Source organism: Musca vetustissima, unplaced genomic scaffold (genome assembly GCF_032173495.1).
Source record: "Musca vetustissima isolate MV318-11 ecotype Yass unplaced genomic scaffold, APGP_CSIRO_Mvet_v1 utg22244, whole genome shotgun sequence".
NCBI classification, from domain to species: domain Eukaryota; kingdom Metazoa; phylum Arthropoda; class Insecta; order Diptera; family Muscidae; genus Musca; species Musca vetustissima.
In genome coordinates, this window is record NW_026872627.1 from 31,695 (window position 1) to 134,470 (window position 102,776).

General features: G+C 34.2%; 1 protein-coding gene and 8 non-coding genes across 9 annotated transcripts; 8 read left to right on the plus strand and 1 right to left on the minus strand.

The window, feature by feature from the left end:
• Positions 1–39,854: 39,854 nt before the first annotated feature.
• On the minus strand, positions 39,855–90,279 carry LOC133332870 (CUGBP Elav-like family member 2). The gene is made up of 6 exons (XM_061541271.1): positions 90,100–90,279; positions 83,239–83,770; positions 58,144–58,497; positions 57,895–57,963; positions 43,771–43,914; positions 39,855–40,126 (listed from the first exon to the last, which is right to left on the minus strand). Exons 1-6 carry the CDS (start codon positions 90,256–90,258, stop codon positions 39,855–39,857), a joined length of 1,530 nt encoding a protein of 509 aa, XP_061397255.1. The 5' UTR covers positions 90,259–90,279.
• Positions 73,179–73,252, plus strand: Trnan-guu (transfer RNA asparagine (anticodon GUU)). The gene has a single exon. It is a non-coding gene; the product is annotated as a tRNA-Asn (tRNA).
• On the plus strand, positions 75,333–75,406 carry Trnan-guu (transfer RNA asparagine (anticodon GUU)). Its single transcript has one exon. It is a non-coding gene; the product is annotated as a tRNA-Asn (tRNA).
• On the plus strand, positions 75,591–75,664 carry Trnan-guu (transfer RNA asparagine (anticodon GUU)). The gene has a single exon. It is a non-coding gene; the product is annotated as a tRNA-Asn (tRNA).
• Positions 77,125–77,198, plus strand: Trnan-guu (transfer RNA asparagine (anticodon GUU)). The gene has a single exon. It is a non-coding gene; the product is annotated as a tRNA-Asn (tRNA).
• Trnan-guu (transfer RNA asparagine (anticodon GUU)) lies at positions 77,362–77,435 on the plus strand. The gene has a single exon. It is a non-coding gene; the product is annotated as a tRNA-Asn (tRNA).
• Trnan-guu (transfer RNA asparagine (anticodon GUU)) lies at positions 78,593–78,666 on the plus strand. Its single transcript has one exon. It is a non-coding gene; the product is annotated as a tRNA-Asn (tRNA).
• Positions 79,115–79,188, plus strand: Trnan-guu (transfer RNA asparagine (anticodon GUU)). Its single transcript has one exon. It is a non-coding gene; the product is annotated as a tRNA-Asn (tRNA).
• Positions 80,705–80,778, plus strand: Trnan-guu (transfer RNA asparagine (anticodon GUU)). The gene has a single exon. It is a non-coding gene; the product is annotated as a tRNA-Asn (tRNA).
• Positions 90,280–102,776: the final 12,497 nt, after the last annotated feature.

The window sequence follows — 102,776 nt, forward strand, 5'->3', positions numbered from 1 at the left end:
AAAAATTTAATCTCAATCTGACACCCGTTCAAAATACATATGGAAGCTATGGCTGCATCTGCACCAATTTCAACAAAACCCAATAATGTCATTCAAGTCTCAATTTGATACGTTGTGTTAATCGGACAAACATAAGGGGTTTAGTGCACCATTTATGTAAAATCGGACGAAAATATATATTGTCTAAATCTGAACCGATTTTCACGAAATTTGACACACATCATTCTAGGCTCAATCCAGTGCACTGTGCCAAATTTCGGGCATATGGAAAGATATTTAGGGACTTTGGTGCACCATTGCCCTTAAATCTGACGAAAACATCATTCTACTATCAATTCTGTGCGCTGTGGAAAATTTCGTGCAAATGGAAAGATAATAGATAGATACACATAATTCAGTACGTTTTGCCAAATTGTGTGCAAATCAAAAGATATATAGGGACATTGATACACCATATACATTAAAACGGACGAAAATATATTTGGGAGCTATATCTAAATCTGAACAGATTTTCACGAAAGTTAACGAAAATATATATATATCTAAATCTGGACCGATTTTCACGAAACTTAACACATATCATTCTAGACTTAGTTCAGTACGGTATGCCAAATTTCATGCAAATCGGAAGATATATAGGGACATTGGTACAACATTTACCATAAATCGGACGAAAATATATATGGGAGCTATATCTAAATCAGAACCGATTTTTCCTAATTTCAATAAGGTTCGTCCTTGGGCCAGAAAAATGAGCTGTACCAAATTTCATCCAATTCGAATCATAAATGCGAACCATACTTTGTTTACAATTTATCATGAACAGGCAGACATACGGACGGACCGACATGAATAAATCGACTCAGAAAGTGATTTTATGCATATTCTCAAAAGGAACCATATGTCTATCTCGTTTCATTTTGCCTGTTACAAACATGTGTACAAAGACATAATACCATGTACCACAGTGTGGTGAAGAGTATAAAAATCCACGCCTATGGATAGTCCCTCGAAAAAATATTCTTTAAAAAATCCACGCCTATGGATAGTCCCTCGAAAAAATATTCTTTAAAAACTCCACGCCTATGGATAGTCCCTCGAAAAAATATTCTTTAAAAAATCCACGCCTATCGATAGTCCCACGAAAAAAAATATTTTAAAAAATCCAGGCCTATGGATAGTCCCTCGAAAAAATATTCTTTAAAAAATCCACGCCTATGGATAGTCCCTCAAAAAAATATTCTTTAAAAAATCCACGCCTATGGATAGTCCCTCGAAAAAATATTCTTTAAAAAATCCACGCCTATGGATAGTCCCTCGAAAAAATATTCTTTAAAAAATCCACGCCTATGGATAGTCCCTCGAAAAAAATAGTTTTAAAAAATCCACGCCTATGGATAGTCCCTCGAAAAAATATTCTTTAAAAACTCCACGCCTATGGATAGTCCCTCGAAAAAATATTCTTTAAAAAATCCACGCCTATCGATAGTCCCACGAAAAAAAATATTTTAAAAAATCCAGGCCTATGGATAGTCCCTCGAAAAAAATGTTTATAAAAAATCCACGCCTATGGATATTCCCTCGAAAAAAATGTTTTTAAAAAATCCACACCTAGGATAGTCCCTCGAAACAAATAGTTTTAAAAAATCCACGCCTATGGATGGTCCCTCGAAAAAAATAGTTTTAAAAAATCCACGCCTATGGATAGTTTTAAAAAATCCACGCCTATGGATAGTCCCTCGAAAAAAATAGTTTTAAAAAATCCACGCCTATGGATAGTCCCTCGAAAAAAATAGTTTTAAAAAATCCACGCCTATGGATAGTCCCTCGAAAAAAATAGTTTTAAAAAATCCACGCCTATGGATAGTCCCTCGAAAAAAATAGTTTTAAAAAATCCACGCCTATGGATAGTCCCTCGAAAAAAATAGTTTTAAAAAATCCACGCCTATGGATAGTCCCTCGAAAAAAATAGTTTTAAAAAATCCACGCCTATGGATAGTCCCTCGAAAAAAATAGTTTTAAAAAATCCACGCCTATGGATAGTCCCTCGAAAAAAATAGTTTTAAAAAATCCACGCCTATGGATAGTCCCTCGAAAAAAATAGTTTTAAAAAATCCACGCCTATGGATAGTCCCTCGAAAAAAATAGTTTTAAAAAATCCACGCCTATGGATAGTCCCTCGAAAAAAATAGTTTTAAAAAATCCACGCCTATGGATAGTCCCTCGAAAAAAATAGTTTTAAAAAATCCACGCCTATGAATAGTCGCTCGAAAAAACTAGTTTTAAACCAGTGAGCGGAGCAGTATAGTCGGACGGGGCCGACCATACGATACCCTACACAACATCCATTAAAATCTAACTTTATGTGGTTCTATATTCTGAGATTGGGCAATATTTCCCGATATTTGCACACTTTTGACTGGATAGTGGTCAGCAAATGTTACTAATAATCAGTACAACCCCTTTAATTACTTGTCCAGATTCCCTTCACAGTGGGTAAGTTTTCGGTCCACTTTATCCGAAAAATTATTATCTGATCATCACCTAACATTTTAGGCGTTGTCCTTGACCATAACTGGAACTTCATGGAACATTTCAAAGCGACCAGCGCTATATTTCCGCCCTCCAGTGTAGTAATAGGTTACTAAATAATATATAAATACGTAAGTACCTGTAAGTATTTAAGTGTAACTCCCGCATCCGAGTACCTACGGCAATATAATTGGTATCAATTTAAAGGTCAACCACTACCCGCTAAATATTTACCGATTTTTATCAAAACAGGTATGCTTATTCTTTGGCCCGATCCCCTTCTTTATGCAAAAATTCGCGGTGTTTGGCCCATAATTGCGGCCTCTGGAGCGACCAGAAAAACCGACAAAAATAAAGTTTTTGGTCCATTTCATCACCTAAATATTAACCGATCTTTTCCAAAAACAATAGGGGTCTTCATTGGCCAGAACCCATCCTAAATGCAAAATTTCGTGAAGATTGGTCCATAACTGTGGCCTTTATCGTGTTTACAAATTATAATGGACAGACGGACGGACACACATGTCTAGATCGACTCAGCTAGTCGAGATATGACGATCGGTATACATGACATTACCACTATAGCTGATTTTCTGCACATATTTGGTTTACCATTCTGTATTACTTTGACGCCTAAAGGTATGCTAATAATATGAGGAAAAGCCAACCAATATACATGTATATATTATAGCTTTTACCTATATGACGGTTCCATATGATATCTCTTGAATATGAATTAATATTTTGTTTTCAAATTGAATAGACATTTTTCCACATCACTTATGATGATTTTTCTTTGGCTTAAATTTTTTGATTTTACTAATTTTTGTCACATATTTTCATATTTGAACTTTTGAGTTTGCTGTCTGCGTGTTTGTTCGATTGACCACACCCACACACACCAATACAATGTTTTTATATTCCATACAATTATAATACCAAACATACGACGGCTATTCACATTTGAATTCGCTGCAATGACTTATGGATTTTGTCATTTGGTAGCACCACCCACCATCCTCGTCCTTTCCTCCCTCCAACGACACTGACGAGAAGTACGGCTTTTTAATAATCTGTTCATGTAATTTTTCAGGTCCACAGTATATTGTTTTAATATTAAAATTACGTATGCTCCGATTGCAGTTTCCGCTTCCGCCAATTTAATTTGTTTTTCTCGGTTGTTGTTGTTTTTTTTTCGGTTTTGCCACAACAACATAATTCTCGATTTTATTACATTGCCGTGTGGCCCGATTGGTCACTCTCCTCTGACTGACTCTTGATTATATTCATTTTATATTTATTTATTATAAAATATTTGCTAAATTTTTAATTAAGTTGGATTATGCAGAATGTGTGTGAGTGTGTACGTGATGATGATGATGTGTGCCTGTGTGAATGAGTTGGTGTAAAATATATTTTAACAAGGCCTTACAAAATGGGTTAAATAAATGAATGCAGTCGAGGTGTTAGTGGTTGTGATGACATTAATTATTCACTAAACAGTATTGGTTGGACGGTTGGTTGCTTGGTTGACTGGCTGCCTGGCTGGCTCGTCGTTTTGGCTGAAATGCTGGATATTCATAGACGCAATCACACACACACACAGTCACACATGGCATGCCATTTAATTCATATGTATAAAATGCTGTAATTAATTATGGTTAACTATCTGTCAAGTGGCCTATGATTTATTTATTGAATAATGAAGTCAAAACGGTAAAGAGGAAGGAATTATTTCGAAACAAAAATATTTAAAATAAAAATCTACTGTCATTTAAAATAAACAGGATATGGTAAATAAGGAAAGTATGAAAGGAAATTAAAACCAGTAAGGAAAGTTCAAAAGTCGGACGGGGCCGACTATATGATACCCTTCACCACTATGGGTACATGCAAGACATTTTAATATCTACAATATCCTGGGACGAAAATAGGCAAATGGGACGAAAAAATATATGGGAGCTATATCTAAATCTGAACCGATTTTCTCCAATGGGGTTCGTCCTTGGACCAATTAAGTGACCTGTGCCAAATTTCATCCAAATCGGATCATAAATGTGATCTGTACTTTGTTAACAAAAATACATGGACGGACGGATAGACGAACATGCATAAATCGACTCAGAAAGTGATTCTATGCATATTCACAAAAGGAACCATGGGTCTATCTCGATTATTTTTGCCTGTTACAAACATAAGCACAAAGACATAATACCCTGTACCACAGGGTGGTGAAGGGTATACAAATAATATGAGTAGTCTGAGGAAAAAATATTTTAAGGAATTCAAGCCTAGAGATAGTCCCATAAAAATATTTTTTTTAATACACACCTACGATTATTCATTGATCTTTTTCTTTCAAAAATCCACGCCTATTCCTAGTTTAAAAGTACAACGAACTCACATATTAATCCACAATACCCCTTACCCCTTAATGATTTAATATCATGACTTAATTTGAACATTGCAACTGGAACATAAATACAATTTGAATGTTGGGATCATAAACACAAATTTTAAAATGTTGTATTTTTATGGAAGTCCCACCCCGTTTCTAACAACACGACAGGGAATAGGAGTGACATCAATATTTGTTACAACTAATCCCAAAAAGAAAAGTTCTGAAAAACAAAATTTTCAACGTAAAAAATTATTATTCAACAAAAAAACAGTAAGGAAAGCAGTAAAATCGGACTGGGCCGACTATATGATACCCTTCACTACATTGGGTATATTTTACATAGTCTCCTAAGAGACGTCGCTTTTTCGAAAGAACATTGACATGAAATTGAACGAAAGATATATAAGAAGATACCGCAGAACCAATAAGAGATGATTGTATACCACCTAGCCAAGATGAGGTCATAAAAACAATTAATCGGCTCAAGAACAACGAAGCAGCAGTAGCCGATGGGTTACCAGCCGAACTATTCAAGACTGGTGGCCAGAAGCTGGTCAAAAGCATGCACCAGCTGATTAGTACAATTTGGCTAGGGGAATGCATGCCCAATGATTGGAACCTCAGCATCCTGTGTTCCGTGCACAAAAAAGGAGACAAGACGATATGACATCCTTCCCATCGCATATAAAGTGCTATCCAGTGTGCTGTGTGAACGATTGAAGGCAATGGTCAATGACATCATTGGACCATACCCATGCGGCTTCAGACCTGGCAAATCCACCATTGACCAGATTTTCACTCTGCGCCAAATCCTGGAAAAGACCCAAGAAAAACACATCGACACATACCACCTATTTGTCGACTATAAAGCCGCATTCGATAGCCCTATCCATTCAGAGGTGTTTAAAGCCATGTCTAGGTTCGGCATTCCTGCAAAATTAATACGGCTATGCAGGATAACTTTAAGTGGCACAAGATCAGCAGTTAAAGTAGGAAAGGACATCTCGGAGCCCTTCAATACCGAACGAAGATTCAGACAAGGTGACAGTTTGTCGTGTGATCTTTTTAACATTCTACTGCAAAAGGTCATACGAGACGCAAAGGTGAACAGAAATGGCACTCTGTACACCAAACAACACACGTTACTCGCCTACGCCGATGACATCGATATAATGGGTCCAACATAGCGAGCGGTAACAGCCACCTTTGAACAAATTGAAAAGGAGTCTGCCAAAGTGGGTCTGGCAGTAAACGACGAGAAGACCAAGCTGATGGTATCAACGCGCAAGACGTCCAGTAGACTCGGACCAAGTGTGGAACTTGAGAACTACAGCTTCGAGGTAGTTAAAGACTTCATATATACCTTGGCACCGCCATAAATAAAACGAATGACATCAGTTTTGAAATTCGGAGAAGGATTGTGATGGCCAGCAGATGCTACTATGGTCTGAGCACACAACTCAAAAGCAGGCCACCTCCCGCCAGACCAAACTCGCACTTTACAAGACCCTGATACTACCCGTGCTAGTATATGGATCAGAAGCATGGGTACTTGCGCAAGCAGATGTGGCAGCTCTGGGGGTATTTGAAAGAAAAATTCTCCGAAAGATCTACGGGCCGATCTGCGTCGACGGTGAATATCGGCGTCGAATGAACCACGACCTCTCCAATTTTTACGCTGACATCGACATAATCAGTCGTAGTGAGCTGCAGCAACTATGGCTAGGCCATGTTGTGCGGATGAATGAAAATGCCCCAGCTCAAAAGGCATATAAAAACGAGCCTCCTGATGGTTACCGTAGAAAGGGAACGCCACGAATTAGATGGAAAGACCAAGTAGAAAACAACATCTTGGAACGTGGAAGACCACGTTCTAATTGGTCGATTTGCGCACAAGACCGACGCGCTTGGAAATCTTTTTTAAGCTCGGCTTATGGAACAACCGTTCTGTAACAAGCCAGCTAAGTAAGTAAGATATATAAGAACTTTGGTCCACCATTCCTATTAAATCGGATGAAAATATATATGAGAGCTATATATAAATCTGAACCGATTTCCACGAAACTTAGCACACATCATTCTAGACTTAATTTAGTACGCTATGCCAAATGTCGTGCAAATTGTCCCAAATATATTTGGGAGCTATATCTAAATCTGAACTGATATTCACAAAACTTAACACACATCATTCTAGACTTAGTTCAGTGCGCTAAACCAAATTTCGGGCATATCGAAAGATATATAGGGACTTTGGTTCACCATATACATTAAGTCGGACGAAAATATATATGGGAGCTATAACTAAATCTGAACCGATTTTCACGAAACTTAACACACATCATTCCAGACTTAATGCAAAACCCTGTGTCAAATTTCGTGAATATCAATAAATATATAGGGACTTTGGTGCACCATTTACATAAAATCGGACAAAACTATATATGAGAGCTATATCTAAATCTGTACCGATATTCACGAAACTTAGCACACATCATTCTTGACTTAATTCAGTACTGTGTGCCACATTTTGTGCAAATCGAGAGATATATGAAGACTTTGGTGCACCATTTACATAAAATCGGACAAAACTATATATGGGAGTTTTATAAAAATCTGAACCGATTTTCACGAAACTTAACACACATCATTCTAGACTTAATTCAGTGCGCTATACCAAATTTCGGGCATATCGAATGATATATAGGGACTTTGGTCCACTATTTACATTAAATCGGACGAAAATATATATGGGAGCTATATCTAAATCTGAACCGATTTTTCAATAGGGTTCTTCCTTGGGCCAAATAATTGCGCTGTGCCGAATTCCATCCAAATCGGATGATAAATGCGATTTTACAATTTAACATCAACAGACGGACGGACATGCATAAATCGACTCAGAAAATGATTCTATGCTTAGTCTCAAAAGGAACCATGGGTCTATCTCGATTCCTTTTGCCTGTTACAAACATATGCACAAAGACATAATACCCTGTACCACAGTGTGATGAATGGTATAAAAATATTCACTAAAAACTCAGCAAAAAAAAATTTTATTTTCTCTCTGTTATTTTTTGTTATTCCAGCACACCTAGGTGAAATTGTATTTTTTGTGTTTTTTGCTTCGTTTTAAAAATAACTTTGCACTCGTCGCGATATATATGACAATAAACAAACAGACACACACAAATATACCACAGCGTTGATACGTTTTTGGCCAATATATTTCGATGTCATACATACATATTGCATTTGGCGTTCATAGTCCCTCCAGTATTTTTTATTTGGTTATAAACAATTTATGTTTTCAAAATCCAACAAAGCGGATATGTCAGTAGCCCTCAGTGGCCGTGGTTGAACATTTTACTCCACAACCACATATCCATCTAGGGACATGGAGAGAGGGTGAGAAAAGGATTCGCTGGTGTTGTATTGGTATTGTATTTTCTATCCATCCGACCAAAACGCCTTTCACATTTATGAGAAAATATGGATTTACAGGATTTGTCGCATATCGTGTTGCAGTCAGCACGAAATGAATATGAAATTTGGAATGTATTTGAAGCGACAATATGGGACAATGGAAGGGTACCCTATCCACAGACAGGAAGTCCATTAACTTTTTTTTTAAATCCACGCATTGGATAGTCTCTGCAAAAAAATATTTTGTAAAAATCCACGCCTCTGAAAAAAATATTTTTTAAAAACCACGGCTCTGAAAAAAATACATTTTTAAAAACAACGGCTCTGAAAAAAATACATTTTTAAAAAGCACGGCTCTGTAAAAAATATTTTTTTTTAAATCCACGCCTCTGGAAAAAATATTTTTTTTTTAAATCCACGCCTCTAATTTTTTTTTTTAAATCCACGCCTCTGAAAAAAATATTTTTTTTAAATCCACCCCTCTGATTTTTTTTTAAATCCACGCCTCTGAAAAAAATATTTTTTTTAAAATCCACGCCTCTGAAATTTTTTTTAAATTCAAGCCTCTGATTTTTTTTAAATCCACGCCTCTGAAAAAAATATTTTTAAAAAAAAACGGATAGTGCCCAAAATTATATTCTTAAAAAATCCGCCCATAACTTCTATGGTTAAATAAATAGTATAGGGTGTATAGATCACATTCCGACTCAATAATCTAATCGCCTATAGATTGTCAACTGTATATTCCAAACACATTGTAATGCAAGATATAGAAAACCCATATACCTCCCATGTAGGCGTTTTATGTTATTATTTAGTTTTTGTTCTTACTTTTACTATTTTAAGCCTCAATATTTTTATTAAAATCTAACATGAACTATAACTACTGCAAAAAAACACACACACACATACAACACAATATGCAATTTGTTGCAATAACTATCGGACATTGTTGCAACAATATGGTTTTTTTAACTAGAATTGTTATGAATTCAGCTGGATGACTGATTTTTACCTGCAACAATGCGGCACTGGACATCACCACACACACCCCCTCCCACTGTCATTTGTTGGGTTCATTCGCATGGCTGGATGCATAAAGCCATCCATCGATCCAACCATCCGTTCATTTCACCGGTATTTCAAAGTCATTTATTTGCAACAATGGCTCCAGCCGATATGCTCGGAATTTATGTCCATGTCCATGACGTTGGTATTTTCCGGTTCGAAAAAAGGCCATAAAAATAATTTATAAAAAATATGAATTTAATCTATGATGTTTTTTTCGCAATGTTCAATTTTGAAATAAAATCTGAGTTATAAGAATTGTTGGATATAAATGGATTATTTAAAAATATTTGTTCATAGACTATCCATAATCGTGTTCGTCTGTCTGCTGTAATCACTCGAGCGTCTAAACGAATTGAGATAGATCGCCAAAATGTTGCATAGAGTCGTCTTTTATCTTGTTTGTCAAGTTCGAAGATGGGCTTTATCGGTTCACGTTTAGGCATAGCTCCCATATAAGGGTACGGGTACAACCCAATATTCGGTATTGTGGGGTTCTTGAGCGCGTTTTTCAATCGAATTCGCTGAAATTTGGTACATTGGGTTCTTTTTGGGTTCCAAATGTCTCCACAAAACATTATAAATATAGGTCCATTTTTCTGGTAGACCCCATATAACGGTACCTCCTAATTTTCCGTACTTTGGGGATTTTGATCGTATTTTTCCGTCGAATTAGCTGTATTTTAGTATTTTGAGTTCTAAATAGATATCAAATCTCTCCACAAAAAATTATTAATATAGGTCCATTTTTTCGGATAGCCCCCATATAAGGGTTGCCCCAATTTTCGGTATTTTGGGGTTCTTGAGCGCGGTTTTCAACCGAATTTGCTGTCATTTGGTATTTTGTAGTTGTATATGGTAAAAAATTTCCCTACCAAAAATTATTAATATTCACCCTCTTTTTGGGGTATTCCCCATATAACCCCCATTTTTATATTAAAATAGTTATCTGATTTGTTCCGCGTTTTGAGTTTGGTTCTAAGACTCTGTTGTTTCTCTCACTCTCATCTCACCTGCGGAGGATAGCGAAATAAAAAATTAGATCGTAAGGTTCGATAATGAAGTATATCCGCATTTAGACCTAGCCCCTGTGTGGAGGTTCCACAGGGAGTGGACCGATATTAACCACCATCGAATTTGAACAAAGTTTGGAAGAAATAATAAGATGGGCAATGTTCGGATGACATCTAAATTTTTTGAAACGGATTTGGTCCAAAGAAACATGGGGTCTAGAAACAATATTTCGATGAGGCACCGTGTTAAAGTGTATACACCCTCATTAGCCATAAGGCTGAGAGCATCATCCATAAAACAATTCCGAAATTGGTATTATGGTTAACATTATGGTTTACATAATCCATTTTTAGAAATGTCGGTATAGGTCCACTTTTTGGTATGTTCCCTATATTTTAATTTCTAGTACCTATCAGTATATCATCCAAAGTTCTACCCGGCCGAACTTTTTTTCACTTGTTTAAAAATATTTTGAGGCCTGGAATTTGTAAAAACATATTTAAGGGATTTTTCATAGCCTGGGACTTCATCAATAGTCAGGATTTTTTTAAAAATATATTTTTGAGGGATTTTCCATTTATATACCCTTCACGACACTGTGCTGCAGGGCATTATGTCTTTATGCATATGTTTGTAACAGGTTCCTTTTGAGAATATGCATAGAATCACTTTCTTTCGATTAATGCACGTCCGTCTGTCCGTCCATGTATTTTTGTGAACAAAGTACAGGTCGCATTTATGATCCCATTTGGATGAAATTTGGCACAGCTCTCTTATTTGGCCCAAGGACAAACCGTATTGAAATTGGGAATCGGTTCAGATTTAGATATAGCTCCCGATTTTATGTAAATGATGCACCAAACTCCCAATATTGGCCCGATCTTGACTAAATTTTCCACAGAGTACTGAAATCGGTCCATATTTTTATATAGCTCCCATATATAGTTTAATCCGATTTTATGTAAATGGTGCACCATACTGCCAATATTGGCCCGATTGCGACATAATTTTGCACAGAGTACTGACTTAGGTCCAGATGGTGCACCATACTGCCAATATTGGCCCGATTGTGACCAAATTTTGCACAGAGTAATGAATTTGGTCTAGATTGCTGTATACCAAGTTATGTTGGAATCGGTCTAGATATAGATATAGCTCCCATATATAGTCTCATCCGATTTTATGTAAATGGTGCACTAAACTCCCAATATTGGTCCGATTGAGACATAATTTTGCACAGAGTACTGACTTAGGTCCAGATGGTGCATCATACTGCCAATATTGGCCCGATTGTGACCAAATTTTGCACAGAGTAATGAATTAGGTCTAGATTGATGTATGCCAAGTTTTGTTGGAATCGGTCCAGCTTTAGATATAGATCCCATATATAATCTCGTTCGATTTTATGTTAATGGTGCACCAAACTCTCAATATTCGTCCGATCTGGGCAAAATTTTGCACAGCGTACTGCTATGTCCGGATATTACAAATCGACCGGATATTACAAACATTATCATCTCTTGTATGTACCCAAAGTGGTGAAGGGTATCATATAGTCGGCCCCGTCCGACTTTTGAACTTTCATTACTGTTTTTTTTTTTTGGGAGACCTTCCATTTTGTTATCTTTTTGATGACCTGAATTTTTTAAAAATATTATTTCAAATAGTATATCTTGCAGTACATCCTTTTCTAATTTTCCACCATCGAACTTTAAACAAAAATATTATTTATAATATTGATGAGGTCAATTATCATATTTTTTTTTCAATTGTTGTTGTTTTTTTTCATTTCCATATTTTTGCAGACATGTAATCATAGTTAAATCAATAATTTTAAATTAATGACTATATAATTATACCTTGTTTTAGGTCTGTCAACTCATTTTTCATTTCAAATATTAAAAAACCATAACTCCCATTCATTCTACATAGCAGTTGGTATCTGAATACAAATATATCTGCAATATGCTTCGCGAAATACAAAAGTGTTTAAATATAATTATTCTACTAAATATCCCCTTAGTTGTTGTAATTGGTGCAAAGGTTTGAGTAATTTTTAAAGTTTCAATTTTTTTCTAATAAAATTAAAAATTTGAACATTTACAGCCCAATTCGCACATTCAATTCACCCAGTGTACCTGTCAATATAACACAACGCGCATCCGACACTTAGATTGTTCGGTAAAGAATGACAGCAATAACGTGGGTCTCATCTATGGTCGCTTAGAATTGGCATCTGTTATAGCCGATTTCAGTATTCGATCAACAATACATTCGTATCGTAAAAATTTGGCCCCAAGAAAACTACTGGAATTAACTGTAAATGCCTGTGATATCTTGGATGTGGCCCAGAAAACCAAACTGATCGTGACCTAAGTGAATAATTTTAAGAAATATTTGAATGTCGTACCCAAATGTCCATTTCGAAAGGTATGAATAGAAAATTATTAATTAAAAACATGTGTATTCCGATTTCGGTTTTCAGAATTTCAACTATACATTGACGGGATATCATGTCTACGATATGCATTTGCCAGCCTATATACCGCAAGGCGATTATAAAACCTCACATTATATAGAATATCAAAAGAGACATATTGGTCTGATAACCTGTTGGGCTCACATTGGGAAACCGGCTGAAGATAAACCAAAGAATTAGTCCCACTACAGGTGGCATATGTTAATACATATTTATATATGTGTGTTTTAGAATTATATAAATAAAAAAAAAAATATTTTGAATATTTTATATGTGGATTTTGTAAATAATATTTTTCGAGGGCCTTCCATAAAATATTTTAGAGGTCCCTCCATAAACGCGGACTTCTTAAAATATATATTTCGAGGACCTTCCATAAAAGTGGATTTTTATATTTTTTCCAAGGTTCACAACAAGGCGTGGATTTTTTAAAGAATATTTTTTCAAGGGTCTATAGAAGGCGTGGATTTTATAAAGAATATTTTTTCAAGGGTCGCAACAAGGCGTGGATTTTTTAAAGAATATTTTTTCAAGGGTATATAGAAGGCGTGGATTTTTTAAAGAATATTTTTTCAAGGGTATATAGAAGGCGTGGATTTTTTAAAGAATATTTTTTCAAGGGTATATAGAAGGCGTGGATTTTTTAAAAAATATTTTTTCAAGGGTCACAACAAGGCGTGGATTTTTTAAAGAATATTTTTTCAAGGGTCACAACAAGGCGTGGATTTTTTAAAGAATATTTTTTCAAGGGTCACAACAAGGCGTGGATTTTTTAAAGAATATTTTTTCAAGGGTATATAGAAGGCGTGGATTTTTTAAAGAATATTTTTTCAAGGGTCACAACAAGGCGTGGATTTTTTAAAGAATATTTTTTCAAGGGTCACAACAAGGCGTAGGATTTTTTAAAGAATATTTTTTCAAGGGTCACAACAAGGCGTGGATTTTTTAAAGAATATTTTTTTTATTTTTTCAAGGGTATATAAAGAATATTTTTTCAAGGGTATATAGAAGGCGTGGATTTTTTAAAGAATATTTTTTCAAGGGTCTATAGAAGGCGTGGATTTTTTAAAGAATATTTTTTCAAGGGTTTAAAGGCGTGGATTTTTTAAAGAATATTTTTTCAAGGGTCTATAGAAGGCGTGGATTTTTTCAAAGAATATTTTTTCAAGGGTCTATAGAAGGCGTGGATTTTTTCAAAGAATATTTTTTCAAGGGTCTATAGAAGGCGTGGATTTTATAAAGAATATTTTTTCAGGGTCTATACCAAGGCGTGGATTTTATAAAGAATATTTTTTCAAGGGTCTAAGAAGGCGTGGATTTTATAAAGAATATTTTTTCAAGGGTCGTGGATTTTATAAAGAATATTTTTTATAGAAGGCGTGGATTTTTTAAAGAATATTTTTTCAAGGGTCTATAGAAGGCGTGGATTTTTTAAAGAATATTTTTTCAAGGGTCTATAGAAGGCGTGGATTTTTTAAAGAATATTTTTTCAAGGGTCTATAGAAGGCGTGGATTTTTTAAAGAATATTTTTTCAAGGGTCTATAGAAGGCGTGGATTTTTTAAAGAATATTTTTTCAAGGGTCTATAGAAGGCGTGGATTTTTTAAAGAATATTTTTTCAAGGGTCTATAGAAGGCGTGGATTTTTTAAAGAATATTTTTTCAAGGGTCTATAGAAGGCGTGGATTTTTTAAAGAATATTTTTTCAAGGGTCTATAGAAGGCGTGGATTTTTTAAAGAATATTTTTTCAAGGGTCTATAGAAGGCGTGGATTTTTTAAAGAATATTTTTTCAAGGGTCTATAGAAGGCGTGGATTTTTTAAAGAATATTTTTTCAAGGGTCTATAGAAGGCGTGGATTTTTTAAAGAATATTTTTTCAAGGGTCTATAGAAGGCGTGGATTGGATTTTATAAAGAATATTTTTTCAAGGGTCTATAGAAGGCGTGGATTTTTTAAAGAATATTTTTTCAAGGGTCTATAGAAGGCGTGGATTTTTTAAAGAATATTTTTTCAAGGGTCTATAGAAGGCGTGGATTTTTTAAAGAATATTTTTTCAAGGGTCTATAGAAGGCGTGGATTTTATAAAGAATATTTTTTCAAGGGTCTATAGAAGGCGTGGATTTTATAAAGAATATTTTTTCAAGGGTCTATAGAAGGCGTGGATTTTATAAAGAATATTTTTTCAAGGGTCTATAGAAGGCGTGGATTTTATAAAGAATATTTTTTCAAGGGTCTATAGAAGGCGTGGATTTTTTAAAGAATATTTTTTCAAGGGTCTATAGAAGGCGTGGATTTTTTAAAGAATATTTTTTCAAGGGTCTATAGAAGGCGTGGATTTTTTAAAGAATATTTTTTCAAGGGTCTATAGAAGGCGTGGATTTTTAAAGAATATTTTTTCAAGGGTCTATAGAAGGCGTGGATTTTATAAAAAATATTTTTTCAAGGGTCTATAGAAGGCGTGGATTTTATAAAAAATATTTTTTCAAGGGTCTATAGAAGGCGTGGATTTTATAAAAAATAAAAAGATTTTTTATAAAAAATATTTTTTCAAGGGTCTATAGAAGGCGTGGATTTTATAAAAAATATTTTTTCAAGGGTCTATAGAAGGCGTGGATTTTATAAAAAATATTTTTTCAAGGGTCTATAGAAGGCGTGGATTTTATAAAAAATATTTTTTCAAGGGTCTATAGAAGGCGTGGATTTTATAAAAAAATATTTTTTCAAGGGTCTATAGAAGGCGTGGATTTTATAAAAAATATTTTTTCAAGGGTCTATAGAAGGCGTGGATTTTATAAAAAATATTTTTTCAAGGGTCTATAGAAGGCGTGGATTTTATAAAAAATATTTTTTCAAGGGTCTATAGAAGGCGTGGATTTTATAAAAAATATTTTTTTAAGGGTCTATAGAAGTCGTGAATTTTATAAATAATATTTTTTCAAGGGTCTATAGAAGGCGTGGATTTTTTAAAGAATATTTTCCTTAACAATTATAAAATTACTTGCGATACTTGTCAGAAAATTAAATCTAAAATTCCATATCATTTGTAATGAATAATTAATATTCATCTCATTATATATGTATATATTGCTGTCATTATCTACTTTTCTTTTAACAAATAGTCAGGAACTATGTATTCTGTCGTCCCCACTATGATGCTTAGTTGTAGATAGTCTCGAATAGTTTTTATTTACTTTGGTTTCTGTTTGCATTTCAAATATTTATTTAAGCACTCTTTTGTTTTTCTTTTGCCAGCAGCAGAAGCACCACCACTCATTCGAACAAAATCCCCAAAGTTCAAAAAGTCTCATTAATATCGGATTAAATCACCAAAAAACTAAAAACAAAAAAAAACTTGAAAAGAGAAAATAATGACATTGTCACCAAATATTTACAAAACCAAAAACCACAACATTTTCAAGCAAACTAAACCGAAGAAACTTCTTTCGCAGCTCCAGCAACTAACTGACAAATAGCAATAAGAACAAAAAAAACAAGAGCGATATGACGACCAGCTAAAACTGAAGGGATAAAACTACCACAGCAAAAGTCAACAACAACAACTACAGCAACACCATCACCAAACAGATGAGCAAAAAGTTGTTAAAAATTAGTTGCATTGCATTTGTTGACGACATCACAGTTGTTGTTGTTGCGTTTTTTGTTGCTGGAGTTATTCCAGTTGCAATCGCCGCCAGACAACAACTGCAGTGTCCTTTGAGAGGATAAAAACAAACCCTATAATGACAGTGAGGACAACTGCAGCATATCATTGAATCTAGAGGGGGACCGTTGCGTTGAACGTAACTCTGGACAAAAGTTGTCAGCGTGATGGTGTTGTTGATTTTCCCCGAAAGTGAAAAAATTAAAACAAATATAAACTTGAAACTTCGAAGAAAATAAGAAGAAGAAACAAATTTATGATATCTCAGATCATCACACCAAAAGGGGATATTAAATTATGACAATATTGTCAAATTTTTTTAAATAAAGTTGAGGTCTCCATACACTAGCTGAAGGCTAGGGAATCTTTATAAAGGGAATATTATTTTAAACAATTTTTTTCAAACACTATCATTAGTCGTGGATTAAAAAAAAAAAACATTTTTCCATAACTATCCTTAGACTCGGATTTTTTAAAACTAATGTTCCAAGATTATCCTTAGGCGTGGATTTTTTAAACATATTTTTTCGAGCGACTATCCATAGGCGTGGATTTTTTAAACATATTTTTTCGAGCGACTATCCATAGGCGTGGATTTTTTAAACATATTTTTTCGAGCGACTATCCATAGGCGTGGATTTTTTAAACATATTTTTTCGAGCGACTATCCATAGGCGTGGATTTTTTAAACATATTTTTTCGAGCGACTATCCATAGGCGTGGATTTTTTAAACATATTTTTTCGAGCGACTATCCATAGGCGTGGATTTTTAAACATATTTTTTCGAGCGACTATCCATAGACGTGGATTTTTTAAACATATTTTTTCGAGCGACTATCCATAGGCGTGGATTTTTTAAACATATTTTTTCGAGCGACTATCCATAGGCGTGGATTTTTTAAACATATTTTTTCGAGCGACTATCCATAGGCGTGGATTTTTTAAACATATTTTTTCGAGCGACTATCCATAGGCGTGGATTTTTTAAACATATTTTTTCGAGCGACTATCCATAGGCGTGGATTTTTTTTAAACATATTTTTTTGAGCGACTATCCATAGGCGTGGATTTTTTAAATATGGACTATTCATAGGCCATCACAAGGCCTGGATTTTTATACCCTACACAACTATGTTGTCAGGGTATTATAACTTTGTGCAGCCCCAAAAGTTTGTAACGCCGCGAAATATTGGTCATCGACTCACCTTTAAGTATACCGATCGTCATATCTCGACTAGCTGAGTCGATATAGATATGTGTGTCCGTCCGTCCAACCATTATAATTTTTTAACAGAATACAGACCACATTTATGGACCAATCTTTACGAAATTTTGCATGTAGTATGGGTTCTGGCCAATGAAGGTTTTGGAAAAGATCGGTTAATATTTAGGTGATGAAATGGACAAAAACCTTAATTTTTGTCGGTTTTTCTGGTCGCTCCAGAGGCCGCAACTATGGCCCAAAACACCGCGAATTTGTGGAAGGAAAAGGGGATCGGACCACAGAGTAAGCATGCATGTTTTGATAAAGATCGGTCAATATTTAGCGGGTCAAATGGATACTGACTTTTGTGTGAAAAATTAAAAAAAAAATATTCTATGGCGTATATACTTGCTCCTGAAGGACATATACTCGAGAAGTTTATAGTATATCCCAGAGGAGTTGTTGACCTTCAAATTGATACCAATTATATGGCTGTATGTACTCTGATGTAGGAGTATACGTAATTAAGTAAAGGTGACTATGTGCATAGTATTACTATTACTCCATTAAAGGACGGAAATATCGCTCTAATCGCTTTGAAATTGTACATGAAGTTCGGATTATGGTCAAGGACGACGCCTATAGTTTTCGGTGAAGTTGAGATTTCATTCCGCGGGTGAAGTGAACCGGAAACTTTACTTTTGTCAGATTTTCTAGTCGCTCTAGATGCAATTATTATAGCAGAACATCACATATATTACAAGGTGAAGGGGATCTGACCAAATACTAGATGATTATCGGTCAATATTCCGAGGGTGAAGTCAACCAAAACCTTAAGTGACAACTTTCTTATTTTATGGCGTAAAAATTCACTTCAAGACAAAAGTTTTGGAAAATATGCCAGGGTTAGGAAGTGATGTTGTTGATCTATAATTGGTATAAAGGGTGCAAGTATCACGAATTATTGCCCAAGCTCAGAATATAGAACCGCAGAAAGTTGATTTTCGTGGTAGTTGTGTAGGGTATCATATGTTCGGCCCCGTCTGACTATACTGCTCTTCTCACTGGCTTAAAACTATTTTTCATGGACTATTCATAGGACATCTATCTCAAGTCGTGGATTTTTTAAAAATATTTTTTGGAGATTTTTCATGATTAATTCTAATTAAATAAAATTAATTATGCTAATATTATATATTGCCCATTTCCCCTTTTTAATAATTCTTAACATTATTTATAATTTAGTTTTATCTCCATACTCCCCTTCTTGACCACTCCGCAAATAATTCAAAGCATTCATTATTCACTCGTTTGTTATCCTCCCTCATTGCGACAAATACGTGTATTATTATCCTGCTGCGGAGCATTCAATACACCCCCTAAGGACTATTATCGCACCCTACCACCTCCCAACACCATTGAACATTTCATCGAGTTGGGTTTTGGGAAGGAATGAAAGTAGAAACTAAGTAATAGGGATATCAAAAGGTTAAACTTTTGCATATTTCATATGTTAACGCTTAGTACACATTGCATTCAACGTCACGAGCAACGAGAACAGCAAAGCTGTCGACATTTTGATTTATAACTTTAAGGATAAAATGTTATAGCGTCAGCTAGCTGGATAGCACTATGCCAAGCAGTGGGTGCTGATACCTCGGCCTGGCTTGACTGCAACTAGGTTGGTGCTCTCAATGTTAGTGGCGGATTAAAGGATTGCTTTAGAATGCAGCTGTGATGATGACGACAACGATGATGATGGAGGAGGAGGATGACGACGACGAAAAAAAAAAACGCCAGCTTCTCCATGCTACATTTAAGTATATTCGTATGCAGAAGCAAATGTATTTTTATAGTCCAAGAAAATGGCAATAAAACACACATACATACATCTACATAAATAAGAGAAGAACGAGCTAAACAGATGTTGAGATTGGTCAAAACGAAATTTGTATACCCTCAAGCCACATTAAATGTTTTGGCCCTTGAACAAGAACTTTATTTAGAAAATCCACGCCTATTGTCCTTGAAACAAATATTTAGAAAATCAACGCCTTAATTTGGTTCTTTAAAAAAATATTTAGAAAAGCAACGCCTTGCTTTACATACTTTACTTACTTAGCTGGCTTTTTACAGAACTGTTGTTCCATAAGCCGAGCTTAACAAAGATTTCCAAGATGTTGTTTTCTACTTGGTCTTTCCATCTAATTTGTGGCCTTCCCCTTCTAAGGGAACCATCAGTAGGCTCGTTTTTATATGCTTCAGATCCATATAATAGCACGGGTAGTATCAGCGTCTTGTAAAGTGTGAGTTTGGTCTGGCAGGAGGTGGCCTTGTTTCTAAACTGCTTACTTAGACCATAGTAGCATCTGTTGGCTATCACAGTCCTTCTCCGAATTTCAAAACTGATGTCATTCGTTTTATTTATGGCGGTACCAAGGTATATAAAGTCTTTAACTACCTCGAAGCTTTAGTTATCAAGTTCCACAGTTGGTCCGAGTCCACTGGACGTCTTGCGCGTTGATACCATCAGCTTGGTCTTCTCGCCGTTTACTGCCAGACTCCTTTTTAATTTGTTCAAAGGTGGCTTTTACCGCTCGCAATGTTCGACCCATTATATCGATATCATCGGCGTAACGAGTAACATGTCTTGTTTGGTGTACAGAGTGCCATTTCTGTTTACCTTTGCGTCTCGTATGGATGTTAAAAAGATCACACGACAAACTGTCACCTTGTCTGAATCCTCGTTCGGTATTGAAAGGCTCCGATAGGTCCGTTCCTACTTTAACTGCTGACCTTGTGTCACTTAAAGCTATCCTGCATAGCAGGAATGCCGAACGCAGACATGGCTTTAAACGCCTCTGAATGGATAGGGCTATCGAATGCGGCTTTATAGTCGACAAATAGGTGGTATGTGTCGATGTGTTTTTCGTGGGTCTTTTCCAGGATTTGGCGCAGAGTGAAAATCTGCCAGGTCTGAAGCCGCATTGGTATGGTCCAATGATGTCATTGACCATTGCCTTCAATCGTTCACAGAGCACACTGGATAGCACTATATGTGATGGGAAGGAGACTTATTCCTCTATAGTTGGCACATATCGTCTTGTCTCCTTGATTGTGAACGGGACACAGGATGCTGAGGTTCCAATCATCGGGCATGCATTCATCTAGCCAAATTATGCTAATCAGCTGGTGCATGCTCCTGACCAGCATCTGGCCACCAGTCTTGAATAGTTCGGCTGGTAACCCATCGGCTCCTGCTGCTTTGTAGTTCTTGAGCCGATTAGTTTCTTTTATGACCTTCATCTTGGCTAGGTGGTATACACTCTATACCATCATATCTTATTGGTTCTGGGGTATCTTCTTCATCGCCACTATTTGATACTAGAAGCTTTTCGAAATGCTCCTTCCAGATCCTCAACACGCTGTCTGTATCTGTCACCAGGTTTCCTTCTTCATCTCTACAGGAGGATGTGCCTGCACCAAAGCCTTCGGTTTGGTGTTTTACTCGTTGGTAAATTTTCCGGACTTCATTCTGACTCCTGTACATCTCGATTTGCTCACGCTCACGTGTTTCTTGTTCTTTCTTCTTTTTTCTGAAAACACGTTTCTCCTTTTCTCCCAATAATTCTCCACCACATTACGTGTTGCTACTGTCTGCAGGGTTGCACTATACGCTGCGTTTTTCACATCAGTAGCACTACGACACTCCTGATCGTACCATGGGTTTCTTGGTGGTGGTTTTTGGTACCCAATGGTTCCTTTTGCTGCAGTTTGTAGGGAGAGGGCAATTCTTTGCCATTGTGCTTCTATACTATTATCGGGACAAGAAGAACTTTCTTCAAGCAGATGGGTAAGTTGACCGGAGTAGGCCTCGGCTACCTGTTGTGTTTGCAGCTTTTCGACGTCGAGTTTCCGTGTTTTATTAGATGGCACCTTTGCTGCAACATTAAGTCGCGTGCGTGCCTTGGCTGCCACAAGGTAATGGTCCGAAGAGAGAGATCCAGGTGGCTTTGTGTATATCAAGATGCTTGCGTATATCGAGGATGTTTCTTCATGAAGGCTGATTTTTTTCGGCGGGGTCAAAGATATTTTCCCTTCCGATTTTTGCATTAAAATCTCCTAGCAGAATTTTAATGTCATGACCAGGGCAGTGGTCATATGCTGTTTCTAGGCGCTCGTAAAATATGTCTTTGGTCTGTTTATCTTTGTCTTCGGTCGGAGCAAGGGCGCAAATGAGACTGATGTAAAAGAACTTCGTTTTTATACGGATTACAGCAATTCGCTCATCTACTGGAGTGAATCTGGAGACAAGGTCTTTTATTCTCCTGTTAACCATAAATCCGCAGCTAAATTGATGTCTCGTTTCATGGCAGCTATAATACAGGACATAGTCGATTGATTTACTTACGCGTGTCTCTTTCCATCGCATTTCCTGTAAGGCAATAATATCGGCTTTGTACTTCTTAAGTATATCCGCCAAAGCGAACACTGCGCCTGTTCTGTACAGTGTTCGTGGTCCTTTATACCTTTGAGGGGGTCGTCAACATTAGGGGGGTTTGGTTTTCTTTTTCTTAGCTTTTTCATAGTAGGTTGGGTTTTCCGAGAGTGGGCAACTAACCCGACGCCTCAACACATTTTTTTTAGTTCTTATGGGTGAACTCGTGGGTGATGAGAATAGCTAGGTGATGAGAATAGCCCTGTGGTGTCACCTAGGCACCGCGGGGAGGTCAGCGTCCACAATTGAAATGAAAGAGAGACCATGATAAGCCTGGACTTCACCCTGTTAAAGCCAATCAGAGCCGTTGCTTGGTATCTATCATCCCCTACGCCACCCAAAACGCCTTGTTTTGACCCTTGAAAAAAATTATTAGTCCTTAAAAAAATATTCTTTAAAAAATCGACGCCTTATTTTGGTCCTTGAAAAAATAATTTATTAGTCCTTAAAAAAATATTCTTTAAAAAATACACGCCTTATTTTGGTCCTTGAAAAAAAAAATTATTAGTCCTTAAAAAATTATTCTTTAAAAAATACACGCCTTATTTTGGTCCTTGAAAAAAACATGTATTAGTCCTTAAAAAATATTCTTTAAAAAATCCACGCTTTATTTTGGTCCTTAGAAAAATATTCTTTAAAAAATCCTTTAATAGAATTATTTACAGAATCGATGTCTTGAAGAATCCAGACTCATATTGAATCTCAAACCCAATATACCTTCAATTTTATAGGGGGTGAGCATAAAAGGACATCCCATTGAATTTGTTAGTTTGATTCATAGTCATCGGATTTATTGAAATCTCCTTTTGTGTTCACATTCAATGTGCCACATATCTGAGCCGTTGTGACATTGAGAATTTCTTTTCACAATCACATAGATTTGCAGTTTTCCAAGTGAAAATGAACAAGGATTAGAAAATGACTTATTACCCACAAAGGAGCCTGGAAACTACCTCCATGAATAAAAAAAAAATCATTTTATTAATTTAAATTGAAATCCCATATGGAATAGCAAAATTTTATTTTTTTTAATATTTTAAATTAAATCCTAAAAAATCCATTCGGCTCTCATCCCTTTTCAATTCAATACCGAATTGCCTCCTTTGCCAACAATAGGAAGTTTATCGGATGTTAAGTTATTTGTTTCCGTTTCAGATTTTTTTTCTTGCACTCATTCAGAAAATTGAGAACATATAAGCCATAAGATAGCTAGCTAGCTAGCTGGCGTATAAAATAAATACGCCTGAATCCACTAACACCCCACGATAACCATATTTGCATTCTGAGGCGTATGTAAACATCCATGTCTGACAGAACGCGGATGGATAAATGTTTATGTTTTCTTAAGTTGGCACGGATGTTTAGCAGCCAGACAGTTTATTTTATGGGCAAAATCAAATTTATTATAAGATGCAGAACTTCCCAAAGGGCAAGATGGAAAAAATGAACAAAATTTAAACACGTATATAATATGTAGAAATGCTGTAAGTAAAGTTATGGCAATGAAAACAAGCTGGGCTGAATTAGAGTGAGAGATATGTATGGGTTAGTTCTGTAACATACGTTGGATACATTGAAAATAAAACCAGTGAGCGGAGCAGTATAGTCGAACGGCGCGACCATACGATACCCTACAAAACTACTACGGAACACTAACATTCTGCGGACTCTTATTCCGAGCCTGGGCAATATTTCGTGGTAGTTGCACACTCTGGCCCGATTAAAGGTCAACAGCTTCTTCTCCTTACACTGACATATTTTCCGAATATTAGTAATATTCAATACAGTCCTTCTAATTACTTGTCCATATTAATGGTGGCATATAGATCGACTCGCAAAAAAAAAAACAAAAAAAAGTTTTCGGTCCACTTCATCCCAAATGTATTATCTGATCACCACCGAATATTATAGGCGTTGTCCTTGACCATAACTGGAACCTCATGGAACATTTCAAAGCGATCAATCCTATATTTCTGGTCTCTAGTGTGGTAATGGGTTACTAAATAATATCTGAATCCATAAGCACATGTAAATATTGAAGTGTACACACGACAATATAATTGATATCAATTTAAAGGTCAACCAGTCCTCTTGGATATATTATCAACTCCTCGTGTCTACGTCCGTCAGGAGTAAATATATACGCAATAGAATACAAATTTTGTAATTTTTCACACAAAAGTCAGAGCCTATTTGATCCGCTAAATATTGACCGATCTATATCAAAACAGGCATGCTTATTCTGTGGTCCGATCCCCTTCTCCATGTAAAAATTTTTCGGCCATAAATGTGGCCCAAACATTTTTTCGAACAGAGAAACCGACAAAAATAATTTTTTTGGACCATTTCAGTCCCTAAATATTAACCGATCTTTACCAAAAACAATAGGGGTCTCTATTGGCCAGAACCCATCCGACATGCAAAATTTCGTGAAGATTGGTTCATAAATGTGTGCCTGTATCGTGTTTACAAATTATAATGGACGGACAAACGGACACACATGTCTAGATATGACGAGATATGACGATCGGTATTCTTAAAGGTGGATCTAGGACCAAACACTTGGGGCTGCACAAATAATACCCTGACAGCATATTTGTGTAGGGAATAAATATTTATACACAATGGGTCCAAAATGTCAAACTACGTTAAATTCAGTATTAAACTGCTAACCGACTCCAAAATTGTCAAAAACGGATTGGACCCAAAGAAACATGGGGTCTGAAATCAATATATCGGTGAGGCACATATTTGTCGAAGCAAGGGGTATTTACCCTCATTAGACATATAACTTAGGGTATTAAAACAAGTTGGGTGAGCAGAAAAGTTGGATGAATCGACTAATTGATACCCTACACCATTTGTGGTTAAAAAAATGTATTATTAAAACCTTCGCCGCACTGTGGTACAGGGTATTATGTATTTGTGCATATGTGTGTATCAGGCAAAAGGATACGAGGTAGACACATGGTTTCTTTTGAGAATATGCATAGAATCACTTTCTGATTTGATTTCTGCATGTCCGTCCGTCTTTTTGGCCATGTTAAATTGTAAACAAAGTACAGGTCGCATTTATGATGCGAATTGAATGAAATGTGGTAAGGCTCATTTATATGGCCCAAGGACGAACCCTATTGACATTGGTACGCCCGATTTAATGAAAATGGTGCTTCACAGTCCCTATATATGTATCGATTTGCACGAAATTTTGCACAGCGTACTTAATTGAGTATAGAATTATGTGTGTTAAGTTTCGTGAAAATCGGTTCAGATTTAGATATAGCTCCCATATATATTTTCATCCGATTTAATGTAAATGGTGTACCAAAGTCCCTATATGGTCTAGTCTAGAACGATGTAAGTAAAGTTTCGCGAAAATCGGTTCAGATTTAAATGTCCTAACGAGATAAAATTATGTACAGCGCACTGTCCATCAATTAGGTCCAGATTTACATACAGCTCCCATACATAATTTTACTCGTTTTTATACAAATGGTACATCAAAAAATCCAAGTCTTCCCGATTGACATGCAAATTTTCGTAGATTTCAGAATAGTATGTGCATGGATTTTTTTTCATTGGTTCAAATATATATGTAGATCACACATTTAATTTCGCCCGATTCCATTTCAATGGTCCTCCAAAAATACTATATCTCTTCCATCTACAAGATATTGTATATAGTAGTATTTCTTGTTTGTACCCAAAGTGGTGATGGGTATCATATAGTCGGTCCTGTCCGACTTTGGAAATTTTCTTTACTGGTTATATATACAAAATATTATGTCAGAAAATTGATTTTGTGAAATTATCAACCTAAATACGTTTTCGAATCACAGTTAGCCTATTCTATATTAACGCAATTCTATATAAAGGCAACTAATGGACCTCCAATATGATACATTATTTGAGTCAATCGAGCAATTTGTTAAAAAGTTACATTCAGTAGAAGAAAGGTCTGAAGAAAATTCTGTACGGGGAAGGAGAAAAGTTGGGTAGGGTATATATAAGAGATGCTGTTTCGGTTCTTATAGAAACCTACTACACGTATTGTCAATATCTAACAAAACTTTAGGATTCTCATAAACCATATGTACAATATTTTTAAAAATCGATTAAGCAGCCGCTGAGTTATATGCATTTTAATTCAACGTTGTTCCGAAATACACCCTACTGTTCGATGCTGGGCACCTACAAAACTCGGTGTTATAAAATGGAACTGATTGTTTTTCTTCATAATATCTACTGCGTATGTATACAAAGTTATTTTACATTAAATATGGGCATAAAAACAATCAATCACCTATCAATTTACAAATCGAACTACGTACACTGTGTTTGGCCTAAAAGTATGCTATAATTTTCTTTACAAACCAGCCAGCAGTCATTATGAAAGAAAAAAATTGTCGTTTTAAAAAATCAATTTTTGTGTGGATTTTCATTTTCAGGTAATAGGCGCACAGCACCGAACAGTAAGGTGTATTTCGCAGTATCGTTGAATTCAAATGCAAATAACTCAGCGACTACTCAACCGATTTTCATAAATTTTGCACCATTAGTTAGAAGGAATTCTTATTCTTATATTATATACATTTATTGATCCCCCCTATTTGTTAAATATGAAATGTATAAAATTGGCTGCTATTACTTTTGTTTTAAAATTTATATTGTATTGTTGTATATCATATTGCCTGTATTGATTTCTTCATTGTTTCTCTCACAACAGCTTTTGTATTTTCTAAAATATCTAATATATTTTTTATTTATTTTCTGTTGTTTTTATAAGACAACATTTTCTAATTAGAAATATTGTAATTGAAACAAAAACTGCCCATTTGAATTTATTGATATGATGTCTTAATAAAATAAAATGAAATATTATATGGTAAATTGTTGTTATGGCTTACAGAAAAAAACTAGGCAATTTCAATGATAAAATAATTGAAATTGTGTTAACATTTTTTTTAAATCTATAACATTGTATTAAATTTAGTTTGTGTGTAAATTAAAGCAAAAACAAAAACATGTTGATTGATTACACTGTGCGACACGAAAATTTTTCAATGGTTCTAATGTACCAATTCTGTTTATTTGGAGTCTCTGGACCACGAAAATACCTTTGGTTTTTCTGGGTCACTTCGAAAATTTATTTTATAACGGTAAATATAGAGAAAAACGTGGTTTCATGGATTTTCGATTTAAAACTCGAATAACTTATTTACTTTTTAACAGATTTATATTATTCTTTTTTTCTTTCCTTTCAAACAAGATATATACTTGGTAAATCGGTTGAGGATTGGCTGAGTTACAGCGGTTGAAATGTGAAAAAATACGTATAAAATGACAAAATTTACCTTTCTTCGGGCTGTACGATGAAATTATGATATCAAGCCATATAAGTTTTATTCTATTACGGGGAAGAAAATTAAATTAGCTTTCGAAAATGATAAAAATCAAAAAAATCGGTTAAAAAATGTATGACTTATACACATTTTTGTATTGATTCTATGCATATTCTCTAAAGGAACTATGGGTCTATCTCGTTTCCTTTTGCCTGTTGCAAACATAACGGTTTATAACAGGAAAAGATACAGACCCATATTTCCTTTAGAGAATATGCATAGAATCAATACAAAAATGTGTATAAGTCATCCATTTTTTAACCGATTTTTCTGATTTTTATCATCTTCGAAAGCTAATTTAATTTTCTTCCCCGTATTACAATAAAACTTATATGGCTTGATGCCATAATTTCATCGTACAGCCCGAAGAAAAGTAAATTTTGTCATTTTTAAATATTTTTTCACATTTCAACCGCTGTAACTCAGCCAATCCTCAACCGATTTACCAAGTATATATCTTGTTTGAAAGGAAAAATTGTACTCTTCGAAAGAAAAAAAAGAATAATATAAATCTGTTAAAAAGTAAATAAGTTATTCGAGTTTTAAATTGAAAATCCATGAAACCACGTTTTTCTCTATATTTACCGTTATAAAATAAATTTTCGGAGTGACCCAGAAAAACCAAAGGTATTTTCGTGGTCCAGAGACTCCAAATAAACAGAATTGGTACATTAGAACCCCTGAAAAAAAAAATTTTGTTATTTTGTAGCACAGTGTTATGTTTTTATACCCTTCACCACACTGTGGTACAGGGTATTATGTCTTTGTGCATATGTTTGTAACAGGCAAAAATAATCGAGATAGACCCATGGTTGCTTTTGAGAATATGCATAGAATCACTTTCTGAGTCGATTTATGCATGTCCGTCTGTCCGTCCGTCTGTCCGTCCGTCCGTCCGTCCATGTATTTTTGTTAACAAAGTACAGGTCGCATTTATGATCCGATTTGGATGAAATTTGGCACAGGTCACTTAATTGGCCCAAGGACGAACCCTATTGAAATTGGAGAAAATCGGTCCACGTTTAGACATAGCTCCCATATAAGGGTACCCCCCAATTTTCAGTATTTTGAGGTTATTTAGCACGTTTTTTAACTGAATTCGCTGAAATTTGGTACTTTGAGTTCTTATTGGGTAGCAAATCTCCCTACTAAAAATCATAAATATAGGTCCATTTTTTCGGATAGTCCCCATATAAGGGTAGCCCCAATTTTCGCTATTTTCGGGTTCTTGAGCTCGTTTTATAACTGAATTCTCTGAAATTTTGTACAGTGGGTTCTTATTGGGTACCAAATTACTCCACTAAAAATTATAAATATAAGTCCAGTTTTTCTGGTAGTCCCCATATAACGGTACCCCCAAATTTTTGGTATTTAGGGGGTTCTGATCGTATTTTTCGACCGAATTGACTGTAATTCAGTACGTCGAGTTCTTATTAGGTAGCAAATCTCTCCACTATAAATTATAAATATAGGTCAATGTATTCGGGTAACCCCCATATAAGGGTACCCCCCAATTTTCGGTATTTTGGGGTTCTTGAGCGCGTTTTTCAACCAAATTCTTTGTAATTTGGTTTTTTATACCCTTCACCACACTGTGGTACAGGGTATTATGTCTTTGTCCATATGTTTGTAACAGGCAAAATGAATCAAGATAGACTCATGGTTCCTTTTGAGAATATGCATACAATCACTTTCTGACTCGATTTACGCATGTCCGTCTGTCCGTCCATGTATTTTTGTCAACAAAGTACAGGTCGCATTTATTATCCGCTTTGGATGAAATTTGGCACAGGTCACTTATTTGGCCCACGGACGAACCCTATTGAAATTTGGAGAAAATCGGTTCAGATTTAGATATAGCTCCCATATATAGTTTCGTCTGATTTTCGGTGAATAATACACCAAACTCCCAATATTTGTCCGATTGGGACACATTTTTGCACAGAGTACTGATTTAGGTCCAGATTGATGTCTGCGAAGTTTTGTTAAAATCGGTTCTGATTTAGATATAGCTCCCATATATATTTTCGTCCGATTTTAACGTATTGATACACCAAACTCCCAATAGTGGTCTGATGGAGACAAAATTTTGCATCATGTATTGCATTAGGTCCCGACTGATGTGTGCGAAATTTTGTTGGAATCGGTTTAGATTTAGATATAGCTCCGATATGTAGTTTCGAATGAATGAGAAGTTTTGTTGAAATCGGATCAGATTTAGACATAGTTCCCATATATAGTTTCGTCCGATTTAAAGAAAATAGTACACCAAACTCCCAATATTGATCCGATTGAAACAACATTTTGCGCAGAGTACTGAATTAGTTCCCGACTGATGTATGCGAAATTTTGTTGGAATCGGTTCAGATTTAGATATAGCTCCCATATATAGTTTCGTCCGATTTCATGTAAATGGTGCCCCAAAGTCCCTATATATCATTCGATTTGCACGAAATTTGGCATAACGTACTGAATTGATCCTAGAATGATGTCTGCCATGTTTCAAGAAAATCGGTCCAGATTTAGATATAGCTCCCATATATAGTTTCGTCCGATTTCATGTAAATGGTGCCCCAAAGTCCCTATATATCTTTCGATTTGCACAAAATTTGACATAACGTACTGAATTGAGCCTAGAATGATGTCTGCCAAGTTTCGAGAAAATCGGTCCAGATTTAGATATAGCTCCCATGTATAGTTTCGTCCGAGTTCATGTAAAGGGTGCACCAAAGTCCCCATATATCCTTCGATTTGCACGAAATTTGGCATAACGATAATGATTTAGATATAGCTCCCTTTTATTATAGATTGATTTTAAGTAATTGACGCGACAAGTAACCAATAGGGTGATAGGAACAAAACATTCTGAAATTAGTATAACCTAACCTGTGACAAATTTGTGTGAAATCGCTTAATATTTGGATAGAACTTCCATATATATTTTCGCCCGATTTCAAGTAAATTGGGCATCAAACTCCTCATGTTAGTCAGATTGACATCAAATTCTGCACAACGTACAAAATTGAGCCTAGAATTACGTAGTTGCGTTTTATAGAAATACAGACATTCCCCAACGGATGACCTATTTATATTTGTTTGAAGTCGATTTACATACTTTTGTCCCATTGTAACATACGAATGACATGTTAATGGATAGATCTAGGTAGATTCACATTTAGATAAATATCACATATTTTATTTCATCCAATTTCATATTAATAGTCCTGTTTAATATACCCATAGTGGTGAAGGGTATCATATAGTCGGCCCCGTCCGACTTTACTACTTTCCTTACTGGTTATATTAGCTTCAATTTTTTTGTTACTATTATCACTACAACAATAATGTTGTAGTTATTGTTTAACATAAGAAAAAAATAAAAATAAAGCATTTCGAAGAAATTTATTTGCTAAACCAAATTATTAAGGCAATTAAATAAAGGCGAACAAGTAAAGAAAAATTCTGTTATGAATATTTTTGAAGAGGTTTAAATTTTTTTAATGAATATTTTTTCAAGCATCCATACAAGAGGTGGATTTTTTGAAGAATATTTTTTCAAGCATCCATACAAGGGGTGGATTTTTTGAAGAATATTTTTTCAAGCATCCATATATGGCGTATATTTCTTAAGAATATTTTTTTATGAATATTTTTTCAAGGGACCCAAATAAGGCGTGGATTTTTTAAAGAATATTTTTTTTAAATTTTTTACAGAATATTTTCAAGGGACCCAAATAAGGCATGCATTTTTTAAAGAATATTTTTTCAATAGACCTAAATAAATATTTTAAAGAGGACACAACAAGGCGTAAATTTTTTAAAGGATATATTTTCAAGTAAAGAAATTTTTTTCAAGCATCCATACAAGGCTCGGATTTTTAAAGAATATTTTTGAAGAAGACTCAATTTAAAAAAAAAAAAACAAATACTTTTAAAAACTCATACAAGTCGTGAAATTTATGCTATGCCAAATTTCGTGCAAATCGAAGGATATGTAGAGACTTTGGTGCACCATTTACCTAAAATAGGACTACAATACATATGCGGGAGGTATATATAAATCTGAACCGATTTTCTGAGTAACTTAACACACATCATTCCAGACTCAATTCAGTACGTCATGCCAAATCGAAAGATATATAGGTGCTTTGCTACACAATTTACATTAAATAGCACGAAAATATATGTGGGAGCTATATCTAAATCGGTACCAATTTTCACGAAACTTAATACACATCATTCTAGACTCAATTAAGCACGCTGTGCTAAATTTTGTGTAAATTGAAACAAATATAGGGGATTTGGTACATCATTTACATAAATGAGAGCCATATCTAAATCTAAATTTAACATGGACAGACAGACAGATGGACGGACATACATATATCGGACATGATTTGTGCATATCGTCAGCTAAAATGCAAAAAGGCATAACTAACAACCAGTAAGGAAAGTTCAGAAGTCGGACGGTGCAAGACATGTTAGTATCTACAATATCCAGTAGATATAGAAATTTCGCATACATCAGTCGGGACCTAATTCAGTACTCTGTGCAAAATTTTGTCGCAATCGGATAAATATTGCCAGTATGGAGCTTCATTTACATAAAATGGGACGACACTATATGTGGCAGCTATATCTAAATCTGAACCGATTCCAACAAAGTTTCACATACATCAGTCGGGACCTAATTCAGTACTCTGTGCCAAATTTTGCATTAGTCGGACCACTATTGGGAGTTTGGTGCACTATTTACATTAAATCGAACGAAACTAAAATTCGGATCTATATCTAAAACTTGGCATATAACTATCTAGACCTAATTCAATACTCTGTGCAAAATTTTGTCTCAATCGGATCACTATTGGGAGTTTGGTGCATCAAAAGGTTAAAATCGGGCGAAAATATATGTGGGAGCTATATCTAAATCTGAACCGATTTTCTCCAATTTGCCAAATTTCATCCAAATCGGATCATAAATGGGACCTGTACTTTGTTATCAAAAATACATGGACGGACAGACGGACATGCATAAATCGTCTCAGAAAGTGATTTTATGCATATTCTCAAAAGGATCCATGGGTCTATTTCGATTTTTTTTCCTGTTACAAACATATGCACAAAGTCACAATACCCTGTACCATAGTTAGGTTAAGGGTATAAAAAGGAGGTTATATCTGGACTACCCCTAAAAGGGGGCGAATATTAATAATTTTTGGGAGGGAGGTTTGTTACCATATACGACTACAAACAACTAAGTTACAAAAAAATTGGTTGAAAAAAGCCCTCAAGAACCCCAAAATACCGAAAATTGGGGGGTACCCTTACATGGGGGCTACCCGAAAAAATGGACCTATATTTATAATTTATAGTGGAGAGATTTGCTACCTAATAAGAACTCGACGTACAAAAGTACAGTCAATTCGGTCGAAAAATACGATCAGAACCCGCAAAATAACAACAATTTGGGCGTACCGTTATATAGGGACTACCAGAAAAACTGGATTCGATTTAATGTAAATTGTGCACCAAAGTCCCTATATATCTTTCGATTTGCACGAAATTTGACGCTACGTAATGAATTAGGTCTAGCATGATGTTTGTTAAGTTTCATGAAAATCGGTTCAGATTTAGATATAGCTCCCATACATATTTTCGTCCGATCCCTATATATTTTTCGATTTGCACGAAATTCTTCATAGCGTAAAAATTATGTCCAGAATAATGTGTGTTAAGTTTCCTGGAAATCGGTCCAGATTTAGATATAGCTTCCATATATATTTTCACCTCAGTCCACCTATATCATTCTATTTGCACGGAATTTGGCATAACGTACTGAATTGAGCCTACAATGATGTCTGCCAAGTTTCGTGAAAATCGGTCCAGATTTATATATAGCTTCCATATATAGTTTCGTCCGATTTTATGTAAATGGTGCACCAAAGTCCTTGTATATCTTTCGATTTGCACGAAATTTGACATAGAGTACTGAATTTATTCCAGAATGATGTGTGCCAAGCTTCGTGAAAATCGGATGAGATTTAGATATAACTCCCTTATATTACATATTGATTTTAAGAAATTGACGCACCAAGGAACCAATATATGGCTGATAGGAACAAAACATACTGAAATTAGTATAACCTAACCTGTGACTAGTTTCGTTGAAATCGGTTAATATTTGGATATAGCGTCCATATATATTTTCGCCCGATTTTAAGTAAATTGGGTATCAAACTCCTCATGTTAGTCAGATTGGCATCAACTTTTGCACAACATACAAAATTGAGCATAGAATTACGTAGTTGCGTTTTCTAGAAATACAGATCTAGCCCAACGGATGACCTATTCATATTTGTTTGAAGTCGATTTACATACTTTTGTTCCATTGCCACTATAGGTAATTTGGACTGTTTTTAGGCAAAAAGTCATTTTTTTCAATTTTAGAAAATAATACATTTTTGGTGGCAATAAAAAGAAAACATCTCAACATTTATGATTCTGTAAGATTTTTGTGTAAAATTGTCTTTAAAGCTGTGGAAATCGTTGCCAAACTCTACACTTTGAAAATAAAATTAAAGAAATAAATTTTTTTTTAAAAATTAAGGCTTAGTTTAAAACTTTTGAAACCGCTTAATACAAATCATAAACTTAAAAATTAAACATGGAAAGTATTGGTGGTGGTGTGTGCTGTTTATTTAATATATAATATTTGTTAATACGTTTGTGTAGTGTAGTTTACATAGTTGACTATAATAAAATAAATGCGTTTATTTTTTACACATAAGTCATTTTAGATAGACTTTTACTAAAATGTTTAAATTTGTCTGATCTTTTGACAACTGTAATATATAAATGAAAGCCTCCTAAATCGATTCCAATACGTCTCAAATTGCGATTTTTTGCGTTTTTTCAAGATATATCCGTTTTTTGTAGAGAACTTCAGAATAAAAAACAATAAAAGTTTCGATATTTGGTTTGATGAAAGAAATAAAAGCAAAGAAACATATTGTTATTCACAACGTCCCCGCACGTAAAGTTGGCAATAACAGCAATATGGACGAAAAATACGTCAACTTAAAAAAGGATATTAGGTAATTTTGCATGCATTTGTCAAAATGGACCAAATGTCATTGGAAGATAGAACTTTTCCGCGAAAAAAACGAATACACTCGAATTTTGATTACAAAATAAATAGCAAGACTCGTAAACCGCAAAGAGGTTGTTGAAGTAAAGATTATGAGAAAAAATCTTAAAAGTGCAAAAGAGGAAATGGCGGGCTTGGTTTCCCTTAGAATATAAACCACCAAAAATTGATTTTTTCAGCATTGATTAAAAATAAAAAATTACATACGAAAAAATGTTGTTCAGTATAACCAGGGTTTACTATAATCGTGTTGGACTGTAGTACACATGGTTTTATCTCACTTTTACATATTAATAACATCAAAGAGTAAAAATGGGTACTGAATTAATTGTTACTAATCCATTCTGCAAAAACATACAACATTGTAATAATTATTCCTTTAAAAATCTGATCGCGGGGTCGAAATATTTTTAACACACTACCCTAATAGTTTTCAACCGTTTGTTGTGTTTAAGCAAACTAATGAAAATATCTGAAAAAGAATTAGCTTAGTTCGTTATATGTGTAGTTGCTTATAACCGTTGTTAGTTATATCCGGTTTCTACTGTGGAAATCTGCGTTTTCTCTTTCTTGTGCATATAAATCATTTAAAAAGTCAAAAAATCTTTTAAGGGAACCCCCACCCCCATTCTCGATTTTTTATTTTTAAGATTTTAAATGGGCTGGTAAATGAATACCAATGCTTGTTAAGGTTTGTAACTTGGCACATATATATTTGAAGATTTAAAAAGGAAGAAAAATAATTTACCCAAAATTTGTTGTTGTTGTTTTTTGGGTTCAAAGAGAAGACCATATTTTCGATGGCGGGCATGATAACTCCTCACTGGAACATCGGAATCCGAAAATTCCAACGGTGTTAGAAAGAGGACATGTCTGGCTCTCGTATGAAGTAGGATTATTGGCTTCGCACAACAATTAACAAAATGGCGGAACTTTGAAAATTTTTTTTTGAAAATCGCCTATTTTTTACCATAAACTAAGTTAAAAAATAAGGAAGATCTTCACCGATTGGCTTTAGCCTAGTTCATACGAGAGCTACACACTCCCAGAGAAACGTGTCAAAATTTGAAACCGATTGAATTATTAGTTTTTCAGTTATCGTGCCCGCCATTCGTTTTGAGAAAAATGCGTTTAAAGTTTGAGAATCACTATTGCCGTCACTAGATGCTGACACAATAAATCGGCTATATCTTCAAGAGTTCTTCAGATTTTCACTTGAAATTTTGTAGGAACATTCTAGAATTATAGTAGATTCGAATTAGATAAAAAAAAAATTGACACCGAGAATGGGGGGGGGGTCCCCTTAACACCGCTGTTATTAATTTTTTTCCTCAAAACAGGGCAAATTACCTATAGTGCATTGTATTAAACGAATGACATGTTTATGGATAGATCTATGTCGATTCCCAATTAGATAAATATCACATATTTTATTTCACCCAATTTCATGTTAATAGTTCTTTTTATACCCTTCAGCACACTGTGGTACAGGGTATTATGTCTTTGTGCATATGTTTGTAACAGGCAAAAGGAAACGAGATAGACCCATGATTCCTTTTGAGAATATGCATAGAATCACTTTCTGAGTCGATTTATGCATGTCCGTCCGTCTGTCCGTCTGTAGATGTAAAATTGTAAACAAAGTACAGGTCGCATTTATGATCCGAATTGGATGAAATTTGGCACAGCTCATTTGTTTGGCCCAAGGACGAACCCTATTGAAATTGGGAAAAATCGGTTCAGATTTAGATATAGCTCCCATATATATTTTCGTCCGATTTAATGTAAACGCTCCCTATATATCTTTCGATTTGCACGAAAATTGGCACAGCGTAATGAATTAGGTCTAGAATGATGTGTGTAAAATTTCATAAAAATCGGTTCAGATTTAGATATAGCTCCCATATATATCTTCGTCCGATTTAAGGTAAATTGTGTACCAAAGTCCCTATATATCTTTCGATTTGCACGAAATTTGGCACAGCGTAATGAATAAGGTCTAGACTGATGTATGCCAAGTTTCGTGAAAATCGGTTCAGATTTAGATATAGCTCCCATATATATCTTCGTCCGATTTAAGGTAAATGGTGTACCAAAGTCCCTATATACCTTTCGATTTGCATGAAAATTGGCACAGCGTAATGAATAAGGTCTAGACTGATGTATGCCAAGTTTCGTGAAAATCGGTTCAGATTTAGATATAGCTCCCATATATAGTTTCTTCCGATTTCATGTAAATGGTGCACCAAAATCCCTATATATCTTTCAATTTGCACGAAATTTGGCACAGCGTACTGAATTGAGCCTAGAATGATGTGTGCTAAGTTTCGAGAAAATCGGTCCAGATTTAGATATAGCTCCCATATATATTTTCGTCCGATTTAATGTAAATGGTGTACCAAAGTCCCTATATATCTTTCGATTTACACGAAATTTGGTATAACGTACTGAATTGGGCCTAGAGTGATGTCTGCCAAATTTCATGAAAATCGGTAAAGATTTAGATATAGCTCCCATATATAGTTTCTTCCGATTTCATGTAAATGGTGCACCAAAATCCCTATATATCTTTCGATTTGCACGAAATTTGGCACAGCGTACTGAATTGAGCCTAGAGTGATGTGTGCCAAGTTTCGAGAAAATCGGTCCAGATTAAGATATAGCTCCCATATATAGTTTCGTCCGATTTCATGTAAATGGTGCACCAAAGTCCCTATATATCTTTCGATTTGCACGAAATTTGGCATAACGTACTTAATTTAGTCTAGAATGATGTCTGGTATGTTTCGTGAAAATCGGCCCAAATTTAGATATAGCTCCAATATATATTTTCGTCCGATTTAATGTAAATGGTGCACCACATGTATCTTTCGATTTGCACAAAATTTGGCATAACGTACTGAATTGATGCTGGAATGATGTGTTCTGAGTTTCGTGAAAATGGATTCAGATCCAGATATATATATATATATATATATTCGTCCGATTTAATCTAAATAATGTACCAAGTTCTTATGTTGCATAGCGCTTTGAATTTAATCCAGAATGATGTGTGCCAAGTTTAGTGAAAATCGGTTGAGATTTAGATATAGCTCCCTTATATTTTAGATTGATTTTCAGTAATTGACGCACCAAGGAACCAATATATGGCTGATAGGAACAAAACGTACTGAAATTAGTATAACCTAACCTGTGACAAGTTTCGTTGAAATCGGTTCATATTTGGATATAGCATTCATATATAAGTAAATTGTGCATAAAACTCCTCATATTTGTTAGATTGACATCAAATTTTGCACAACGTACAAAATTGAGCATTGAATAACATAGCTGGGTTTTCTAGAAGTACAGACCTAGCCCAACGGATGACCTATTGATATTTGTTTGAAGTCGATTTACATACCTTTGTTCCATTGTAACAAACGAATGACATGGATAGATCTAGGTCGTTTCACATTTAGATAAATATCACATATTGTATTTCATACAATTTCATGATAATAGTCCTGTGTAATATACCCATAGTGGTGAAGGGTATCATATAGTCGGCCCCGTCCGACTTTACTACTTTCCTTACTGGTTAAAGAATATTTTGGTGATTTTTGGACCTCTATACATATATGCACATACATACAGTTTATATATTACCTTTTTTTCCAAATATTTTTCAACAAATAAAACTTCCATTTAGATCCTGTTTGCCATTTAACAATATATATTATATATTAGAATGTAAATATTTATTTAGTTTGTTTTCTTTCACTAACTTACATAACTAATTTCAAACAAAATTCTATAATAGTTTTTATTTTTTATTATATATTATTTTTTTATTCCTTCATTTCTATATATGTTTATAAATAATTGCACACAAATATATGTATATATAGATGACATAGGGGGTAGAGATAAATTTTTTCATGTTTGTTTGTTTATTTTTCAATTATAAATGATATTGATCATTTGATTTTTTTAGATTTCATTTTTTCCATATATATTTTTGTTTCATAACTTGCGTCTAACACATTTAAAAATTTATGACAAAATTTACTTAACTATTTGGCTTTGAAATACATTTAGATATATTTAGATGTAGATTTATATTTATGTTTATGTATACATAGTACATATGTATATAAATGTAAACTATAACATTAGGTGTATTATTGACTTAAAAAAGAGAAAAAGATAATAAAAATTAAAAAAAAAAACTAAAACAAACAACAAATATTTATAACTTTGTTTACTAGTGACCACAAAAAAAAATACTCCTTGAATTTTGAAGAAGGGGGAACAGATGCTGTGGGGAATTTTGTGTAAATATATTTAAAAATATATTTTTATACACCACTAAAAAGTGGGGTTTTAAAGTCGTTGGGGCCATGTGATAACCTACACCTTTGACATTTAAAAAAAATATTTTGTATTTTTTTCACTAGATTTTTTTCTCTTATATGTAGTGGTGTAGGGTATAATATAGAGGTATAATATATATTTTTATTTATTTTATTTTTAAGGAGATTATTTTTTTTTAATTACTTTCTCAATATTCTTTGGTTTTACTATATTTTTGTCTTTGCGGTTGTTGTTTAATTTTTCTTGTGGTTGTAAATATATTTTTTTTATAATTTAATTTTATTTATTTTTAACAATATTTTATTTATTTATAAATATTATTTTTTTAACATTTATTTAAAAATTAAACAAAAAACGAAAAAAGAATAAAAATTAAAATATTTAATTATTTGGTCCTTTGGTTATTTTTTTTTAATTTTAAATTATTTTTTTTATTTGTTAATATTAATTCTAAATTATTATAATATTTTTTTATTTTTTTCTTCTTCTAATATTTAAGACTAAAGGCACTCATTATTACATTTAGAATGAAATTTCTTTAAACAATGTTTTTTTTTGTTTATTTCTTTGTATATATGTTTGTTTGTCTTAAATCATATATATAAAAAATTAACTACATCGCACGCACACACACTCTCACGTAAACGGAAAGTTGTTGGTTAAGTCTACTAATAAGGCTTTGCCGCATCTTTGGAACGTTTTAATTGCACCTTGAGACGCTTGGTGCCAATTTGGAAACCATGCATCGCTTGTATGGCTGCACCAGCCGAATGGGGATTGTCATACGAAACGAAACCGAAACATTTGGATAGATTTGTTTGTTTGTCGATAAACACCTTGGCCGACAGGACATTGCCGAATGGTAGAAATGTTGAAGCGAGATCGGTATCGTTAAATTCCTGAGGTAGATGGTAAATAAAGAGATTACTGCCGTCGGGACCTGGAAGAAAAAATTACAAAAAATTAATATTATATGAAAGAGATAAGAATAAAAATATAAGCGCAGATATTTTAAAAATATTTTTTCACAGACTATCATAGGCGTGGATTTTTATACCCTACACAACTATGCTGTCAGGGTATTATAGCTTTGTATAGGCCCAAGAGTTTGTAACGCATCTGTTAAATTTAATCCATTTTTTATCATGGCATGGGCCATTTATTTTTGGTGTAGTTAGTAGCCAATCATATAACATCCTGCCATTTTAGTTTGCTTGATGCCAACTCGAATTTGCGTGTTTGGCATTGAGGTCAGCACCAATTATCACCTCATTTGGACCAAATATATCGACTAGTGTATCGAGGTCTGTCTTAGCTATTACTTCCTTAGGCCTATTGTATAATGACGCTAAAAATATATTTCATAAACGCCCAGACGAAACGGCTGAAGCTACAATCTTGAGATTTTAAGAGAGGGTCACTCTTGGTCCAAATGTGATAGATACGGATGGGTTTTTGGAAATTCGTACTAGAACGGTACGAAAAGTACTAGACCCAACTTTTAAGTATACCGATCGTCATATCTCTACTAACTGAGTCGATCTAGACATGTGTGTCCGTCCGTCCGTCTGTCCATTATAATTTGTAAATACGATACAGGCCACAGTTATGGACCAATCTTCACGAAATTTTGCATGTAGGCAGGGTTCTGGCCAATGAAGACCCCTATTATTTTTGGGAAAGATCGATTAATATTTAGGGGATGAAATGGACTCAATACTGAATTTTTGTCGGTTATTCTGGTCGCTCCAGAGGCCGCAATTATGGCCCAAACATCGTGAAATTTTTCATGGAGAAGGGGATAAGGTCAAAGAAAAAGCATGCCTGTTTTCATAAAGATCGGTCAATATTTAGTGGGTCAAATGGACCCTGACTTTTGTGTGAAAAATGACAAATGTATTCTATAGCGTATATATTTACCCCTGAAGGACATAGACCCGAAAACTTTACATTATTTCCAAGAGGAGTGGTTGACCTTTAAATTAATACCAATTATATTGTTGTATGTGCTCGGATGTGGGAGTTACACCTAAATATTTACAGGTATCTCCGTATTCGTATATTATTTAGTAACCCATTATAACTCTAGAGAGCGGAACTATAGCGCTGATCGCTTTGAAATGTTCTATGAGGTTCCAGTTATGGTCAAGGACAACGCCAATAATATAATTATTTTGTGATGAAGTGGGCCTAAAATATATTTGTTTGTGTTTTTTTTTAATTCGATCTATAGGCCACAATTATAAGCCGAACATCACAACACAACCCACGCTGAAGGGAATATGGCCAAGTAATTAAAAGGACTATACTGAATATTAGTAAAATTCGGAAAATATGTCAGTGTAAGAAAAGGTGATGTAGACCTCTAATCGGACAAGAGGGTGCAACTATCACAAAATATTGTCCAGGCTCGGAATAAGCATCCACAGAAAGTTAGAGTTCCGTGGTAGTTGTGTAGGGTATCGTATGGACGGCCCCGTCCGACTATACTGCTCCACTCACTGGCTTTAAAATATTTGTTCACATATTATTTTTTTTTAGCGACTATCATAGGCGTGGATTTTTTTTAAAAATATTTTTACAGGAACTATCCATTGTGGTGGATTTTTATACCCTTCACCACACTGTGGTACAGGGTATTATGTCCTTGTGCATATGCTTGTAACAGGCAAAAGGAAACGAGATAGACACATGGTTCCATTGGAGAATGTACATAGAATAACTTTCTAAGTCGATTTATGCATGTCCGTCTGTCTGTCAATGTTAAATTTTAAACAAAGTACAGGTCGCATCTACGATTTCAATTGGATGAAATTTGGCACATCGCATTTGTTTGGCCGAACCCTATTGAATTTGGGCAAAATCGGTTTAGATTTAGATATAGGTCACATATATATTTTCGTCCGATTTAAGGTAAATGGTATACCAACGCCCCTATATGTTCTTCGATTTGCACGAAATTTGGCATACCGTACTGGATTGAGTCTAGAATGATGTGTGTAAAATTTCTTGAAAATCGGTTCAGATTTAAATATGACTCCCATTTTTAAATATAACTCCCGATTTTAGGTAAATGGTGCACCAAAGTCCCTGAAAATCATTTGATTTTCTCGAATTTTTACATAGATTACTGAATTAAGACTAGAATGACATGTGCTAAAATTCGTGAAAATCGGTCCAGATTTAGATATAGCTCCCATATATAGTTTCGCCCGATTTTAGGGAAATCGTTCACCAAAGTCCCTATATATCCTTCGATTTGCACGAAATTTGGCATAGCGCACTGAAATAGATCTAGAACGATGTGTATTAAATTTCACGAAAATCGGTTCAGATTTCAATATAGCTCCCATATATAGTTTCGTCCGATTCGAGAAAAATAGTGCACCTAAGTCCCTATATATCCTTCGATTTGCACGAAATTTGGAACAGCGCACTGAATTAAGTCTAGAACGATGTGTATTAAATTTCACGAAAATCGGTTCATATTCAGTTATAGCTACCATATATATTTTCGTCCGATTTTATGTAAATAATGCACCAAAGTCCATATATATGTTTTTCGATTTTCACCAAATATGACATGGCGTACTAAATTAAGTCTAGAATGATGTGTGATAAGTTCCGAGAAAATCGGTTCAGATTTAAATATAGCTCCAACATATATATTTTCGTCCGATTTAATGTAAATGGTGCACCAAAGTCATTTAATATATTTTGGTTTGCACGAAATTTTGCACAGCGTAATGAATTAGGCCTAGAATGATGTGTGATAAGTTCCGAGAAAATCGGTTCAGATTTCGATATAGCTCCCATATATATTTTCGTCCGATTTAAGGTAAATGGTGCACCAAAGTCCCTAAAAATATTTCGATTTGCATGAAATTTGGCACAACGTACTTAATTAGGCCTGGAATGATGTGTGTTAAGTTTGGAGAAAATCGGCTCAGATTTAGATATAGCTCCAATATATATTTTCGTCCGATTTAATGTAAATGGTGCAAAAAAGTCCTTTAATATCTTTCGGTTTGCACGAAATTTGGCACAGCATAATGCATTAGGTCTAGAATGATTTGTGTTAAGTTTCCTGAAATCGGTTCAGATTTAGCTATAGCTTATATATCTGACCAAATGAAAAATTTAGTATCGGTTGCAGAATGAAATGATTCTGGATCCAATTTCATTTTACTGGTCCTTTAAAAATGCGACGTCTATTTATCTGTTGAATATACCCAAAGTGGTGGAGGGTATCATATAGTCGGTCTGACTTTACTACTTTCCTTACGGGTTTAAAAATATTTTTTAGAGGTCATCCAAGACGAGGATTTTTGGAAAATATTTTTTATTTTAAAAATAAAATTCAGGACGACTATCAATAGGGGTGGATTTTTTAAGAATATTTTTTAAGGATCCACATAAGGCGTGCATTTTTTAAAAATATTTTTTAAGGATCCATCATCTCTAGATATAAACATTTGTTTAAATTTTTTTCTTTACCCAAAAATCTTCTTCCCATTCCTTTAATCTGAAAATCCTTAAATAACAACATAACCACACTTTTTTCCTGTTTTTTGTTGTACTTACCTTCAATTTGTTTGCCAGCAACACCAGCGGCGGCCGCCTGCAGTGCTGTTGCCGCAAGAGGTGCGGTGGCGGCAGCATAGGCACCATTGGTCAGTGGATTAAGCGCTGGGGCATATTGTGATGTGAGAGCATCTGCACCAGTCCCTAAATGGAAGGAGATGTATAAAAAAAGAAAAAAAAACAAAACAAGAAATAAACACAATGAAATAAAAAATATAATTCTTGTTTTAAAAAATTTTCACATTTTAAATATTTAATTATTTCAAAAACATTTAATGTGTGGATGTGTGAATGTATTTGTAAAAAAGAAGGGGTAACTGAAGGACATGGAATACTTTTTGGTGGACATGGAGGAGAATACAACAGTTTTACTTGTAATAATAATTATTTTAAATATTCCATTGGGTCCAGAGGTGGAGAAGGGACGAGGTAGGGGACAACATTTATCCTCACAACAACAACATGGCGAATGAAAAGGACCTTATGTTATTAAGAAACATAAATATACATACATGAACACACACATACATACATTTAAATAACAACTCGTACAGATAAAAATAATATATTTTTCAATACTTAGAAAACAAAATAAACACACACATACATACATATACTCTCACACATTACTACACGTATAACAACGTTTAATATTATCCTCATAAAAAACGAATTGCAGGAGGGGTTGCGAGGAGAAGGGGAGTTAAAATCGAAATTTAAATACGTTTAACAAGGACCTTTACACAAAAGGATTCAATTGTTTATGACTGTGTCTCACTCTGTGTGTGAAAAACAACTTTGCTTGTATACAACAATAAATGTATGTTGTACGTTAGCTTTTTTGGTTTCGTTGTTGTTCTCGTTGTTGTTGCTTTGTTTTTGTAATTGTCTGGTTTTAATTGTTGCCTGGTGAAGTCCTTTCTAATTATACGAATACAAGTGTGTAATAATTTTATGCTCTTGCTGTTCGGGGTTCGGTTGTATTTTTTTGTTTGAATACAACTACCATACAAAGCTTTGTTAGGGTTTTTGTAAATTTCTGTTTGTATGAGTTTTTTTTTTTTTTTTTTTTTTTTGGAGGGAATCTTTATTAAAATACATAAATAACGTAAAAACACACATAAATGCATATTTTTGTAATGTTAACACATAACCCTTGGGGCAATTACTTCTTACTACTACCAGATGGTTCTCTATCTAGACTAAAGCATAATTTACCTACATAGGATTTTTGAAAGGTTTTATGTACCAATGGTACCTATAAGGTTTATATATATATATATATATATATAAATCGGTATATAAACAGATTCCGCTGAAAGTCCTTCTAGCTTTACAAAAACGCTAAAATAACAATAAGAGTTGAACGGGCCGATCGCGATATTTGCACCCTCTTGGCCGGTTACAATAAATGTAAAGGTCAACCACTAATCTTAGATAAACTATCAACTCTCGGGTTTATGCATTACTGAATTAAAAATTTTGTAATTTTTTCACATAAAAGTCAGTGTCCATTTGATCCGCTAAATATTGACCGATGTTTATCAAAATAGGCTCGCTTATTAATTGGCCTGATCTCCTTCTCCAAGCAAAATTTAATGATGTTCCGTTATAATTGAAGACTCTTGAGCGACCAAAAAACAGAAAAAAATAAAGTTGTTGGCCCTAAATATTGACGGATTATTACCAAAAACAATAGATGTCTTTTTTGGCCAGATGCCGTCCTACATGTACTTAAAGGGTGGTCTAAGACTAATATTTTGCTGCGTTACAACCTCCTGGAGCTGCACAAAGCTGTAATACCCTGACAACATAGTTCTGTAGGGTATAATTATATACAATAAGCGAAGCAGTACAGTTGGACCATATGATACCCTACACAACTATAGTCGAACTTTCATAAGTCGAATATTGTTCAACTCGAGGCACATGTAGCGACAATAGCACTGATGATACAAATCGTTGCTTCTAAAACAACTGGCAAAGCTGACACAAATACAATTTTTGGTACATTTGAACCATATCCGGCTCACTCGTGACGATTGGCCTGTACTTTGAATACAAGTTATAATGGACAGATGGTCGGAGGGAAGCATTGAGCAATATCGTTTCAACTAGTCGATATATGACGATCGGTGTACTAAAAAGTGGGTCTGGGACCAATAATTCCCGCTGTTAAAAATAATCGTGTAGGCTATAAATACCTCAGTCTAGCTTAGAAGTCATTTACCTCCCGAAAATCTGTAACACCTATACATCCCTCTATGAAGTTATGAATCTATGAGCTTATCTTCATAGAACCTATTTGAAATGACCTCTAGAAGTTACTTTGCCCCCAAAAGACAACCCATCAAAAAATACATCTTGTCCTTCAGAAAGTATGCAGGGGTCATACCTCTACAGGTTCTTCCAGTCCAAACCTTAAAAGGTATAGGGTCTTTCAGCTACATATAGACACCCTAGACCTTCAAGTCGTTTATCCGACAATCTTTAACACATATATGTAACACCTTTACGAAGTTACTGAGGTTTGTGTGTATATTCACAGAACATATTTGAAATGACCTCTAAAAGTTCTTTTGCATAAACAAATGCCTCCAATCTATATATAAAGACACCTTATCCTTCAGAAAGTATTCAGAGGTCATAGCCCATCTAAAATCCCTCGAACACAGATACTCAATTCTGGTCGTTTCTGGCCAATTGTAAATGATTTAAAACAGTTTTATGGTCGATTTTTAGCTCCTGGACGATGTTATGACTGCTTACATGCCGGTCAACTTCAATCATTTCTCGGATTTTACCGAATATGAAATTATTTGATCGATACTTTACGAAAAATCAGTACTTTCCCAACTTAATATATATAATATTTGGCCTTTCATCATGACTTTCTGACCATCAGATCCAGTCCATAAAGATTCTCGGACCCGTAGCTCGCACATAAAGACTGCTGCCAATGGGTCATCTATTCCTTGCAGTTTCCTCGTCTATAAAAATACCTTGACTAGTGGATCACGTAGACTCTCTGACTTTACTGCTCCTCTTTTAAAGACTAACTACCTTTAGCTCTTCTAAATACTTCCCGATCCACCCAATATATGTAAAGGTTCTCTGATCATCTCTACTTCCCTTCTGATCATCTCATAAAGACCCTCTCCAGAGGTTGTGTAATGAATATCCTCTATTAACAATTCCTGTCATCACTTATTCGTGTAGGCTTTTCAGCCAAAAAGCTTTACCCCTATATATGCTTCCATCGCTTCATTTCGGCTGATGAAATGCACAAATCATTTATGAAAAAGAATATATAATACCAAAAAGATTTTATATTTTTTCCATACAAGCTTTCTCACTACTTGTCATTCCATTGTTGATTTTAATTGAGGTCCTTGAATACAATAAAAGTACGAAAATAATATATCAAATAAAAATAGCAAGGTTGTAGCTCTCATTGCTTTAGCTCGCCTATAAAAACAAGTGCTCATATCGCATTAACTTCAGCTGGCCAACAGATATAATGCTCAGCTATAGAAATGTGTTCTCCTTCACATGGCTTGCTTAGAAATGTAGACTCTTATCGATTCAGCTTCACCTATAGACGTATAGACTAGGAGAAATTGAAGAATTCTTTCGAGCCATCGACAGCCCTCCATCAAAAGTTGTCTATATGGACTGCAGGTTCATCAGACCGTTCAAAACGACTTCTAACCTTTCAGCATCCTCCACCTTAGCTCGGCTATACATACTGCATCTGTTAAAACAAACTCAGATTGCCTATATGGCATCAAGCCTATAAAGAGTCTCTAATAACGGATTAGACTAGTCGGTAAACACTCTGAAGGTCTACGAAGACTGCCTGTAGACGACCTGAGGGGAGTCTCTTAATTAAGACTCACTCCAGCTCATGTATAAAGACTCCCTTCTGTTCATCTATAAAGACTCCCTTGAGCTCGTCAATGAAAGTCTATAAAGACAAGCTCCAGCTCGAAATTCAAAGTCTCCCTACTGAGCGTCTATAAAGTCTCCATTCAGTTCGTCTATAGAAACTCACTGGAGCTTCTCTATGAAAGTCACCCTTGAGCTCGTCAATGAAAGACTCCTTTCAACTTGCCTATGAAAGATTTCCTGCCTCAGTTCGTCCCTTCCACTCGCCTATGTAAGACTTCCTGCTTCATGTGTTCTGTGAAATATTCCCTATTTCAATGCATCTATGAAAGACCTTCTGATTCAGCTCGTCTGTGAAGGTTTATTTTTCATATACCTCCTCGATAAAAGACTACATGTCCTTTAGTTCGTCGATGTAGGACTTCCCGCACTTCGGAACCTGCATTAATATCCACAGTATGATACTTATATGTAAGCGTGTCTGTGTGCAAACCCATTGTTCAGTGTTAATGATTAAAATAACAATCAAAACTTGTAAATAAAACAAAACAAAAGAAATTCACACAATAGAAAGTGACGCCCAATTGCACAAATCATTTATGAAAAAGAATATATAATACCAAAAAGATTTTATATTTTTTCCATACAAGCTTTCTCACTACTTGTCATTCCATTGTTGATTTTAATTGAGGTCCTTGAATACAATAAAAGTACGAAAATAATATATCAAATAAAAATAGCAAGGTTGGAAGGGCACACAAAGTAAATGAAGTCTGGTGTTTTTATTACAAAAAAGAGTCAAGGGCTATTTTGTTTATTTTTTAAATATAAAAAATGATTGTAGTTTTTTTGAGTGTAATTTAACTTGGAGGATTCTCTAATAACTACAAGGACATCCTTTACTTTTGTAATATCATTAATTGAGAACAGTTATTTAGACCTTCTAGGACTATATTTATAGAATCCTTTTTATCAGTACTCGAACTGAACTAAATGGAGTTTGGAATAAATTTCAGATTTAAAAATCCTAAATTCAAAATTTGATTCTCCTCCGTTCAATTAACCACCAAAAGAAGTCAAAAAACAATATTGACTACAATTCATATTGCTGGAACTTTTATATATTTTTTTCTAACAACACCCATTCAGGTTTTTTTTCACGAGCATTATCACCGGATTCTGGTTACTGTCACTGGTCCTACTACGCCAGCCATTGTTGTTGTTTATAAATTAAACAAAAACATGTTACACACACCCACATAACTCTATTGTTTCGTTTGGCGATTTTATCATAGTGAATACATTTCGGGAGGATCTGAGAACATAAAGAACATCCTATGTGGGAGTAGATGGTACAAAATTGGAAATATATTTATTCAAGAGTCCAATTTTACACAAATATTAAATTATGGCTCATTATACCCTACACAACTATGTTGTCAGGGTATTATAGCTTTGTGCAGCCCCAAGAGTTTGTAACGGCGCGAAATATTGGTCCTAGACCCACCTTTAAGTATACCGATCGTCATATCTCGACTAGCTGAGTCGATCTAGACATGTGTGTCCGTCCGTCCGTCTGTCCATTATAATTTGTAAACACGATACAGGCCAATTTTGCATTTAGGATGGGTTCTGACCAATGAAGACCCATATTGTTTTTGATAATGATCGGTTAATATTTAGAGGATGAAATGGACCAAATACTTAATTTTTGTCCGTTTTTCCGGTCGCTCCTGAAGCCGCAATCATGGCCCGAACATCGCGAAATTTTACATGGAGAAGGGGATTGGTCCAAAGAATAAGCATGCCTATTTTAATAAGGATTGATCAATATTTGGCGGGTCAAATGGACCCTTACTTTTGTGTGAAAAATGACAAAATTTGTATGTATTGTATGGCGTATATATTTGCTCCTGAAGGACCTAGACCCGAGAAGTTGGCCATATGTTGAAGAGGAGTGGTTGACCTTTAAATTGATAACAATTATATGGTCGTATGTACTCAGATGTGGGAGTTACACGTAAATATTTACAGGTGCTTACGTATTTAGATATTATTTAGTAACCAATTACCACACTAAAAGGCGGAAATATAGCGCTGATCGCTTTGAAATTGTCCATTAGATTCCAGTTATGGTCCAGGACAACGCCTATAATTTTCGGTGATGATCAGATAATAATTTTGGGATGAAGTGGACCGAAAACTTATTTTTTTTGGGTGTTTCTTCGATTCGACCCATAGGCTACAATTGAAAGCCCAACATCGCAACATAACCCACGGTAAAGAGAATCTGGACAAGTACAGTCCCCGTCTACTGAATATTAGAATATTACAATTAGATCGCGAAATATTGGCAAAGCTCTGGATATAGAACCATAGAACCATTATTATCCCAACATTTTGAGTATTAATATTTGCAATCCTGACACCTAAACTTTTCTCCTATATTTTTTTATTTTTTATGATTTTTTAACACTACCACCCACTGTCGTTAGTTACACAAAACAATATTTGAATATCTGTTTAGTTTTTTTTCGAATATTGTCCACTTTTGTTGATTTTATTTGATTTCAATGTTTTATTTATTTTTTGTTATTCTTTGTCTTCTAACCCTTTGTTCGTTTACAGAATTTCCCATTTATTGCATTCCATTCAAGGCTATATTTTCTGTTTTTAGAATTTGTCATGGAAATTGTTTCACGGGTACAGGGAAAATAATTTTCACTTGAATACTTTATGGCGACAACTTTTTTCTTTGTATATAAAAAAATAAAAAAAATCCGGTTGGTCGAACAAAATCTGTGAATTTTTTTCGGAAGCACGCTGATGTCATGTGACAATCGATGTATGGCTAGTTGTTGTTTTTAATTTCTCAGTAATTTTTTTTTTTTTTTTTTTTTTTTGGTTAGTGACAAAAATATGAGATTTTTTGTAACCCTTTTTCAAGAAATTAATTAAAAATCGCGATGAAAATATTTTCATATGTTGATGGAAAGGCGATTTTTTCAGAATCTTTTGGGAACATTTGATTGGGAACGAAAGGTAGACTTTTATAGACTACTTAGAGGGAGTCATTAATAGACAAAATGAAGGGAGACCTCAGAGTCGAGCTAGGGGAGGTCTCTAATAGACCAGGTGAAAGTTTATTTATAGACGAGCTGAAGTGATTTTTTTACACAGGGTGAGGATAGAATTTAGATCAGCTGAGGGAAACCTTTACTATAAGCAGTCCTTTGCAATCGATAAACTGAAGAAAGTTTTTATGGATGAGCTGATGTCTTTATAAGCGAACTGTGTCGGGTCTTTCATTGACGAGCTAACGGGAGACTTTATAGACGGTTTGGAGGGTGTCATTTTAGACAAGCTCGTCGGATATGTTTAAAGAGATAATGGTATTTTGGACGAGCCGTAGGGAGTCTATATAGTCAAGCTGTTGGTAGTTTCTATAGATAACCTGGCTAGCTAAAGACAGTATTATAAGATGAAATGAAGTGAGTTCATATAGGGATTTCATTGAGCAGATTCAAGAACTCTTTATATAGTGGCACCACCTAAACCAGGAAATCTTTATATAGAAGAACTGATGCACATAAACCAGGAAGTCTTCATATAGACGAACTAATGCAAGAAGACCTTATCGACATGCTGAAAGAAGACTTTCAAGAAATGAGATGAATAACATAATCCTTATATAGACACGTTGAATAGGGTTTATCTAGGGGAATCGTATTGGACTTGCAGATGAGAGTTATTGTACTTCTAGACAATATAAATGAAGAGAGCTAAGGTGAGTTTTTTTTTAACGAACTGAATTAATGATATTTAATGTCTTTATATAAAGGTCTGTAGAGACGAGTTGAATAATCGAGTTTTCTGAAGAGAATGTTGACACGCTAAAGAAGAAAGTCTTTTGTAGTCGTGCTGAAACGCAGGCATTCATGAATTGAGAGGAATTTTTAAGGGTGAATCCTAAAAGACCACAGTATTTATTCGTAAAAAGAATCCTTATATAGGGATAGCGAAGGAAGTATTTTAAAATGAATTGAGGGACCAAAGAACGGGAGATAAAGAATAAGTTATGTTCAATTTATTACAGCTGACCAGCTAGATCTGAGAGATCTGAACGTAAATGTGTTTATTTATTTATTTTTATTTTTTGAAAATCATTTTATCATTGAATAGCTAAAAAGCAGACAATATTTGAAGTAGGTGGCTTAATAATGGCATGAAGTTTTAATGGGCTAGATAAGGGTGGACTAGATCCTGGAATTTAATCGTAAATTATGTAATGGCATTAGGTCCTTGATGGACGACCAAAAGGAAATATTTAGTCGTTGAGATCATCTGAAAGCCAAGGAGTTTTTATTGGATATAAGTCTCAGGTTGGTCTAGAGAAAACCAGAATCTCTATGTCAGATCACAAAAACATCATATTGAATGAAAAACAGTATTTCGAATTGTTAGTGGATCCAGGAACAAATAGGTCTCAGAATCTAAATTGAAATAAATCGTGAAAACTTTCAACGTTGAGTATTTCGACAAGAGTCCATCGATGAACTTAAATCTTTGTATGGCAATTAAGCTCTATCCTAGAAAACTGTGGAAAATGGTTTTAATGAATTCTATCATGAACAACGTCGCCGCAGAATATCGATGTACTGCGCTAACCGATACTCATTTATCCGACCTGACTATAGATGCATTTCTTCCACTAGCATAGATTCGATACTGTGATCAGGCCGTAAAAATGTTCTGTACGCTTAAAAAGTCGAACGGGGCCGACCATACTACTGTCTGCGGTTCTATATATTGCACACTCTTACCGATTACAGGTCTACTTTCTTACTCTTGGATAATTTCCAAGTCTTGTTTTCCCTAGTTGAATATTTACGCCATAAAATAAAATTTTTGACAATTTACGTTTTGTTTATTTGACCCTCAGAATATTGACCGATCATCATCAAAACAATCGTGCTGATTCTTTGGCCAGATTCCCTCCCTGGTATAAAATTTCCTGGTGTTCGGGTCATAATTGTGGTCTCTTGAGTGATCAGAGAAAAAAAATACAAAATCTAAGTAATAATACATACGTCAGAAACATCGGAAACCCACCCAAAACTATTAGTTTTTGACAAAATAGTTATTTCCATTAACCAATATGAAAATTAAATTTTTTTTTTTCAAAAAAATTTGAATTTTTTATCAGTTCTAATAGGGAATAGTCGGACATATGTAAAATAATTTACATTTTTGAAAATACCTGTATACGGTGATAATATGGAAATAAATGACGTTTACTACATTTATTAAATTTTATACAGTTATATGACGTTTTTGACGTTTACACCTTTTTGACAGTCCCTGGATTTCATCCCCTAAATATTGACGGATCATTTCCATAAACAATAGTTGTCTTCTTTGGTCAAAACACATCCTACATGTAAAATTTCGCGACGATTGGTCCATAACTTTGGCCTTTATCGTGTTTGCAAATTATAATGGACTCACGGACGGACACACATGTCTGGAACATGTCACCTTGTATAGATATGACGATCGGTATACTTAACTCAAACTCTTAAATTAATAATAAATTATACCAATTAAGAGCCAACCGAATGATGTCTGTGACCCGTGGACAGATCACAAACAAGCTTTCTCTCAAACCAGATCCCTTTCTCCGTGTAAAATGTCGGGTCATAATTTTGACCTGTAGAGAGACTAGAATACAAACCGTAATAAATTTTTGATTGATTTGATCCCCTAAAAATGAACTGATCTCTACCGAAGATAGGTGTCGTCTTTGATCACAACCGAAACTACATGTGGAATTCGTGGCTGTTGGTCCATAACTGGCCATTATGGCCAGTATACCTTGAAATAATGGTCCTAATAGTTCAGTGCGCTACAAACTCATGGAGCAACATAAATTTATAAATCTCCATCAGTCATGTTGAAGCCATTTACGAACCCTGCATAGATCATATCTTCTTAAAAACGTCTATACCTAGAAGACCTTCCACAAGTCCCAGTATCAGTCATTTATAGCAAAAAACTATTTTACAGATAGGTCCCCTTCCCCATACATTGCTACTGTTTAGATGTTTAGTTCCAATGTAATAATACCGGTTTTTCGAAATGAAGTGGCTGGAATTTCACATACCGGGTGCCTAAAGGGTAAAAAATGTATTTGCAGGAAAACTTTCAGTTTTATACCAAATTTTTCGCATAGAGGTCCCGCCAAATTTAAGTAATTCAGTCGTCCTTACTGCATTTTCAAACCGAACATTTTTTGTCTCTAATCTAATAATAACCAAAAGAAAAAGTAAGAAAAGTAGTAAAGTCGGACGGGGCCGACTATATGATACCCTTCACCACTATGGGCATATTAAACAAGACCATTAACATGAAATTGGATGAAATAAAATATGTGATATTTATCTAAATGTGAATCTACCTAGATCTATCCATAAAGTATGTAAATCGACTTCAAACAAATATAAATAGGTCATCCGTTGGGCTATGTCTGTACTTCTAGAAAACGCAACTACGTAATTCTATGCTCAATTTTGTAAGTTGTGCAAAATTTGATGTCAATCTGACTACATGAGGAGTTTGATGCCCAATTTGCTTGAAATCGGGCGAAAAAATATATGGAAGCTCTATCCAAATATTAGGTTAGGTTATAGTAATTTCAGAACGTTTTGTTCCTATCAGCCTATTGGTTCCTTGGTGCGTCAATTACTTAAAATCAATCTATAATAAAAGGGAGCTATTTCTAAATCTGGACCGATTTTCTCGAAACTTGGCAGACATCTCTCTAGGCTCGTTTCAGTACGTTATGTCAGATATCGTGCAAATCGCAAGATATATGTGGACTTTTGTGCACCATTTACATGAAATCGAACAAAACTATATATGGGAGCTATATCTAAATCTGGACCGATTTTCACGAAACAAGGCAGACATCACTCTACGCTCAATTCAGTACGTTATGCCAAATTTCGTGCAAATCGAAAGAGACATAGGGACTTTGGTGCACCATTTACATGAAATCGGACGAAACTATATATGGGAGCTATATCTAAATCTGGACCGATTTTCTCGAAACAAGGCAGACATCACTCTACGCTCAATTCAGTACGTTATGCCAAATTTCGTGCAAATCGAAAGATATATAGCGACATTGGTGCACAATTTACATGAAATCGGACGAAACTATATATGGGAGCTATATAGAAATCTGGACCGATTTTCTCGAAACATGGCAGACATCTCTCTAGGCTCATTTCAGTACGTTATGTCAGATATCGTGCAAATCGCAAGATATATGTGGACTTTTGTGCACCATTTACATGAAATCGAACGAAACTATATATGGGAGCTATATCTAAATCTGGACCGATTTTCACGAAACAAGGCAGACATCACTCTACGCTCAATTCAGTACGTTATGCCAAATTTCGTGCGAATCGAAAGAGACATAGGGACTTTGGTGCACCATTTACATGAAATCGGACGAAACTATATATGGGAGCTATATAGAAATCTGGACCGATTTTCTCGAAACTTGGCAGACATCTCTCTAGGCTCAATTCAGTACGTTATGCCAAATTTCGTGCAAATCGAAGGATATATAGGGACTTTGGCGATTTCATTTACATGAAATCGAACGAAACTATATATGGGAGCTATATCTAAATCTGGACCGATTTTCACGAAACTTGGCAGACATAATTCTAGACCTAAATGATTAGGCTGTACCAAATTTCGTGCAAATCGAAAGATATATAGGGACCGTTTACATTAAATCGGTTAAATATATGGGAGCTATATATAAATCTGAACCGATTTTCCCCAATTTCAATAGGGTTCGTCCTTGTGCCGAATAAGAGACCTATGCCAAATTTCATCCAATTCGGATCATAAATGCGACCTGTACTTTGTTTACAATTTAACATGCACAGACAGACAGACGGACGGACGGACATGCATAAATCGACTTAGAAAATGATTCTATGCATATTCTCAAAAGGTACCATGTGTCTATCTCGTTTCCTTTTGCCTGTTACAAACATATGCACAAAAACATAATACCCTGTACCACAGTGTGGTGAAGGGTATAATAATATAAATAGATAATTAAAAATATTGCTCCATGTTTTGTTATAGGATTATACCAGGGTCCCCAACGATGTTTATGTGTATTAAAGGCGCTCTCATAAGTTCGAACATATAAAGCGAGTTCGACTTATATAGCTAGAAAATCTTGTAAAGACAGATTACCCTATATAGCTTTTTTTATATGTCTCCTAATAAATATTTTAATATTTTTAACTATTATTTTTTATTATTTTTTAATTATTGCTAAAATTATTTATAATTTTTGTATTTATACCCTTCACCACACTGTGGTACAGGGTATTATGTCTTTGTGCATATGTTTGTAACAGGCAAAAATAATCGAGATAGACCCATGGTTCCTTTTGAGAATATGCATAGAATCACTTTCTAAGTCGATTTATGCATGTCCGTCCGCCCGTCCGTCCGTCCGTCTGTCTGTCGATGTTAAATTGTAAACAAAGTACAGGTCGCATTTATGATCCGAATTGGATGAAATTTGGCACAGGTCACTTATTCGGCCCAAGGACGAACCCTATTGAAATTGGGAAAAATCGGTTCAGATTTAGATATAGCTCCCATATATATATATTTAACCGATTTAATGTAAACGGTCCCTATATATCTTTGGATTTGCACGAAATTTGGTACAGGCTAATCATTTAGGTCTATAATGATGTCTGCCAAGTTTCGTGAAAATCGGTCCAGATTTAGATATAGCTCCCATATATAGTTTCGTCCGATTTCAGGTAAATGGTGCCCCAAAGTCCCTATATATCTTTTGATTTGCACGAAATTTGGCATAACGTGCTGAATTAAGCCTAGAGTGATGTCTGCCAAGTTTCGGGAAAATCGGTCCAGATTTCTATATAGCTCCCACTTATATATAGCTCCCACTTATAGTTTCGTCCGATTTCATGTAAATGGTGCCCCAAAGTCCCTATATATCTTTCGATTTGCACGAAATTTGGTACAGCCTAATCACTTAAGTCTAGAATGATGTATGTAAAGTTTTGTGAAAATCGGTCCAGATTTAGATATAGCTCCCATATATAGTTTCGTCCGATTTCATGTAAATGGTACCCCAAAGTCCCTATATTTCTTTCGATTTGCACGAAATTTGGCATAACGTACTGAATTGAGCCTAGATTGACGTCTGCGTTGTTTCGTGAAAATCGGTCCACATTTAGATATAGCTCCATTTTATTATAGTTTGATTTTAAGTACTTGACGCACCAAGGAACCAATAGGAACAAAACGTTCTGAAATTAGTATAACGTATCCTGTGACAAGTTTGTTTGAAATCGCTTAATATTTGGCCCGATTTCAAGTAAATTGCGCATCAAACTCCTCATGTTAGTCAGTTTGACATCAAATTTTGCACAACGTACAAAATTGAGCATAGAATTATGTAGTTTCGTTTTCTAGAAGTACAGACATAGCCCAACGGATGACCTATTTATATTTGTTTGAAGTCGATTTACATACTTTATGGATCACATATTTTATTTCATCCAATTTCATGTTAATAGTCCTGTTTAATATACCCATAGTGGTGAAGGGTATCATATAGTCGGCCCCGTCCGACTTTACTACTTTCCTTACTGGTTTTTGTATATCCTTCTGCTTAGCAAACTGTAAATTATTTTATTAATTTATTATTTTTTATTTTGATTTGATTAAAATAATGTTAACACCAGTAAGGACATTATGGACTGGTTACTTAGTTAAATGATTTTATTTTTTTTAAATTAATTAGATATTAAAATGCGAATACATGCAAGGAGGATGCAAAAGGATAAAAACTAATTACATTAGATCTAAAGCAATAACAACAACAGCAAAAAGGGTAATATTAACGATGGGAAAAAACACATACGCAGACACACATACACATAAAGAAAATAAAATAATTACATGTTTCAAACTTCAAGAAGTCATTTAGTAAATTGAAATCAATAAAGTGGGGAAGGGGGAAAGAGGTTGGGGCAAGGGAGAGCAAAAGGATTGGACATTCACAATAAATTAGAAAACACACAAGGATATCATACAAAATAGAAAAAAGAATGAAAATGGAGAAGAAAGAAGAAGAAGAAAAATCAATGCAATACTTACACAATGCCGTTCCTGCAGTATTACCAGCAGCAAAATGGGCAGCATATGGATTGGCCATTGCCATTGTTGCTTGCGGATGATGGGCGGCAGCATGCAATGAAGCAAAATGCGTTTGGTGTTGTTGTTGTTGCAATTGATGGTGATGATGCTGTTGTTGTTGCTGCTGTTGCGTTGTTGTTGCTGATGCGGTCGTTTGATGTGGCAAATGATGGGGTTGACCCGAGACTGAGTACGACATATGGAGACCACTTCCAAGACCACCACCCGTATGGGGATGTGTAACAGCCGCTGTAAGAGCCTTACTTGTCGGTACACTGCCATAACCCGATCCACCCTGTTGTTGTGAGGTATAGGCCGCCACCGCCGCTGCATTCTGCTGAGCCGCTGTACCATGATTCATAGAGGCTAAGGCAACCAAATTTTGCATGGATAGGGAAGGGGCCAATAGTCCATTGCTAGTAGCAGTGTTGGCGTTTGTGGCACCTGTGACACCTGTGACACCTGTTGCTGCTGCTGCAGCGGCGGCGGCTGCGGCGGCAGCATTATTGGCCGATATTGTGGCGGCAGCAGCTGTGGTACTATGATCCGGTGGGAAATTTAGTCCTGATTTGTTATCCAGTTTTTTTATAGATTTTTTTTTGGTTTTTTTATGGGTTTTTAAGGAGGTTTTTGTGTTTGATGGTAAGGTAAATTGTTTGTTTGTTTTTGTACACATGACCACACAATCAAGTCAATCATAGAGACATACCAAAAAATGTATTTGAACGAATATATAAAAAAACATAGAAGAAAACACACACCCAATTGGATTATTTACATTTACGAAAAAACAAATTAAATAAATTAATATTGGAAAAAAAATACAAAAATGAATACATAATTTAAACTAATTGAGATTTTTTCGAATAATGTTTGAGTTGTAAAGCTAAATGGTAAAATGGGCTTAGACGGGAATTAAAAAAAATTAAAGGGCCTTTAGAGGATCCTCAAACGACGGTCGAGCATGGTTTTTCAAAAGAATATTTTTTCAAGGACCTACACAAGGCGTGGATTTTTAAAAAAAGGGGTTTTCAAGGTGTCATACAAGGCGGGGATTTTTAAAAGAATATTTTTTCAAGGTGTCATACAAGGCGTGGATTTTTAAGAAAATATTTCTTTAGGGATCTACATAAGGCGTGGATTTTTTAAAGAATATTTTTTCAAGGACCTAAATAAGACGTGGATTTTTTAAGGAATATTTTTCTAAGGACCAAAAGAAGGTGTGGGTTTTTTAAAGAATATTTTTTCAAGAACCTAAATAAGGCATGGATTTTTTAAAGAATATTTTTTCAAGGCGTGGATGTTTTAAAGAACATTTTTTCAAGGCGTGGATTTTTTAAAGAATATTTTTTCAAGGCGTGGATTTTTTAAAGAATATTTTTTCAAGGCGTGGATTTTTTAAAGAATATTTTTTCAAGGCGTGGATTTTTTATAGAATATTTTTTCAAGGCGTGGATTTCTTAAAGAATATTTTTTCAAGGCGTGGATTTCTTAAAGAATATTTTTTCAAGGCGTGAATTGTTTAAAGAATATTTTTTCAAGGCGTGGATTGTTTAAAGAATATTTTTTCAAGGCGTGGATTTTTTAAAGAATATTTTTTCAAGGCTTGGATTTTTTAAAGAATATTTTTTCAAGGAGTGGATTTTTCAAAGAATATTTTTTCAAGGCGTGGATTTTTTTAAGAACATTTTTCAAGGCGTGGATTTTTTAAAGAACATTTTTTCAAGGCGTGGATTTCTTAAAGAATATTTTTTCAAGGCCTGGATTTTTTAAAGAATATTTTTTCAAGGCCTGGATTTTTTAAAGAATATTTTTAAGGCCTGGATTTTGTAAAGAATATTTTTTCAAGGCCTGAATTTTTTAAAGAATATTTTCTCATGGCGTGGATCTTTTAAAGAATATTTTTTCAAGACCTGAATTTTTTAAAGAATATTTTCTCATGGCGTGGATCTTTTAAAGAATATTTTTTCAAGGCGTGGATTTTTTTAAGAATATTTTTTCAAGGCGTGGATTTTTTTAAGAATATTTTTTCAAGGCGTGGATTTTTTTAAGAATATTTTTTCAAGGCGTGGATTTTTTTTAAGAATATTTTTTTCAAGGCGTGGATTTTTTAAAGAATATTTTTTCAAGGCCTGGATTTTTTAATGAATATTTTTTCAAGGCGTGGATTTTTTAAAGAATATTTTTTCAAGGCCTGGATTTTTTAATGAATATTTTTTCAAGGCCTGGATTTTTTAAAGGCCTTCCATACAAGGCGTGGATTTTTTAAAGGCCTTCCATAGAAGGCGTGGATTTTTTAAAGGCCTTCCATAGAAGGCGTGGTTTTTTTAAAGGCCTTCCATAGAAGGCGTGGATTTTTTAAAGGCCTTCCATAGAAGGCGTGGATTTTTTAAAGGCCTTCCATACAAGGCGTGGATTTTTTAATGAATATTTTTTCAAGGCCTGGATTTTTTAAAGGCCTTCCATACAAGGCGTGGATTTTTTAAAGGCCTTCCATAGAAGGCGTGGATTTTTTAAAGGCCTTCCATAGAAGGCGTGGATTTTTTAAAGGCCTTCCATACAAGGCGTGGATTTTTTAAAGGCCTTCCATACAAGGCGTGGATTTTTTAAAGGCCTTCCATACAAGGCGTGGATTTTTTAAAGGCCTTCCATACAAGGCGTGGATTTTTTAAAGGCCTTCCATACAAGGCGTGGATTTTTTAAAGGCCTTCCATACAAGGCGTGGATTTTTTAAAGGCCTTCCATACAAGGCGTGGATTTTTTAAAGGCCTTCCATACAAGGCGTGGATTTTTTAAAGGCCTTCCATACAAGGCGTGGATTTTTTAAAGGCCTTCCATACAAGGCGTGGATTTTTTAAAGGCCTTCCATACAAGGCGAGGATTTTTTAAAGGCCTTCCATACAAGGCGTGGATTTTTAAAGAATATTTTTTCAAGGTCAAAAATAAGGCATGGATTTTCGAAGAATATTTTTTGAAGGTCCAAAATAAGGCATGGATTTTCGAAGAATATTTTTTCAAGTTCAAAAATAAGGCATTGATTTTCGAAGAATAGTTTTTCAGGGTCCAAAATAAGGCATGGATTTTCGAAGAATATTTTTTCAAGGTCCAAAATAAGGCATGGATTTTCGAAGAATATTTTGCAATGTCCAAAATATTTTTTTTTTTTTGTATTAATTATTTTCAACCACTAAGCCCATTTACCATTTCAGCACAAACAAAATATATATACGATACGTGGCATTGCAATACTTTCTATACATACATACATAAATACAAATAAAGAGCAAAAAAAAAAAACAACAAATACATAAATAACAAAATATAAAATTAAAAAAATGTAAACTAAAAACAAAAACTTAAAAAGAAAGCATACTCTTTTTTATTTAATCAAAGAAAGAAAAAAAAACAATTCAACACAAAATTTAATTAACAAAATTAAAATTAAAAAAAATAGAAATTTTTCGATAAATGCAAAATGCTGTTAAGACAATTTTGAAAAAAAGTAGAGTAGAGGAAAGAGTTTATTTTTTGTATTACTGCAAATTAGATGAAAACATTTTAGATTTTTAGATTGATTAGTCCAAATTTTGTTAATTATTATTTTTTGGTTTGTTTTTAATTTTGGGTGATTTAAGCCGAGCATTAAAAGTAGAATAGAAGAAGAAGAAAACAATAGCGCTTCACAAAACAATTTTTATGCAAATACAAGAAATAACGCAGTAAGAGGTTAGAAAAAAAATATAGATATATGACTGGAATTTTTGGAATTTAATATTTTTTGTAATGAATTTTTAATTTTTTTTTCCAAAACATACACACAAAAATATAGAGTAGATGTACGTGTAAATATTTAAAAATACATATTTAGCTGTTCTTTTATTTCTGGATAACACTCAATCACACATTCACATTGACATTGCTATTTTACGGTTTGTGGTCGAATTTTTGTTTCGCTTAATTTAATTGGACACATGCTAACATAGAATATATTTGGAAATACACGATATCCACAACAAAACAAAAATCTAGGCAGCAGACGTTCAGTTTTATTTTCTCTGATTTTTTTCTATTGATTCCCAAATGATGACAATGACATTTACAAAATAGATATTGTTTTGTTGTTGTTGTTTTTCTGTGGAAAATAATGTAATTTATATATTTTTGTTGTTGTTTTTTTAGCAAAAAATAATATTGTATTTAAAGCAAATATTTTGGTGTAGAAACTATTTTTCAGGGCCATTTAAGGTGTAGATTTTTTAAAAGATTATTTTTTCAAGGCCTTCCAAAGCGTACATTTTTATACCCTACACAACTATGTTGTCCGATTATTATAGCTTTGTGCAGCGCCAAATGTTTGTTACGCCGCGAAATATTGCTCCTAGGCCCACCTTTAAGTCTACCGATCGTCATATCTCGACTAGGTGAGTCGATCTAGACATGTGTGTCCGTCCGTCCTTCCGTCTGTCCATTATAATTTGACCCCTATTGTTTTTGGGAAAGATCGGTTAATATTTAGGGGATGGAATGGACCTAATACTAAATTTTTGTCGTTTTTTCTGGTCGCTCCAGAGGCCGCAATAATGGCCCGAACATCGTGAAATGGCATGGAGAAGGGGATCGGGCCAAAGAATAAGCATGCCGGTTTTGATAAAGATCGGTCAATATTTAGCGGGTCAAATGGACCCAGACTTTTGTGTGAAAAATGACAACATTTTTATTATATGTCGTATATATTTACTCCTGAAGGGCATAGACCTGAGAAGTTGACATTATATGCAAGAGGAGTGGTTGACCTGTAAATTATATTGTTGTATGTGCTCGGATGTGGGAGTTAAACCTAAATATTCACTCTAGAGAGCGGAACTATAGCGCAGATCGCTTTGAAATGTTCCATGAGGTTCCAGTCATGGTCAAGGACAACGCCTATAATTTTCGGTGATGGTCAGATAATAATTTTGGAATGAAGTGGGCCGAAAACTTTATTTTTATTATTTTTTTTTTAGTTATTTTCGAGTCGAACTATAGACCACAAATGAAAGCCGAACATCACAACACAACACACGGTGAAGGGAATCTGGACAATAGATGTACTAATTACTCAGAATACTTGGAAAATATATCAGTGTGAGGAAGAGGGCAAGAGGGTGCAAATATCACGGAATAAACATCCGCAGGAATAAACATCCAGGCCCGGAATAAACATCCGCAGAAAATTTGAGTTCTGTGATAGTTGTGTAGGGTATCGTATGGTCGGCCCCGTCCGACTATACTGCTCCGCTCACTGGTTTATAAAGAATATTTTCCTACAAGGTGTGGATTCTTTTCTTGGGTAAATATAAGGCCTGGATTTTACATACGGCCAAAATAACACCTGGACATTTTATAGGGCCAAAATAAGACCTGGATATTTTATAGGGCTAAAAGAAGGCCTCGATTTTTTAATGATTTATTTCTCAAAATAAGGCCTGATTTTTTATGGGGCCAAATTAAGGCTTGGAGATTTTAAGGATTTTTTTCTGGCCAAAAAACGTTGATTATATTTTTTCTAGGGCCAAAATAAGGCCTGGATTTGTACGGATTTTTTTCTAGGGCCAAAAATTAGGCATGGATATTTAAACAAATTTTTTCAAGGAACACGCAAGGCGTGGATTTTTTAAAAAAATATCTTTTCATGGATCATACAAAAGTCTCTCACATCATGTTTGTCAAAAGATTGCTTCCTTAATATTCGTGAACTTTAAAATAATTTATATGGGTGCATATTTCTAAGAAAGTAAACAGAATTCCTTACCAGACAAAAGACATTTTGCACAGCATTTCACATAAGCAAAGCATACACAATTCCTTTGTGTTAAATAGTGGAACCATCAGAATGAATGTATGTAAATGCTCGCCATTATAGCCATCCCTGTAATCCTTTTCTTTTTCACAAAAAGGAGTACAAGTGCATTTGTTTTTTTTTTCTAGAACTTTTTATGAGCATCGAAAATCTCCTTAAACATTCTCGGTAATTTCTGTCTACATTCAGTCAGTCCTTCATAACAAAAGGTGGAAACAACCTTTTGACTACTACATACTTTATTTTGCCAGAAAGTGGACTTCTTAAGTTGTGATGTAGTTAAAACACTGAGAGAAACCCAAGGCTGAAAAAAGTTCGTAGGGAAAAACGTCGTCCTGCGTTTAAGATGCACTTATTATACTTCATATAGCAGATTTGTAATATGTACATGCAGAATATCGATTAGACTGTACCCTCAAAGAACCTGAAATATCAGATTACAGTGTCTAAGGTGAATCCGACTATTCAGTGCGTTATGCCAAATATAGCTCAAATCGAAAGATATATAGGGACTTTGGTGCACCATTTACTTAAAATCGGACGAAAATGTATGTGGGAGCTATATTTAGTTCGCTATGCCAAATTTCATGAAAATCGGAGGATGCATAGGGACTTTTTGGTTCCTGGCTCATAGTGCCCTCTAAGGAAATGTTAACCCTTCTTCTTATCCAGTGTAATGGCATAATTCTATTCTGAGTTTTGAGAATATGCCAATCTCTTGGCCTTTCTGTACAGCTCCAAATGTTTGTCAATGTCTCAGAATTTTCTTACAAGGGAGGCATTTAAGTACCCGCGGAATAGTTTATGTACAACAACAAAGAATTGTTTATTTTTTTCTCAGTCATTTATTCTACTCTTTCTTAAGAATTTCTTTCTTTATGCCAGTTATTCGTAAAAGAACTAAAGTTATGTTGTTTTGTTTTTTCAACTTCTTCTGTGGAAGATTTTCTTGATGTGAGTTGATAGGTCTAAGAAGGTAAGAAAACAACAAATTCAAAGTTATTTTATTGACAAAGTTTTCTTTGTTTTGTTTTTGGGTGAAATGAGTTGAAGAATTAATTGTATAATTTGATGTCAACATCAAATGTTTTAATAAAACTACTTAGAAATGAGAACATGTTCGCAGGGGCGTAGGTGGAGAATATATGATGGGCCAAAATTAGGGAAATTTTTGATTTAGATGGACTAATAGTTTCTCTCAATTTGCTAGAGATAACTTTACTGGCGATAATTTTTAATTTTAGATGTTTTGCTCTACACCTTCCATAATTGATTCAATACTGTTGTCCTTTGAAAAGTAAATTCAGTTCCCTTTGATTTCATTTTGTTTTTTGCCATTCAATTTTTCAACAATAGCACATTAAAAAACTGCAACATTTTAGCAAGAATTATTTTCACTAAAGAGCACTTTATTTCATTTAAGTTTCTTCTCTTTTTTTAGCTTGTTGTCCCTTTCTCCAACTAAATGGCATAGTTTTTTTTTCTTTGGTTTAATAAAGTAAAAGTGAAATGAAGAGCAATGGCAGGCAGACAAACAGTGGCAGCAGCAATATCAAATATAGTCTTAAATGTCCTTTGACACACATACATACATATGTGTGTGTATATGTGTCTCCATTTTTTGTTTGCATTTATTTGATGATATTGTTTTCTGTTGTTGCTTTCACTTTTATTTTTTTTTTGAAATAGCCACGTGTAGCGACTTACAAATGCCAACAAAAGTGGTTTTTCATCATCATCATCATCTTTACCAAGAAAACATCAAAGCGCTGCAACAACATTAAAGATAGTAGAAGAAAACCGACACACACACAAACGAATGAACAAAGACCACCACATGGCAAGTGATTATTTTGCTATCTGTCTGACTGACTTTTTTTTCTTCAAAAGTGTGTTTGAACTATAGATATGAATGAAAAAAACAGAATTAAATGTACATTAAAGTGATGAAATGAGATGTTGTTATACCCTTCACCACACTGTGGTATAGGGTATTATGTCTTTGTGCATATGTTTGTAACAGGCAAAAATAATCGAGATAGACCCATGGTTCCTTTTGAGAATATACATAGAATCACTTTCTAAGTCGATTTATGCATGTCCGTCCGTCTGTCCGTCCCTCTGTCCATGTTAAATTGTAAACAAAGTACAGGTCGCATTTATGATCCGAATTGGATGAAATTTGGCATAGGTCACTTATTCGGCCCAAGGACGAACCCTATTGAAATTGGGAAAAATCGGTTCAGACTTAGATATAGCTCCCATATATATATATTTAACAGATTTAATGTAAACGGTCCCTATATATCTTTCGATTTGCACGAAATTTGGTAAAGCCTATTCATTTAGGTCTAGAATGATGTCTGCCAAGTTTCGTACAAATCGGTCCAGATTTAGATATAGTTCCAATATATAGTTTCGTCCGATTTCATGTAAATGGTGCACCAAAGTCCCTATATATCTTTCGATTTGCACGAAATTTGGTACAGCCTAATCACTTAGCTCTAGAATGATGTCTGCCAAGTTTCGAGAAAATCGGTCCAGATTTAGATGTAGCTCCCATATATAGTTTCGTCCGATTTCATGTAAATGGTGCCCCAAAGTCTGCCAAGTTTCGTGAAAATCGGTCCAGATTTAGATATAGCTCCCATATATAGTTTCGTCCGATATCATGTAAATGGTGCACCACAGTCCCTATATATCCTTCGATTTGCACGAAATTTGGCATAACGTACTTAATTGAGCCTAGAATGATGTGTGCCAAGTTTCATGAAAATCGGTCCTGATTTAGATATATCTCCCATATATAGTTTCGTCCGATTTAATGTAAATGGTGCCCCAAAGTCCCTATATATCTTTCGATTTGCACCAACTTTAGAATGTTAAGTATTGGACGCACCATATATATTTTCGCCCGATTTCAAGTAAATTGGGCATCAAACTCCTCATGTTAGTCAGATTGACATCAAAGTTTGCACATCGTACAAAATTGAGCATAAAATTATATAGTTGCGTTTTCTAGAAGTACAGACATAGCCCAACGGATGACCTATTTATATTTGTTTGAAGTCGATTTACATACTTTATGGATAGATCTGGGTAGATTCACATTTAGATAAATATCACATATTTTATTTCATCCAATTTCATGCTAAGAGTCTTGTTGAATATACCCATAGTGGTGAAGGGTATCATATAGTCGGCCCCGTCCGACTTTACTACTTTCCTCACTGTTTTTTTTTTTTTTTTTTCTTTTTAATTGTCAAAGGATTTGATAACTTTAATGGTCTACCAACATTGTGGTTTAAAATAGAAAAAAAAAAAACAAAACATTATTTTATTTTCATATTGGTGGAATTTCTCATGATCTGATAGATGCAACATGGATAAAATGAAACAGGAAAAAATTAAACAAGTGAAAAAGGTGTTAAATTCAGCCGGGCGGAACTTTCGATACCCTCCACAATATGTATACTGACAATTACTTGAAATGAAAATATAATGAAAAGTATACATCTACCGACAATTGTATCAGTCGATTGTTGTACGCCATAATGTATACCACATACAAATTTCATAAAATCTTAAAACCCCAAAATGGCACATGTGTAGGAAATCCTCAAAATACTGCAGTTTCATGCTAAATACTGAAAATGCCGAATATCAGTGGGAACCATTATATAGGGTCTAGAACTATTTTTTTATGTTCATGCCCTCCGAAGGTAGAATAATACCATATACGGCTACAAAATACTAAATTACGGCGAATTCTCGCTTAAAATTCTCAAAATAGCGAAAATTGGGGGTACCCATATTGGGGCTACCCGAAAAAGTGGACCTATATTTATAATTTTTCGTGGAGAGTTTTATTACAAAATGAGAACCGAATGTTTCAAATTACTGCGAATTCAATTAAAAACACACTGAAAACCCCTAAAATATTCGAAAAAGTTGACCTATATTTATAATTTAAAAAAAGGACCCAATTTACAAAATTTCAGGCCATTTGGTTTAAAAACGCTCTCAAGAACCCTAAAATACCGAAAATTTGGGGGGGGCACTATTGTATGTGGGCTACATCTTAACGTTGACCGATACGGTCCATCTTTAAACTTGATCAGCTTACAGACAAAATACAATCCTATGCAAAATTTCAGCACCATATCTCAACTCCAGAAGATAGCGAAATTTGGGAGGTACCCTTATATGGGTGCTACCCGAAAACATTTACCCATATTTATAATTTTTAATGGTGAGATTTGCTACCCAATAAGAACTAAAAGTACAGCCAATTCGTGCGAAAAATGCGGCCAAAAACCACCAAAAACTGAAAATTGGGGGGTACCGTTGTTGTATGGGGCCTACCAGGAACAAGTGGACTTATATTTATAATTTTTAGTGGAGAAATTTGGTACCTAAGAAGAATCCAATGTGCCAAATTTCAGCGAATTTGGTTGAAAAACGCGTTCAAGAACTCCAAAATGTCGAAAATTGGGGGGCACCCTCATATGGGAGCTTCACGAAAAAAATTACCTTTATTTGTAATTTGCAGTAAAGAGATTTGCTACTTAATAGGAACTAAAAGTACTAAATTAGAGACAATTCGGTCAATATAAGTTCAGAACCCCCCATACTACTGAAAAGTGGAGGTACCGTGGCTACCAGAAAATGTGGATCTACATTTATAATTTTTAGTGGGGAAATTTCGTACCCAATAACAACCCATTGAACCAAATTTCAGCGAATTCTAATAAAAAAACACTCAGGAACGCCAAATTGACCTGCCTGCAGACAAAAGAAGACTCTATGCAACATTTTCGCGATTTATCTCAATTCTACTACAAAAGAGAGACGTACAGACGGACACGGCTAAATCTAAATCATTTATAGAGTTGAAAATGATTATACCCTCCATACTAAGGTAGAGGGTATAAAAATACTCAATAAACAAACGGTTTACCTTTAAAATTTTTTGAAACGGCCCTCGGTTGAAAAAATTTTAATATTTTGTATTTCAAAACTCTTGAGTGATATATTTTTAGATCAAATGTTTTTTGTACTACTCGAACAATCGATTTGATATCATAAATGCCAAATTCAATCGATATTTCCTCACATACTGCAAAAATATTCCGGCTTTCTTCAATAAAGTCCCTTTGAAATCGAATCGTTCTATAAGGTTAATTCCCACCTTCTTTATTTTATGAATTATTTATTGGTATCTACTAATTCTAGAAATGTTTGTACATTCGGACCTTTATTTTCTATGTTAAAGGTGATTTTCCCCATGTTAGGTGTACTGTACAAATGATTGCCAATTTTGATAGATGTCTGAATAAATAGGGTTTTTATGTCTTCGATTAGTTTCGAGCCTTTGCGCGACTCATCTTTTCCGGAATAAGAACCCATAGCCTAACCCCTTCGTTCTGTAGCTTTTGCACTCAGAACTGAAGCCCCCTCGAAAAATGTCTGGCCGTCAACCCCTTCTTCCTTGCCGCAGCCTCCTTCTGACTCAGTATTTTATTTTTCAAATTTCTTTCAGATTAAAGCACCTCAAAACGAGTTTGGCCACGTTTTTCAGCTAAAATCAAATCACAGTCTAATTTTATATCTTGGATTCTCATTGGGTACAAAATCTCGTTATCAAAAATGATCAATGTTAGTCCAAGTTTTATGGTAGCCCACATTATTCAGTATTTTGCGTATTTTACGCACGTGTTTCAATCGATTTGGCTGCTATTTGGTATTTTGGGTTTTCATTGGGTAGCAAATCCTAATACCACTTCCGCTATCAATATAGGTCCACTTTTTAGAGTAACCCCATAGGACGGTATGTTACTAATTTTGGTACAGTTTTTCATCCTAATCACCTGTAAGTTGCTATTTTGGGTTCTCACTGGACCGAAAATCTTTCTACAACAATTTTTAATATTGGACCACTTTTATAACGCTACATCGCAATTTTCGGTATTTTGGGCAGTTTGGGTACGCATTTCAACCCAATATCGGTTTAGGTTTTGATAAACCTCCCATATAACAGCACCGACCAATTTTCGGTATTTTTAAGGCCTTACTAAGGAATAATGCTTGCAAATAAATACATTTTATTATCAAAATGCGTTCGAAAGAGTCAGGGATGCGAAATGAAATTATTCAAATTGTACTGGCTTTCAATAAAAAGTGTACTTTTTTCAGTCCGATTGTACTTTTTATATATTTTTAAATAAAATGTTTATTGTTATTAACAATTAATAAAAACATACATAAAAAATTAATTAAGATTTGAAGCAGTCGAAGCATGTATTATGTTCCTTTCTTTGGTTTTAATTATATTTTGATATGAAAATACCCTTTCCATATTTGTAGATGAATGTGGTATATATTCCACATTCTCTATAAAAATGTGTGATGTATAAGGAAACACATCTTCGTTTAGTTCATTTAGTTCATTATTGTGGTTTTTGAAAGATTTAATAATTTCAACATGCTTTCTGGCATCCTCAGACTGCATTTATAATTTGATATTATTTATAATTTTTGTACATATTGCAAGAAAAAAATAACAGTAACCAGTAAGGAAAGTAGTAAAGTCGGTCGGCGTCGACCTTCACAACTTTGGGTATATTCAACAGATGAATCCTAACAGACATCGAATTTTTGAAGGACTATTAACATGAGAATGGATCTTTAAACATTGCATTCTGCACATTGTGAGTTCCTGCTGAATCATGTACTTAAAATCGGGAAAAATATGTATAAGAGCTCTATTTCAAAACTTTCCACACGCTAATTTATATTAACTTCAGTATGTTGTGCACAATTTAGTGTCAATCGGCCTACCTTTGGGTCTTTGGTGAACAATTGACTAAAAATCGTACGAAACTATATATAGGAGCTATATCTAAATATAAACAGATTTTAACTAAACTGCCACACGTTATGTTATAGTAACTTCAGTACGTAGTGCTAAATCTTGTGCCGATTGGACCCACTTTAGTGAAGCATTTATATCCAACTTCTAGGTTATACTAACTTCAGTACGTTGTGCAAAATTTGTGTTAATTTTGTGTAAAATCGGACGAAAATATATGTGTAGATGCTATATCAAAATCTGAACCGATTTCAATGCGACTTGCCAGAGATTAACTTATATTAACTACAGTTCATTGTACCAAATTGTGTGGCAATCGGACAAACTTTGGGATTTTACATAAAATCGGAAGAAAAAATATATAGGAGCTATATCTAAATCTGTGCCGATTTCACGAAACTTAACACACATTATTCTAGACCTAATTCAGTACACTATACAAAATTTAATGCAAATCGATAGATATATAGGGACTTTGGTACACCAATTACATTAAATAGGACGAAAATATATATGGGAGCTATATCTAAATCTGGACCGATTTTCAGGAAACTTAGAACACATCATTCTAGACCTAATTCAGTACACTATACCAAATTTAATGCAAATCGATAGATATATAGGGACTTCGGTACACCAATTACATTAAATAGGACGAAAATATATATGGGAGCTATATCTAAATCTGGACCGATTTTCAGTAAACTTAGCACACATCATTCTAGACCTAATTCATTACGCTAAGCTAAATTTCGTGCAAATCGAATGATATATAGGGACTTTGGTACACCATTTACATTATATTGGACGAAAAAATATATGAGAACTATATCTAAATCTGAACCGATTTTTCACAATTTCAATAGGGTTCGTCCTTAGGCCAAATAAGTGACCTATGCCAAATTTTATCCAATTCGGATCATAAATGCGACCTGTACTTTGTTTACAATTTAGCATGGACAGACAGACGGACGGAGATGCATAAATCGACTTAAAAAGTGATTCTATGCATATTCTCAAAAGGAACCATGTGTCTATCTCGTTTCCTTTTGCCTGTTACAAACATATGCACAGAGACATAATACCCTGTTCCACAGTGTGGTGAAGGGTATAAAAAGGGTTTGAAAATTCTGAAATAATAGAATTGAGCCTTAACTTTTGGGAATCACCTTCAAAATCATTGAGTGTAAAATAATATTGAAGTGATTCCCACTGCGCCAAAATTGTTTCAATAACTTCTTGACGTGAAAGCCATCGAGTTGTTGAGTATTTAAAAACAACATGCATATCTGTACCGAAACATTCCTGAAACAATAAAAAATCATCTCTCTCGTAGAACTATTACAAAATAATAACTAATATCTTTACTGAATCTGATCGGGAATACTGAATTCTGAAATAGTGCTAAATATGTCATTGGGGTGCTATTGTACTTTTGACTTCCAAATAGTGCTAAAATTAGTACAATTGTACCAACTTTTGCATCCCTGGAAAGAGTATGCCGAAATTGGACAAAGCGAATGGACCATTTGAGTCGCAGTCCCGGCCAACAGTTGCCTGAAATAATCTTCAAACGTTTAAATTTATGAACCCTACTACCGTTTCAAACAAATATTTCATGAATTTTCATGCTGAATTGCAACCACTGGGAACATTGATTCCGAGCTGCGGAATCCGTACATTTTTGCTGGACGCCGACCACATTTTTTTAACCCGAATTCGGCTTAAAAAATATTTGTTTTAATAACGGTATATTTTCAGTTTATTATTTTGTACTTCACTTCATAATATTCAAAATTTTTTTAATAATATCATAATAATGTGTTAAGTTTTAATACAACAAAACATCCCACCATAGTTTGATTTCACATTCTAATTAATTTTGTTATCTCCGTAAACCAATAATAAAATAAATTCCCACTTTAATCAATTTCGCGATGAAACTATAAATAGATTTGATTATTTATGATAATTCATAAATAAGTTTTTTTTTTTACAAATTCCGCTTCACCTACGAACAGATAACAATAACATACAATGCCATGTTCCATATTCACACGCTTTAACCTTATTGTAAATTACCATTTATAAATAACTAACATTTTTAACCCAATATGTTAGTTTAACACTCTTTATGTGAACAACCTAACATTCCCATATTCTCTAAAACATCTCTGTTAAATTATCTCGCAGATAAAAACAAACACATACATTTGTTCTTTATATGTTATGTGAAATCTATGTTACTGTGAAATCTCTTTCAATTACATGTCTCTGTTATTTTATAAACGTACGCATCCATTTCATTGGTTTCATTGTTCTGTTTGCCATTATTGTTTGTGTACGTATGTACGTGTGTGTGTGTTATGTCTTCTCTTTGAGTTATAAATAGCCTCTGTTCATTTCAACTACACACGCTAACCAACCGTAACGAGAACAAAAACCGTTTCTGTTTGAAGTTTGTTCTATGTTAAAAGTGGCTGTTTGTGTGTCCTCTAGTGTATGTGTGTACTGTTAGTCAACGTGTGTTTATATGCCTCCGTGGCGCAATTGGCTAGCGCGTTCGGCTGTTAACCGAAAGGTTGGTGGTTCGAGCCCACCCGGGGGCGCAACTGTTTTTATTTATTTTTTTGTTTTATTTGATTATAATAAATTAGTTTTATGAAAATGTATGTATAATTTGGAAAATTTATAAAGAAAAAATAATAAGATCTAGACTTTGGGCCAGTATTTTTGAAGTAAGTTAATTTCATATTACATATCTAGATCAAAACGGAGGCTATTTTTTAAGATTTATAATTATTCAAATTGTGGGGGAGCTACCGGTTATGTTGGACCTAAACCGCTAATGTTTGCACTAAATCTAAAGTGTTGTGCCAGAAGTGTTGAACAGAGTTTTGGGCGAATTCGGATAAAATTTCCAAAATAATAAAATGCCATGAACTCTATGTAGGGTTATGTCAAACCATGGATCTATGGATCGAAATAGTCTTGCAAACAAAGTGCTCACCATCCAATAACTTGGAATGTCACATTACACACCTTTAGTTGGGCAAATTCAGCAAACATTTAAAAAATACCGATAATGTGGCGGGTTCTTCATTTGGAGATCCTCATTATATTATATTGGAAATTGTCTAAATGTAAATATGTCCACTTCCTAATACCAAACTTTTTGATTAAAAAATGCATCTGAAGCCCTCAAATTCCGAAATATAAACATATATATATATAGGGGCTATGTCAATACATTTTGATAATTTTCTATAGCGGCCTCCAAAATACCAAATTACAGGCTTTTGGGTTTGAAAATGCTGCCCCAAAATACCGAAATTTGGAAGGGATCTTTATGTGGGAGCCATGTCAAAATATGGAGTACCTACTGGTACAAATTAAATCGCTGTCACACTCTAAGTTGACGATCAATGTTGTTCAAAATACTGAAAATCCAGTTCGTCTTCGCACGGCTCACTTGAAAGAAGCATTTAAAGGGTTAATCACGTCTACAGGCAAAATGGCGCTGTGTTAAGCTTTCACTTAACTTGCCACGTGTTTTATCTATCGAAATAAATTAAAAATATAATAAGACCTCGTTACATATGTTGTATGGTCCTATACTAGGGACACGTAGTCGATCCCAAAAGTCGACTTTTAAACTTTTCGATTTTTGTCTCTGATCAAAAAGTCGATTTTTAGACTTTACGATTTTTGCCATTGACTAAAAAGTCGATCTTTCGATTTTGTCATACCCGTTCAAAATCGATTTTCGACTTATAAAACATTTACCAACTAAAATTGACTAAAAATTTAATTTTTTTTAAGAATTGTCAATAGATGAAATAAAGTTCTGGAATGTGTAATTTTTGGGTAATTTCTTCTTTGTCGTAATAAACCAAGTATTTCTGAAGAAAATCGAAAGTCGATCTTGAAAAGTCGACTTTGCAATTTTCTCAAAGATCAAAACTTGACTTTCACTTTTAAGGGCTAAGCAGAATGCTCGCGTTGAGCCATCCGTTGCGTTAAGTGTTATCGAAAATACAACAACCACAAGGAAACTATAACACAAACGCTCGAAGTTGATGTGCGTTGCGCTTTGGAGTTAAATATATTTTAACTTTTTGCGTGCGTTAACGCGATAACAAAAAACGCTCAACGCGAACATTCTGTTTAGCCCTTTAAACTTTTCAATACAAAAAGTCGATTAATCGATTAGTCGAAATTCGATTTACTTATCCATATCCCATACCTTCTATTTAAAATACCGAAAATTGGACATTGCACATATTAGGGTTAAAACCAAGACCTACCCAAGAAATTGAGATTGAGATTTTAGAAGTTTTAAAATCATAATGACAAATTTAATATAACCTCTGTTCTGTATTTGAATGGATTTAGAATGCGATTATCTCATGTTCAAAACTAAACATTTTATTGCTAATATTCTGTACATACGGATGTATCTTCTTTTTAGTTTGTAGCACAGAAACCGGTTTATATTTTCGGTAGTCCATACATATTTCCATGGCAATGCTAATCATTATGTTAGTTACGGTATTTTGTGCAGAAATACACACACACAAACATACGTACGCACACAGTTTGCAAAGAACAAACATAAATTCTGCGACAGAATGAATTTGTGGTTGTTGCCAATTATGTCTTACGTATTAACAGCACAGTGGGTACATTGCCTCCGTGGCGCAATTGGCTAGCGCGTTCGGCTGTTAACCGAAAGGTTGGTGGTTCGAGCCCACCCGGGGGCGATTTATTTTTCTTTTGCTACTATTTATTTTCTAAAATAAAATTTTTTAATAATTTTTCTTAATAGAAATTTAAATTTAATAACGTCAATAACATTAGAGGAGATGAAATAAGTTTGGTAATATTTTAAAAATTAATAATAAAATTTGATTTGTTATTGTGTTTGTGCTGCACAGTGGTCACTTCGCCTCCGTGGCGCAATTGGCTAGCGCGTTCGGCTGTTAACCGAAAGGTTGGTGGTTCGAGCCCACCCGGGGGCGATTAATTTTTTTTGTAATTTTCAAATAATATCAAATATTGTGGATAAAAAGACGTCAATTTATTATTATAACCCATTACCGACCGGGCACATTGACATAGAAAAAATACATTTTTGGTTGTTTTAACTTTGGGTATAGGGTAAGTGCACCAATAGTCGGCACTTTAAGAATTTTCGTTTTTTAAACGTTTCACCATTCCAAGTGCATCTTTTCCATGATATTGTATTTAGGTTCATCTGTTTCAAAATTTTGTTTACTCCCCGATGGAATACAAATTTGTTTATTTAATTTGTATTAAAGTAGATTAAATTGAAAATTATGTAAAATAGTGCCTTTGTGCCAATAGTCGGCACTTTTTTCCAATGGTCGGCATGTTATGTTCCAATAGTCGGCATGTCGCATTTTAGTTAAACAAAAATTATATATTTAATCGTTTTTTCTGCTATTTGCAATAATAAATTATTACTATGGGATCTTTCCATCAGTCCTGTATTGAAAATGTGATATGAAATAATATTATTTATTAAAATATTACAATTATAAAACATGGTGCCGACATTGGGAACCTGATATCCAATTCTCGGCATGGCTATATAAGGCATTTCAGTTGAAAATCGAATTTGAGTTTAAACTCGTGTCTTCTATTATGTAAAACCACTTAAAACTATTTTTTATAAGTTAATCGGTATTTAGAGCCCAATTTTGATCGAAAAGGTGCTTATTATTCATGCATATGCCGACTATAGGAAAACCTTAAAAATTTTAGTTTTTTGGTCTTTTGAAATTGATATGCCCACTATTTTTTTCTTAAGAAACATAAATCATCGCTAGTGTTGACAAACCACATTGACCAAATGCCAAATTTTTACTGAATAAATGTATTTATCTCGATTACATTTTATACAGAGATAGGTTGCAGTATTATTGAAGATTATTCAAGGTATTTTTCATATTTAGTTATAGGATTTTTTAGTTATTTGAAGTTATATAAAACAGATGTCGACTATTGGTACATGCCGGAATTAGGTGCGTTCACCCTATTAATTTGACATTTCGATGACTTTGATCGATTGACCAATTTTGATATGATCTCAAGTGGAATTTTCAAAGCCCAAACACTTAATCCGTATTTTCATTCTATAATCCGGATTATATGTCTCTTTTTGAGTATATTGATCCTATTGTTAAGATTTTGTATATTAGCAATACCCTTCAAGTTTGTATTTTACAATTTTATTTTTTTTTTAACAAAACATCGATAATAATTTTCGCTTATCAATGAAAAAACGACATTTGCAAACTTTTTTAAGACACCATATTGTTAACTATTTATGAGTAACATAATTAAAAAAAGTGGAATTCCATTATCTCATATTTCCATGTTGTAAATTTGCAAAATGTTTGCAAAAATTCAAAACAGTAATATGTTCATGTATCATATATTCCCAAATATATGGCATGCCTCCGTGGCGCAATTGGCTAGCGCGTTCGGCTGTTAACCGAAAGGTTGGTGGTTCGAGCCCACCCGGGGGCGGTCATTTTTTTGAGATATTTTTATTTTGTATAATAAAAATGTTTAGTAAGGAATAATGTACTTCAACACTGTACTGTTATTTTAATAAAAGGATATATTAATTTATAATGCAAGAAATATGTTTAAAGTAAAATTTTTGTCTGAAGAAGCTTGGGCCACAATTGCCTCCGTGGCGCAATTGGCTAGCGCGTTCGGCTGTTAACCGAAAGGTTGGTGGTTCGAGCCCACCCGGGGGCGATTACGTTTTTGGATAGATAGATAGTCACAACCCCTGTGGACCCCAGAATGAAGAACATAGATGACGACGAAATTTGTGAATGGTTTAAGTTGAAGAAATATACATCACAAGAGATTCTAGAAAAGTCTGACCAGAAATTCTTGCGTAACCCCCCTTCTTGTTGATGATACTGCCTCTATACAGCCATAGTAAAGACGTGGGGTCCACTCCAACGATATTAACCAAATGTTGATGGGTAGAAGAATACCTTTCTTGATATTACGGAGGGTGTCCTCGTGAATAATCACTGTAATATTATACTATCAGCGTATATAGCGCTGAGTCCAGCGTAATGAGAAGATTTTAAATCTGTGAATGTTTAAATCATATGTGAATTGCGAATTGTTTAAAAGAATTCTGTAATCATATTTTGCTTCTTTTTTATCGAATTTACAACAAACGATTATATTTTTCAAAAAAATAGTTTTGTACAATTTATAATTTGAACGGAATCTAAAACTTCTAGTAAAGTAACTATGGGTTATTTGCAATTAAAAACTTCAACAGCTGTCTACATTTCATTCAATTTTCTTCATATGTTGGTTAAAATCTATAAAGATAATTCCTTTTAATATTGTCTCAATCCACCCCAATAAATATAAAGATTTTTATAAAGAAACAAATTTGGAAAACTTTCGTTATATCGAGCCATATTCGCCAAAAAAACTTAACCCTCAAATTTTAAATTTTACTGTATAAGGTTTCTTTTCTTTTAATAAATTCAGATTTAATAAAGCTATTATTTGGAAATTTAGAACTATAGTTTTGTTATAAACTATTTTTGTTTTAAAGTATAGTTCTAAATTTCAAAATAATAGCTTTATTAAAGAAACTGTAAAATTTAAAATTCCAGGTTTACGTTTTTTTGGCGAATATGGCTCGATATGCGGTAGTCAGTCAATAGTCCCGAATTAAACTGAATATACGTTATACCGAGCGTTGACTGTATATTGACAGTGGATGTTATAGTTAACAATATCTTATACCAAAAGATCTCAAAACTGATTAAACTAGATCTGGGCATTATTATAAACATGTTCAACATTATTATCCTCACAGGACATATCATTTTAAATTTTTTATTTAAATCAAGATGTAGACGCACAGTGGTTACATTGCCTCCGTGGCGCAATTGGCTAGCGCGTTCGGCTGTTAACCGAAAGGTTGGTGGTTCGAGCCCACCCGGGGGCGGTATATTTTTTTTCCTGAAGATTTTTAATTTTCAATAAAGTTCGATTAATTACCATAGAACAAGGGGGTCATATAAATAATTTAACTTATACGTAAAAAATAATAATTTTGTTCCCTTGTACTACTTGAAAATCCGTTTTCAGATTAATTTAGCTTGTCGACTGGAAATGACATGAAAATTTGTACACATCTAGAACATACTACATTTTCTATAGCTAAAAAACGTAACCTTTATTAATTATGTCATATTTTATATTAAAATAATCATTTCAATTATGTATTTCTGCAGCTACCAAACTAATCTAATAATTCATTTCAGTTGGCTTCATATAAGTTTAAAATCTATATAAATATTTTTTTTAATATTGTTTCAATCCATCCCAATAAATATAACGATTTTTATAAAGAACTGTTTTGTATAAAGTATTGTATGGCAGCTGGTTTCATGGCCTCCGTGGCGCAATTGGCTAGCGCGTTCGGCTGTTAACCGAAAGGTTGGTGGTTCGAGCCCACCCGGGGGCGGCAAACTTTTTGTATATTGAAGATCGATCGAGAAAATTTAAGAAAAGTATTCTAGAATAATCACGGCTTAAAAATTTAAAATTCACAACTTTTAATGGATAATTTAAAATTTACGAATTTGTTCAAGAAAATTTAAAAAAAAAATTTACAATGTTTTTAAGTGAAGAGAATTTGCATTTAAAGAATAATAAATATTATTTATATACATAATCTATTTTTGTATAATCTACACAACTATGTTGTCGGGGTATTATAGCTTTGTGCAGCCCAAAGAGTTTGTAACGCCGCGAAATACTGGTCCTACTACCCACCTAGTCGATCTACACATGTGTGCCCTTCCATCTGTCCAATATAATTTGTAAACACGATACAGGCCACAGTTATGGACCAATCTTCATGAAATTTTGCATGTAGGAAGGGTTCTGGCCTTTGAAGACCCCTATTGTTATCGGTAATGATCGGTTAATATTTAGGGGATAAAATGGACCAAATATTTAATTTTTATCCGTTTTTCAGGTCGCTCCAGAGGCTGCAATTATGGCTCGAACGAACGTTTACATGAAGACCAGGATCGAGCTAAAGAATAAGCATGCCTGTTTTGGTAAAGATTGACCAATATTTAGCTGGTCAAATGGGCGCTGACTTTTGTATTCTATGGCGTATATATTTATCCCTGATGGACATAGGCCCGAGAAGTTTATAGTTCCAAGAGGAGTGGTTGACCTTTAAATTGATACCAATTATATGGTCGTATGTACTCTGATGTGGGAGTTACTCAGGTGTGAAGTGGACCGATTTTTTTTGTTGTTTTTTTTTTTGTTCGAGTCGATTTATAGGCCACAATTATAAACCGAACATCACAGCACAACTCACTGTGAAGGGAATATGGACCAGTAATTAGAAGGGATACACTGAATATTAGTAATACTCGGAATATATGTCAGTGTAAGGAAGTGGTGCTGTTGACCTATTATAATCGGACAAGAGGGTGCAAATATCATGAAATGTTGCTCAGGCTCGGAATAAATATCCGCAGAAAGTTAGAGTTCCGTGGTAGTTGTGTAGAGTATCGTATGGTCGGCCCAGTCCGACTATACTGCTCCGCTCACTGGTTTATATATTTTTTTCTTTAGTAATATAATTTTTTTTACAAAATTATAGAAGGCTGGTTGTTAAGTGGAGTGAATGATGACTTCCAGGGAGCAAATCCCAATCAAGAAAACTTTGCTTTTTAGGGTCTATAAAACGAAATCAACAAAATCGAGGTATATTTATTGACATCTAACTTTATTATTTATTTAATAGTGAAATTTGTATGTTGGCGTTTGCTATAAATATTGAAATCTTATTGATAAACTAATATTAGTTCGTCAATATCATAATTTAGCATTAATCGAATTCGAAAAAAATATATTTTCGAAAAAAAAAACTTAACTATTTTTACTAAAGAAACACTCTTTGCAAGTGGATTAACTTGAACGTACATGTGCCATTATTTGTGCACAGTGGGCAAATTGCCTCCGTGGCGCAATTGGCTAGCGCGTTCGGCTGTTAACCGAAAGGTTGGTGGTTCGAGCCCACCCGGGGGCGATATAACTTTTTGTTAATATTTTTTGAGTTATAATATTTTTGTAAAATGTTGTTAATACTTATATTAAAAATAAATGGGGTTTTATATTTGTTTTTTTGATTTTTTTTAATATTTTTTTAGTTTTTTCTTATGTTAACCGAAAGGTTGGTGGTTCGAGCCCTCTCGGGAGCGATATAGTTTTTTATTACTATTTTTTTAAGTTATAAAATTTGTAAAAAAAATTATTAATGCTTATATTTTATTTAATTTTTTTATTTGTTTTTAATAAGTTTTCAATTCTTGTAATATTTGTTTCTTTACCAATCACTTGCTTTATATAATATATACAATTAAATATTCTACATTATTTTCCACATAACAAAACAATATCTAAAAAAGTTACAACATTCTGCAAGTTTTTTTTTTAAAGACACAAATGCAATTGCAAAAAAATGAACAACAACAAAATTTTATTTAACAAAATAAACATTTTGCATACCATAAAGGAATTGTTGAATGCAATAAAACATACATGTTTGAGAAATAATGAAAATTTTCAAGGAGAAAAAAAATACTTAACGAAACAATGGTGGAGAGAGAGGGAGAAAATTATAATATTGTAGAACAAAATGGCGTTGTAATATTTAGGCCGAATTTTTGAGAATAATGTTTTGAAAGACTATGGGGATTTTTTTACGAACACGTATTGGATGACTATCGGAGGTATGGGGTGGACTTTTAAAAAATAATTTTATGAAGAAATATAGGGAATTTTTAATAAGACTACAGTTTTTTTTGTTGAAAAAATAATAGGAGGACTTTTGAAGATTTTTTATGGACTCTCAAAACTATAGGCAAGAATCTGCATCTTTTTGTAAATATTTCTGAAGGAAGAGGATAAGGAGGATTTTTTTAAAGAAATTGATAAGGGTCCAAGTTAAGTGATTGTTAAGAATCTTTCAAAAATTTTTTTTTAAAAATTATTTATGAAACTATAGACCTGAATTTTTTTAAAAATAATTTTTGAAGGTCTATGTATAACCTTTTCAAAAGATTTTATTATGATAATTCAGTTTTATAGGCGTGAATTTTTTTTAACATTTTTTTGAAGGACTATATGGAATTTTTAAGACAAAATTTTCATAGACATTCAGTTATGGGGATTTTTTAAAAAAATTATTTTTCGAAGGCTCTCACCAGCGTCCATTTTTAAAAGAGTTTCCAAGGATTTATTAAATATATTTTTTTAAGGAATATCACAGGCTTGGATTTTTAATTGAATATTTATTCGAGGATTATTAAAGGCGGGATTTTTATTTGTTTTGAAAAAACAAAATACAAATGGTATCCCAAATAAACCGCCAACACTACGGACAGGCGGGAATATTTTTTCAAGGATCAAGGGATCAGGCGTGGATTTTTTAAAAGATATTTTAAAATATTTAAATAATAGTTTTTCAAGGACTACCAAAGGCGTGGATTTTTTTTAAATTTTTTAAAGGACAATTAAAGTCGTCGGGATTTTGAAAATATTTTCAAGGGCTGTTAAAGATGTGAATTTTTTAAAGAATAACTTTTCAATGACTGCCAAAGGCGTGGATTTTTTTAAAATATTTTTCAAGGACTATCAAGGCGGGGATTTCTTAAAAATATTTTTCAAGGACTATCAAGGCCTGGATTTCTTAAAAATATTTTTCAAGGCGTGGATTTCTTAAAAATATTTTTCAAGGACTATCAAGGCCTGGATTTCTTAAAAATATTTTTCAAGGCGTGGATTTCTTAAAAATATTTTTCAAGGACTATCAAGGCGTGGATTTCTTAGAAATATTTTTCAAGGACTATCAAGGCGTGGATTTCTTAAAAATATTTTTCAAGGCTTGGATTTCTTAAAAATATTTTTCAAGGACTATCAAGGCGTGGATTCCTTAAAAATATTTTTCAAGGACTATCAAGGCGTGGATTTCTTAAAAATATTTTTCAAGGACTATCAAGGCGTGGATTTCTTAAAAATATTTTTCAAGGACTATCAAGGCGTGGATTTCTTAAAAATATTTTTCAAGGACTATCAAGGCGTGGATTTCTTAAAAATATTTTTCAAGGACTATCAAGGCGTGGATTTCAAGGAGATCAACACCATAAAGTATTACAACGCCCTCTATTGGAAATGAGGAAGGAAATATTGGAAACAATGATAAATAAAAAAATACATTTAGAAAAAAACGAAAAATCTAATGAATTTCTTAAAAAAAAACAACAAAACTAAGAAATACAAAAAAAAATTAAACAACAACAAAAAATATACGAAGGGTGGAAACACAATGCTTAAGAAGAAAAAAAATGGTTACGAAAAGGAATTTTCTAGACAAATTTCATACTAAAAAAATAAACAAATATCCTAACAAATACATACATAAGTATGTATGAGTATGCACGCATAATTTCTTATGCACACACACACACGTACAGCCTCACAAACTTACCTTGTAAATAATGGGCCGGTTGCAATCCATACGCCTGTAATTGTTGGAATATTTGCATTTGGGCAGCGGCTGCTGAATTTGGTAACATTCCATCGGCTGTGGTTAGATACGGGGAAACCGGTTGGGTGGCACTTGTCGGTGTTGGTACAAACATACTAGCCGTTGAAGTGGGTATGAGGCCAGCCGATGCTCCACCGGCTGCTGAAACGGGTAGCGAAGCTGGTGCGGCCGATATTGTTGCCAACGAGGCAATGGGACGTGGTGCTGTTGCCACAGAGACAGCAGCGGCGGCGACTGGTGTGGCCGATACCAATTGTGTGGTTGAACTTAAGGCAGGTGTTGCCGGTGCGGCAGCTGTCAAAGCACCCAGTACCGTACGAGGTGCTGCGGTCGGTGTGGTTAAGGCTGTAATGCCGCACAGGCCCACCTGCAGTTGTTGCAGCTTCTTTTGGTCCTTTTCCTTTTGGGTATCGGCAAATTTTACCACCAACGGTGCCGAACAGCCTTCCATGGTTTGGCTATGATGTAAAGCCTAGAAGTAAAGTAAATATATAGAATTTTTGTATTAATACATAACATTTATGTGTGTGTGAAAGTTATCTCCATATGGAGATTTATTTATTTATATTTAATGTGATATGACTATACTTTACTGAAATATGAGGGTCAAGAAAGGCATGTTGATATCAAATTTAAAGAAAATTCAGATATTTGTGGAGATTTTGTATTTATATTCAATTTCAGCTGAGCTGAATTAAAATTTTTTGTTTTAAATCGCAGTTAGCAGGGCTGAATTGATTGATTTGCTATAGAAACTGTAATTCAGCTGAGCTGAATTGAATATTTTCTATGAAAAACCTTATTCAGCTGTGCTGAATTGAATATTTTCTAGGAAAAACCTTATTCAGCTAGGATGAATTGAAGATTTTCTATGAAAAACCTTATTCAGACAGGCTGAATTGAAGATTTTCTATAGAAACTCTTATTCAGCCTGGGTGATCTGAAGATTTTCTTTACAAACTCATATTCAGCCAAGCTGAATTAAAGTTTTTTCTAAAGAAACTCTTTTTGAGCCTAGCTGAATTGAAGATTTTCTATAAAAACTCTTATTCAGCCAGGCTGAATTGAATATTATCTAAAGAAACACATATTCAGCTATGCTGAATTGAAGATTTTCTATAGAAACTCTAAATCAGCTAGGCAAAATTGCAGATTTTCTATGGAAACTCTAAGTCAGGTGGGATACATTGAAGTTCTTATATAAAAACTTCTCTAAATAACACCTCTTAATTTTCTCCGAATTGAAAGTCCATTTACATCCACTTGGAATCCCCTATGACACCATTTCTTGGCAAAGTTAGCATCCATCTTACCACCCCCTTGTGATATATTACCGACCCCAAACGAAAGCAGAGCTCTGTAGCTGTAGTGTAACACAATTTGTTGTTTTTGTTTTACCGGAAATTTGTAATTTTCCATGTTTCCTGTGCAATCTTACACAACCATTTTGTGGTTGACTATTTCCGCTCTAACCACAATGCATTTACGGATACACAAACACACATACATCAACATAAAACTATTGAGAGGACATAGAGGAATGACAATGTATATGTGTGTGTCTGTAAGGATTCTTAGGCAAAGATCCCATGTTGGCTAAATTCTCCCCCAATAGCTGCAATGGAGCTGCTAATGGTAATTGTTGTTGTTGCTATTTCGGAAACACAAACACAACAACAATCCGTTTAGAGGAAAATGCTCTTTAATATTGCATAAGTGTCATAGAGCTTAATGTGACATTTGTAGTCCAGCTATAAATAGTTGTTATTAATCAGAATTTAAGAAGAAGTAAGCGACAGGAAGTAATAAATTTTAATTCAGCCGCAGCTGAATTAGGTATTTCATAGGAAATTCATAATTTAAACCAGCTGAATGAGGTTTCCCATAGGAAATCTGCAATTAAGCATGGCTGAATAAGGTTTCCCACAAGAAATCTACAATTCAGCATAACTGAATAAAGCTTCCCATAGGAAATCTGCAATTCAGCATGGATGATTAACAGTTTCTATAAAAAAATTTCAATTCAGCATGGCTGAATAAGAGTTTCTATAGAAAATCTTTAATTCAGGCTGGCTGAATAACAGTTTCTATAGAAAATCTTTAATTCAGGCTGGCTGAATAACAGTTTCTATAGAAAATCTTCAATTCAGCCTGGCTGAATAAGAGTTTCTTTAGAAAATCTTCAATTCAGCCTGGCTGAATTAGAGTTTCTTTATAAAATCTTTTATTTAGCCTGGCTGAATACATATATCTTATTTAAATCTTCAATTCAGCCTGGCTGAATAAGAATATCTATAGAAAATATTCCAGGCTGAATTAAAAGTTTATTTAGAAAATCTTCAATTCACTTTCAGAGGTTCTTCAAAAAATCTTCAATTCTGCCTTGCTGAATAAAAGTTACGTTAGAAATCTTCAATTCAGCCTGGCTGAATAAGAGTTTCTGTAGAAAATCTTTAACTCAGCCTGGCTGAATAAGAGTTTTTTTTAGAAAATTTTCAATTCAGCCTGGCTGAATGAGAAAATCTTCAATTCAGCCTGGCTGAATAAGAGTTTCTATAGAAAATCTTCAATTCAGCCTGGCTGAATAAGAGTTTCTATAGAAAATCTTCAATTCAGCCTGGCTGAATAAAAGTTTCTATAGAAAATCTTCAATTCAGCCTGGCTGAATAAGAGTTTCTTTAGAAAATCTTCAATTCAGCCTGGCAGAATAAGAGTTTCTATGGAAAATCTTCAATTCAGCCCAGGTGAATTAGGATAAATTTAAAAAAAAAAATATTTCCTCCCCACATAATAAATTTCTCGCTAAAAAATTATCAATTGTTATATTGTGATTATTGCGTTCACACAACCGTATATTGAGTTCTGTTTATAATACACAAATTGAAAGCATACTTTCAGGCGTTAAATTTATTCACTTGCTATTCCCATGGTAAATTAATAATTTCTTCAATACAATGTTAAAAATATATTTTTTATGAAAACATATATATGTTGCTGGGTTATTATATATATATATATATACATACATAAATATATTTGGGTACATATGCTAATATAATCACGTATTTTATAACGTTTTTGGTAGGCCAATAAAAATGTCACATATTTAAGTTTTTTAGAATTATTTCGGATTTCCCGCTCCCCACTTAACTACATGTACCCCCCAAAAATATAAAAAATATATATGACTCAAGGCAAAAAGAGCGGCCCAACATAAACTCGTTAACATTGTGGCCATAAAACAAATGGCTACAAAATTGTGCTAAGAAAGAAGAATAGGCTATAAATTTAGCAAATATCCTGCAACAAAGCCATGCAACGAATTTGTCGTATTAACAGGAACCAGAACCAGAGCAGCAGCAACAATACAAGAAGTCAGAGAACATGTTTCCACATATTTATGCAGATGCAAAAATATGAGTAACTACCACTAGCCATTGAATGAATGTGGTGGCCCCAATGCCATGCATGGTCATGCCACATATTGCAGATATATTAGGGAGGAATTAAGAATATTTGTGGGTCACATGGAAAAATACGTGACAAAGGGAGGATTTGCAATGAAAAATTATAAACATTTTAATTCGTATGAAAATTGGCATTCGTAGGGGAGAGGGGGCTAAGTATTTGCTGGCACCTCTGGTGTACACCCTCATGTTGCCCAACATTTTATATTTTCTCCCATAAACAACAAATTTGTTTGTTTGTCCATTATTGCCTCATTCGAATTGGCAAAGATATAATACATTACGTATCCATCCATATGTATGTATGACAGCTGTGTGGCATGTGGTAATTGCCCATGATGGATGCAAATGTGAAAATCACGTTTCCAAAAAAGAGAAACGAAACGAAAAATCACACACAAAAAGAGGCAAGAAGAAACGCCTTCCAAAGAAAATGACGTGAGCAATTTGCTGACGAACTTAACAAGAAGATGGATTGGGATGGAAAGATGCTATTCAGCGGGACTGAATTGAAGATTTTCCATGAAAACTCTTTTTTTCAGCCTGGGCTGAATTGAATATTTTTTATAGAAAACCTTATTCAGCTAGGCTGAATTGAAGATTTTCTATAGAAAACCTTATTCAGCCAGGCTGAATTGAAGATTTTCTATAGAAAACCTTATTCAGCTAGGCTGAATTGAAGATTTTGCATAGAAAACCTTATTCAGCTAGGCTGAATTGAAGATTTTCTATAGAAAACCTTATTCAGCTAGGCTGAATTGAAGATTTTCTATAGAAAACCTTATTTAGCTAGGCTGAATTGAAGATTTTCTATAGAAAACCTTATTCAGCTAGGCTGAATTGAAGATTTTCTATAGAAAACCTTATTCAGCTAGGCTGAATTGAAGATTTTCTATAGAAAACCTTATTCAGCTAGGCTGAAATGAAGATTTCCTATGGAAAGTCTTATTCAGCCAAACTGAATTGAAGATTTTCTATTGAAAACTGGGCTGAATTCAATATTTTATATATTAAACCTCATTCAGCCAGGCTGAATTGAAGATTTGTTCATATTAAATCTAGTTAAGCTACGCCTAAGAAGATGAACAGTTGGCCTTTCCATACAGGACGAGATAGTATTCTTATCAAAGACCAGAAGGTCTTCTCATAGAAGACTAGAAGGTCTTCTCATAGAAGACTAGAAGGTCTTCTCATAGAAGACTAGAAGGTCTTCTCATAAAAGACTAGAAGGTCTTCTCATAGAAGACTAGAAGGTCTTTTCATAGAAGACTAGAAGGTCTTCTCATAGAAGACTAGAAGGTCTTCTCATAGAAGACTAGAAGGTCTTCTCATAGAAGACTAGAAAGTCTCCTCGTAGAAGACCAAAAGCTCTTCACATAGAAGACCAGCATTTCTTCGTATAGAACATCAATATGTCTTCGTATAGAAGACAAGAAGACCGCATTATAGAAGTTCAGAAGAGGTTCTACGAAAAAAGTACCAAAAAGATTTCATAGAAAAGCTCAGAAAGTAATCTTAGGGAAGAATACCAGGAGGACTTCATGTAGAAGTCCTGGAGGTATTCTTATCGAAGAAAATATGAGGTATTTTTATGAAAGATTACTAGGAGATCTTCTTTAGAAGTCTAGAATGTCTGCTGTTGGCCTTCTGGTTTGGCAGAAGACCACAAGGTGTTCTAATATGAAACCTGAACGTCCTCTTATAGGAGAGCCGAAGGTCTACTTATAGACGATAAGAAATTCTTCTAAAAGAATATTAAAGTTGGGCTTTTAGAGAAGTATGTTTTCTTATAGAGACCAGCAAGCCAAAACATAGGGTCTTCCATTCCATGAAAGACTTAAGGGTCTTCTATTCTGTAGAAGACCAATGGGTCTTCTATAGTAAAGAAAAGCCAAAGATCTTCTATCGTATAGAAGACCAAAGGGTCTTCAATCGTATAGAAGACCAAATGGTCTTCTATAGTAAACAAGACCAAAGGGTCTTCTATCGCATACAAGACCAAAGGGTCTTCTATCGCATACAAGACCAAAGGGTCCTCTATCGCATACAAGACCAAAAGGTCTTCTATCGCATACAAGACCAAAGGGTCTTCTATCGCATACAAGACCAAAGGGTCTTCTATCGCATACAAGACCAAAAGGTCTTCTATCATATAGAAGACCAAAAGGTCTTCTATCATATAGAAGACCAAAGGGTCTTCTATCGTATAGAAGACCAAAGGGTCTTCTATCGTATAGAAGACCAAAGGGTCTTCTATCGTATAGAAGACCAAAGGGTCTTCTATCGTATAGAAGACCAAAGGGTCTTCTATCGTATAGAAGACCAAAGGGTCTTCTATCGTATAGAAGACCAAAGGGTCTTCTATCGTATAGAAGACCAAAGGGTCTTCTATCGTATAGAAGACCGAAGGGTCTTCTATCGTATAGAAGACCAAAGGGTCTTCAATCGTATAGAAGACCAAAGGGTCTTCTATCGTATAGAAGCAAAAGGTCTTCTATCGTATAGAAGCAAAAGGTTCTTCTATCGTATAGAAGACCAACGGTTCTTCTATCGTATAGAAGATCAAAGGGTCTTCTATCGTATAGAAGACCAAAGGGTATTCTATCGTATAGAAGATCAAAGGGTCTTCTATCGTACAGAAGACCAAAGGGTCTTCTATCGTATAGAAGACCAAAGGGTCTTCTATCGTATAGAAGACCAAAGGGTCTTCTATCGTATAGAAGACCAAAGGGTCTTCTGACGTATAGAAGACCAAAGGGTCTTCTGACGTATAGAAGACCAAAGAGTCTTCTATCGTATAGAAGACCAAAGGGTCTTCTATCGTATAGAAGACCAAAGGGTCTTTTATCGTATAGAAGACCAAAGGGTATTCTATCGTATAGAAGACCAAAGGGTCTTCTATCTTATAGAAGACCAAAGGGTCTTCTATCGTATAGAAGACCAAAGGGTCTTCTATCGTATAGAAGACCAAAGGGTATTCTATCGTATAGAAGACCAAAGGGTCTTCTATCTTATAGAAGACCAAAGGGTCTTCTATCGTATAGAAGACCAAAGGGTCTTCTATCGTATAGAAGACCAAAGGGTCTTCTATCGTATAGAAGACCAAAGGGTCTTCTATCGTATAGAAGACCAAAGGGTCTTCTATCGTATAGAAGACCAAAGGGTCTTCTATCGTATAGAAGACAAAAGGGTCTTCTATCGTGTAGAAGACCAAAGGGTCTTCTATCATTTAGAAGACCATAATGGTTTGTCAATTTTATTTCTCGAGAGTAAGAAAAATCCCTCCCAACTTTTAAACAAATAATCGCATTTTGAATTATGTTGCCGTACTTACTTTAATTGCACCAATTGCATGCTGTTTGGTATCGAATGTTACAAAGGCACATCCTTTACTTTGGCCATTTTGATCCCTGAGCACTGTGCATTCCTCAATGGTGCCGTGTCCCGTAAACAATTGCCTTACATCGGCTTCATTGTATTTTTTGTTCAGCATGCCGACGAACAATTTACGTTCTGCAAAGAGACAAGAACAAAAACGGAAAACATGAATGAAAGGCAAATAATTAACAGAGAAGGAAAAATTGGAAATGTTTTCCAATAATAAATGGCGAACTTCGTTCTCGCTTTGTTGTGTAAAGAAAATTGGGAGTCAAAAAATTCGCCATGAAATGAAATACAACCCGCAACTTATCAAGTTAAGTAGTAAAAATTCAAAGAGTTTGATGAAAAGTGTAAGGAGTCCGGGGAGGTGGGAAAGGCAGGTGTTACGGAAAATAAAAACAACTGTAAATGGAAATTTATACAAATAAAAGCTGTGAGAAATTGTATAGAAATGTTGCAAATTACAAAATCGTTTGCAACAGTTGCAGTACACTCTAGGAAGGTAAAGGCAGGAGTAGGTGCGGTAGGTCCTCAGTTACTCTATACATATACATATTAAAGATCCAATAAGAAATTGTGTATGTCATATCTAATAATCCGTTCAAGGATCTATCGTATCGAAAATAGTCCTTCTGTCAGAGAAAATCCTCTGGCCTTTGGTCCACCCAAAGTTTTACTCGATGTAGGGTATTCACAATTCACTCACACACACACTGTCACACTTTGAGCTTGTCTTCATTTCATTTAAGTATTCCTTTTTATTCATTTACATTAACGATGTCGTTTTTACAACTTCCTTTTTGGGGCGCATTCCACAAGCTGCCACCAAGTACTGCACCGACTCTTCCACAAGTCAGTAAATGTTAAGATATTATATCCTGGCCGTGTGGTAGTATTGGTGAAGCGTAGTGCGAAAAAACCCCAATGTAAACAACAACTGCAAACAATTTATGGCTCTTTCAGCAGATCAATGCTGTACAAGTGGTAGTAAAAATGTGTTTATGTATGCGTGTGTGTGTGAGTGTATTTGCCAGCGAGCGAGCGAGCAAGCGAACAAACGAGTGAATGACGACTGTTCATTATTTAAATAAAAGCGTACAAGTGTACTGTGCTAACTTTTCAGAGGCAGTGGAAAACGAGAGAACTGGGGCGGTGATCTTGAAAATCCACGCCTTGTATTAGGCTTTACAAACAAACCAACTGGACCGACTATACGATACCCTTGGGTATATTGTACTATGTATCTTTACAATTGCAAGTCAATGTTCCCGCGAAGGAACATTCTCATGCCTTTCTGCAAACTATGCACAATTTAATTTCATACGCACTATTCGGTACGCCGCACTGTTAAAAATTTAATCTCAATCAGACACCCGTTCGAAATACATATGGTAGCTATGGCTGCATCTGCAGCCAATTTGCGTATCTCAATGTGATACGCTTTGCAAAATTTCATGTTAATCGGTAGGAGTTTGGTGCACCATTTATGTAAAATCGGACGAATATATATGTATATCTGGGAGCTATATAGAAATCTGAACCGATGTTCCCGAAACTTATCACCCATCATTCTAGACTCAATTTAGTACGCTATGCCAAATTTCGTGCAAATCGAAGGCACCATAGGGATTTTGGTGCTCCATTTACATTAAATCGGACGAAAATGTATATGGGAGCTATATCGAAATTTGAACCGGTTTTCAGGAAACTTAACACACATCATTCTAGACTCAATTCAGTGCACTATTCAAAATTTCGTTCAAATCGAAAGATGTATAGGGACTTTAGTGCACCATTTACATAAAATCGGACGAAAATATATGTGGGAGCTATATCTAAATCTGAACCGATTTTCCGAAACTTAAGACACATCGTTCTAAACTCAATTCAGTACGCTATGCCAAATTTCGTACAACTCGAAGGATATATAGGGACTGTAGTGCTTTATTTGCCTAAAATCGGACGAAAGTATATATGGGAGCTATATCTAAATCTGAACCAATTTTTCCGAAACTTAACACACATCACTCTAAACTCAATTCAGTACGCTATGCCAAATTTCGTGCAAATCGAAAGATATATAGGGACTTTGGTGCTTCATTTACATAAAATCGGACGAAAGTATATATGGGAGCTATATCTAAATCTGAATCGACTTTCATGAAACTTGACACACATGATTTTGGACCTAATTTAGTACTCTATGTCAAATTTCGTTCAAATCGAACGATGTATAGGGACTTTAGTGCACCAATGGCCTTAAATCGGACGAAAATGTATATGGGACCTATATCTAAATCTGAAGTGATTTTTCCCAATTTCAATAGGGATCGTCCTTGGCCCAAATAAATAAGCTCTGCCAAATTTCATCCAATTCGAATAAAAAATGCGGCCTGTACTTTGTTTACTATTTAACATGGACAGACGGACGGACATTCATAAGTCGACTAAAAAAGTGATTCTATGCTTATTTTCAAAAGGAACCGTGTGTCCATCTAGTTTCCTTTTGCCTGTTACAAACATATGCAAAAAGATATAATACCCTGTACCACAGTGTGGTGAAGGGTATACAAATCGAAGCCTTGTGAAGGTAGTTGCACCCTCTTGACCGACTAGAGGTCAACAAATATTATTAATATTCAGTACAGCCCTTCTAATTACTTGTTCAGATTTCCTTCGCCGTGGGTTGTATTGTGATGTTTGGCTTTCAACTGTGACCTATAGATCGACTCGAAAAAACACAAAATATTAAGTTTTCTTTCCTCTTGATCCCAATATTATTCTCTGATCGTCATCAAAAGTTATAGGCGTTGTCCTTGATCATACCTGGATCTTCATGGAAAATTTCAAAGCGATCAGCGCTATATTTCCGCCCTCTAGTGTGGTTATGACTTACTAAATAATATATGAATACGAAAGTACCTTTAAATATTTATGTGTAACTCCCACATCCGAGTACATAAGACAATAAAATTGGTATCAATTTAAAGGTCAACCACTGCCCTTGAATATACCAACAACTTTTCGGGTCTATGTCCTTCAGGGGTAAATCTATACGCTATAGAATACAAATTTTTTAATTTTTCACACAAAAGTCAGGGTCCATTTGACCCGCTAAATATTGACCGATCTTTATCAAAACAGGCATGGTTATTCTTTGGCCCTATCCCCTTCTCCATGCAAAAAATCGTGGGGTTTGCGCCATAATTGCGGCCTCTAGAGCGACCAGAAAAACCGATAAAAATTAAGTATTTGGTCCATTTCATCCCCTAGATATTAACCGATCTTTACCAAAAATAGGGGTCTTCATTGGCCAGAACCCATCCTACATGCAAAATTTCGTGAAGATTGATCCATAACTGTAGCCTGTATCGTGTTTACAAAATATAATGGACAGACGGACGGACGGACACACATGTCTAGATCGACTCAGCTAGTCGAGATATGACGATCGGTATACTTAAAGGTGGGTCTAGGACCAATATTTCGCGGCGTTACAAACTCTTGTGGCTGCACAAAGCTATTATACCCTGACAACATAGTTGTGTAGGGTATAAAAATCCACGACTTGTGTAGGTTCCCAAAAAAAAAAAATATTTTTAAAAAATGTGCTTAACCCCCTCTCCTGCTACGCCCCTGCTAAATGCAACACATTTCCATTGCGTACTATTATTTATCTTCTTCTTCTCCTTCCTTCCTTCTTTGTCCTTACATAGTTTTCAATGACTACTGACGGATTCTGCCATGCGAGGCGCTACAATCTACATACATAGAGACACACACACAAACACACGCTTACTGCATGCCGCTACAATTTGCAACAGAGCTTTTTATATTTCCGTTTCCTTTACGGATCTGACTGCTTTGTTGTTTGCGTGGCACTTTACATTCATTCGACGCGCGAATCGCTCGTGTATAACTGATGTTGATGTTACTGCTGCCGCTGCTGTTGTTTGTTAAGCGTTGCAGTTTTATTGTGCACTTTGTTTTGTGCTCTTGTTGCTGTTAATATTATTGTTATTGTAGCGACTGCTACAATTGTTGTTGTTGCTGTTGTTGATTCATCTTATTTGCCCATCATCTTCCGCTCAGTGAACAACAACAGCGGTAAGCAAACAAGTAAGTAGTTGATATAGCTGGGGTAGGTAGGTAGGAGGAGAACATGTTGCATATCAGCAACGGAGCTATTCTATTTATGCACTCTTTGTTTGCTGCACAGTGTTTGGATCGTTAATGTTGTTTGTTGTTGTTGCTGCTGGGTTTGCGTATAATTCATGTTGCAGCCCACTACTGATGTGGGCTTTGTGTGGGTGTGGGTTAGGTATGTTTTGTATCGATGTGGTGGCAACAAAAATGTTGCCATGAAATGAGCGTAATAAAAGCTATATTAAAAAGTTTGTTTAACAACAACAATAATAACAATAATATGGCATGTGCAAATAAAATCAGTGGCAAAGAGGTAACGTATCAGCCAGTTGGTAAACTTTTTTGTTTGGTTTTTAATTGTTTGATTTGGCAGGGATGGGATGGGTGAATTTTTTTTAAATATTTTTTTCTAGAACCAACAAAAAGCATGGATTTTTGTGAATTTTTTTAGAAGTAATTTTTCAAAGACCACAACAAGGCGTGGATTTTTTAAAAATATTTTTTCAAGGATCACAACATCTTGACGTATCGTATTTTACCTTGTCGTGCCATACCCGTCCGTTCAGTTTGGAAATAATGTGGCCCATAATCTTCCTTTTAACAAATAAGAGTTTTGTTGCCATGTAACACATTAACATGCACTCGTTTCATGTTTATACTAAACTTGCAACATTTTATTAACAACAACAATACAAATTTGAAGGTATTTCGGTTTGGTTGGCTTGATGTCTCACGGTTTGTTAAGGATGTATAACTTTATTTTTATTGAACGATTTAAAAGTGTACTTTGTGGTACAATTTGTTGTAAATGTGGTGTGTAATTTTTAGGTAGCATTGACACCAACAAGACAATTTTTTCTAAGAACGATTTTTTTCTATGAAGATATTTTTCAAGGGCTTTTCACACGAAAAAATTGTAGTTGTGTAGTAAAAAAATCTGTACCATTTGGTAGATCTTGAAAAAATATTTTTGAAAAATCTACAATTTATGGTAGTTAGAGTTGGGTAGTTCCGGAACGAACTAGTTCATTTGGACTATTCCGAGAAAGGAACGATTGGAACTAGTTCCAGCTCTTTAATTAATATAATTCCTTTTTCTGATATCGTTCCTTTTTTATCTCGTTCTTTTTTCTTTTCTCGTTCCTTTATTCCCATATTCTTCTTATCGTCCTGCAGTTGAATTCTGTAGCTTTATTTAATTTTTTTCCATTTTTGCACATATTTCAATTTTTACATTTATTAGCAAATCAGCACGGAACTATGTGAGCGAAAAAAAAAACAAAAAAGAACGATGAAAGAGAGAGATTCAAAGGAACTATATAGGATTCGGAACTATATGGAGAAAAGGAACTATTTGGAGCAAAGGAACTGTATGGAGTAAAGGAACTATATGGAGCAAAGAAACTACATGGATTAAAGGAACTATATGGAGCAAGGGAACTATATATGGAAAAAACACAAAAAAAAAAAACAATGAAAGAGAGAGATGCAAAGGAACTATGTAGGAGTCGGAACTATATGGAGAAAAGGAACTATTTGGAGCAAAGGAACTGTATGGAGTAATGGAACTATATGGAGCAAAGGTACTATATGGAGCAAAGGTACTATATGGAGCAAAGGTGCTATATAGAACAAAGGAACTATATATGGAAAAAACGAAAAAAAGAACGATGAAAGAGATTCAAAGGAACTATGTAGGAGTCGGAATTATATGGAGTAAAGGAACTATAAAGAGCAAAGGAACTGTATGGAGTAAAGGAACTGTATGGAGTAAAGGAACAGTATGAAGTAAAGGAACTATGTGGAGCAAAGATACTATATGGATCGAATGAACTATATGGAGCAAAGGAACTATATATTGAAAAAACGAAAAAAAGAACGATGAAAGAGAGAGATTCAAAGGAACTATGTAGGAGTCGGAACTACATGGAGCAAAGGAACTGTATGGAGTAAACAAACTATATGGAGCAAAGGAACTATATGGAGCAAAGGAACTAGTTCCTTTTAAAAAAAGGAACGAGAAAGATCAATCCGCTAAGTGAACTAGATTGCCCACCTCTAATGGTAGTCTTCAAAAAAAGTATTTTTAAAACATAATACCCTTTACCACAGTGTGGTAAAGGGTATAAAAATCCACGCCTTATGGTATTCTATTTTTAATAAATTCACGCCTTGAAAAAATATTTTTTATAAACCCATGCCTTATGTTGGCCCCCGAAAAATATTTTTAATAAATTCATGCCTTATATTGGTCATAGAAAAAATATTTGTGAACAAACCACGCCTTTTAAAAATTGTAAAAAATCCACACTTCGATTTGCACGAAATTTGGCCCAGCGTACTGAAATGAGTCTAGAATGATGAGTGGTGAATTTCAGACTTAGATATAGCTCCCATATATAATTTCGTCCGATTTTATGTAAATGGTGCACCAAAGTCCCAATATATCCTTCAATTTGCACGAAATTTGGCATAGCATACTAAATTAAGCCTAGATAGATGTGTGTGAAATTTCGTGAAAATCGGTTTAGATTTCGATACAGCTCCCATATATTTACGTCCGATTTTATGTAAATGGTGCACCAAAGACCCTTTATATCCTTCGATTTGCACGAAATTTGGCACAGCGTACTGAATTAAGTGTAGAACGAAGTGTGTTAAATTTCGTGAAAATCGGTTCAGATTTAGTAATAGGTCCCATATATATTTTCGTTCGATTTTAGGTAAGTAGTGCACCAATGTCCCTTTATATTCTTCAATTTGTACGAAATTTGGCAAAGCGTACTGAATTGAGTCTTGAATGATGAGTGGTGAGTTTCGGGAAAATCGGTTCAGATTTAAATATAGTTCCCATATATAATTTCGATCGATTTTATGTAAATGGTGCACCAGTGTCCCTATATAACTTTCGATTTGCACGAAATTTGGCACAGCGTACTGAATTAAGTCTAGAACGATGAGTGTTAAGATTCGAGAAAATCGGTTCAGATTTAGATATAGCTCCCATATATATTATCATCCGGTTTTATTTAAATGGTGCACCAAACTCCTAATGTTTATCCGATTAACACGAAATTTTGTTGAAATTGGTACAGATGCAGCCCTAGCCTCCATATGTATTTCGAACGGGTGTCTGATTGAGATTAAATTTTAAATAGTGCGATGTACCGAATAGCGTGTATCAATTTTGCTATAAATCGTTTTCCATAAATTTGTCCCATGGTACGCAGACGACTCTAAATCTACCCAAATGAAATTAAATTTAGCATAGGTTGCAGAAAGGCATGAGTATGTTCCTTCGAGTGAACATTGATATGCAATTGTTAGGATACATATGTACAATATACTCAAAGTGGTGAAGGGTATCATATAGTCGGCCCAGTCCGACTTTACAACATTCCTTACTGTTTTGTTTTTGCTTTTCACCTCCTAAAATAAATCCTCATTAAACGATTATTTGCATTTCGAACAGATTGACAAATAAAATATTTATTTGTCACTCACTCAAATATTTCTCCAAGGCAAGCAAATACGAAAAATTCATAGAATTTTCCCTCAGCAAGCATAGATGTAAGTTTTAATTATGTAAATCCTTTTTAATGACAACTTACAATATTAGTTCCTCCTCCATTTATATCCTTGTTTAATTACTCCCTGTTTATTTTTGAATGATTTCGAACATTAGCATTTCATTTGATGATGATAAGATCCCTGTAACGTTTTCATTGGAATTGAGATGATTTTTTCCATTCGCTGTCTTACGTAAACTAAACGTAAGTAGATATACGTGTGTGTGTGTGTGAAACACACACTCATACACTTACTTATATCCTTCCTTCCTTGCATGTAATTTTTACAAAAAGTTTTCAATGGAAATTTCTTAAACAAATAAACATGTCGATATACAGTTGAGCCGTGTGTCGAATATATATGTATGTGTATGTAAGGCTATCGTGTGTGTTTTGAATCTTTATTTTTAAATGTTCAAATGTTTTTATCTTTTAAGTTAAAATAAATCTCCTACGTCTTTGTACATTTGTTGTTGTTTCTCTGTATAACTTTTAAGTTAAATTAAATCCTTTTAAACAAAATAAATAAACACAAACCGGCACACATACATGTACGTATGTGTGCATACAGATGATGTATGCATGCGTGTAAGTGTAAAATATGTTTTAATTCTTATGTTATATTTCGATGCAAAGGTGTAACGAAAAAGCTTTAGAGATATAAAACACATATTTGTAAATCCCAAATTTCTTCACCCCACCCTATTATCTGTCTTTACTCTCCCCAAGAAAATCATCTTGTTATTGTTTATAAGTAAATATATGAACAAAATTGCTGCAAAAGATTGTTGGATTTTTCCTCAAGACAACGAGGGATAAATGCAATCCAAGTGCGTGAATATACATGTATGTGTGTGTGTGCGTGTGTGCGCGTGCAAGCATGTAAATATGTTTATTATTATTTTCTTTAAGTGTAAGAGGATATAATGCATCTGGTAATTTTCCAAAAAGGATATTGAAAGTTTTTCAATTGGAAAATATACACATAGATCTGGATGATGATTATTATCATTTGGGAAAAATTATTTGTTTGTTTTGTTTCTGTTTATAATGGAAGGAAACAAGAACAAAAAAACTAAAACTTTGTAATAGATTACTTTATCTATTAATTTGTTGTTGTTTCTGTATATTCAATATGATATTGGAAATATTAAATACATATTTTATTACAATTTTATATTTTAAGTCATTAAAATGAAATTAAATACTTTGTAATAATTTAATAACTGAGATGACATAAGGAGATTAAAATATGAATTATAAAAATATTTGTTTCAAGGACTAATATCAGGCTTTGATTTTTTTAAAAAAAAATTTTTAAGGACCTCTACAAGACGTGGATTTTTTAAAAAATATTTTTAAGGCTCTATAGAAGGCGTGGATTTTTTTAAAGAATATTTTTTAAGGCTCTATACAAGGCGTGGATTTTTTTAAAGAATATTTTTCAAGGCTCTATAGAAGGAGTTGATTTTTTAAAGAATATTTTTTCAAGGCTCTATAGAAGGCGTGGATTTTTAAAAGAATATTTTTTCAAGGCTCTATAGAAGGCGTGGATTTTTTAAAGAATATTTTTCAATGCTCTATAGAAGGAGTTGATTTTTTAAAGAATATTTTTCAAGGCTCTATAGAAGGCGTGGATTTTTTAAAGAATATTTTTTCAAGGCTCTATAGAAGGCGTGGATTTTTTAAAGAATATTTTTCCATGGCTCTATACAAGGCGTGGATTTTTTAAAGAATATTTTTTCAAGGCTCTATACAAGGCGTGGATTTTTTAAAGAATATTTTTTTAAGGCTCTATACAAGGCGTGGATTTTTTAAAGAATATTTTTTCAAGGCTCTATACAAGGCGTGGATTTTTTAAAGAATATTTTTTCAAGGCTCTACAGAAGGCGTGGATTTTTTAAAGAATATTTTTTCAAGGCTCTATGCAAGGCGTGAATTTTTTAAGGAATATTTTTTAAGGCTCTATAGAAGGCGTGAATTTTTTAAGGAATATTTTTTAAGGCTCTACAGAAGGCGTGGATTTTTTAAAGAATATTTTTTAAGGCTCTATAGAAGGCGTGGATTTTTTAAAGAATATTTTTTAAGGCTCTATAGAAGGCGTGGATTTTTTAAAGAATATTTTTTAAGGCTCTATAGAAGGCGTGGATTTTTTAAAGAATATTTTTTAAGGCTCTATAGAAGGCGTGGATTTTTTAAAGAATATTTTTTAAGGCTCTATAGAAGGCGTGGATTTTTTAAAGAATATTTTTTAAGGCTCTATAGAAGGCGTGACTCAACAACTAGGCGTGGATTTTTAAAGAATATTTTTTAAGGCTCTATAGAAGGCGTGGATTTTTTAAAGAATATTTTTTAAGGCTCTATAGAAGGCGTAGGCGTTTTTTAAAGAATATTTTTTAAGGTTCTACAGAAGGCGTGGATTTTTTAAAGAATATTTTTTAAGGTTCTACAGAAGGCGTGGATTTTTTAAAGAATATTTTTTAAGGTTCTACAGAAGGCGTGGATTTTTTAAAGAATATTTTTTAAGGTTCTACCAAAGGCGTGGATTTATTAAAGAATATTTTTTAAGGCTCTACCAAAGGCGTGGATTTATTAAAGAATATTTTTTAAGGCTCTATAGAAGGCGTGGATTTTTTAAAGAATATTTTTTAAGGCTCTATAGAAGGCGTGGATTTTTTAAAGAATATTTTTTAAGGCTCTATAGAAGGCGTGGATTTTTTAAAGAATATTTTTTAAGGCTCTATAGAAGGCGTGGATTTTTTAAAGAATATTTTTTAAGGCTCTATAGAAGGCGTGGATTTATTAATGAATATTTTTTAGCGACCTCTAGAAAGCGTGGATTTATTAAAGAATATTTTTTAAGGCTCTACCAGAAGGCGTGGATTTATTAAAGAATATTTTTTAAGGCTCTATAGAAGGCGTGGATTTTTTAAAGAATTTTTTGTAAGGCTCTATAGAAGGCGTGGATTTTTTAAAGAATATTTTGTAAGGCTCTATAGAAGGCGTGGATTATTAAAAAATATTTTTTCAAAGACTCAACAACAAGGCGTGGATGTTTTAAAGAATATTTTTTTAAGGCTCACAACAAGGCGTGGATTTTTTAAAAAATATTTTTTAAGGCTCTACCAATAAGGCGTGGATTTTTTTAAAAAATATTTTTTAAGGCTCTACCATAAGGCGTGGATTTTTTAAAGAATATTTTTTCAAGGCCTATATAAGGCGTGGATTTATTAAAGAATATTTTTCAAGGGCCAACTGAGGCGTGGATTTATTAAAGAATATTTTTCAAGGGCCAACTGAGGCGTGGATTTATTAAAGAATATTTTTTAAGGCTCTACCAAAGGCGTGGATTTATTAAAGAATATTTTTTAAGGCTCTACCAAAGGCGTGGATTTATTAAAGAATATTTTTTAAGGCTCTAAGAGGCGTGGATTTTTTAAAGAATATTTTTTAAGGCTCTAAGAGGCGTGGATTTTTTAAAGAATATTTTTTAAGGCTCTACCTAAGGCGTGGATTTATTAAAGAATATTATTTAAGGCTCTATATAAGGCGTGGATTTTTTAAAGAATATTTTTTAAGGCTCTATATAAGGCGTGGATTTTTTAAAGAATATTTTTTAAGGCTCTACCAAAGGCGTGGATTTATTAAAGAATATTTTTTAAGGCTCTACCAAAGGCGTGGATTTATTAAAGAATATTTTTTAAGGCTCTATATAAGGCGTGGATTTTTTAAAGAATATTTTTTAAGGCTCTACCAAAGGCGTGGATTTATTAAAGAATATTTTTTAAGGCTCTACCAAAGGCGTGGATTTTTTAAAGAATATTTTTTAAGGCTCTATATAAGGCGTGGATTTTTTAAAGAATATTTTTTAAGGCTCTATATAAGGCGTGGATTTTTTAAAGAATATTTTTTAAGGCTCTATATAAGGCGTGGATTTTTTAAAGAATATTTTTTAAGGCTCTACCAAAGGCGTGGATTTATTAAAGAATATTTTTTAAGGCTCTACCAAAGGCGTGGATTTATTAAAGAATATTTTTTAAGGCTCTACCAAAGGCGTGGATTTATTAAAGAATATTTTTTAAGGCTCTATATAAGGCGTGGATTTTTTAAAGAATATTTTTTAAGGCTCTATATAAGACGTGGATTTTTTAAAGAATATTTTTTAAGGCTCTATATAAGGCGTGGATTTTTTAAAGAATATTTTTTAAGGCTCTATATAAGGCGTGGATTTTTTAAAGAATATTTTTTTTAAAGGACCTCTACAAGGTGAAGGTTTTTAAAGAAGCCTAATCCACTTTTCACGGATGAAGCTCTAGCTTTCCTTCTAAAATTTAACTTTTCAAAAGGCCAGAATAATATAAAGGAGTGGTTTAAGTTGAAATCGGATAGATATATATGCGAGCTATCTGATCTGAATCAAATTTGCGGAGACATTTCTGATTTTCGTTATGATCGGGTGTATATTGTGATTTTGGCGTGGTTTAAACGTGAAATCGGATGGAACATATATATGGATGTTATATCTAAATCTGACCCGATCTGAACCAAATTTTGAGTTGTTTTTAGCTAATTAAAACATGCAAACTAAATTTTACGATGATCGGATGTATTTTGTGGGTTTGGAGTTACTTAGGTGTGAAATCGGATAGAACATATATATTGGAGCTATATCTGAATATGAACCGATTTCTTCCCATTTTGACGCACTTATTTGCTGACTCAAAAAAATGGTACAAATCAAATTTCATTGTCATCCGTTGTAAATTACCGATTTTGTGCATCTTAAACCTGAAATCGGATGAAATATATATGGGAGCTATATCCATATCTGAACCGATTTCTTCCAAATTCGACACACTTATTTGTAGATTCAAAAACATTGTACCAACCAAACCGATTTCTTCCAAATTCAACA

Coding starts and splice junctions, on each gene's coding strand:
- LOC133332870 (XM_061541271.1), bottom strand. CDS start 90,258: ATGCTGAACAAAAAATACAATGAAGCCGATGTAAGGCAATTGTTTACG. Junction 58,498..83,238: donor ACCGGCCCATTATTTACAAG/GTAAGTTTGTGA, acceptor ATAACAAATCAG/GACTAAATTTCCCACCGGAT. Junction 57,964..58,143: donor TACGGGTGGTGGTCTTGGAA/GTGGTCTCCATA, acceptor ATCATCCGCAAG/CAACAATGGCAATGGCCAAT.